The sequence below is a fragment of the Bufo gargarizans genome, chromosome 8 (assembly GCF_014858855.1).
Source record: "Bufo gargarizans isolate SCDJY-AF-19 chromosome 8, ASM1485885v1, whole genome shotgun sequence".
Taxonomy (NCBI): domain Eukaryota; kingdom Metazoa; phylum Chordata; class Amphibia; order Anura; family Bufonidae; genus Bufo; species Bufo gargarizans.
The window spans coordinates 51800951-51923447 of record NC_058087.1 but is presented as its reverse complement, the minus strand read 5'-3'; the positions used below and the strand labels follow the sequence as shown (position 1 = coordinate 51923447).

The following is a 122497-nucleotide window of genomic DNA, read 5'->3' as shown; positions in this document are numbered from 1 at the left end:
AGGAGTTCCCAGAGATGCTTAGCACTTGTTGGCCTTTTTGCTTTCACTCTGCGGTCCAGCTCACCCCAAACCATCTCGATTGGGTTCGGGTCCGGTGACTGTGGAGGCCAGGTCATCTGGCGCAGCACCCCATCACTCTCCTTCATGGTCAAATAGCCCTTACACAGCCTGGAGGTGTGTTTGGGGTCATTGTCCTGTTGAAAAATGAATGATGGTCCAACTAAACGCAAACCGGATGGAATAGCATGCCGCTGCAAGATGCTGTGGTAGCCATGCTGGTTCAGTATGCCTTCAATTTTGAATAAATCCCCAACAGTGTCACCAGCAAAGCACCCCCACACCATCACACCTCCTCCTCCATGCTTCACGGTGGAAACCAGGCATGTAGAGTCCATCCGATCACCTTTTCTGCGTCGCACAAAGGCACGGTGGTTGGAACCAAAGATTTCAAATTTGGACTCATCAGACCAAAGCATAGATTTCCACTGGTTGAATGTCCATTCTTTGTGTTGTTTAGCCCAAACAAGTCTCTTCTGCTTGTTGCCTGTCCTTAGCAGTGGTTTCCTAGCAGATATTCTACCATGAAGGCCTGATTCACACAGTCTCCTCTTAACAGTTGTGTCTGCTGCTAGAACTCTGTGTGGCATTGACCTGGTCTCTAATCTGAGCTGCTGTTAACCTGCGATTTCTGAGGCTGGTGACTCGGATGAACTTATCCTCCACAGCAGAGGTGACTCTTGGTCTTCCTTTCCTTTGTAGTGCTTGATGGTTTTTGTGACTGCACTTGGCGACACTTTCAACGTTTTCCCAATTTTTCGGACTGACTGACCTTCATTTCTTAAAGTAATGATGGCCACTCGTTTTTCTTTACTTAGCTGATTTTTTCTTGCCATAATACAAATTCTAACAGTCTATTCAGTAGGACTATCAGCTGTGTATCCACTTGACTTCTCCACAACGCAACTGATGGTCCCAACCCCATTTATATGGCAAGAAATCCCACTTATTAAACCTGACAGGGCACACCTGTGAAGTGAAAACTATTTCAGGTGACTACCTCTTGAAGCTCATCAAGAGAATGATTGAGGGGGGAGTTTATCAAATCCTGCACTCCACATTTCTGGATTCAAAACTTTACAAAATAGGGCTATGTGACTTTTTGGACTTAGGGTGGGTTCGCATCAGTTTTTTTTACCATCCGTTTAACGTATAGAAAAAAAACTAATGCCATACAGTAGGATCCGTTCACCATAAAGTTTCATTGTAAAGAAAGTATATGTTTTTTTTACTGGACTGTGCAGGATACAAGAACGTGGTGTGCTTCGTTTTTTTTTTTATAACGTATATGTCAAACAGAGCCATAAAACGTGATGTGAACCCACCCTTACTTGTGCAAAAATGTTGCAAGTTTGTGTTTCACCACTGGCTTTTTCAGTTCAAATACTTTATGAAACAATTACCAGCATTTATATAGCTTGTAGGTTAATTTGAGGTTTAAGGTTTTTCAACTTTCCAACTTATTTATACTGATGACCCATCCCCTCAAAAGGTCATCAGTATCTGATAGGTGGAGTTCTTACACCCAGGACCCCCGCCGATCAGGAGCGCTGCGGCCTTTCACACCTTACCCTAGGCCAGTTACATCACATTTATCAGTCACATGGTCTAAGTGCAGTTCATTTTGATTCAAATAAATAGAGTTGAGCTGTGATACCAAGCACAGCCACTGTTCACTGTATGGCACTGTGCTTGGTGGAGGAGACAGCGGCGTTCACAGGAGCACAGTGGTCTTCTCAAATGACACCTGGAACCCTTGCCGATCAGATACTTATGACCTATCCTGTGAATAGGTCAGCAGTACAAAAGAAGTCTAAAAACCACTTTAATCCAGTTGCACAGTAGCATCTACTGGTAACAGGATGGATGTTTCAGTATGACATGAAAGACCACCACTGTCCTTGTGAACCAGTTGATTTCTGTACCTATGGCCATCAGTAATGTAATGATTTTGGCCGATATACTGTTTAAATTATGCTACGTGTCAAGAGTCCGTGATTTATAATGATGAGAAGCTACTGTAGCATGTAGTAAGTACAAACAACATCTTTGCCATTTTCATATTTTTCTTTTTATTATTTATACATTACTTATCCACAATATAAGCCATACATAACACATACAGAAATGGGTATCTGGTGGACGTATCACTCTTGAATTTCATACCTTCTAATAGATACACTAAACATACCGGCATGTATCTTTGGTGCCAACCTATGTTTGATGTTCTCCAGAAATTTTAGTTAGTATGCCTGCACCTACAGTGGTCAGAGAAGCAGGACTGTTACATCAAAACTTATTTTATAGGAGCTCAACATCATGACGGCAGCGAATAGTAAGTGCATATGCCACTATTTTGTGGGCTTTTTAGGGAAGTATTACTTAGATACTGCATATTGTTTGTGTACAAGATTGTGGCATTAGGTAGGCTGTATATTGAGGTGTTGTTGGTTTTGTTTGGTGCTATGGCAGTGTTTTGTGAGAGAAACAGTATAATTTGCAAGGGGGGCTGTACATTACTTGTTTCCAAGGGCCCATTTTTTTTATTTTTATAAAACCACCTTTTTAAACTACCTCTAGGAACACCTATGAGAACGTTTGTTCATAAAACATGGATACCCCTGGAGCAAGAGTATACATACAGAGTTTACACAGACAATACAAGTATAGACATAAAGCAATAGAATAGAATGTAACATAATTTTCTTTGGTTCTCCTAGCTACAGTGCCTGGAGGTAAGGAATAGTCACTAGCCCAAAAATAAATGTTTGGTACAGGTAAAATAAAATCCATTCTAAGATTCTTATCCAACACGTGTCTCACTGTTTACTACTATTCTCAACTTGACCGCCATTATGGCTACATACATAGGGGGACATTTATTATGAATTATACGCCACTTTTATTAATGTTGCAGATTTTGCAGTGTTATTTTGCGGCAAAATCTACAACGTTTTGCTACTCACGCCACTTTTCCTGAGAGCAGAGAAAGGGGGGCCTAGGGTCGGCGGGGAAGAAGGTGGGCCGGCAGGCCAGTCTCATTTCAGTTTTTGGTGTGGAAAATTATCTAAATATACACCAGCGAGGGAGCTGGCGTACATTTTAGTATGTCGTGCGGCCTGCTGGAGGAAGCCCCAAAGTTATGTAGAGGACTGCACCTCCACATAACTTCCACTGGCAGCGCAAAGGGACTAAGACCAGTGTCTTAATAAATGTCTCCCATAATCTCTATCAGTTTCTCTAGCTTTCTTCCCATTGCCGTATTACCTCTTACATACTGTATTATATACAAATACATATCTTTTCTTCCATGTCAGTCTAGAGTTTAACCTTCAAATTTGCTAGCCATATACTTTAGGGTCTAGTGATGTAAGTTTTTTAGTCTTTAGAATTAGTGATTTTTTTCAGTAGCATTGCAGAACAGTACAATAAAGAATATGATCACTTCTATATATGAGACCATTATAATAACATTTATTAGTAGGCCTTGAATATCCTAGTTCCAGGCACTTATAGCAGACATGGCTGTGTACATAGAGCAGGGATGGCCAACCTGCAGCTCTCCAGCTGTTGTAAAACTACAACTCCCACCATGCCCTGCTGTAGGCTGATAGTTGTAGGCAGTCTAGGCATGCTGGTAGTTGTAGTTTTGCAACAGCTGGAGAGCCTCAGGTTGGCTATCCCTGACATAGGGAGTCATTTAATAACTGATATACGCCAATTTTCTGGTGTATATCTGGCGCAAATTGCAGAGCAAAAGGTAATTTGCGCCACAGTCTGTTTTACCTTCTCACGCCAGGTCTAAAAAAAGGGGGTGTGTTGGCCTGTCTCAATTATCATTTTCTATGCCTTTTTAGGTATAGATAATGATCTAAATATAAGCCAGCAAGGAAGCTGTCTTACATTTAGACCGGCAGTGGATACTAAGTTTTGTAGAAGCGGCACCTCTTCATAACTTTGGTGAATCCCCCTTGAGTGCAAGGTCTTAATAAATGACCCCCATAAAGTTTGCTGCTGTAAGCTAGGGTTTAATCCTCTTGATGTAAATGAAGCAGAAGGAGCCATTGCATTTGAAGAAGGCTTTGATCCTTGTTTCATCTCTGGCTGAGAACAGGTTTCTGGAAGACAAGTACATTGCAATGACACAAGTGCTATCTAATGACTATTATTCTCTGTATTACATAACCCATCACCCAACCTCCACGAATCTCCAGAGTTCACAAAGTTCAGTTCCTCACAGGGGTTCAATATTCCATTAACAGGCTGATTAATGAACAGGAGCGATAACTATTGTGACTGTTGCTTCATCAGGACACATACAAGTGGCACTATACAAGTAAGGGTGGCACTCTTTTAGTTAGTTTCCTTCTAATTGTTATATCTTTTCATCAGCCAATTTATCTAAAAGTTTTAGCCATACTTTAATCTATGAGTCTTACAGCAAAGACGCGGTCCAGCTTTCTGCTCTTCCCATTTGGATTGCGTTGTGTCAGGGAGCCGCGGTAAAGTGCATTACGTTCAAAGGAACCATCTGTGAACAAAACCAGAGACAACTGTGTTAATAAAAAAAATATAGAATCGCTACCAGACTTTACATCTCAATGCTTGCTGGTTACCATTTAGTCTGATCTTTGAAACCTCACTTAAGCTGGTCATATACATTAGATATATATATATCGTCTGAGCCTGCCAAATTCATCTGGTTTGAGCATTTAAAAGGGTTTTTCCAAGATATTAACACTGATGACCTATCCTCTGGATAGGTCATCAATATCTGAATGGTGGGGGTCTGACACCCGGGACCCCCACTAATCAACTGATTGAGAAGGTACCGACGTCCCTGTGTCAGTGCAGCTGTGCTTGTTATTGCAGCTCAGCCCCATTCACTTGTATAGGTCTGAGCTGCTTTTATGCTAAACGACCGATGAAGGTGTTGTCACAAGCCTAGGAAAAGCTTTGAGAAGGCCGCGGCACTCACAGGAGCACTGGTACCTTCTCAAACAGCTGATCGGTGGGGGTCACTTGTGTCGGACCTCTAACGATCAGATACTGATGACCGATCCAGAAGGATGGGTTATCAGTAGGGTTGAGCGAAGCATTCAAATGTATGTGCTGTGCAGAGGTGAAATTAGTTAAGTCCAAGTGAGACACGAGACTTCAGTGAAGAACTTTGGACCTTCATTGTACAACTTGAAACCCATTTTAAAATAGCAATGAGAAGTCGGCTTTGGTACCGACTGGTACCTCGGTACTGAAGCTGACTTTGGATTGCAATTTTAAAATGGTTTCCAATTTGTACAATCGAAAGCCGAAGTTCTTCACTGAGAAGTCTTGTGAGATGGGTCTCCGTACAACATTCAAATGAAGTTTTGAACAAAGTGCCTTTGGATCTATGATCTAAAGCATGCTTCACTCAACTCTAGTTATCAGTTATAAACTCTCAGAAAACCCCTTTACTGTCTATGGCATCTTCTCAACTTTCCACCGGGGAGAAAAAGATCAGGCATGTTCAATTTCGATTGCCCGATGCTTTTGTTCTTTGGGAGATAAGCCATTGCCAGAGTTTCTCCCCAATTCCCATTCACTAATTACTATATGCATATGTATCAGAGGATAGGGAAAGATAGCTGTGAGCCACACAAGCATTCGACCAACAATTATCTAATGTGTATGGCTAGTTAAAAGATGTCTACCTTGTCCCACTCTTTTATCTGCAGACTTTGTTCGCTTTATGAAAATTACTGATACCACTTCTTGTTGAAAGCCCCCCCCCCAAACACTATGCCATAATACACCCCGCTAGGAATGTTGAAATCCATACTCCATCCAACATCTTATTAGATTGTCTGCAGATTCCACCAATTGTGGCAGGGTCCATTAATATTGATCTAATTGGCATGGGCAGAATTGATAGTGTATCTTTAAAATTCACAGTTGCCTTTGGACTTCCATGCTTGTGTATCACCAACTTCAGCACTTGTCCATCTATAAGTACCTTGCCATTACCTTTTTATATACCAACAGGTATTCTGACAAAGAGCCCCATGGAAATAAAGGTGTGACCAATGAGATGTAATTGTACAACTATTGCTATAAATCAGTTGTACTTCATTCCAACCAGCAATTGTCATAAAGAAATAAAAGAGAATGATGAAGATGTGATGACAGCAATAATCACAGAGATAAGCGTCTATGAAATTAGAACATTATAGGAAGGTTAATTGAAGTCTTGCAGGTCAACCTTTCCAGTTAGTTTATAACTAATGTTTAACATCAGAATAAAAACTCTGGGTCAAGAGGCCTCTTTATCTGTGAGTGCAGAAAGACGTTCAATGCATGTCACTTATAGGGAGGTGGACTTGTAATGTTCATCAGCTACTAAAGCCAATCATAGAAATTTTGAGACTAACAGAACAAAAATGTGTTTTTGTAAAATATATAAAGTCTTTCTGATGACAGTATTGCAAATAACTCCCCTCTAAACAAAAGAAGACTTTCAGTAAAATGCTAAAATCTAGAACACGACGTTAGTATCAGAAAATTAGTGACAACCATCTACGGACTGAGTTGGGTTTTTATTTTATGTAATCTCTAGATCAGGTTTTCATAAAAAAATTGGTTCCCTTTGGTGTGTGTGTTTGTAATAATTGTCTTATTCCAATGATTTGTACCTTCTCATACAGAGTCCATATATAAAGGATTAGCTTAATCTTATTGGAAATTCATGTGAGAATTTCCCTGTTGCATCTTCAAGTTCTTCAAAATATGTCACATCTTGTAGGATAGCACTCTTTGTTTTAATAGACACAAAACTACTACTCCTAGATCTTTGCAAACAATACTAAAGTTCTGCAGTGGGTGTGGACACACTGTACCACTGAACAGAGCTACTCATGATGGCGTTGTCAAAGTGGTCCCCTTGTATTCAGCCTTTCACCCTCTTATGAGGATCTGAACTGCATGCAGGGGTCACCAGGTCTCTACTTCTAGTAATAGTCTCCATTCAGAGGCTGCTAACCAAAGTTCAAGAGACACCAAGCATGGCACCAAGAGAACAAGCAGAAGCATGTTCAAATTGTCAGAGGACAAGCTGAGGTCAGGACAGGCAGAGTTTGCGTAATATGATAAAAACAGGTAATAGGTCCGGGCAGGTGGCAGAGGAACAATATGGTTTGTATGCACAGGTCAGGCACTGGTTGTCACAATACACAATAGTGGCAAGCCTTTGCAGGAACTACACAAGCAGATAACCGTTTCCTCAGGTACCGTCAATCAGGCTTGATACATACAAATATATATATATATATATATATATATATATATTACCCCTGCCTGTGCTAAGATATATTTTAATCAACCAGACTCTTTACTCTGAATATGAATAAGAAAAATGATTTACATGTAATAAAACTTTTTTTCTTTAGAAGATAGCATACTCACCAGCCATATCCGTGTCAATATTAAATTTTCTTCTTAGAGCCTGCTGCATTGTTAGAATCTATTGGAAAGGGCCAATAAATAGAGGCATTAAAGGGTTGTCCAGAGTTTTTAATTTCTACACCAGCATGGAATACATTTAGGAACCCTGCTCCACACCACTCTTTTCTTGCTCCCTTCTTCTCTTTACTGGTCTTCCAGTCCCAGTTTGTCAGCTTCTGCATGGACGGGTTCATGTGCACAGCTAATGACTGGCCTCAGCGGTGATGTCCCTAAACAGCACGTCACTTGGGGACATATCACGGCTGAGGCCAGTCATTGACTTCAGTAACACAAGTGAACCCGTTCATGCGGAAGTTGACAGATGGAAGACTGGTAAAGTGAGGCAGAGAGCCAGAATGGAGCAGATCCGTCTTCAAAATGCTTTCAGTGTTACTATGGCACCCAGGACGCTATTAAAGTCCTGGTTGCCATAGTAGGAGCGGGGAGCGGGGGAGCGGTATACTTACAGTCTGCGCGGCTCCCGGGGCGCTCCAGAGTGACGTCAGAGCGCCCCATGCGCATGGATGACGTGCCATGCGATCACGTGATCCATGTGCATGGGGCGCCCTGACGTCACTCTGGAGCGCCCCGGGAGCCGCACGGATGGTAAGTATGCTGCTCCCCCGCTCCCCACTACACTTTACCATGGCTGCCGGGACTTTAGCGTCCCGGCAGCCATGGTAACCACTCTAAAAAAGCTAAACGTCGGATCCGGCAATGCGCCGAAACGACGTTTAGCTTAAGGCCGGATCAATGCCTTTCAATGGGTATTCATTCCGGATCCGGCCTTGCGGCAAGTCTTCAGGATTTTTGTCCGGAGCAAAAAGCGCAGCATGCTGCGGTATTTTCTCCGGCCAAAAAACGTTCCGTTCCGGAACTGAAGACATCCTGATGCATCCTGAACGGATTTCACTCCATTCAGAATGCATTAGGATAATCCTGATCAGGATTCTTCCGGCATAGAGCCCCGACGACGGAACTCTATGCCGGAAGACAATAACGCAGGTGTGAAAGAGCCCTAACTACAACTTATTTAAATATGGTTTGCCAGAATGTATCAACTAGGCAATGTCATTAATCATATTAATAAAATACTAGTGCTGCTCTGGCCGAACACATTGGTATGCTCGTGTGCTCTACCGAGCACAATGGAAGTCAATGGGAGAACCTCAGGCACCCCCTGCTCGGGAAAAAAAGAGGGTGTCTGGTTCACATTCTGCTCATTTGCATGTCTTTCCCATATGCCCATGTTTATGCAAATTCGTTTTTTACATGACAAAACTGTATAGAAAGGTTATTGAATATTATGTTAGGACAATCAGAAACTTTTTGCCTCCCTAATGATATTGATCTAGGTGCGCAGGTCCATCCAAGCCATCCAACACATCTGAAGTAACTTTGAGGCTTACTGGCTCTCAGTCAGATGAGAGCTGGTTTGGAATGTCTCATAGTGCACCAGGCTGCTATTGTAAGGTGTGCTGACTAAGCTTGTCATCTGTCTCATGGATAGATTGATGGCTTGCATATACCTGGCTTTTGGCATATAGCCTTTGTGTGGTTGTTTATTGTATGTCATAGATAATAGGAGTCCAAGATCCATCCAGCCATCCTCTTAATGCTGTTTCCAAACCATTTTGATGGGGTTTCCATCAATTTCTAACCTTTTTTGTGAACCAGACACCCTCTTCTCTTCAGAGCAGGGGCTGCCTGGTTTGATGCTCGGGTCTCCCATTGACTTTCATTGTATTAAATTGTACTCGAGCACCCGCAGTATTCGGCCGAGCACTTGGATGTGCCGAGCATAGCAAGAGCAGAGTAGCAAAGCCGTGGCTGTTTCCGTAACCCTGGCCGCCTCATATTACGGGTATTCCAACCTTAGCCATAAACAGATAAGATAGAAATATCCCTTGAAGTGATGCTTTGTGTTTCCCTAGTAGATCCACAGCATTTGCACAGATAATGTCATTCTCCACTCCACTAATGTCATTTTCCAGAAACTGTAAATACATTTCTAAATGATGTCCGCTCAAATATTTGATATGAAAGTGGGCTAACCTTGGCTTCACTGGGTGTTGAAGTAAGGTTTTGCAATTCTGGTGATGAGGAGCGAAATGGCTCTGTGCTTCTGGATATAGCAGAGGCGGTCGTCTGGTGGATAGGGAAAAAATTGTAAATAGGGAAATAATTTTAGCACAGCAAAAATATTAATTCTACAAATAATCTTGTAATATAACACTATAAAGGTGCCATGCACACTAGAAAAAACTCAGCTGACCCACTGATTTCCATAGATTAGACCAACCATCTAACACGTATACAGGTCACCCGATATCGGCACATATAGAGGGAACATGCAGCAGTCTCCTCCACAGTATGGGGACGAGCGATTGCTACTCCTCACACAGGTTTATTGTTTCTGGGCAGCAGATTGCTGTTTACGCAGCACAAACTGCTGTTTAGAAACAGTATTGCGGCCCGCAAACAGCGGATCTGCAATATACGGGCACCGGCCGTGTGCACACCATATCCCGGATGCAATCTGGAAGAAGAGGCATGGAACCCCACGGAAGCACTACGGAGCACTTCTGTGGGGTTTCTCTCTATGCCTCGGCACCGCAAAAAAATAGAACATGTTTTTGCGGTGCGGACAGATGACGGTCCCATTCGAGTTGAATGGGTCTGCATCTGTCTGCGGCAACCGCACGGATGATGCCCGTGCATTGGGGACTACAAATTGCGGTCCCTAATGCATGGAACGGCCAGCACACGTTCGTGTGCATGAGGCCCAAGACTGGCCATACACATAAGATAGCTGTTTGGCCATTTTTTGTCTGACAGCTATCATTCCCCATCCCTTCATATAGAAGCAATCATGTTCTCAGTAGGAAGAGCAGGAAGAAGCCACTGACAGACTCCATGGGCAGCAGCTCATCTCTCCGAGAACAAAAGGGTTGAGCAGCTGAAATCCAATTTGCCTGATCCTTATCTCCAACTATAATTGCCAGTTTTACCTGAACTGAGCTCCAGAGTGTCTTCCATAGACAGCACTCAGAAAAAAGATAATATCTTGCTACCCTATTACTCTGAAGCAGCAACAACATACTGTAGAGGACATTATACAGCAGTACTGAAAACTGTTGCTATAAATCCAGCACTGGGACTCCTGACTGGTCTCTGAGCCTGCCAAATCACTCCTGAAGAAGAGGGCTTCAGACCCTCGAAACGCGTTGAGTTCTAAGTTAATAAAATGATTGACCAGAAGCCACGTGTGTAGGCGGCGTTCAATTATTTACATCTCTATATACGATCCTGGCTGGGGGGGAAAATAGTCCCAGGTGTCTTGAGCTTATCCTGGTGACTGCCCCCCCTGTGAAGTGAGCGGATTTGATTTTAATTTTAATTTTAATCCTAATTTTAGCATTTTATGATTCTCAACATCACCACTATAAAGCTGAGGTGTTTTTTCTAAAACTCTGAGCTCTCTTAATAGACCTAGGTGAAGGTCTTTCCCTATGAGAGCTATTCTGTATCTTTATCATGACTAATGACTGAGAGATTTGGCGCCTGGTACGTGTTTCACACTTTTTCTCCTCGGGTGTAAAAGGGCTTCCTTGTCCTCTCTACATCACCTATATCTCTCTACACGCGGGCAAGGGCAATCCTTGACCCTTTGAAGCACTTGAGCTGCCTATCTTGCTCTATAGTTGTGGACGAGCATAACTCCTATACACACATATATATATATATATATTATATTTATATATATATACGGTTCTCTATAGAACTGATTTTTTCGCCCCCTGGCGCCTCTGAAAACCTCTACTCTAGGTACTTATTTTGTAACTCCTGGTCCGTTTTTAAGACCAGGGAGTTCAAATTGCACCATAATCCTCTTTTTGTATTTTTTCCATTCTCCCTCTTTTTCTTACAGCAGCTGCACTCTCCTCCTCTCCCTTCCCGACAGACTTCTAGGGGCAGCTGTTATAATTTGAACGCTCAGTAAGCTGATGACCATTTTCATCTCTACCTCTCTCAATATGGATTTTCATAGTGAATTGAGAGTGAGTGTTCACCATAGAAATCATAAAGGAGGAGAGTCTGTGGAGGAAGCTGCATTTTTCTGTAACAATATACATTACAAAGTTTCTAATGCCCACTTGTTCAATTAGTTTATAGGACAAAAAAAAAATAATGGTTACTCTTTTAGTGAAATTTTATATAGAGTAACATATATCCTGTGCTATATTACCCGAGAGCTGGACTTCTTCTTTGCCTTGTCTGAAGGTGACACAGTGAGTCCTGCTGCACTTAGAGCAGCTATTCTGGATTCAATATCTGACACCTATACAAGAAAAATAAGATGATATAGATTAAAAAAAGAAATACAAAAAATTAGAAAGAGGGGATTCTTGCCTCTCACCTCACTCTCTGCCTGTTGCACTTGTGCCATAGCAGATGCCACACTGACCTCTAATTCTGAAAGCTCAGAATCTGTGGTTCCACTCTGAAGTGCACGTTCCTCCAGATCCTGGAGGTTCTTTTCAAGTCGATATGTCTTATCTGCTACCATGTACACCTAGAATATTAAACATTGGATATAAAGTTGACCAGTTATTGGAGATGATATATTGCTGCAAATGAATATTACTTGCGTGGCATGACTCATTGTTAAATGTTCAAGATGTGTCCTTCCTTGCCTTGCCTTTTGGCATAACTTTTACCAGGATGAGTGTAACAAGATGACCCGTTTTGAAAAAAGATACACTTTTGCATCACTCACAATGTCTGCTTTCATAGTTTTTTTTAAATCTAATGCTGGTTGTAAGAATGTACTGAAACCTGTGCTGACATGACACATGACCATGCTACCTCTATTCATAATATGATCCACTACATCCTATGCCTTACATTTTCTTCTAATTTCTGGAATTCAGCCTGTGCCTTGCCGCTGGCTCCTGGTTTGGTGTAATGAATGATGGGCTGTTGGATCTCACCGTCAAAGGCTTCTTGCATGGCTCTCTCAGTGGCATTTATTGTCCTCAATGTTTTGGCTGTGATATCACAGAGAGCCTGAGCTGCTGTCCTCTGCAGATGGGAGAAGTTACTGTCCATTCAGAAATTCCAAGTGTAATTAAGGTCATGGGTATGTTTAAATGGTCACTAACCTCAGCAAACTTTGCATAAAACAAAAGTATAGATGAATGCAAGAAACCTTGTAACATTTATGTTCCTAAACTAACATTCTCTGCTCTCCGCTCTCTAAGAGTTCATACGATAAGCTGCCCATAGAGGTCTATGGAGAGGGGAGGGGTTCATTGTGCAATAGTACCATCCTTCTATCCATATATCTATTTTAGATACCAACAGGAAATGTGCTTTAATAAATGTATGTTTTTCAGATGTAGCACAGATGTCAAATGTGGGAAATGAAAATGGGGCAATGTTGAGTAGATATGTATGGTATGTGAATCCATATTTTACAGTGACTAACAGCGAAATGCAAAAAACAAAAAACACTCGACTCCCAGTTTCATGTTTCTTTTTAGTTACATTTAAATAGATCCATTAGAGTGAAAGAGATGTTGCTATCCCTGACACTCAAGATGCAGCTTCCCACTAACGTGTTACGCTAAATGGATGAATAGGGGTTTGGAAGAGGTATGGCCCTAAGGGCAGATGGTGGGCTAATTGTCCACATCATCTCTCTCAAGAGGCACTTTGATCTTCATGATGCATCCTTTTCTGTACTGAACATACTACAAGGGACAGAGAGCTCCCATTAGCGGGTCCTTATTGCAAGAGGATGAAGCAATGGGAAGTCTGGTTATTCTTTCTACTCTTTTTCTAACAACGCCCCTCCCTCCGAAATATAAACTTAATCTCAAGTTTAACTATTAAATATCCACTGAGATGTATATATTATAACCACTTGAAACACTTCTAAATTGTGTTTCCCCTTCCCATTAAAAACCCATCACTTTAAACCTGAAGTTCCTCTCTGATTACAATGATCTGATAACGTAAAGGTTTATTCACTGATTCACCAATTCAAGAAATCTACATGCTCGGGTCATCTGAGTTGGAGTCACTTTTAGGATGCATCCAGTTAATGTTTGATTCACTTTCTATGTATGATGTAGTCTTCCAAACAATAACTCTATTGGGCTGCAAGATATGTATCCAAAAATATCAGTCTACAAGAAAAGACTAGATTAATTTAATGTCTGACATTGCCTAGCTGTCCTAAGGTTTTACCTTCTGGGCCTGATCGTCAGTAGCATCCTCATTGGAAAGTTTCACTGTTGACTTGAATTTTGGTCCTTTCTCCTCATCAGAAGAGCCTCCTTTATCACTAAGGTTACTGGCAAGTTCTCCTATCTTTCGTTTAAGTGTTTCTTCCTCCAAGTCTGCATCAGTTTGTCCTCCTTGGCCTGTGGACTAAGGGATTAGATGGTGTCAGGCTTTAAATGGATATTTGCCGTCTTCTATACTGAGCAAATTGGTAATGATTGGGGATTACCTCATCAGACTGCACAGAGATTCTTTCCTCTAGGCGGTTTAGCATGCGTTCAATAGCGGACATGCGTTTGTTCAGATCAGAGATCTGTGACAGAAGGAAAAGGAACTTATTGGGACAGATCCCATCACCAAAAAAGAGTATTCCCATCACCAATTACCTGAATATTTGGCAGAGTCAATACCAGAAAATCATAGAATAAGAATAATTGGATTTGCTTACCACCACAGGAAGCATAATCACAGGTACCAAGAAAATAAAGAGGAAAACACGTACAAACCCTTCAAGCACAGCACAATAATAATTACAAGAGTATTACATTGTTAATATGTTTTAATTCTATTAGATATATGTACATGTATTGCCAAATAGCTGATATAATATACATAATATATATATATATATATATATATACACACACACACACTATTATATACATTATATATATATATATATATATATACACACTATATACATTTTATATATATATATATATATATATATATACAGGTGAAAAATTTGAATATCGTGCAAAGTTCATTTATTTCAGTAATGCAACTTAAAAGGTGAAACTAACATATGAGAGACTCATTACAGGCAAAGTGAGATATTTCAAGCCTTTTTTTGTTATAATTTGGATGATTATGGCTTACAGCTTATTAATCTCAGGTACCCTTTGCAGCCTCAGGGGGTATAGAATAATTAGCTGACTAGAGTGTGAAACAGGTACTCTCCTGACGAAGCCTACGTGGCGAAACACGTGGCGAGGTTGAGGCATTTGGGGACCATCTGTCACCGCGAGCAGCAGTAATATGGGTATGTAATATGGAGACATAGTTGATGTTTAGACCGGCGGACTTACCTAGTGAAAAGCAGTCATCAAGATTGTAGGCTTTGCTTACCAGTTATATAATAGATAACGCCGTAGTCTGATATTCAACTTGATTTCTATATTGAGGAGGGTGAGAGGATTTTTTGGATAATCATGTTAGGGGTTTGATGTGATATTTCCCATTATTGTAAGTTATTATGAATTTGATTGTCACCCGACTCTTTAATATTTTGTGAACCGTGGCTGCATCAAGGTGCGATCTTCCTCCAATGCGATTCTCCGCATTGTTGAGCCCATTTTTTAGAGGCTCGTTTCTCTATATCCCATCCCTTTTGACTATAAGTGATATTTATTGTCTAATGTAATTTAATAAAATCATAAATCTTTTATACAAACAGTATCCTCGTTTTTTGGTGTTTGCCTTATGTTGTGATGTGATGTGTTGTAATTGTGGGGTGTTGTAGGTTTAACAAAATAATACCAATTAAACCATTATCTCATCCTGCAAAAAATGAGACCCTAAGACAATCGCCCCAAAAATGGTAAAGATATGGTTTTCAGAAAATGGAGACAAAAAAACATGATTGTTTTTATTTCAAAAATGCTTTTATTGTGCATAACAAAAATAAATATAAAAAAAAGTAGGTATCACCGCGTCCATAACAACCTGCTCTATAAAAATATCACATGATTTACCCTGTCAGGTGAAAACCATAAAAATAAAAAATAAAAACCGTGCCAAAAATCTATTTTTTGTCACCATACATCACAAAAAGTGTAATGCCAAACAATCAAAAAGTAGTATGTAATCCAAAATAGTACCAATCAAACCGTCACCTCATGCCACAAAAACTGAACCCCTAAATAAGATAATCGGCCAAAAAATAAAAATAATATGGCTTTCAGAAAAAGGAAACACAAAAACATGATTTATTTAAAAAATGCTTTACTATGTAAAACTGAAAGAAAATAAAAATAAAAGTTGACATTTGGTATTTTCATGTCCATACCAACCTGCTCTATAAAAATTGCACATGATGTAATCTGTCAGGTGAACACCGTAAAAAACAAAAACTAAAAACTGTGCCAGAACAGCCATTTTTTAGTTACCTTGCCTCACAAAAAGTGTCCCAAAATTATTCCAGTAAAATCTGCCCTCCAAAATCCATATGGTGTTCTTTTCCTTCTGCGCCCTGCCATGTGCCCGTACAGCAGTTTATGACCACATGTGGGGTGTTTCTGTAAACTGTAGAATCGGGGTAATAAATATTGAGTTTTATATGGATGTTAACCTTTGATGTGTTACAGGAAAAATTTAATTAAAATGGAAAATCTGCCAAAAAAGTGAAATTAAAAAATGTAATCTCTTTTTTACTTTAATTCTTGTGGAACACCTAAAGGGTTCACAAAGTTTGTAAAATCAGTTTTGAATACAAAGTGACTTTAGAATTAAAGTGATCCTTAAAAAAGTGGGGTTAGGAAATTTTCTTAAAAATTTAAAAATTTAGTTCTAAAATTCTAAGCCTTATAAGTAGAGATGAGGAAATCGAAGTTGACGAAGTGGAATTCGATCTGAATTTCAAAAAAATTTTGATTTGCATTGAAATACGAATTTCCTCACGCTTCGTGGTAACGAATCAAATTTTTTCCTAAAATGGCTGCTGCACGTGTTAGGCTACTTTCACACTAGCGTTTTTCTTTTCCGGCGCTGAGTTCCGTCCTAGGGGCTGAATACCGGGAAAATAACTCATCAGTTTTATCCTAATGCATTCTGAATGGAGAGTCCGTCCCTCAGGATGCATCAGGATGTCTTCTGTTCAGTCTTTTTGACTGATCAGGCTTTTCAGAAAAACGTAGCATGCAGTATTTTTACCTCCGGCCAAAAATCCTGAATACTTTGACTGAACGCCTGATCAGGCTTTTTTCCCATTGACTTGCAATAACGCCGGATCCGGCGCCGTGTGTTCAGTCAAAACGGATCCGGCTTTTGCATGTTAAACCCGAAAAGTAGAAAAAAAAAGTTAAAGTCCATAAATGGCGGATCCGTTTTTTCCAATGCATTTTTCCATTGTGATCGAAAGCCTGATCAGGATTCAAATGTAATCAGTTTTCACACGTTTTTCCGGATCCGGCGGGAAGTTCCGGTGTCGGAATTGAACGCCGGATTCAAACAACGCTAGTGTGAAAGTAGCCTTAGGACATGGAGCAAGGAACTCTGGGAACGAGGGATCACCCACAATGCCATGCATGCAGCCACTCAGTAGCCAGCCAGCCCTGTGATGTCACAGACCTATAAATAGCCTCAGTCATCTTGGATTCATCCATTTTCCAGTGTACTTAGTGCAGGGAGAGACGTTAGCAGGCGCTAGGGACAGTGCTAGGAAAGACTTGAAAATGTATATTTTGCTTAATAGAAGTTCAGGGAAAGAGCATTAGAAGTGTAGGGAAAGGATAGGGAGGAATTATTACACAGTATAGAAGCAGAACAGGGTTCAGTAGGGGAGTTTACAGCATGGGTAATAGGAACAATCCTATTACGCCTTGCTGCACTGTCTGCAGATCCAAATTGCCATTATACAGCTCTGTAATTCCAGCAAACCGATCTTGTTATTGGGGTGCATGTGCTGTTTGATACAGCTATTAACAGGGTTTATTACAAGGAAATATTTCTACGTCTTATTTTCCCTTGTGCAGTGCAGTTATATGATGTTCTAAAGCTTTTTTTTAGCTTGTATTAGTGGGAAAAAAGAGCTTATTAGTCGTTGTGTGGTGAAGTGAGAAAATTACAGCCTTTTCTGGCATGTATTAGTTGCACAAAAATATATATTATTTGTTGTTTAGCAGTGCAGTTATATGTTTTAAAGCCCTTTTTGGCGTGTATTAGTGGCACAAAAATAAATATTATGTGCCATTCAGCGGTGTAGTTATATATGTTCTAAAGTCCTTTTTGGCGTGTATTAGTGGCAAAAGAATATATATTATTTGCCGTTCGGCGGTGCAGTTATATGTTCTAAAGACTTTTTGGGCGTGTATTAGTGGCACAAAAAATAGTATTTGCAGTTGTGTGGTGAAGTGAGAAAATTGCTTCCTTTTTGGCGTGTATTAGTGGCAAAAAAAAATATATTTGCCGTTCAGAGGTGCAGTTACATGTTCTAAAGCACTTTTTTTCGTGTATAACTGGCACTAAAAAAAATATTTGCCGTTGTGTGGTGAAGTGAGAAAATTACAGCCTTTTTTGGCGTATATTAGTGTAAAAAAAAATATATTTGTCGTTCAGTGGTGCAGTTACATGTTCTAAAGCACTTTTTTGTGTGTATAAGTGGCACAATTTTTTTTTGCCGTTGTGTGGTGAAGTGAGAAAATTGCAGCCCTTTTTGGCGTGTATTAGTGGCAAAAAATATATATTTGTCGTTTAGCGGTGCAGTTATATGTTCTAAAGCCCTTTTTTGCATGTTTTAGTGGAAAAAAATAAGGGCCTATTTGCCGTTCAGCATTGTAGTTATTTGTTCTAAAGCACTTTTTGGCGTATATTAATGGCAAAAAATATATATATTATTTGCCGTTCAGCGGTGCAGTTATATGTTCTAAAACCTTTTGTGGCATGTATAAGTGGAAAAAAATAAGAGCCTATTTGCCTTTTAGCGTTGCAGTTATATGTTCTAAAGCTCTTTTTGGTGTGTACTAGTGGGGAAAAAAGGGCTTTTTGGGGGTGTTTTAATTTAATTTTTATTTATTTATTTGATCTAACAGTATTTCAGACAGAGAAGTGCCAGACCCTGCACAGGGGAGTGGCAGAGGCCTAAATGTTTCTGGCGCAGGTACAGGTCGCAGCAGAGTAAGCGGGCATGGCAGCAGGAGTCACAGCGAGAGGCCTGAGCTTCCGGTGTTATCTAGAGGTCGTGTCTTGACCAGCAACCCAGTGGCTCTTGAATGGTTGACTCGGTCATCCACTTCATCCCAAGTGACATCAGACACCCCCAGCCAAGAGTTGGTTGGTTCGTCAGACACAACCATAGGCGTCGCTACATGGCCCTCCCCGCTGATTCCCCTTTAAAACGCTGGGCGCCGCCGCTAGTACAGTCAAGGCCGTCTTTAACGCGGGCAAAATGGGCCCAGTTGCTCCCCGTCGGCCACTGGTGACGTGGGGGCAGCGGCAGAAAACAGGGGGATGAGCACTTCCATTGTGTAAGCGCTCATCTCCATAGTCATCTGTATCGCCGTCCTCAGAACAGCGATATAGATGAAAGTGCTGCGGCGGGGCAGGGGAGGGAGAGGCGTTTTTGCTGTTCCCCTGCTAGGTTGCAGGCACTAGGTCTGCAGCCTATCAGAGGCCGGTGCAGGCGGCGCGATAACGTAATCGCGCCGCCTGAGCCGTGCAGCACAGGACACAGGCCGGAAGAGGCCTGCATCGCATTGCTGCCAGTCTGATGGAGGTAAGTATAAGTGTTATTTTTTTTTTATTGTACGACTACTGGCACATGGATGGGGGGCATCTATGGGGCACCTGTTACTGGCACATGATTGGGGGGCATCTATGGGGGCACTTGTTATTGTCACATGATTGGGGGCATCTATGGGGGTACTTGTTACTGGCACATGCTTGGTGGGTGTCTATGGGGGCACTTGTTACTGGCTCATGATTGGGGGGCAACTATGGAGGCACTTGTTACAGGCACATGATTTGGGGGCATCTATGGGGCAATTTCTTACTGGCACATTATAGGGGGGCATCTAGGGGGCACATCTTACTGGCACATGATTGAGGGGCATCTATGGGGGCACTTGTCATTGGCGCATGATTGGGGGCATCTATGGGGGCACCTGTTACTGGCGAATGATTGGGGGGAATCTATAGGGGCACTTGTTACTTGCACATGATTGGGGGGCATCTATGGGGGCACTTGTTACTGGCACATGATTGCAGGGCATCTATGAGGGTACTTGTTACTGGCACATGATTGGGGGCATCTATGGGGGCACTTGTTACTGGCACATGATTGGGGGCATCTATAAGGTTACTTGTTATTGGCACATGATTGGGGGCATTTATGGGGGTACTTGTTACTGGCACATGATTGGTGGGCATCGATGGGGGTACTTGTTACTAGCACATGATTGGGGGCATCTATGGGGTACTTGTTACTAGCACATGATGAGGAAGCATCTATGGGAGCACTTGTTACTGGCACATGTTTGGGGGCATCTATGGGGGCACATCTTACTGGCACATTATTGGGGGTACTGTGGGTGCATCTATGGGGGCACTTATTGGCACATTATTGGGGGCACTTTTTACTGGCACATTATTGGATGGAACTATGGGGGCATCCATGGGGTCACTTCATACTGGCACATTATTGGGGGCACTATGGGGAGATCTACTGAGGCCACAAAGAAGGGGTATTTTATATGGGGGGCTCTGTATAGGGGAATTTTACACTGGGCACATTATGGTGGGTACTATGGGGAAGGGGAGAGAGGAGTACTATGGGCTCATCTATAGGAGGCACTAAGAAGGGGAATTTTACACTTGCAAATTTTGGGGGACACTGAGGGTATCTACTGGGGCACTATATATGGGGCATTTTATACTGGTACATTATGGGGGGCACTAGGAAGAAGGGTGATAGGAGAACTATGGGGCATTTACTGGGGGCACTATATAACTTTATACTGGCACATTATGGGGGTACTATGGGGACATTAGCTCACCTGGGGCATTAAAAGGGGGTATTTTTTGCACTAGCACATTATAAGGAGAATTATTACTACTGGGGGGCATTATGATGGACTTTATTACTACTGGGGATTTATGGGGAACATGATTACTAGTATGGGCACTATTGTATGATAACTAGTATGAGCATTATTACTTCTGGGGCACAGTGGGGACATGTTTTGGGCACTGTAGGAGCACTATTACTACCATGTGTGCTCTAGCAGAGAATTATTCCTATTGGTGGGACTTTTGGAAGCACTATTACTGTGCGGGCACCTTGGCACAGTATCAGCTTACCACAATTATTTTTGGGGGACGTTATGTTTGCACTATTAGTGTCAGGGGCACTATTTGCTGGGCGCAGTTATTTTAGGGTACTGTGTGCCAATAATTATTAAAGGGCACTATCTGAATTGTACTACTATTATCAGGGGGTTTATCTGTTTCAGCAGTATAGTATTGGGGAGCAAAACATCGTTGCGCGCCCCTCCCCATGCCACCACGCCTAGAGAAAGAAGGCACGAGGACAGAGCACATCAGAACTGTAAGTACCTTTTCTGTCTGCGATGCACCCCTGACCAGCGCCCCCTGCGTTACATGCACCCCTTACCAGCACCCCCTGCATTACATGCACCTCTGATCAGCGCCCTCTGCGTTACATACACTCCTGACCAGCGCACCCTGCGTTACAAGCACCCCTGACCAGTGCACTCTGAGTTACATGCAACCCTGAACACCGAACTCTGTGTTACACACACCCCTGCCCGCCGCATTCTGCGTTACAAGCAGAATAAGTAGTATAAGGGTACTTTCACACTAGCGTTATTCTTTTCCAGTATTGAGTTCCGTCACAGGGGATCAATGCCAGAAAAAAAAGATCACTTTTCTGAATAAGCCTGTGAGCGTCTGTTCATTGGTCTTCTTTAGTGACATGTTTAACATATGGGATTATTTACACAGCCCTGGTTACGGAAATTTCACAGTAGAGTGCGCATGCGCCGGGAGCCTCGCCGGCGGTTAGGGTAGGAAAAAATTATGGGCCAGTGCGCAGGTGCGGTGATCGGATGGATGTTCTCAGCTGGACACCGGCTGACACTGCGCAGGCGCCGGGAGCCTCACCAGCGGTTAGGGAAGGGAAAAATTACATACGGGCCAGTGCTTTTTCCCTAACCTAACCGCTGGTGAGGCTCCCAGCACATGCACAGTGTAGGCCAGTGTCCAGCTGAGAACATCCATCCGATGAAAATTTACTTAATCCCCAAAAAAACTTTCCACTGCATTTCATTGCTGTGATTAAAGGACCTGCTGAGATCATTTCAGTAATCGTCTTGTTAACTCAGGTGAGAATGTTGACGAGCACAAGGCTGGAGATCATTATGTCAGGCTGATTGGGTTAAAATGGCAGACTTGACCTGTTAAAAGGAGGGTGACATCCTTGTTCTTCCATTGTTAACCATGGTGACTGCGTGCAGCCATCATTGCGTTGCATAAAAATGGCTTCACAGGCAAGGATATTGTGGCTACTAACATTGCACCTCAATCAACCATTTATAGGATCATCAAGAACTTCAAGGAAAGAGGTTAAATTCTTGTTAAGAAGGCTTCAGGGCGTCCAAGAGAGTCCAGCAAGCGCCAGGATCGTCTCCTAAAGAGGATTCAGCTGCGGGATCGGAGTGCCACCAGTGCAGAGCTTGCTCAGGAATGGCAGCAGGCAGGTGTGAGCGCATCTCCACGCACAGTGAGGTGAAGACTTTTGGAAGATGGCCTGGTGTCAAGAAGGGCAGCAAATAAGCCACTTCTCTCCCAAAAAAACATCAGGGACAGATTGATCTTCTGCAGAAAATATGGTGAATGGACTGCTGAGGACTGGGGCAAAGTCACATTCTCCTGATGAAGCCTCTTTCCGATTGTTTGGGGCATCAGGAAAAAGGCTTGTCCGGAGAAGAAAAAGTGAGCGCTACCATCAGTCCTGTGTCATGCCAACAGTAAAGCATCCTGAGACCATTCATGTGTGGGGTTGCTTCTCATCCAAGGGAGTGGGCTCACTCACAATTTTGCCCAAAAACACAGCCATGAATAAAGAATGGTACCAAAACACCCTCCAACAGCAACTTCTTCCAACAATCCAACAACAGTTTGGTGAAGAACAATGCATTTTCCAGCACGATGGAGCACCTATCCAGCACTTATGTCACATAAGGCAAAAGTGATAACTAAGTGGCACGGGGACCAAAACGTTGACATTTTGGGTCCATGGCCTGGATACTCCCCAGATCTTAATCCCATTGAGAACTTGTGGTCAATCCTCAAGAGGCGGGTGGACAAACAAAAACCCACAAATTCTGACAAACTCCAAGAAGTGATTATGAAAGAATGGGTTGCTATCAGTCAGGAATTGGCCCAGAAGTTGATTGAGAGCATGCCCAGTCCAATTGCAGAGGTCCTGAAAACAGAAGGGCCAACACTGCAAATACTGACTCTTTGCATAAATGTAATGTAATTGTCGATAAAAGCCTTTGAAATGTATGAAGTGCGTGTAATTATATTTTACTACATCACAGAAACAACTGAAACAAAGATCTAAAAGCAGTTTAGCAGCAAACTTTGTGAAAACGAATATTTGTGTCATTCTCAAATCTTTTGGCCACGACTGTATATTAAACCAGGAGTTTTTGAATGCCTCTGAGATAATGAACTAAAGAGCGCTAATGGTAGTCTGGTGATATACAGATGTGTTGAGGGTAGATCGTATTATAACTACATGGGTAGTGATGATGACTGGTGCTATAAGTAGGTGGACATGATAAAATCAAATGGCTGATGTGGATGTATTAATAGATAGTGGAATATGGAGTGGCTATATGACTGCATGAATTGGGAGTGTTACATTATGTACCCAACAGTATTTAGATGAAATGAAGAACCCAGGTGAATGATGTGATGGTATAGTGATATACTAATGCATAGAAGGTAGGCTATATAATGTGATGATGAATAATATTGTAGGTGAATGGATATGATAAATTGATTGGTGTAGTAGAATGAAATGATTATATAAAACCGGGGGAGGGGGGGGGGGGGGGTTAAAATGATTTGATATCTGCATGAGGAGGCTCTGTTTCTACATTTCAGGTATTAACACTTACCTTATCATACTTTTACAACACAGTCACCACTTTCGCAATGCGATGCGCCCCCATATGTAATACATTGTTAGTATTTTAATTGTTGCAGTAATTATCTGATCACTATGCCATACAATAACCCTGTTTGCTCTCTATATCCACACCTCCACGTGTCTGTGTGCACGTAGGAGCATTTTTATACATGTATACACATATATACACTCACCTAAAGAATTATTAGGAACACCTGTTCTATTTCTCATTAATGCGATTATCTAGTCAACCAATCACATGGCAGTTGCTTCAATGCATGTAGGGTTGTGGTCCTGGTCAAGACAATCTCCTGAACTCCAAACTGAATGTCAGAATGGGAAAGAAAGGTGATTTAAGCAATTTTGAGCGTGGCATGGTTGTTGGTGCCAGACGGGCCGGTCTAAGTATGTCACAATCTGCTCAGTTACTGGGATTTTCACGCACAACCATTTCTAGGGTTTACAAAGAATGGTGTGAAAAGGGAAAAACATCCAGTATGCGGCAGTCCTGTGGGCGAAAATGCCTTGTTGATGCTAGAGGTCAGAGGAGAATGGGCCGACTGATTCAAGCTGATAGAAGAGCAACGTTGACTGAAATAACCACTCGTTACAACCGAGGTATGCAGCAAAGCATTTGTGAAGCCACAACATGCAGAACCTTGAGGCGGACGGGCTACAACAGCAGAAGACCCCACCGGGTACCACTCATCTCCACTACAAATAGGAAAAAGAGGCTACAATTTGCACGAGCTCCCCAAAATTGGACTGTTGAAGACTGGAAAAATGTTGCCTGGTCTGATGAGTCTCGATTTCTGTTGAGACATTCAAATGGTAGAGTCCGAATTTGGCGTAAACAGAATGAGAACATGTATTCATAATGCCTTGTTACCACTGTGCAGGCTGGTGGTGTAATGGTGTGGGGGATGTTTTCTGGGCACACTTTAGGCCCCTTAGTGCCAATTGGCCATCGTTTAAATGGCCATCGTTTAAATGCCATGGGCTACCTGAGCATTGTTTCTGACCATGTCCATCCCTAGATAGGATTTTACTCATGATATATTTCAGAAACATAATTTTACCTTAAATTGAAGGACTTTTCGAAGGAATCCCCCTTTTTTATATATGTATCTGTTATTTTTTATATATGTATCCACGTGTACCTTACCCTACTATTATTGTCTCTTTATATATTACTAGTATAATACTATTTGTCCTAATTTATGGAATCTGATCACCTTTTAGACTTGAAAAAGGAGTGTTTTTCAACTCCGAAACGCGTTGTCACCTATATGTAAATAAAATAGAATCGCCTGTAATCACTCGAGGTCGTGGTTTTTGTGCCAAGAAGTACCAAAAATGGTGGACCCCTATCACTCCACACCCCTTTTACGATTAAAACTAATGGGAAGGAATAACCCTACATACCAAAAAGTGTTAAGAATAAATTAATACCTGCGGTTGCTCAAGAAGTGATAATACCCCCTGGGGTGCTATAAGAAACAATCTACCAGGGTTTTCCCTCTTGTAATTATTTGTGAGAAACCAGGTAAGTAAATAATTACCATCAGTTAAACAACATATACGCCTACACAAAAACAACAGACTGTATGATACTGTATCTCTCTTGTCCACTATAGCGCTATTAGACAAGTAGGTAATCAGCTGCCGTGTCAGGTATTCAACTGTGGATGCTGCTAGAGTGCTGCAAATTATGAGCATGAAATGGAAACTTATGGTAGTTAAGAAATCCCATTATCGAGTATTTCCACCCAAGGTACCTGCAAAGTTCCACCCCAAGGGAACTACTCGATAATGGGATTGCTTTTAACTATGTCTCCATTTCATTTCATCAGTTGCAACACTCTAGCAGCATCCACAGTAGAGTACTGACACAACACAGCGACTGATTATCTACTTGTCTAATAGTGCTATAGTGGACAAGAGATATTCAGAATCATACAGTCTGTTGTTTTTGTGTAGGCGTATATGTTGTTCAATTGATGGTAATTATTTATTTACCTGGTTTCTCACAAATATTTACAAGAGGGTACACCATGGGGGATTGTTTCTTATAACACTCAGGGGGGTATTATCACTTCTTGAGCAACCATAGGTATTAATTTATACTTGACACTTTTTGGTATATAGGGTTATTCCTTCCCATTAGTTTTAGTCAAGATTCTCAATAAAGATTAATTGTTTTAGCCTTTAATGTTCCTTTTGGCAGTGATAAGTAATTTTAGTGGTGGAGCGTAAACTGTACTATAATTTTTCGCAGTGATTTGTATCACTATCTACTGTACCTTAAAAGTAGATAAATTCAAATGTTAAAAATTGCTAATTTTTCAAAATTTTAGTAAATTTTGGCATTTTTTTATAAATAAAGGTGAATTATATTGACTACAATTTTTCACTATAATGAATTACAATGTGTCTCGAAAAAACTGTCTCAGAATGGCTTGGATAAGTAAAGTGGTCCTTAAGATGAAAAATGGCAAGGCCCTTAAGGTGTTAAGGGTGCACATCGATTTTAACGAGCACCTAATGTTAGATCTCCAGATGTCACTTGAAATGATACATATATGATAGACCGTAACACATTTTGAGTAAAGACTCTTTGCAAAGACTGGAAAATCTTTGATAGTTTACATTTACCAGCGACGCCTTTTATAACGTATCACGTTCTTATCCTTGTTGTATTTTCTGCCACTTCTCTTGCCCATTACATGGATCCCCTCCTGGTAAGTGCATCACACCCTCTCAGGTACTGGTGACAGAACCGCCTGACACTGTAATGTCATCTGCTTGGTGACTAGAAACACTGGATGCTTTCTTTTATGACAGTAAATCTTAAAAATGACATCTGATAATTGATTAAGAAGCCACTCCCGAATAGCAGCTGTTTTCAGTAGTAGGCCATGCTGCTAGTCATGCAGCCATGGTTTGAAGCCAAGACTGCACTAAGGATATAGACTTTTTTGGCACGGCTGCAGCTATAAACCGGCAGCCACATAAACGGGAGGTGGATTCGCCTTGGCCACCACAGTTTTTTTGTGCCAAATTCCACTGTCAAAGCTGCTGTGTGAATGGCCCCTAAGTATCTGTACTTAATCCTCCCAAGTGTCCAGAATTCAGTGGGACAGTTGGGTCAGCCCGGGGAACATGTCCTTTCTGCTGCAGCTCTGTCCCTGTAACTGCCACAGCTTCTAACAGAACACATGGCTCGTTGCAGTTGAAGATTTAAACTGAACATGTGCGACCACCTCAGTGAGGTGGACAACTAATGAGGAAAGGAACAAACAGCGGGTGGCGCTATACAGATACATTTTATTAAATAGCTCAGTGGCTATACAAAATTTTAAATTTCATGCAATTACAAAAGTATTCCGATCCAGGTGCCGGTTGGAAAATGTACAATCTGTTTTGTGACACAACACCTTAAATTGAATCTTAATGAAGGTTACCAAATTATACTAAAAGTAAATGAGATAATTAGTATTTATATGACTATAATCTATGACCAAAAAAACATGCAGAGGTAACAAAAAGCAGCACACTATTTGTGCAGGGTTTGCTCTCCTGAATGTAGGTTTCAGGACCTGCCTGCCTGAGACTACCTTGGCGCTGGTAGGCGGGCACAGATGTGTTTTGATCAAAATATTTTGTCTCAGATCTTATCATATCAGAATGAGGGCTTAGTCCATATATAATATTTGCATCTATTGTATTAGTGCATTCTTTTCTGTGATTTTTCTTTTATAAATGTAGCCATGCATATCCGCGTATTCATTTATCATATGGTGCAGGATTTGTTTTATTTTTTATCTTTCTCTGTGATTTGTGTATAATATATGATCAGCCATTCATTGTGGACCATCTAAGATAGGTTACTCCAAAGCAGACAATACCTAAGCAAAGCCTTTTTCCAAAATATTAAATGTATGTCGAAAGTAACGCCTGATAATCTTATAGGGGTATAGGTTGCTACAAAGAAGGATTACTAAATAGTTTTTGGGCTCTTTATTCCTCTAGTGTCCATCAAACAACTTCTCTAATGATAATCAATCTTTAAAGTGATTTTTCTGAGACACATTCATTCCAAGAACAAGGAACAGAGAAGATACTTAACAGAATCATACAAAGAAGTGAAGAGCTTAAGAGCGAAGTGAAAAGGGAAATAATTTACATCAAAAGTTAATCTGAGCCATGATTTTAATTAAGCACTAAATGAAAGGGTCTAATTACATCATCTGAAAATCGTCATGGCTGGCACAACTTTAATTACATAAAGTAAGAAAAAAATGTGGTTTATAGGAATATGCCCTCTTCTTGACATCATATACATAGAAATGCTTGCATATAGGATGCCTCACAGGGTTGCTGAAGCACAGAAGTCCTATGGGTACAGATGTTACCTGTGTTCCTGAGTGGTGGATATTTTCCTGAGATGATGCCCGGCTTCTACGTTTGGGAGGAGCTTTGGGTGCAGCACCCCTTTCGTCATCCGAGCTGTCCATGTCACCAGAGTACTGTGATCCCTTGGGTATAAGATAAGGGCTGCCTTTAGGGAGATAGCGGGTGCGAGTTAGTTGGGGATCTGGGATGGAACAATTTGTTTGTGATTCTGTTAAAGAAGGAAGGTCTGGAGGATCAGATGAGAAGGGTAAGAAAGGGAAAAATGGGCATTATTGAAGGTAGTTACAATGGAAAATATGTCTGATTTGGATTCTGATCTTTACGGTTATGCAAAGGCCAATGATGGCACAATCTACAGGACAACACACAAGTCTCACATTGTCACATTATGTACCTTTTCGTTATACAGACAAGTTAAATCTCATCTGAATGACGAAGAGACATAAGACTGCTTACAGTTTATAGATAGATAAACTTTTAGTAGACTGTTATATTGCTCCAACTATTAACATGTATCTACAGGATAGGTGATAAATGCAAGATCGGCGTTGCGTTGACCGATACCGGCATACCGCAGCTCAGCTACCATTCACTTGAATGAAAGCTGAGCTGAAGTATACCCTGGCATGGCCACTACACAGTGGATGGAATCTTCTGCTTCTGGCTTCAACACTGTATAACTTCCAACTGCCCAAAACAGTTAATTGGTGGGAATGACAGGTGTCGGACGGCCATCGATCTGATATTGATGACCTATCCTGAGGAGCTATGTATCCCATTGTAAATGATAAACCCCTGGCTGCCTGCAGGCACCGCTAGGGGGACCTAATGCATATAAATTTTTACAGCTACAGTAGAACTCATTAAGAGCTTTATAAATCTCTGATGCCTAAAGTATGGATTCCAGTTACTGCATAGTGTATGGATGTATTGGATTTTCTTTATTAGCTGGACCAACTGTGCAGTATATGTTGCTGTATATGATCACTTTCACTACAGATTTAGTGCTCAAGGGATGGAAGTTTTTGCTAACTTTTATTTTCCATTATATTTTTTGTGCATGATTATTAGAGATGAGCGAATCAAAGCTGACAAAGTTGAATTCGTTTCGAATTTCAGGAAAAATTTGATTTCGAACGAATGCGAATTTCCTCGCGCTTCATGGTAACGAATTACAATTTTTCCTAACAAGCTAGCCGGCTACAATGGCAGCTAAACACGTGTGAGGACATGGGGCAAGGAACTGTGGGAAGTCGGGATAACCCATAATGCCATGCATGCAGCCAATCAGCAGCCAGCCCGGTGATGTCACAGCCTTATAAATACAGCTGCCATCTTAGAGTCTGCCATTCACTATCGTACTTTGTTCAGGGACAGACATGTATGCAGGCGCTAGGGAGAGTGAAATAAAAACAAATTGTAAAAAAAAAAAAGGAAAGAAGCGATTTACTAGTGCAGGGAAAGGATAGTGACCCTGTCATTGGGGCACTCTGTGGTCTCCTCATGCTGCTTCCACCTCACCACTATGTCATAGGTCCACTCTGTGGACTTCTCATACTGTTCCCACCCTCCCCACTTCTTGACTGGTCCACTATTTTGGCTTTCGGCCTGGCTGACATCATCATTTATTTGTCCTTTATTCTGATCTGTCAGAAGGAAGGAAAAATGAGACGCACAACGGATCCTGTCTGTATACCAGCTGTAAGGCCTGTATGGTTCCATCAGAATGGGCTTATGATTTGGTAGCCAAAAGCAGAAGTGGGTACAAAACACAGAAGACATGTAAATATTCCATTCATGTGTCCTAGATCCATTCACATGTTTTAGATCCACTCCTGTTTTTTTTTTGGGCATTAGCAATACTGATGGATTATTGAGCAAATGCTGACAGAGTGAAGGCGTATGCACCACAGAAAGGATCCGTTTTTTGTGGGTTATTGTTCTGACGGATCAGAGGAAGGGCAAATTAATCAGTGACGTCAGCACAAACTTACTGCTAACACCCTCTCCACTCTGTCAGGGGGGCTCTACCTGTATAAGCGTTTAGAACAGGTTCTGTAGACATCTATCTGTAATCAGCTGATGAGGGTGTAAAAGGAGTGCGCTTCTTGTTTACACTAATATTGACCTGTAAGGCTGAGTTAATACTTAAGTTATTTGGTCGGTTTTGGCCCCATGACTGCCCAAATAAGTGAAGTGTGCAGTGTGATTGTAATAGCGACGCCTGTCATCTGCATGTCATACTCACTGACAGTATTATTTTACTACCACAGCAGACTCCCTATGCGTGTTACTGCCAGGCACAGTGTTCTATACCCATATAAAAGCTCTATGCAGCCCGGAAAAATGCACTTTAACCTTCTGTTGGCTGTTATATGGTCCCATAACTTGGAACCATCAGACATCCATATGTCGCAGTGTCATCTGCAACCACTTTTTTTATATGGTGTTTTGCCACTCAGTAATTTGCACTTTTGCATTTTTATATCTGTGGTTGCATTTATACATACAGAAATCAGTGAGGCATTGTACTCCTTTTTTCTACCGCCTTTTGTACATTGCATACTCCTAAACCCCCCCCCCCCCATGTCTCATTTGTGTTAACATACCTCCTCAGATGTAGCCATTTTTTATCTGTTGTCTCATGTCTTGTTTTTATGTATCATTAATTCAATAAAGGATTTATTTTTCATGATATACCCATTTAATCTCAGTTTATTCTTGTTGGTTGGTGTATTCATGTACACTGAGTGGGTTTTTACTTACTCTTTCAGGGTTTATTCAACATAGTATATTTAATTATCGTTTATGTGTATGTCTATGTTTTGTGTAACCTACTTGTAATATGCAGCCCGGAAATAGCAGTTTTTATCGCGATTCACTGCAAATATATTCGGATCGAAGCAAATTTTTTAGGAAAATTCGGCGAACCAGCCGAATCAAATTTGGGAGAAATTTGCTCATCTCTAATGATTATGGAGGCTGCCAGCTTGCATGAGCTGCTGTTAATAGCATTTAAAGAGGTTGCACCATGAAAAATATTCTACAGTTTTCAAACCATCACCTGGGTCTGAATACTTTTGTAATTAGTTAGAGTTATTCATAAAAAAAATATCAGTATAGCGCCACCTGCAGTTTTTTTTTGTCATTGTATTTCTTTGACCTGCTCATTAAGAAGGCTGCACATGCTCAGTTTCATCGTTCAACTGCCTCCTGAGCTGTGATAGGGAGAGCATGGACATGCCCCCTGAGCTGCAGCAGAAAAGACCCTCCCCTTGAGCTGTCAGCTTGATATAAATCTAGCAGAGCAATGAATGGGGAGATCTCTGGATCCATATAAGGTACAGGGCTGGTTCTAGCTTTGTTAGAAAGAGATTGGCATGTACCATATGATGTCTGTTTTTTTTTTTTACATCAGTCATGGGATAACCCCTTTAAATGTTCACTGACTTCAATGGAAGAGTTTTCTGGGCATGCTCTGTGACCAGTGACAGATTTATCATTTCTGGGGCCGTGTTGCACCACTAAACTTCACCCAGTTGCGCCACTAAGCTCTGCCAATATTGGCCTACTAAGCCCCACTCTCAGCTTAGCAGTGCAGCTGTGGCATTTCTGCTATATCTTACAGCTGGGAAGAGCCCCCCGGGCCCTGTGCTACTTAACTGGCAGTAAAGGCAGTATGTCCCCCCCATATTTTTTTATATATTTTTTTTCCAATCCCTTTTGCCAAGCAGTGGGCGCTCTGATCTCTATGGGCACCACGAATTTGCTTGGTTTGTGTAGTGGTAAAGTTCACCACTCTCTGTGATTTGAGTAGAAGTCATTGTACATGGAGGGGGAGTTGACCATCACCTATTGTGAATGGTGGATCCCGTGTTATCTATATAGAAATTATATCTGTCATTGTAATCCTGCTTGTGGTGACAATGAGATTACTTTTGACCAGCGATCTCCACAGAACAGCGTTAGTCTATTGCTACAGTGGCCAGTAGAAAAACAGCAAGATTTTAAGAAGCTTTTTAAAATATAAATGTGACGTAGAAGATTAAAAATAACACTAAAATTATTTTAAAATATATTCAATATAAAAACATGATTCAAATTATAGGGTATTTTCTACACTTTCAGAGTAGAAAATGCTGTTCAGTTTATGTATTTTGTGTATTACAGAGCCCTCTGGCTGTGTGGTTCTGAACATGAACACAACATACTGTATTGCGACAAGGTCAAGATGATGTTTAACAGAAGCTAGGGGCTTGTACTTACTGGACCTCCGGATGTTTTCCAGACTACGGCGTCGAGAGTTCATTGTCAAACGGACTTCAGTACTGAACTCCTGCTCTGGGTTGGGGGTATTTTGGCCTTGCTCCTGGAGTAGCCGGTGGAACACTGAAGCCAGCTCAGCTTCGGCAATGAGTGAATTTTTTCGAGCCACGTCTCTGCCAGTGCTGGTGTACTCAGAAAACGACTGTGGAACAAGACGTCATGAGAAATATCAAAGTTTAGTTTAGCCTCTTGGATACTTGAGTACAAAACACAGAGGTGGCTTTGTTTGCCCACCCTTCATACACTACCCAACCACCATGCGAATCAATTTGTATATTACGTAAAAAGTGATAGCACCTCAACCCACAAGATACCTGGAAAACATCTGGTTCTAGAGATGGAGAAAGCTGCACCGATTGTCTGCGTGACTGAGCTGAATACTCAGAATCATTGTCAAAGTCATATGGGTGAACTGACAGCAGACGCTTGGTCTTGCGCATCTTCAGGAGAGAAAATCAACGAACAGTGAAGTCATAAGAGCAGAAAAATCAGCTTTGTACAAGAAGGATGCAGACATACATCATTCCAGATATGGAGTACTGCAGAGTGGGGTTTCCATCATGATCTAAACACCACAGCTCACTGTATATATGTTAGAAAATAATGTAATTATTTGATGCTACAGTCAGTCATTTAAAGGGGTTTTCCAGCCTTACTATGGTTCTAACCAGGGGCGTAGCTAAAGGCTTTTTGGCAAGGAGCAGGGGTTCACCTAGCCTTTCTGCTGCCTGAGGCAAATATTGAAACGCCCCCCCCCCCATGCCAATTTCTCAACCTGTCATTAGTAGTAGTGGCCAGGTTTCACCGCCTGAGGCAGTCGCCTCACCTGGCCAAATTGGAGGTGCACCCCTGCCAACAGACAGAGAAAAAATTTAATGTAGAACCAGCACTGGATGCTAAAATGTTTGCTATGCTTTAATAGAGCAGAAAACAGCACCATGGTGTGAATACGGTCCTGGCAATTGCTCCCAAATAATGTGTTTCAGACTATATCAGTCCTTATTTATAATGGAAGTGAATATGTCACTGCATATGTTACATACCTCATACAGTCCTACCCTTATAGAGAGGGATGTGTCCAACGTATAAAAGACAAAAAACCAAAATATCTGAGAAATCAGCACATACAGTACAGACCAAAAGTTTGGACACACCTTCTCATTCAAAGAGTTTTCTTTATTTTCATGACTATGAAAATTGTAGATTCACACTGAAGGTATCAAAACTATGAATTAACACATGTGGAATTATATACATAACAAAAAGGTGTGAAACAACTGAAAATATGTCATATTCTAGGTTCTTCAAAGTAGCCACCTTTTGCTTTGATTACTGCTTTGCACACTCTTGGCATTCTCTTGATGAGCTTCAAGAGGTAGTCACCTGAAATGGTCTTCCAACAATCTTGAAGGAGTTCCCAGAGATGCTTAGCACTTGTCGGCCCTTTTGCCTTCACTCTGCGGTCCAGCTCTCCCCAAACCATCTCGATTGGGTTCAAGTCCGGTGACTGTGGAGGCCAGGTCATCTGGCGCAGCACCCCATCACTCTCCTTCATGGTCAAATGGCCCTTACACAGCCTGGAGGTGTGTTTGGGGTCATTGTCCTGTTGAAAAATAAATGGTCCAACTAAACTCAAACCGGATGGAATAGCATGCCGCTGCAAGATGCTGTGGTAGCCATGCTGGTTCAGTATGGCTTCAATTTTGAATAAATCCCCAACAGTGTCACCAGCAAAGCACCCCCACACCATCAAACCTCCTCCTCCATGCTTCACGGTGGGAACCAGGCATGTTGAGTCCATCCGTTTACCTTTTCTGCGTCGCCCAAAGACACAGTGGTTGGAACCAAAGATCTCAAATTTGGACTCATCAGACCAAAGCACAGATCTCCACTGGTCTAATGTCCATTTCTTGTGTTCTTTAGCCCAAACAAGTCTCTTCTGCTTGTTGCCTGTCCTTAGCAGTGGTTTTCTAGCAGATATTCTACCATGAAGGCCTGATTCACACAGTCTCCTTTTAACAGTTGTTCTAGAGATGTATCTGCTGATAGAACTCTGTGTGGCATTGACCTGGTCTTTAATCTGAGCTGCTGTTAACCTGCGATTTCTGAGGCTGGTGACTCGGATGAACTTATCCTCCGCAGCAGAGGTGACTCTTGGTCTTCCTTTCCTGGGGCGGTCCGCATGTGAGCCAGTTTCTTTGTAGTGCTTGATGGTTTTTGTGACTGCACTTGGGGACACTTTCAAAGTTTTCCCAATTTTTCGGACTGACTGACCTTCATTTCCTAAAGTAATGATGGCCACTCGTTTTTCTTTACTTAGCTGCTTTTTTTCTTGCCATAATACAAATTCTAACAGTCTAATCAGTAGGACTATCAGCTGTGTATCCACCTGACTTCTCCACAACGCAACTGATGGTCCCAACCCCATTTATAAGGCAAGAAATCCCACTTATTAAACCTGACAGGGCACACCTGTGAAGTGAAAACCATTTCAGGTGACTACCTCTTGAAGCTCATCAAGAGAATGCCAAGAGTGTGCAAAGCAGTAATCAATGCAAAAGGTGGCTACTTTGAAGAACCTAGAATATGACATATTTTCAGTTGTTTCACTTTTTTTGTTATGTATATAATTCCACATGTGTTAATTCACAGTTTTGACGCCTTCAGTGTGAATCTACAATTTTCATAGTCATGAAAATAAAGAAAACTCTTTGAATGAGAAGGTGTGTCCAAACTTTTGGTCTGTACTGTATACAAAGTGATATAGATATACTTGTATACAGCTATAAATACGGTTCAGGCCATGAGGAGAGTGAATTTGAAAAGGTTAATAAACCTGCTAGTGTTTGATGGATGACGGATGGATACTAACTACCTTTATGATCTGTGATCTTAAATTGGTAATTATTATTATGAGTTTTCCTATTTATACTGCTAATGTTTAAATTATGACAGAAAATGACTCAAACACAGAAACCTCTCCTCCTACCTCTCAGCGCTCATTATGAAATGTGGATAAACGTACAGCCAGACTTAATCAATCGAATGATGTGTTTGAGGAACGCATTCTGGATCTTACTAAACTGTTACAAATGTTTGCTATGCTTTAAAACAGCTAAAAACAGCACCATGCTGTGAATACGATCCAGGAAATCGCTCCCAAATAACATGTTTCGTACTATTCCAGGCCTTATTCATAATGGCGGTGAATATGTCACAGCATGTGTTACATACCTCATACAATCCTACCCCTATAAAGAGGGTTGTACCCAACTTATAATAGACAAAAACAAAAATATCTGAGAAATCAGCACATATACAAACAGGTTTATAACGTGTGTATAATAAATAGATAAATACAACTATAAGTGAGAAAAATCATTAATAATTTAAAATAAGATCACACCTATGGTTCAGGGTACGAGGACAGCTAGTGTCCAAAAGCTTTCTCTTCTCTGGTCTCCATCCCTGGCAGCTTTGTAAATTTTTTCAATGCCAGAAAAGCAGAGAATAGAGAGAGAGAAATTACCTGTGTGAACACAGGCAAAGCATTTAGCCACGTCAGTGGGAATTTTAACTTCCAGATTGATAGCGCTATTTATATGTCCTCAAATTCTTGCTTAATACACCCAATATAACTGATGTTACATGAACCACAATCAGTGTAACATTCTCAGTATTTGTAATACTCCAGAGTGGTGTTACCACTTCTGCACCCTGCTACTGCCTCTATTGGGCTAACAAAATGTCATCTTACGGTATGTATTTTTGTCCAGGTCCTCCACAATGTGCATCTATAATATCTCTTTATGCAACTGTTATGTTCATATAATATGCCTGGTTCACCAGCAGGTGGCAGCAAACACAACCGAGCTGTCTTAGAATGGAACTTACCATTCAATTCTAACTCCCCTCTGGAGAGAAGTGCAGGAAGGGTGGGGACCAGTTAGTTCCAGTCTGGTTTACCGCCTTCAAGGGGAAGGGTGTGCAGGGGCACGTCTCTGCTGGATGCGCCCACGCCAGCCAGAGCACCCTAAGCTCTGCTGGCCATGGAGGCAGAAGCTTAAAAGCCTTCAGAAGCCAAGAACATAGTTCCTTGGCCTAATCTAAGTCTGACTAAGAAGAGAGAAGTGCAGCATAAAGAAGAAGCCAAGTTATTCAGTCAGCTTGTCAGTACAGCAGAATGAGAGAAAGAGATAAATCAGATTTGAGTTTGCCTGCCAGTTCATGCTAAAGACTGCTGGAACCAAGACAAAGCCCGTAAACAATGAATAAATTCAACAATTTTCTGGACTTTGTTGTCATTTCTTAGGGTGATCTCCTTTCTTTGGAAGGCATATATAACATAAATACCTTCCACCACATCTATAGAACCCAGAAGTGCTAAGACATGTACCTTGACATTTATTTGCCTGTACTAGGATAGGTGACCACAGAGAATCAAGGCTAAGTGCACGTCTCATAGAGAATCTAACACCTGCACAGAGGATATGCATATGCGTAGGGATATACTTTTGGACTATACGCCGTAACAAATGCAGTAAATAGAGATGAGCGAATTGAAGTTGACGAAGTGGAATTTGATCCAAATTTCAGGAAAAATTAGATTTGCACTCAATCCGAATTTCCTCACGCTTTGTGGCTGCTGACATGTTAGGAGTTTATTAATCAGAAGAAAAAAAAATATATGTCTTAATTGCAGTTCAGCGGTTAAGTAACATTGTACTACAGCCTTTTTTGGGGGTATTATTGGGGGGCTCTACTTGTATAAGCGTTTAATAGAACAGGTTCTGTAAACATCTATGTGCAATCAGCTGACGACAGTGTAAAAGGAGTACGCTTCTTCTTGACGCTAACATCGACCTGTAAGGCTGAGTTCACACTTGAGTTATTTGGTCAGTTTTGGCCCCGTGGCTGCCCAAATAAGTGAAGTGTGCAGTGATTCTAAAAACCACAGCAGACTCCCTATGTGTGTTACTGCAAGGCACAGTGTTCTATACCACTATACAGGCTCTCTGCAGCCTTTCAGAAAATTTGGCGAACCGACAGAATCGAATTTTTGCGAAAATTCACTCATCTCTAGCAGTAACAATGGTTGGACATTGGGTGGCATTGTTCTTCTGAATTTCTCTTTATAACAAGTGCCTTCTGTCTTTTCTTTAAACAATTGTAGCCGTTCTGTTTAAAATACAATTGGGATAACCACTTAAAGGCCGGGGACCTTTGGGGAATTCTTTTATTTATTCTTACATTCTACTCATTTTGGACTGAAAAAATTGTTCAGTTGGTCTTTATTAAAATTTTGGATTTGATGGATTTTGGATGCTCAAGCCCCTGGGTATCATTCCTCTCTGAATATGCTGTATTTTTGCAGAGTGGAAAAATCCCATCAGACTCTTGTTTTCTTAAATAAAGTTTTTCCAGATCCCACATCAGTTTAGTAAGATCCAGGATGCGTTCCTCAAACACGTCATCCGATTGATTAAGTCTGGCTGTACAGTCATGCACATTTCATAATGAGCGCTGAGAGGTAGGAGGAAAGGTTTCTGTGTTAGAGCCATTTTCTGTCATAATTAAAACTAAAGATGAGCGAATTTCTCAAAAATTCGATTAGGCCGGTTCGCCAATTTTTTTCTAAAAAATTCGTATGGATCTGAATTTATTCCTGGCGAATCACGTTAAAAAACTGCTATATTGGGGAGGCGTGGCCGCATGCGAAGGTAGGAGGATGCTCAAAGACACAGCTCCAGCAGGTACCGACACAAAAAGCGGCACACAGAACTCCTGGACCTCTTAAATCATGTCCTAACACGTTCCACAGCTTCCCCAAGCACTCACTTCCTCACTATGGGCCGCACTAAGAAAAAAGATGCAGTGCCAGCACAGATTAAGGTCTTTGTCGCGGCCTCGGGCAAAAATCAAGATAGCGCCCGCAGTTCTCACCTCAGTGGAAGCCAAGAACAGCCCCACAATAAAGAACAAACTGCTCCTTCAATGAGAGGCTCTTTTGAATGTATACATGAGGCACAGTCACAGCCTCCCCCAGCAGAGGCATGAATAGTCAAGTCACAGAATCTACACTGAGAAGTCTCTTATCTGAGCTGAAACAGTCAATACATAAAGATATCACCACTGCCTTCTCAGCATTGCAAAAAGATATAGCACAAATGGGGGACAGAACCTCCCATATTGAAAATAAAATGGCGGAATTCACAGCCGCACACAATTAATTAGTGGACGCACGCAATGAGGTAGAAGAGGATATTTCAGTACTTAAAATCAAGCTAGCGGACTTGTAAGACCGCTCAAGGCGTAACAATTTGAGGTTTAGGGGGATCCCCGAAAGTATTAATGCAGACGCTTTGCAGGATTTCCTAACGGATGCCTTTGTAGCGCTCATCCCATCAGCAGAACAAAGAGATTTGCTTATAGACAAAGCGCATCGCATAACTAAGGCCTCGTTCACATCAGCGTTCAGTCCTCCGTTCGGCTTTCCGTTCTGACTTGCGTCCGTTTCAAAATTGAAACGGATTCATTCATAACGGAACGTAACGGACATATTTTGCTACGTTTTTAAACGGATACCATCTAACGGATACGTTAATAAACGGATTAAAAATGTCAGTTAATGTCCGTTCAATCCGTTTAGTTACTCCGATAACGGATCCGTTTTTTTTTTTTTCAGTTGTCCCTCCCCTATCTGCATGCTATATAAAAATTGTGCCATATTGTGACATCCAATTGCTTGTGGGACAATCCAAAAAGTTGTTTTGCTGCAGTTTTTTTTATTGTGAATAGTATTTGTGTAACAATTATGTTAAATTTTATTTTATTTTTTTGTAGGTTTCTGGCTAGTGGTGAAAGTTTTTCCAGTCTTCATTTTTAGCCCCCAGTAGCCAAATAGCATGCACCAGTAGATGATCGAAGTAAATACTTTTCAATTGCATCAATTCATACCCTTTTCCTTGAGACTTTCTCCAACTTGCACATCAGCCTTCAGAAATGGTGAGGAGTAGCGCTCACGTGACTGTCACATGACACTCCCTTGTTTTCCTGTCTTCGTTTGTAAGTTCCTGTTTGTTCTGCGCATGTTCAGCAACAAAAAAAACGTACTTTAGGAACGCTATGTCCGCGAAATAAAAATTGAACAATCCGTTTCTCATTTACTACAATGAACGTGAATGGACGCTCCGTCAAGAATCCGCTTTTCTGAACGTAGAAAAAAATCCTGCAAGCAGGATTTTGTTTTCCGTCTGAAAAAACGTATTCCGAACGTATTACCAACTAACGGAGTCAAACGTATGCATACATACGTCAATTAGTTTCTATGGGAGGTTGAACGGATACGTTTTTAGATTTTTTTTTCTACTTCCGGACGGACTACAGGAACGGAGAGCTTGAACGCAGATGTGAACATAGCCTAAGCCTAAAAGTGCACCAAACTCAGCCCCTAGAGACGTCATCGCAAGACTTCATTTTTTTCATTTTAAGGAGAAAATTTCAAGAGCCGTTACAACAGCGCAAGATCTCCCGGAGCGCTTCCAAAACGTGTTGGTGTTTACAGACCTATCCGCTACTACCTTAAACAGACGCAGGGAATTCTCTACTGCCACCAAAGTCTTGAGGGACAACAACATTGCCTGCAAGTATATATCCAGTGAAATTGATAGTTTCAAAAATGACATAACCCATGTCCTGACATCGCTGAGAAAAGCCATAACACTACTGCAAAAATGGTCGCTAGTAACTCTGGACGAAGACACAAGTTCTGCACTAAAGAAAAGACCACCACCGACGCTTTCTAAAAAATGGACATAAATCATGGAGACAATTTTGAGCTGCAGTCTCCTGGGGTCTTGTGAGTTAACCCTTTATAGTTTCAAGTACCCGGAGCAGCGAAGGAACGGCTAACTTCTTTGATCTCCCCCATGTAATATATAGGATAAATAGAGGATCCAGTAGGTTCACTTAGAACCCGGACTCTTACCTATTCTACTGTTATAATTACAGTTTAATCTGTTATAGTTAGTTGTTTAGCGGTAGTATATCCACCTCTCTCTTTCCTTCTTAACCCCATTGTATTTTTTATTTTTTTATTATTATTTTCATTTTACTTAATGGTGACATTTATATTTCTAAACATTTGTATTTAGGATACTAATATGTTTTTTACTATCTCTAGTATTAATACTAAAGGCCTTAATAGCCCTTTTAAAAGATCAATGTTCTGGAAGGAAGCAAAACTATTAAAATCTTACATAATATGTGCCCAAGAGACCCACTTAAATAAAGAGGACACTTTTAGGTTGCATCATAGGAACTTCACTAATATTTTTCTCGCTCCAGCCACGGGGAAGAAAAAAGGGGTAGCAATAGCGATTAAAGTTTTTTTAGCTTTTCAAAAGAAATAACGGACCAAGACGAAAGATATAGTATGTAATATTAATAATAAAATATGTACATTAGTCACCGTATATGCCCCTAATCATCAACAACTTCCTTTCATTAAAGATTTATTATTAAAGATATTCAGCATAAAAAAGGGATCATTGCTCATTTGCCGAGATTTTAATTTATCTCCGTCACCCATCATGGATAAATCCTCCCATCCAGATTCCAGCCACTCATCCCCATTTGCACAACTTCAGATCAGAAGATCTGTACGACATGTAGAGAGTACTACATGCTTCCGAGCGTGACTACACATTCTATTCCAATCCACATAAAACATATGCAAGAATTGACCTTATTATATTAGATAATTAGTTACTGCAAAATATTAAAATGGCTAGCACAGGTTCAATAATATGGTCGGACCACGCGCCAGTGTCATGTCAAATTTCTAAAGACTTTAATAATTACCCTTATTCACCCTGGAGAATGGATAATTACTTATTACCGCACCCTAAATACAAAAAACTAATACAGGAGAATTTACAGGAATATTTTTCCTTTATTTGCACTGCAGATATCTCCCCGATCACTGTGTGGTGTGCGCATAAAGCGTTTATAAGGGGGCAGCTGATAAAAATTGCTGCTCATAACAAGAAATATAGACTTCTCTAGACAGAAAAACTAAGCAATCACACAAAATTAAACCTTTGCCAGTAACATATAAACAACTCCAACTTTCAGATATAAGCTATATCAATTATATCAACACAAACATGAACACTACCTAAGAAAAGCGAAAATACACTTCTACTGGCAGGGGATCCGAGCAGGATCTATGCTCGCTAATAAGATTAAAGCCTGCCAGACGGAAACTACACTATGTGTACGATAATGAGCACAACAAGCAGCAAAACTCCAGAGACATAGCCAACGTCTTCGCTTCTTACTACTCCTCACTTTATAATCTAAAGGATGATCCCTCCACCCCAAAACCAACTAGTGATGGGATCAAGACTTTTCTGAAAGAAATTCCACTTCCAGAAATAGCAAAGAAACAATTAATAAATTTTAATAAACCCATAGAACTACAGGAAATATTAAAAGTGGTAAAAACGGCAAAAAATAATAATACCCCAGGACTCGACAGTCTGTCCAATGAGTACTTTAAAACCTGCTATGACATCCTAGCCCCTCATATACTAGCAACTTTTCAGAAGATCTTCAACACATGGGAAATCCATGGTAAAATGCCTCTCCCGATGATCATGCCTCTCCCCAAAACAGGTAAATCTCCGGACCTACCGAGCAATTTTAGGCTGATTTCTTTATTAAACTCAGATCTTAAAATATATTCCAAGATTCTAGCTAATAGAATCTCTAGCATTGTCCCAAACCTTGTTAATAAAGACCAAGTCGGCTTCATTAAATCTAGGCAAACTATAGACGGAACCAGGAGAATAACTGATCATAGTCTTATGGTCGGATCCCTTCTCTGCTGCTATCACTGGATGCGGAGAAGGCATTCGATCGCGTACACTGGGGATATTTGTTTGAGCTCCTTCCTAATATGGGGTCAATGGTAACATTTTAAATGCAATCAAGCTTTTGTACTCCCAACCCTCAGCATCAGTTTACATATCTGGAATGATGTCTGAGAAGTTCTCAATAAGTAAGGGCACAAGACAGGGGTGCCCATTATCCCCTTTAATTTTTACCCAGGTGATAGAACCGCTTGCTAAAAAAATCTGAGCGCATCCATTAATATTTGGAATTAGTGTCGGTGATCATAACCATAATATTGGGTTGTTTGAAGATGACATAATACTAGCACTCACAGATCCCCTTAACTCCCTACCAGCAGCTATGCAAGTAAATTTACATCAGTCTCATATTATAAACTAAACATCACTAAAAACCAAGTCTTAAATCTGGGATTAAATCAATCAGTAACCGCCCGACTAAGAGCTATGTACTCCCTTTAGCGGGATAACCAATATATCAACTACTTGGGTATGAAACTCACACCGTCTACCTCAAACCTCCTCTCAACTAACTATACGCCTTTAAGAGAGAAAATAAAAATGGAGCTAATTAGAATGAAAAAAAACATGAGATCTCTTGGACAGGTAGAATCACTTAAAATGTTTATTTTGCCTCAGATATTATACTTGTTCCGTAATTTAACGATACCCTTTCCTATGAAAATATTAAAGGAACTGCAATCTATCATATCTAAATATAGATATGCCAAAGTGCTATACTTACCTCTCTCCAGAGGGGGGTTCGGTGCCCGTCTATTGTAAGATATTATAGAGCCTGCATATTTGAGCAGCTAAGATTTCTATGAAAAGGTGAGGAGGAGAACAGGCTATGGATCTATGGATCTACCCATCCTCATTCTTTTACGTTCATTCAGTGACAAAACAAAAGCATAAAAAAGCATAAAATACACCTCTCTCCTACAATTGATGCGGCTTTAGAATTATGGAACTTATCAACCAAAGTGAAAGTCATCAATGTGGATTTATATAAGGCCCACCTCGAAGTATTAGAGAGGTGTATCCCAGATTTGGATCTCAGAACATGGGTTCACACTGTCATTAGGTATATAGGGGAATTATTTGAAAATGCTGAATTATTACCTTTTAATACAATTAGAGATAAGTAAGAAAGATTCTTTACAGGTGGTATCTTACACTGCCTAGGCTAAATAACATATAAAATGTGTCCACGGCCTGTTCCCTCTAAGCTTTCTCATTTGCTACATAACCCCTCTCATCATCTCAAGTGACTGTCCCTATCATATAACTATATGTTATATATTATTGATGACCCCCTAGCTGTATATTGTCGTAAATGGGAAAAAGATCTAAACTGCTGTATTAGTACAGATCAATGGCAGGCATCCTTCTCAATTACATCCAGATTATCTAAGTGTACGAATCACCTAGAAAACTCAAGAAAGATTCTATATAGGTGGTATCTTACACTGCCTAGGCTAAATGACATATACCCTAATACAACTAATACATGTTTGAGGTGCTCTAAATCCAAGACAGACATGATTCATGTATGGTGGAACTGTAGATAGATTAAAGCTCTTTGGTCAGCTATCAATAACGTATTGACCCAGGTTTGTGGAAATTCAATTGCTCTCTTAGCACAACAAGCTCTTTTGTCAGTAGATCAGAACTGTGATCATTCACATAATAATCACTGTCAGATTTAAAATAGCTAGCTACTGGAAAAAAACTAATCTTCCCCCATTTGCTGAAATCATAGGTATGATTAATGAGAATGGCTTGTATAAATGTTGACAGCACTCCAACAACAGTTATGATTCTCATAGAATTTTATTAATAGCTTCTTCCATAAATAAAATACCCCAGTTCATTAAGAAATGGAATGTATGGCTTAATTTCTCCTTGAATATAATATCTCTACAATACTGAGATGTGTATGAACAAAGGTTGGCTGTTGATAAGAGCTAAAATTATGCTTATGTCACCTATTTTTGGTTTTCCCCCTCTTTATTTTTCTTTCTCGTTACTTAACATTTATTTTCTTCTTCTGTTATTATTGTTTTCTATACTTAGGGATTATATTTCATTCTCATATGGATAGGTTGTCCTATGACAATTTATATGCTCATGTGTTCTGTGTATGATTCAATGACGGACAACGTAACTTTGTTTAAACATAAGATAACTTTATAGATTGATTGTTACATGATTTTGATAAATCAATAAATATTTTGTTTAAAAAAAAACCTGCTATTTCCTGGCTGCACAGAGCCTTTATAGTGGTGTAGAAGACTGTGCCTTGCAGTAACACGCATAGGGAGTCTGCTGTGGTAGTGAAATAATACTGTCAGTCAGTATGACATGCAGATAACAGGCATCGCTCTTAGAATCACTGCACACTTCACTTATTTGAGCAGTTACGGGGCCAAAACTGACCAAATAACTCAAGTGGAGAGGGTGTCAGCAGTAAGTTTGTGTTGAAGTCACTGATTATTTTGTCCTGCCTCTGATCCGTCAGAACAATATCCCCCAAAAAAAGGTTCCTGTCTGTGGAGCATCCGCCTTCACTCGGCCAGCATTTGGTCAGTAATCCATCAGTATCGCTAAAGCCAAAAAAACAGCAGTGGATTCAAAACAGAGATGACACTTGAATGAAATATTTGCATGTTTTCTGTGTTTTGTACCCACTCCTGCTTTTGGCTACCAAATCATAAGCTACTTCTGATGCAAAATAAGGACCATGTCATGCAAGCCTTACAGCTTTTACATAGACAGCATCCGTTGTGTGTCTAATTTTTCCTTCCTTCTGACAGATCAGAAGAAGGGTCAAATAAATAATGACGTCAGCCAGGCCGAAAGGCAAAATAGGGGCCCAGTCATAAAGTGGGGAGGGTGGGAACAGCATGAGAAGTCCACAGAGTGGCACTATGACATAGTAGTGAGGTGGAAGCAGCATGAGGAGACCAAAGAGTGCCCCAATGACAGAGTCTGGAGGTGGCAGCATCAGGAGGGGGCCACAGAGTGGCACAATCACAGTGTGGAGGTGGCAGCAGCATCAGAAGACTACAGAGTGGCAAGGTGACAGTGTGAAAGTGGCAGCAGCAGCACCATGAGGAGACCACAGAATGGAACAATTAAAAAGTGTGGATGTGGCAGAAGCATCATCAGGAGGCCACAGAGTGGGTCAATGACAGTGTGGAGGTGGCAGCAGCAGCATCAGGATGCCACAGAGTTGCAAGGTTACATAGTGTTGAGGTAGCAGCAGCATCAGGAGACCACAGAGTGGTAATGTGACATAGTGTGGAGGTGGCAGCAGCATCAGAAGACCACAAAGTGGCAAGGTGACAGTGTGGAGGTGGCATCAGCATCAGGAGACTACAGAGTGGCAAGGTGACATAGTGTGGAAGTGGCAACAGCATCAGGAGACCACTGAGTGGCAAGGTGACATAGTGTGTAGGTGGCAGCAGCATCAGGAGACCACAAAGTGACCCGGTCACAGAATGGGAAGGTGGGTGGCAATACCAGTACCAGCTAAAGATTCTGGGTGAAAGAAGGAGCACTTGGCATCAGATGTGTGGCATCAGGCAGGTGGCAGCATCAGAATAGTAGCTGAGGCAGGTAGCCAGAAGAAACCAGTCTCTTTTGTCAAAGTGTTGGTGTGGCACCATGGATGATCTAGTTTGATGCATCAGGCATTGGTGGGTGGAAATCCTGGCTGATCCATGCCTGATTCATCTTGACAAAGTTCAGTCTCTCCACATTCTGGGTGAACAGGCGACTTATTCTTGGGGTACCTATGGCCCCTGCCGCACTAAATACCCGCTCTGATGCCACACTACTGGCCGGGCAGGACAGCTTTTCCAGGGCAAACTCTGCCAGTTACGGCCACAAATCCAGTTTGGCTGCCCAGTAGTCTAGCGGATCTTCAATGTGGGTTGGCAGGATGCTGTCCAAGTATGCCACCACCTGCTGGTTCAGGACCTGCTCCAGGTCTAGCTGCTGCTGGAGAGTATTTTCTTCACTAGGCAGGTGAAGAAAGCTGCTCATCAGCGACTCTAGACTCAAGTTGCTGCTGATGGAGCTGGAACTGCTCCTACCCTCCCTCACCCTGCCAGAGCAGACATGGAAGAGGAACGTGAGCGCAGAGGGCCCCTCCGGTCAGACCTGCGAGAGGATGGACGATGGTGCAGATAGGCAGCGGCAAACTGACTACATAGGATGTCTCTATAGTAGTTCAGTTTGTGCTCCCTCTCAGCAAGTGTAAAAAAGGCCCCCATTTTTGACCGGTTGTGAGGGTCCAACAAGGTGGAGAGCCAGAAGTCTACACAAGCAAGCGAGCATGCATCGGGCAATTTGTGCAAATGACTTGGAGGGACTCCCTGCCTCCATCTCCACCTGCATACTGCCACGGTGTGTCTGGGTTCTCTGTCTCATCTTCCTCATTGCCCTGTAGCTCCTCTGGCTGCTCCTGTCACCTGTGTAGAAAAACCACCCATATCGCTACACATTACTTGTGCTTTAATGTCCTCCTCCAGTTCAGCCCCCACAGAGCTCATGTGGCCATGAGATCTAGGCGTCATGTCCCCAGTCCCCTGACCTGCCAGATTTTCAACCATCTGTTCCAGGACATGAAGCAGTGGAATGACATTGTCCATCCTGTAGCCCTCGCGACTGAGAAATAACGTGGCCACCTCAAAGGGCCTGAGCAAATGGCAGATGTCACGCATAAGCTGCCATTGGCTGACATCGAAGTTACACAGGAGAGTACTCCTGTTCGTATAGTTGGTCCAACATATGGAGGGTGGAATTCCAATGGGTGGAAACGTTGCATATCAGCCTATGTTGGGGGACACCGTTCTGCTGCTGCAGCTCATGGAGGGTGTGTTTTGCTGTGTACGAGTGGCTGAAGTGCATGCAAAGTTTCCTGGCTATTTTTAGGATGTCTTGCAGATGGGTGGAAGACTTCAGGAACTGCTTGACAACCAGATTGAACACGTGTGCCATGCAGGGTGCATGGCTCAGCCCTCCTTGACACAGCGCCGACACCATGTTCTTTCCGTTGTCGGTCACCATGGTTCCAATGTTGAGTTGTCACGGAAAAAAACAGGATTCGATTTCTTGATGAAGGACATGGAATAGTTCCTCCCCTGTGTGACTCAGTTCGCCCAGGCAAATGAGGTACAGAACAGCATGACACTGCTGTGCCCTGCACATGTGGTATGCTGGAGGGGCACTCTTAATTGTCCCTGCAGTGAAGGCTGAGGACACAATAGAGGATGAGAAGGCAGAGGCAGACATTGTCGCAGGACCAACGGCGTGAGAACATGGAGGTATACAGCAAAATAAAAAATTTATTACACTGGAAAATGGCTGAATCTAAGATGGCTGAGGCTATTTTTTGGGCTGTGACATCACAGGGGTGGCTGCTGATTGGATGCATGCATGGCATTGTGGATGATCCCTCGTTCCCAGAGTTCCTTGCTCCATGTCCTGCGTGCAGCAGGCATTTTAGGCAAAAATTTGATTTGTTACCACAAAGCGTAAGGTAATTCGGATTCTGTGTGAATCAAATTTTTCCAGAAATTCGGATTAAATTCCACTTCATCAATTTCTATTCGCTCATCTCTAATTAAAACATTAGCAGTATAAATAGGATAAATCATGAATAATAATAATAATAATGATAATTTAATAATTAACTATCTAAGATCACAGGTCATGAAGGTAGCTAGTATCCATCCGTCATCCATCAAAGACTGGCAGGTTTGTTAACCAGTCTCCTCATGGCCTGAACCGTATTTATAGCTGTATACAGGTATATCTATATCACGATATATATGTTTTGATTTCTCAGATATTTTAGTTATTTTCTATTATATACTGGACACATCCCTCTCTATAGGAGTAGGACTGTATGAGGCATTTAAGACTTTCCATGGCATATTAACCTCCATTATGAAGAAGGACTGGATTAGGCTACTTTCACACTGGCGTTTCTGGGTCCGCCTGTGAGATCCGTTTCAGGGGTCTCCCAAGCGGCCCAAAACAGATCAGTTTAGCCCCAATGCATTCTGAATGGATAAGGATCCGCTCAGAATGCATCAGTTTGCCTCCGTTCAGCCTCCATTCCGCTCTGGAGGCGGACACCAAAACGCAGCTTGCAGCATTATCAAAATGGTAATGCAAACGGATCCGTTCTGAACGGATACAAGCGTTTGCATTATAGGTGCGGATCCGTCTGTGCAGATACCAGACGGATCCGCACCTAACGCAGGTATGAAACTAGCTTTAGTCCAAAATGCGTTATTTGGCAGCAATTGCCTGGACCGTGTTTACATCATGTTGCTGCTTTTTGCTCTTATAATAGGAGAAGCATTTTAGCATCAAGTGCTGGTTCCACATTTTAATTTATTGGAAAATCCCTAGACTTCTGGTAAGTGACCTCTTGACCGATTCCCTTTAAAGGGTGACTATCATTTTTACAGATTTCTGACATGTTAAAGTAGCATATCAGAAGTAGTTTTGATCAGTGGGGTTTGGATGCTGAGACCCCCCCCCCCCCTCCCAAGTGATAAAAAAAAAAAAAAGGGGCAGCAGGACTCCGCTGGGTGCTGTACCCCTTTGCTTCTGCTCTGCTTGGGAAACTGAGCGTGTGGTATACAGCGTAGCCCATAGCAACCAATCAGATTACACCTTTCATTTTTCAGAGCTTCTTTGGAAAATGAAAGGATTAATCTGATTGGTTGCTATGGGCAACTAAGACAATTTTCCTTTGCAGCAGTTTTGATCAATCTCCATAGTCGTTCATGATCACCTCTCAGGGAGCCGAGCAGAAACTAACATAAACCAAAGGTTCACAGAGCTCAGCGGGGAGCTTCTGCCCCTTTGTTTTAGGTCTCAGCACCCAAAGCTCTCACCCCAATCTTCCAGTATGTAAAAATTATAGGTACCCGTTACTCATTATACTTTACAACTGGTGTGAACCCAGCCTATGAAATTAACCCACTGAGATGGGTCAAAATGGACTGACCACTAGAGTATTATATCAATGGTGTAAAAAATGATTGAAATATTGCAAAGTAAAATAGCTTTGTTTGTACGGTATACGTGGAAAGTGCCTATTCAGCATCTATTTAGGGCCCATTCACACGACCATATCCGTCCACATCCGTTGTGCAATTTAGATGCAGACTCATTCATTTAAAAAAAGATAGGACATGTCCTATTCTTGTCCGTATTTGCGGACAGGAATAGGCGTTTCTATCATGGCAGGACGTACTGATAAACGAAATGTGGAATGCACACAACCAGTATCCATGTTTTGTTTATAGGAGTCTTTTCAGGACCCAGTGAGTCCCACAATCTCACTTCTATTACACATACTGCCTGTACCAGAACGTTTGCCGTATACTTACTGTTCTGAAGTTGTGTGGATTTTTGGGAACCCGGGCTCATGACACTCCTCTTCTGAAAATCCTGCTTCTGCTAATGTCATGTCGTTTACCGGGTTTCCGTGCCAGTTCCAGTGAACACTTCTAGCGCCTTCACAGCAGGAACGACGTCTCATCTGTAGGCCAGGCTGGAAACCTTGTGAAGGACATGATGTTGGTGGAAGCAGGATTTTAAGGAGGGGAGCATCAAATAACCATGTCCTGAAAGGCTGATCCACGTAACGCTAAGAGTGTTAAAAACATTCTCTGTATTACGAGTAATCAAATTTTTGGGACTCAATACATAAAACCTCTTTCTAATTAAAATGTTTAAGCTACAGTGCGTTGTGGTGGTGATTAGAGATGAGCGAAGCAAGCTTCGGATGTTACATCCAGAGCCGCTTTGTTAAAAAATTTGTTATAATACTCTACGAAGATTTGTCTGGGCTCTGATGAGCCGAAGTAAGTTATTTACGAAGTATCGGGAGATTTTGTTGAATAACTTCGGTAATTGATTATTACAGTCAAAAACCTCTTCAAAACTTGGAACCAAACTTGGCTTCAGTTTCGAGTGGTACCTTGGTACCGAAGCAGAGTTCAGTTCCAAGGTTTTTCACTGTGATAATCAATTACCGAAGGTATTCAACGAAGTCTCACGTGACTTTGTGAATAACTTACTTCAGCTCATCAGAGCCCATACATTCTAATACTGTACAGAGATAAATCTCCGTACAGTATTAGGGTCCATTCACACGTCCGTTTTTTCTTTCCGTTTTTTGCGGAACAGATCAGGACCAGATCTGGACCCATTCATTTTCAATGGGTCCTGGAAAAAATCGGACAGCACAATGTGTGCTGTCCGTTTCCGTTGTTCCGTTCCGCATGTCCGTTTAAATATAAAACATGTCCTATTATGTTCCGCAAAAATCGGATCCTGGTACAATGCAAAGTCAATGGATCCGCAAAAAACGGAATACATTCGGATGTCATTCCGTATGTCATCCGTTTTTTGCGGATTCCGTTCCTGGAAACACATAACAATTTTTATTTTATTTTTTTTCAATTTTTTTTCAATTAATTCCAAACAACTTTATTTGATTATTGAAATTTATACATGTTTCCGTTTTTTGCGGATCCGCAAAAAACGGATGACATACGGAAACATTTTCAGGAACAACGGATCCGCAAAAAACGGACCGAAAATCGGGATATAGGAAAATACTGACGTGTGAATGTAGCCTGATAGCAATTTTTTTTTTGCAAAGCGACTTTGGCTGTAGCATCCAAAGTCACTTCGCTCATCTCTAGTGGTGATCAATGATTTCGAAACCCAGGGCTTCATATCAGGCAAAAGCAGAGTGCAGTTAAGCGTCTTGATGAGAGCAGTTGTATGTGGTTACCATACTATAGCGCTGAGCTTCTGCACCGTCCAGTACATCATCATCCTCATCAGCAAACATCCCAGCCCTCGCCTGGCGCAGATATTCTCCTGGTGGAAAAGACATAATTACATTTTAATAGAACATAGGGATTTATCAATACTGGTGTAAAGTAGAACTGGCTGTAAAGTAGAACCAATCAGATTTGACCTTTCATGTTTCAGAGCTCCTTTGGAAAATTAAAGGTAGAATCTGATTGGTTGCTATCGGCAACTAAGCCAGTTTTCCTTTACACCAGTTTTGATAAATCTCCCCTAATATGTGGTTGATTGCTTACTAATCTAACAGCTGCAATTAGGAATGGCAGGCTATTGACTGGAAATGATGTTCCATGTAATATTCGTACAGTCAGTACAGTTAGAGGAAAAGATCCATATCTGTACTGCCCCCGACCCGCTGGAGAGCTCCAGTATTATATTAGGACATTACAGTTCTGTACATGATGAGATGAATCAAGAAACAATTGGATGGGTGAGAACACTGCAGCTTTAGTCAGCGGTTTGTTAAAGGCGTTGTCCCACGAAAAATATTCTGTGGTTTTCAAACCAGCACCTGGATCTGAATTCTTTTGTAATTGCATGTAGTAAAACTGTAGCCACTGAGTTATTCAATAAAATGTATCTGTATAGCGCCACCTGCTGTTTGTTTTCTTCTCATTTCTTTGTCCGGTTCACTCGGCCACACATGCTCAGTTTCATCCTTCAACTGCCTCCTGAGCTGTGATAGGGAGAGCATGGACACGCCCCCTGAGCTGAGATAGGAAGAGCTGAGACACGCCCACTGAGCTGCAGCAGAAAGGACACTCCCCTGAGCTGCCAGCTTGATATAAATCTATCAGAGCAATGAATGGGGAGATCTCTGTCTCCATGTGAGGTACAGGGCTGGGTCTAGCTTTATAAAAAAGAGATTGTCTTGTGCTATATGATGTCTGATGTTCGTTTTGTACATTAGTCATGGAATAACCCCTTTAAAATTGGATGGGCAAACCAATGGAACAATTTTATTTCTAATGTATTTTTATATAATCTCACTGGAATTGGAGGCACATGGAGGTACAAGAAGAACCTATATACTTGGTATTGTATGACAGCTTCATACAACTATGAGGTTTACAATATTGTATCATCTGCATATGAGGACTATATATGATATGTGATAGTTGGGGGGGCAGGTTACAGATTTTGCATTGGGGCTAAAGTACTTCAAGTTGTGTCTCTGTATATGGGTGTCTGTGTGTGAGGTGCCTGGAGTTGAAATACCTATAAGCTTTATATTATGAACGACTGACAGAATACATTTTGTGTACAGTTCTAAGAAATAAAGTGCATTTTTTAAAAGTTATCTAGAATCTCAAATTGTGTCATATGAGAAAAAGTAAGACTGAAGAAATGCTTTACCACTTATGACCACCAGGTGGCACAAAGTCCCTCAGTAAACAATATAACCACACTATTATCATTGCTATCACCGTCACCCCACTGTTCAATAATAGTTTGACCAGCACATCTATATCAGTATAATCCCTATTTGTTTGGTCTACACCAGGGTCCCATGGCCACAACTGCACTGAAAAACATATATTTTTAACGTCAGTCAATGGTTTTATAGCACATGGTCAAAAACACGTATGTTCTTCTGAATGTATATTTGATGAGAACTTTTTTAATAGTTCTATTGGTTTAACTTGTTATGCCGTATTATTATTGCCATAGGCTGTGTTCACATCACGTTTTTATCCCATGTTTTACTTATATAAAAACATATGGTATCCATCACCATAGAGTTCCACTGTAAAAGAAACATATAGGTTAACATATACATTTCTTTGCAGGACGCTGAAGGATAGAAAACCATGGAGTATGGATTTTTTCCCAACATATATGTTAAATGTGGGACAAAAACTTAATGTGAACAGACCCTTACAGGAGACCCACAGTCCTGTGTGCCACTCTGTCAATGTGCAGAAAACAGACATACTGTACACACATACCAAAACCAAACATATTTAACCCCAAACTTCCGTGATTTCAGGTGAAAAATGTTTTAACAGGTTCCACCTGAATAACTCGGCAGCCAAAAAAACATGAAATCCTGTTAATGAATGGTAAAACTGACAGATAATGTGTAATCATTGTGTGGATTTTGCCTGGTTCATGTTATATGTAACTGGTATTTCTCCATTCTCTACCTGATTAGTAAAATGAAGAAGAGCAGATTACTTACGGTTGATATCGGGCATGCTCTGTACTCTATCCTGAATTCCTGTCCAGAAATACAGATGTACATGGTCAGCTATACAATCAAACTAATTCTGTTTAGGATGAAACAACATTTAGCGCCATCTATAGGTGGATTTCAATATAACAGTGACCACATGGACCTCTACCTATCATTACAAAGTTGTTCATACACGGTGAAGTCACATTATTATGACGCACTTCCTACTTTCGAAGTCGGCAGCGTGTAGCTCATGGAGGAAGTCACTTGTCGTGAGCTGGGTTGGTGAGTGCATAAGGTGTGTGATAGGCTGTCTGCACACATATCCCTCATTGCTGTGATGGATGAAAGAGAGGATTTATCACAGTTACATAATTAGGAATAATTATTGGCTTTTGGGCCAAGGGTGCCAGAATTTCTGGAACTGCGCAGTTTGTGAACTGTTCTTGTGCTGCTGTGGAGAAAGTGTATTGTGAGTAGACAAATGGCACCATTGAGAATAATCAATGTGGAAACTTTAGAACACCACATGCCATTGATGTGAGAGGTGAATGTCAGCTACAAAGTGTGCAAAGGCGGAACACACTACAGCAGTGGAGCAGATCACCACCAAAATGAACCAAGGGGATAAAACAACAGTTCTACGAACCCTACTGTGTATGGGGCTATGCAGCAGAAGGATGGTGACTCCACCTCTACTAACAAAGTTGCATCAGCAGAAATGGCTTACATTTTTGCGGCAGTATCTGAATTAGGGTCCATTCACACGTCCGTTGTATCTTTCCTGATCTGTTCCGTTTTTTGCGGAACAGATCTGGACCCATTCATTTTAATTGGGTCCTGAAAAAAATTGGACAGCACAATGTCTGATTTTTTTTTCAGGACCCATTGAAACTGAATGGGTACACATCTGGTCCAGATCTGTTCCGCAAAAAACGGAGCAGATCAGGAAAGAAACAACGGACGTGTGAATGGACCCTTAAACCTCCGCTGATTGGCAGAGGTTTGCCTTCTCCGGTGAGTCCCATTTTCTGCTTTATCGAAAGGATGGTCATTGACAGGTCAGGCGAGAAACATCAGAAAACACCCTGCAACCATTGCTAGAAGACCACAAGCTGGTGGTGACAGCATTATGGTCTGGGGAATGTTTTCACAGCATTCTCTGAGTTAAGAATCCATCCTTGCACATCACGTTCACCCATACATGCTGATTCTCATCCGTGGGGCTGATGGGATTTTCCAGCATGACAATGCGACATGTCATATGGTTAGAAATGTGTGACATTGGTTGAAAGAGCATGACCAAGACTTCTAACCACTACCCTGGCCCTTTATTTCCCAGACTTAAACCCAACTGAGCATCTGTGGGACCACCTGGATCATCATGTTCACTTTATGGATCCTATACCACCCACCCTCCAGCAGTTGTGGGATGCACAGCAGTCAGCATGGCTCCAGATCACTGGGGCAATCTACCAGGACCTGATTGAGTCCCTCCCTGCCCATCTAGCTGCTCTGTGCTGCACACGGTGAATACTCTGGATATTAGCTGGTAGGTATAATAATGTGACTCGACTGCATGTCTTTCAGACAGTATAGTGAAAACACCTAAGCATTTGCTTCTTATATTTTGTTCACATCTGCATCGTGCTTACTCTTCATGACGGACACAATGCAGTCCAAGATCCGTGGCACAACGGGCACCACTGATGATTTACAATGGAGTCTGTCCACAGAGAAACAGAGCTGTCTGCCTCCTCTGATGCAGATGTGAATATAGGCGCACTTGAGCAGAACTGACTGCCCCTCAACAAGGCAGACATAGACGTGGTCCATCTCATTCATTTTTTTAATATACTTTACAGAGCTTTCCATTTTTTATCTTCAATGATGCTTATTTTATTGGACCAATGTGTTCCGATTAAGCAAACACAATGAGACAATGCAAAGTCATCTTAGTCATTCCCGTCACGTCAGACCCACCTCTATCAGACTGCTTCCTTAGGTACAGAGAGCGCAACACTTTGGCGCTGCCAAACCGCTTGAATCTAGAGCGTACATGGTCATGATACCATTCATGGGATCCGATCTTCACCGTTCTGTGGACAACAGAGGAGTATTGGTAAGAAACATTACAGGGCATCTCCATCGGTAATATATTTAGACATGAATGGGAATCCATTGTAATACATGAGCGGCCAGCGATGAGTTTTTGCTGGTAAAATGGACCATATTTTTTTCATACAGATTTGTACATGAGGCCCAGTATTTGTGTAGGGCAGTACATATTATAGTCAGGTGCAGTGGGTGTTGACACAATATAGAATTACATTCGCTGGCAAACTTTCCCTCTTTGCATGTCCCCTTTGTAACCGTTGCTTATTGTAGAACTGGGAGAACTGGAATTTTGCTTACAGAACTGCTCAAAGCAGGAAACTCTAGGTAACCACTAAAGAGCACAGATTGTATCACATTCCCGAGATGAAGTGGAGCAGAGTATTGCTTGAGTGGAATTACATATTCCTGTTCGCACAATCAACTCTCTAAAAATAGTCTCATAACATTGCTTAAATCAAAATTTCCATGCTGATTAATTTAATAAAACAACTGTATAGAGGGGGTCTGTTCTTGACAAAAGAGGTTATTAAATCAGAGACCACCCTATTCAAACGATTTCCATAAGTTCAGCTCCCAGTACTCCCTTTAAATAGTTAATATTACCAGAGGAAGCTGCAGCCAGTCAGGCGTTACTCCTTGAGCTGCTGATGCACAGGAGGTGAAGTATTACATGGTGGTCCTTTAGATGAAAGGTGGTCCATGTAAGACAAGGATGACTTCAGTCTGCCATTCTTACTGAATGATCCTTCATTCTGGCTCATAGAAGGGGGGTCCCAAATTGGTAACCCCTCTATATGACATCCTAACAGCATATGCATACTTACCAACATTATTGATGGTAAATTCAAGGATTTTAAGTCCTATTCCTGGGAAAGTCCCAAGGCCACCCAGGAAGGGCCACTTATGGGTGGTGCTTGCATAAGCCCCACACGATTTTAGCTCAGGACAACTTGATTTTGTCGAGATTTTCTCTGAATATTAGGGACAGTCCCTGCAATTTCAGGACTGTTGGCAAATACTGTATGCATATGGGCAGAAGTTGTCTATCCCTTTATTAAAAATGCAGATAGTCACCACTAGAGGGAGCTAACTCCATATGAGCTGTATTGAGCTGTATGACTCTGTATGCAGAGAGCTCCCTCTAGTGGTTTTAGCACATGAACAGTTGAAGCAATTCATTGACAGATGCTCTCCTGCCACCAGCCCCATGGTAGCGGTGTGCCATGTCTCTATAGAACAGGGATGCCCAACCTAAAGCCCTCCAGCTGTTGCAAAACTACAACTCCCAGCATGTCTAAACATCCAACAGCTATCAGAGCATGTGGAATCTTGTAACAGTTGGAGGGCTGCAGGTTGGGCATCCCTGCTTTAGAAGATATACCACAGATTATCTTTTTTAATGAACCATTATGTGGTGTGGGATAAAAAACAAAGTTAATTATTTCACCAAATGATAAAATTAAAGAGTAATGTGGATTTTCTCTGTCATTAGGTAATAACATACAGTTGAAACCAGAAGTGTACATAGACTATATAAAAACACACATATGCATGTTTTTCTCAATATCTGACATTAAATCAGAATAAACCTTTCCTGTTATTGGTCAATAAGGATTACTATAGTTATTATTATTTGCCAAATGCCAGAATAATGAGAGAGAGAATGTTCTAAGGCATTCGTATTACTTTTTGCAAAGTCAAAAGTTTCCATACATTTCATTAATATTAGGTACCATTGCCCTTAAACTGTATGACTTGGGTCAAACGTTTTGGATATTCTTCTCACAATAGTTGGTTGGAATTTAGGCCCATTCCTCCTGACAAAACTGGTGTAACTGAGCCATGCTTGTTGGTCGCCTTGCTAGCACCCGTCTTTTCAGCTTTGCCCATAAATTTTCATTAGGATTGAGATCAGGGCTTTGTGATGGCCGCTCCAAAACATTGACTTTGTTATCCTTAAGCCACTTTGTAACCAGTTTGGCAGTATGCTTCGGGTCATTGTCCATTTGGAAGACCCATTTCCGCCCAAAATTTAACTTCCTGGCATGTTGCTTCAGTATTTCCACATAATCTTCTTTCCTGATGAAGCCATCTATTTTGTGAAGTGCACCAGTCCCTCCTGCAGCAAAATAACCCCACAACATGATGCTGCCACCCCTGTGTTTCACAGTTGGGATGGTGTTCTTGGGCTTCCAAGCTTCTCCATTTTTCCTCCAAACATAACGGTGGCCATTATGGCCAAAAAGCTCCATTTTAGTTTCATCAGACCACAGGATATGTCTCCAAAAATGTAGGTCTTTGTTTCTGTGTACATTTGCAAACATTAATCTGGCTTTTTTATGTTTCCTTTGGAGTAATGACTTCTTCCTGGCAGAGTGACCTTTCAGCCCATGTTGATACAGTACTCTGTGGGTATTAATTACAATCTTACCAGCTTCTGCCATCATCTTTACAACGTCTTTTGCTTTTGGGTTGATATGCACATGTCGGACCAAGGTACGTTCATCCCTGTGACACAGAACCCGTCTCCTTCCTGAGCGGTATGATGGCTGGACATTCCCATCTTGTTTGTACTTGCGTATAATGGTTTGCACAGATAAACGAGGCACCTTCAGGTATCTTGAAATTGCACACAAGGTTGAGCCAGACTTGTGCAAGTCCACAATTCTCTTCCTGATATCTTGGCTGATTTCTTTAAACTTTCCCATGATGCTACACAAAGAAGCCGTGTGTTTTTTGGTGTGCATTTAAATACATCCACAGGTGTGTCTCTAATTAACTCAGATGTTGCCAACAAACCTCACAGAAGCTTCCAAACACTTGACATCATCATATGGGCAGTCCAGAATTGTTTAAAGGCATAGTAATCTTAGTGTATGTAAACTTTTGACATTGCAGAAAGTAATAAAAATGCCTTAAAACATTCTCTATCTCATTATTCTGGCATTTGGCAAATAATAATAATAATGGTAATCCTAATTGACCAAAGACAGGAAAGGTTTATTCTGATTTTATGTCAGATATTGAGAAAAACATGCATATGTGTCTTTTTATATAGTGTATGTAAACTTCTGGTTTCAACTGTACATAATACATTTCTAATCTTGTTTTTAGAGCGAAGTTTGAAAATATTTGATTCGGCAACTTCGTCAAAGTTAGCCAAGAATTTCTATTTGTTCCGAATTAATTTGTCACTATAAATCAGGTATACCCAGGCCACTCTGCCTTAGGGTATGGCCACACTAAGCGGCCGCGCTGCAGGCGGGTTACGGCCATGCTGTGGTGAAGAACTGCGCAGCCAACTAGCCCGCAGTAGCGGCTCCTTTAAATAGGGGCTGTTGCTAGTATGTGGTTTGGCTGGTTAGGTGCGGACAATATGCGTATTATTGTTGTTCTTGCTTGCAATCTCCTGCAGGTTATTTGACTTTAAACACAGAATATTAATCAGCGCTGGCATACCCACTTCTCCAGCCCCAACGCTCTCCTGCCCTACAGGTGGGATCCCTTCTTCTGCCATCTGCTTTTCCTCTTTTTCCACATCATCTAATATCAACGAGAGTATCATCAGGAACATCCAGCTCCTCCTCTCTCTGCATCTGGCTGAATTTTATAGGACGTGGAGACTTTGAAGGATGATTTGAAAGAAGTAAAGCCAGCAAAAGATGAGGATAGTCATCATTAAGACCTGGCTTCCCCTAAGGGGTGCAGACTTGATAGTATTGGTTGGCACTCCGGCAGTGGAATAATAAAGACCTCCATCTTATTCGTACCGAATTACATATCTTAGTTTACGGCTGATGTAGAAATAAGTAAATGTAGGAATAAATAAATAAAACTGATGCAGAGGGTTTTATAGGGCCCTGAAATCACAGGGGATGGCTATATGCAAGTTGGCTGGCTGCACACAATGCTGGGTATCTTGCGTTCCTTGGTTTATTACTTTCACTTTGTAAAACGTGCATCCGCCATTTTAGGAAAAACTGAATTGTTACCATGAAGTGCGAATCAAACTTTTCCTAAACTTCGGCCCGAATTCCGCTTTGAATGCTAAACACTAGTTGTTTTACTATCAGAATTTATTTTCTTTCTAGGAGGTACTAAACATTTGGACAATGATAGTGCTATAGAACAAACATCTCCTACCTCGAGACCCTGCATGTATCACACACCCAGCCCTGCTCTTTCTTGTTGTAGCGGCTGCAGTTCTTGCAGACATATAACTGGCAGTCTTTGCACTGGCGCTTGCTGTTAATCAGGAACTGGAAGGGTTGCAGGCAGTGAATGCAGTGTGTGCTGTTCAGACTACTCTGGTTGCACAGAAACTCCCTCTTACTGTCCTCCTTCTCCAATTTTTCTTTTAGATCCCTGCAAAATTAAGAAGGATATGATAATAAAAGACAGGAATATGCCAGCCATAAGAGATCTCATAACTACTTGTTTTAATAATATCATATATTTACTGTATATGGCACCAGTATCTCCAGGGAACTTGTCCACGTACCTTAAAGGAGTTCTCTGGGAATTATTAAAATAAAATTTAACGAAAATACTTAAATATTACTTTATAATAAATATATTCCCAAATACCTTTCATTAGGCTGAGTACACACATCAGTTATTTGGTCCCTTATTTCCATCAGTTATTGTGAGCCAAAACCAGTAGTGAAGCCTACTCAAAGATCAGGTATAATGGAAACATTTCCTCCTGTTCTGTGTTTTTGACCCACACCTGGTTTTGACTCACAAAAACTGATGGAAATAACTGACCAAATAACTGAAGTCAGCCTCAGTTATAATGGCTTGTTTTATCTGGGGAGCAATTATCAGGGGGAATAAAATGGCCACCACCTTATTAGTATACACAAAACCTGTCCTAATCAAACAGGAGGACAAGTCACTTCACAACACTAAGGTAAAGAGCTGCCTCATCCTCCTCTCCTACTTATCAGGGATTATGATCCTGAATACAGCCTATTAAGATCTTCATCTGGATCTCTGCGGAATGGAGTTCATGAGGAGAGATGAAGGTCAGAGAGGAGGTAGGGGTTTAGTAATGAGTAGCAGCACTTGTATGCAGTCTCCATTACCACAGTCTGTCCTGTCTGCCCTCTCTGTACTTCATGTCTCCTCATGAACTCCATTCCTAGAGAGATACAGCCTGAGATCTTATCAGCTGTATTCAGGATCATAATCCCTGACAAGTAGAGCAGAGAGGAGGGTGAGGAAGCTCTTTAGCTCAGTGTTGTGAAGTAACTTGTGCTGCTGTGTAATTTGGACAGGTTTTGTGTGTACTAATAGGACGGCGGCCATTTTATTTTTCCTAATGATTGCTCCCTAGACCAAAAGTGCCATTCTAACTAATGAAAGGTATAATAAAGTAATATGTAAGCATTTTCATTTTCTTAATTCCCAGAGAACCCTTTTAAAGGGAACTTGTCACCAAGAAAATGCAGTATCATCTGCCAACAACATGTTATAGAGCAGTAGCTAAAAAGATTGATATGTAGTTTTGTTTGAAAAGTTTCTGTATAATTAGAATTTTATTCATTTGAATACCCACTTAGGCCTCATGCAGACAGCCGTTGTTTTGTTCAGCACCCGAGCCGCCATTTTGGCGGCTTGAATGCGGACCCATTCACTTCAATGGGGCCGCAAAAGATGCGGACAGCACTCTGTGTGCTGTCCGCATCCGTTGCTCCGTTCCGTGGCCCTGCTAAAAAATATAACATGTCCTATTCTTGTCCGCGCATTGCGGACAAGAATAGGCATTTATATTAAAGGCTGTCCGTGCCGTTCCGCAAATCCGTGTTCGTGTGCATGAGGCCTTATTCTGTGCTTTGAAGTCCAGTAGGCGGTCCTATCAGTGACTGTATCTGTACCTCAGTGATAGAGGGAAGGCTGTCAATCATTGATAGCACCACCTCCTGGACCTCAAAGTCCAGAATGAGCAGGAATATAAATATAAATGAAATGAACGGAGCATGCTGGGAGTTGTAGTTTCACCACAGCTAGTGTGCTGGAGGTTAGCTATCACATATAGGGCCTATATCCTCCCACAGTGAATGCAACATATACAGCTAGAGGCCTGCATGGCTGTATATTCAGATCAGCATCCACGGGCCACTGGATTATATATTATTGGATGTGGATAATGATGTTCAGTGTTACATTATGTGCCGGGTGAATCACTGATTTCTACCTGCACATACCAGCAGCTGTTTGTTTTTGGGGTTTGAGCAGGGTGGAGCAGACATAATGTTTGGCTAGTAGGATGAGTTTAGAGAATTGTTAAGTATTGACTTTTCACCACTCACTTCATAGCACGTATGTGTTTATACTGCTTCATTCGGACCCCTAATTCATCCGTTTATAAAACCTGACAGCTTGAAATAACAGCTTCACTATGAAATATATATATATATACACAGGGGTCAAGTCCTGGGAAAAAAAGTGTGGGAACTCACCCAAGATCCACTGCAACCCCCCCCCCCCCTCCAAAAAATAAAAAAGCACAGAAAATCTAGCATGCTGTAATTTGTGCCGCTGCGGACTAAAAAAATAAATAAAAAAAATAACACTTTTAGAAAAGTTTGTCCTGGGATTCGATCTCATGACCTCTACACAGCAGAAGCAAGGCATATGCCCTCACAGCTATGAAAGCTGTCTAGCTTGTTACTTTAAAAAAAAAAATATATAAGACTTCTACTGTAGGTAACTTTGCCCACTGTGTATGGATGTAGCAGAGCTGGGTGTGTTGGGGCAGCTGTCATGTGTATGGTTGTACACTAGGTATCAGTACACTAGGTATCAGTAGAAGTATCAGAAAAAAAAAAAAAAACACTTTTAGAAAAGTTTGTCCTGGGATTTGAACTCATGACCTCTACACATTACAGGCAAGGCATTTACCCTCACAGCCATAAAAGCTGTTGAGGTAGTTGCTTAAAAAAAAAAAAACTAAGACTTCCACTTATACCTAGTGTACTGATACCTAGTGTACAACCATACACGTGACAGCTGCCCCAACACACCCAGCTCTGCTACATCCTTACACAGTGGGCAGCTGTCATGTGTATGGTTGTACACTAGGTATCAGTAAACTAGGTATCAGTAGAAGTCTTATAAAAAAAAAAAAAACACTTTTAGAAAAGTTTGCCTTGGGATTCGAACTCATGACCTCTACACATCAGAGGCAAGGCATTTACCCTCACAGCCATAAAAGCTGTCTAGGTAGCTGCTTTAAAAAAAAAAATAAAAATAAGACTTCTACTTATACCTAGTGTACTGATACCTAGTGTACAACCATACACATGACAGCTGCCCCAACACACCCAGCTCTGCTACATCCATACACAGTGGGCAGCTGTCATGTGTATGGTTGTACACTAGGTATCAGTACACTAGGTATAAGTAGAAGTCTTATTTTTTTTTATTTTTTTTACGTAACTACCTAGACAGCTTTCATGGCTGTGAGGTTAAATGCCTTCCTCTGATGTGTAGAGGTCGTGAGTTTGAATCCCAGGACAAACTTTTCTAAAAGACATTCTAAATGATCTTGTAGTGAAGGAGATTATGTCATTAGGGGGCGGGGCGCCATGAGAGGAGTCGCAGGCAGCGGCACCGCACAGACAGCTTCCTCTCAACTGAAGCCGCCCCTCCTCCCTTAGCCTGCCCTGCACAGTGCGCTCCGTCTCCCCCTGTGAATCTGATTCAGCCGTGTTCTCCTGACTTGAGGCTGAAAGGGAACGGCGTTCCTGCCATGAAAAAAGTGCAGGAACGCCGTTCCCATGCGTTCCCCCTCCACTTGACCCCTGTATATACAGTATATATATGTACATAATAGCATGCATTTAAATTTATTCTGAGATGAACTAAAGATCCTCACATAACATAATACAGGATAGGATAGGTCATCAATATCGGGGGTTAGACATTTGGGATCCCCACCAATCAGCTGTTTGAGGATGCCTCAGTGCCCCTGTGAGTGCCGTGGCCTCCTCGCAGCTTATCAAGAACAGCGCCATCCATTGTATTACGGCTGTGCTTGGTATCGCAGCTCAGCCCCATTCACTTGAATGGAACTGAGCTACGTCTAGGCCACGTGACCCCGCATAGAGCGGGAGCACCGTGGCCTCTTCCAGCAGCTGATCGGCTTCAAACAGCTGATCAATATGATATTGATAGCCTGTCCTAAAAATAGGCAATCAATATCAGAATCTCGGAAATGCAATTAAAACCATAAGGCTATGTACACATGTGACTGAAACCTTGCAGATTTGCCATTGCGGGTTTTCGTGCAGCACATCCGCTGTGTTCTACAGTACCAGCAAAGTTTATGAATATTTAAGAAGTCTCATCCACACCCTGCACAAAAAAGCTGCAGTGTGAATTGACCTGTAGTGCAGATTTGCTGTAGGTCTCCACCGCGGATTTAACTTACATCTCCACGGCAAAAACAACACGTAATACCAGCGGTTTTTGCCGCAATTTTTGTAGAAAATGACTATTCTGCTGTAATTTCAGTCGTGTGAAGGTACTCTTTGGCTTCCTCTACACATGTCAGTTAGTGTGCCATAAGGGCGAAAACTGCACAGCAAGCCAGCCTGTGGCTTTATATAATATTAGTATGTTTTTGCCATTTGTCACATTTCTGCTACAGGTAGAGGCACCCTTTCATGTTCTATGTTAGCTTTCATAGACTTTGGAAACACATTGTCTTCTGCTTCAAGAGATGATTTAAATCATTTTGCTTGTATGAGTTGCTTTTGTGTCCTTTTTGCAGAAATTTACAAAACGGCACAATTTACCAGGATAAAACTGCAGCAAAAAATGGTGCCAAAAAATTCCACATACACAACTACAGAGTCTGGAACATCTTTTAGTTTGGTACCAAGCTTATTTGATAGAGACAGATTATTTAAATCTTATTATATACTGTATAGATAGAATTGACGTTGCTATGTAATGTATGATTACGTTTGTACATGAACCTTCCGGAATATGTTGGCGCTATATAAATAAAGATTATTATAATTTTTATCAGTATCGAAACTTAGACTACTTTCACACTTGGGGTAGCAGGGTCCGGCAAGCTGTATCGGCAGGGGAACAGCCTGCCGGATCCGTGCTAACGCTAGCCCACTGTGCCGCTGGAAGTCCGCTCCGGCCCCATTAACTATAATTAAAGGCAGGCTGGAGATCCGGTCGCAGCACGGCAAAAACCACAGCGTGTTGTAGTGAATGAGGCCGGAGTGGACTTCTGGCGGCGCGGTGGGCTAGCGTCAGTGCGGATCCGGCAAGCTGTTCCCTCGCCAGAACAGCCTCCCAGACCCTGCTGCTGCAAGTGTGAAAGTAGCCTTATTGTGATGTGAGAACACATGCTGTTCATTCAGTGGCTATGATCTAATGCATATGGCCATATGTGGGTTATAGAACTGTATTATAACACCCATAGAATTACAGGCACACAAGGGGAGATTTATTACACTGGTGTAAAGTAAAACTGCCTTAGTTGACCATAGCAACCAATCAGATTCCACCTTTCATTTTTCACAGCTCTTTTGGAAAATGAAAGGAGGAATCTGATTGGTTACTATGGGCAACTAAGCCAGTTCTACTTAACACCAGTTTGATAAATCTCCCTTACAGTTTTTCTTTCTCACAGATGTATTAGGGGTAAAGATGAGTGAATCAATTTATGAACTTCAACCCAAAGTTCTGATTCTAACAAACCACAATTTTGTGTGATTTGATTGGGGAGAATTAAGGAGAGATGGTAGGGGGAAGAAGGAGAGTGAGGGAGGGGAGAGTGAGGGAGGGGGAGGGAGGGAGAGAACTTTTTCAGGCAATCAGAGCCCTTTTAATGTTTAGGTCAAATCGGTTTGGCCAAGATTTGGCCAAACTAGACTAGAATACATTTTTAAGAAATTTGCTCATCTGTATTAAAGGGGTATTCTGATTACAACAAGGTATCTCCTAACACTGGATAGGGGGTAACTGTTAAACCAGTGGTAGTTTCAACTGCTGGGAACTCTACTGATCGCAAGAATGGGATGCCATGTTGCCTATTTGGATGGAGCAGCAGCCATTCCGTTCAAACTCTATGGGAAATAGTCTACCATCGTGATCCCTATTGTGTTGCTCGGGGATAACTTGTAGTTAATAGAATAGACCTTTAATATCTGAAAAATATAAACTGTAGCATGCTTCAATACATGCCATATTATGGAGGTAGGAACAATCTGTAGAATCAGTCTACCTCCATGATATGATATGTCTGTACTTTGTGGATTATACTACAGGGTCTGTGTACGTGACTGTGTCAAGGATTTTAAATGTAAGGTCTATCAAAAATCTATGAGTAAAACTCATAAAGAATACCATGCTTATAAAGCATAGGAGATCATTGTTTTAGGTGTTTTAGTTTTTTCCTTATTATTGTTATTTTTCTAAGTTTTTTTTTTAATACTGTATACGATATTGCTGTTGGCTGTCTACTTTCATATGTAGATGCTTCTATATGATTTCGATGGAAGCTATGTGTGTTTTAAGACATTATGGGCAGAACTGCCTAAGTGAGTATATCTAACTCAGCCTCCACTGCAGGCTCACTACCGTAGCAACCCTTTCAGCTGAACACTTATTTAATACAGAGGCTGATTATCCCTGGGGTATCAGGGTATATTATCATTTCCTCGGTAATTGTAGGCACTAAGTCTGAGTAGACACTTTTTGATTTATATTTTTTCCTCCTATAAATTTTTACCGAAGTATTTAATAAAGATTAATTGTTTTAGTCAATAATTTAACGTTCCTGTTGTCAGTGGATTGTCATTGGATTGTAGGAGAAGACCAGAAAGGCCGGATTTGGCGACCGGGCCTGCTTAATCCCAAATTAAATGGCGTATGCACTGATCCCGCGGGACAGAGGGATAAAACTTAACATTTAATGTCAGTAAATTCTAAAATAGATAGATAGACACCAGAGGATGAGCCTCTACAACAAACGATAATTAAAGACAGCCCTATGGGCATAAACTTGTACACATACATATATAGTGTGGCCAAGATGGTATAAGTAATAAAAACAAGAACGTTCTCACCCGATTAACGACCAGGGTTTCTCACAGAGATGGCTAGTGATGGAGATGGTCCTGGAGTACTTGATGGCCACACTGGAGACAAGTAGGTATAGGTGCCCCTTTGACATAGGTGGGTAGCAGGGCGATTAACCCTAGACGGCCCTGAATAGGGGGCAGGGGCTAGTACGCCCTACCTACCTATACGGGGATCTTGCCCCGCAAGGAGCGTCCCCGTCCGGATACCTGGCCCTGGGGGGACAGAATCCCTAGTAATCCCTAAAAAAATGTGTTCCCTACGTGTCACGTTTCAGTTCGTAAAGAATATCATCAGGGGAGATCAATTGGTGGTCACAGGGCTATGGATGGGGCCTGTGCGACCAATGGAAAGGGGGAAAAAAATAGTACAAAAAAGGGAAGGTAAGGTCAAGTGTCAGTCAGTGTGTATAGCCAGTCAGGCTGAATCACACAGGACACGACCGCATCAAAGTTTTCTATCAAAAAAGTATAGATGCACCAGTGGGTGCCAACTATAAAAGATAGAAAGGGCCACAGGATGGTCAATCCAAGGCTGACAGCCTGCCCTTGGATTGACCATCCTGTGGCCCTTTCTATCTTTTATAGTTGGCACCCACTGGTGCATCTATGCTTTTTTGATAGAGAACTTTGATGCGGTCGTGTCCTGTGTGATTCAGCCTGACTGGCTATACACACTGACTGACACTTGACCTTACCTTCCCTTTTTTGTACTATTTTTTTCCCCCTTTCCATTGGTCGCACAGGCCCCATCCATAGCCCTGTGACCACCAATTGATCTCCCCTGATGATATTCTTTACGAACTGAAACGTGACACGTAGGGAGCACATTTTTTTAGGGATTACTAGGGATTCTGTCCCCCCAGGGCCAGGTATCCGGACGGGGACGCTCCTTGCGGGGCAAGATCCCCGTATAGGTAGGTAGGGCGTACTAGCCCCTGCCCCCTATTCAGGGCCGTCTAGGGTTAATCGCCCTGCTACCCACCTATGTCAAAGGGGCACCTATACCTACTTGTCTCCAGTGTGGCCATCAAGTACTCCAGGACCGTCTCCATCACTAGCCATCTCTGTGAGAAACCCTGGTCGTTAATCGGGTGAGAACGTTCTTGTTTTTATTACTTATACCATCTTGGCCACACTATGTATGTATGTGTACAAGTTTATGCCCATAGGGCTGTCTTTAATTATCGTTTGTTGTAGAGGCTCATCCTCTGGTGTCTATCTATCTATTTTAGAATTTACTGACATTAAATGTTAAGTTTTATCCCTCTGTCCCGCGGGATCATTGGATTGTAGAACATAAATTATATATTTAAAAAAATTAATAAAAATAAAGTTGGAGAAAATAGAATACCATACATAAAATACATTTCCTGACTGGTAAAGCTGCTGGTACAGATAATGTGCCAGCATTTGTATGAAGTTCTAGGTGGCATACTGTGTACTCACTCAAGCCTCTGCTCTTCATTCTTGCGTAGATTCATGTCTCTCTCAATAACCTCCCACACATGTTTGGCCTCATCATCGCTCAGCTTGGAAAGGTCCAGTTTCTTCCCCATGGTGGTGGGCACCGTGTTCAGCGGGCGCAATAGCTGTAAGATCTAGGAGAGGAGTCAACAGATAGGATGCAGCCTGTTATCTGCAGACCACAGGAAGCACTGGCAGTTTAACATGGTAACAGACAGAACTCAACCCAGATTATTCACATAATGCCCTTTTTTTCTGAGATGACATATGATACAGTGCACAAAGTAAAAACAGGAAATGAATTAATTAGGTCAGAGCAGGGAGTGAAGGACACAGAGCTGATAAATCCAGCATCATGACCGTTATTGATAATTATACACTGTAGAAGAAAAAGCTGGAAGGGTTAGAGGTTAAAAGGCATATATAAACTTTCTTGCTTGTAAGTAATAAGATTATCACTTAAAGTACCCCATAGAGGCCTCGTTTACTTATTTCTCATAACGAGCGTGAGACAGTTCACAGAAGAGTCTGTGCCTAGGGCAGTCAGCTGATGGTCATACCACAAGGGGCTGATGTCTGAAGATAGCATGTGCCCTTGGAGGCTCTACTGCTTTCAATAGTCTTATTGTCAGTTACAATTATGTGTATTATAAACCTTCTGCTTTCCACCACTGTCCTTGTCACACAAACCTCATGGGCAAATGGCTAAAAAAAAGTGATTGAATTGCTTTGATATTTAACTTGTCCGCTGCCTGAGGACGCCAAGATTTACTAATCCTGTAGATGGCAGAAACTTGGATAGACACAGGGGCTCTGGTTGGGTAATAAATCTGGCACAAGGATAGACACTTTTGTCTAGCTCTTTACCAGCTATTGGTTTGCTTACTTTGAGATAGAATTTTATGTCAAAATTGTGGCACAATTTTGGTGCGAAATGTCGCCTATTAGGCTACCCCTCTTTTATGTAAAGCTTCTCTCCTTTACACTAAGTACCACCACTTTTTGAACAAGTCTGAGAAAGTGTAGAAACTCTAACTGGGCCAATTTAAAGTAAATCTGGGCGAATGTCTATTTGGCAACACAGTCAAGAATTTGACCTAATTATAATCACAGTGTCCAGGATCCCCATTTGGGCCACAAAGATATAACAAGAAAAAGCGTCAGCATCCAAACAGGTCTAGAAAAATTCCAATTACTTTGGTCCTCCAACATAGAAAGGTGTGGCATTTCTACCCTGACATGCAGGGGCGTAGCTATAGCGGCTGCTATGGGATCTGAACCCAGAAGGAGCCCGCCCAGGAGGAGGACTGAAAGATTTTATTGTCAGGGCCCCCTCAACAGTATTATACCATGACATTATATACAGTGACATAACATGCAGTATATATGTGTAGGAAATGGATGGAGCAACTGACAGGAGGAAATAGAGGGGCACAGAGAAGAGGCAATACATAGAGGCGGCACAGATAAGGAGCAATATATAGAGGGTACATGGCCAAAAGACACTATATATAAAGTGGCATAGCCAAGAGGCACTATACAGTGGCCTCTCAAGTTACAATATTAATTGGTTCCAGGACGACCATTGTATGTTGAAACCATTGTAACTTGACCAATTGGTTCTAAAGCCACAAAATGTAATTCAAGATAAGAGAAAATGAAGATTTAAAAGGGTTCTCCAGGAATTAAGAAAATTAAAATAGTTAAATATTACTTCATTATAAATATATTCCCAAATACCTTACATTAGCTATAATAGCTCATTTAATCGAATGAGCAATCATTAGAAGAAACAAAATGGCCACTGTCCTATTAGTACACACAAAACCTGTCCTAATCACACAGCAGGACAAGTTACTTCACAACACTGAGATAAAGAGCTGCCTCATTCTCCTCTCCTACTTGTCAAGGATTATGATCCCGAATACAGATGATAAGATCTTTAGCTGAATCTCTTTAGGAATGTAGTTCATGAGCAGATGTGGCTAATAAGCAGCAGCTCTGGTATGCAGTCTCTATTACCACAGTCTGCCCTCTCTGTACTTCATGTCTCCTGATGAACTCCATTCCCACAAAGATTCAGCTAAATATCATATTAAACTGTAGTCAGGATCATTATCCCTGACAGTCAGAGCAGAGAGGAGGAGGAGGCAGTTCTTTACCTCAGTGTTCTGAAGTAACAGTTTTTGTGTGTACTAACAGGACAGCGGCCATTTTCTTTCTCCTAATCATTGCTCCCTAGACAAAACAAGCCATTCTAACTAATGAAAAGTATATTTATAATAAAGTAATATTTGCGTATTTTCATTTTATTAATTCCCGGAGAACCCCTTTAAGAAAAATCAGCATGACTAAGGCCTCGTGCACACGGCCGTTGTTTGGGTCCGCATCCGAGCCGCCATTTTGGCGGCTCGGATGCGGACCTATTCATTTCAATGGAGCCGCAAAAGATGCGGACAGCACTCCGTGTGCTGTCCGCATCCGTGGCTCCGTTCCGCGGCACCGCAAAAAAAAATATAACATGTCCTATTCTTGTCCGCGATTTGCGGACAAGAATAGGCATTATATTGCCGGCGCCCGTTCCGCAAATAGCGGAAGGCAACACGGGCGCCTTCCGTTTTTTGCGGATCCGCGGTTTGGGGACCGCAAAAAACGGCACGGTCGTGTGCATGAGGCCTAAGACAGATAAAACAAGTCCTTACATATAATAGTCAGGAATATCTGCTAACTAGCAACTAATATAGCTATTTTATCAGAGAAGTGGTCTTGATTGGTTGGATCTGAGTCTCAGACATTGTATGTTGAGTCTAGTTTCAACTTATGATGGGTCAGAAAACACCATTTCATGTTAAAAATATTTTATCCTGAGGCCATTGTATCTTGAGGGATCACTGTATATGACTAGACATAGGAGTGGGGGTTGAACGGAAAGAAGGGGATGTTGGTGGGAGGGGGCATTTCTAAATTTGCTGTAGGGCCCAATCTGTTCTACTTACGCCACTGTTCACATGGAATTATTAACAAGATATGGCAGTGATTGATTCCTTTGGACAACTAAGCTAGTTTTACTTTACACGAATTTTAAGAAATCTCCCCCTATATTTTTTGCAAAATGTATGGCCATATAGTATTTTTAAGTGATACTGATATCGGATGACTATTTTCCATTATAAACATACTGCATAGGCCTACGTCTCACATTGCCTGACGGGTCATATTAAAGTGACTGTCCAGCACAAGCTAAAAAATATGTAAGTCACTAAATACGTTGGATGATTACTTGTTATTTATGTACTTCAGATCTAGCAGCTTGGTTGCGTTTTCGCTCATTTGTGTAAGGACTGAGTTGAGATCTGTGACTGCAGTGTTGCTACAGTGCCTACAGGGTGCTCAAAGTAGTCTGAGAAACACCCTCTTGGTCATAGTTGGTTCAGGACTATGCTCTTCTCAGATTAGCTGCTGTGTATACAAATATCTTAAAAGCATCTTACTTCAGCTTGGCCACCATGGCCGTGCTACACCAGGATGCCCTCACAGTTAGGAGATATCAGATTTTCCCTCTGCTACTTCTTTAAGAAGAAGAAGAAGGCAGGGTGATGGGGCAAACCACTTGGAGGGAAATCTCTGTTCAGCCTCTCATTGCTAGGTTTACTTTCTGTACCATGCAGCTCTGATAAACTGCATCCACCACTCCCAGTTAATTAGTCATATTAGCCTGTGGAGCGGCAAGACGGGGCCCAGTCTTAGTTGGGATTATCTCCTCTTCTACTGGAGGTGAAACTTGGTTAGGACGCTACCTTCTAAACAAACAACTTTTAGCAAATGAAGCAGTGGAAAAATGTCCGAAGGGTCATTGAAGAGGGTATAGGCAGAACCCTTCTGTCCTGTGTGTGGGTGCCTGGTTTGAACCTTGCTATGGGGCCCTTACTTCTCTATGTACGCCACTGGCTGTGACATTGGATTTATGTCCTTACCCATGGTACATTGCGACACAAAGTCTTAGAGCAGCTTCATTAATTGTACCTGGAGAGAAGAAGCTGTTGAAGACATCAGTTCTAGAGGTGATAGATGAAAAGCCAGGCCACCACTATGTTGTGTTTGGCCCTGTATCATACATAGGTAGAGCATTATGTCTAATCTGATAGTCTAGCGGCAACATATAAAACGGGTTATAACATACCAGACGCTATAATATTTTATCCTGTGTGTGTGATGATGAATGTTGTATAGAGGAAGCAGAATTGGAGACTGTAGGTATCTCAGCATTCTTGGCAATTTACAGTACAGTAGATGTGGTTTTCTAAACCTCATTCGCATGTTGCAGATAAAAACTAAATCCATGCAGAAACATGATGTGGATTTTAAAATCCGCAAAAAGCTGATTGTTTCCTATATGTGACATTGAATGCATTGGGCGTAATCAACGGCCACATTTTGTGCATGTAACACAGGTTAAATAAATGAAGGTTAGTTGTAGTGATGAGCAGCATAGGCAATATTTGAATTCACGATATTTTGCTAATTTTTAGCCACATTTTCACCATAAGTTCTCAAATTCAAGATTGCGAAAATCAGTAATATAATTTGCGTATACTGCACATGCAATTTCATTACCTATAACATATAATAGACATACAATTACACAAAGGCTGTATGTCAAAAGCCTTGTACAGGTGAAACTTGAAAAATTAGAATATTGTGCAAAGTAATGCAACTTAAAAGGTGAAACTAACATATGAGATAGACTTATTACATGAAAAGCGAGATATTGCCAGCCTTTATTTGTTATAATTTGGATGATTATGACTTATAGCTTATAAAACCCCAAAGTCACAATTTTGAGGTCCCCTTTGCTCAGGGGGTATGGATTAATTAGCTGACTAGAGTGTGACACTTTGATCCTAGAATATTGGCTTTTACCTATATGTTCCTCTGTCCCAGCCCCCCACCATAGACTCCACCCTGTGACCACCCAAATATCTTCTCCCATCTCTTGGACAAGAGAATGTTGTTCAACTGCTTTTACAATGTGCCCTTCCTGCCTTAGATATGCTAACAAGGGACACACTGCTACTGGAAATACTGAATGGGTGAATACCACTGGGCCCAATTATTAGGAATATTTGTGTGGTCATCAGGATGAGGTTCTTGCATTCAGGAATTGCATTTATGCAGCTTAAAATTGAGCACAGTAATACCATGGTCAGTAAACCATTTACCAGTGGTTTTGGCACTGTGAGCAGGTGCCAGGTCGTGCTGAAAAATGAAATCTTCATGTCCATAAAGCTTTTCAGCAGATGGAAGCATGAAGTGCTCCAAAATCTCCTGATAGCTAGCTGCATTGACCCTGCCCTTGATAAAACACAGTGGACCAACACCAGCAGCTGACATGGCACCCCAGACCATCACTGACTGTGGGTACTTGACACTGGACTTCAGGCATTTTGGCATTTCCCTCTCCCCAGTCTTCCTCCAGACTCTGGCACCTTTCATCCGAAAAAAGTACTTTGGACCACTGAGCAACAGTCCAGTGCTGCTTCTCTGTAGCCCAGGTCAGGCGATTCTGCCGCTGTTTCTGGTTCAAAAGTGGCTTGACCTGGGGAATGCGGCACCTGTAGCCCATTTCCTGCACACGCCTGTACACGGTGGCTCTGGATGTTTCTACTCCAGACTCAGTCCACTGCTTCCGCAGGTCCCCCAAGGTCTGGAATCGGTCCTTCTCCACAATCTTCCTCAGGGTCCGGTCACCTCTTCTCGTTGTGCAGCGTTTTCTGCCACACTTTTTCCTTCCCACAGACTTCCCACTGAGGTGCCTTGATACAGCACTCTGGGAACAGCCTATTCGTTCAGAGATTTCTTTCTGTGTCTTACCCTCTTGCTTGAGGGTGTCAATGATGGCCTTCTGGACAGCAGTCAGGTCGGCAGTCTTACCCATGATTGCGGTTTTGAGTAATGAACCAGGCTGGGAGTTTTTAAAAGCCTCAGGAATCTTTTGCAGGTGTTTAGAGTTAATTAGTTGATTCAGAGGATTAGGTTAATAGCTCGTTTAGAAAACCTTTTCATGATATGCTAATTTTTTTAGATAGGAATTTTGGGTTTTCATGAGCTGTATGCCAAAATCATCAATATTAAAACAATAAAAGGCTTGAACTACTTCAGTTGTGTGTAATGAATCTAAAATATCTGAAAGTCTAATGTTTATCAGTACATTACAGAAAATAATGAACTTTATCACAATCATAGGCGTGCGCACGGGGTGTGCCGGGTGTGCCTGGGCACACTCTAATAGGTTCGTCACCTCCATGCGCACTGCCCCCCAGCCTATTTCCCTGTCTGTTTTGCTGGCTGCCGCCGCCCGCCGCGCTGTCAATTCATTTACAATATCTGGCTGTGGGCGGGCGGCCGGCCGGCGGGCGGTAGCTAGTATTCAAATAGGGGGCGGAGTCCCGGACCCGGCGGAGGCAGAGAGGGAGTGCGTGCTGTGCGGCGCAGGCTGAGTTGACGTTGACGTCACGTCACGCTGCATCTGAATAGTAGTACCCTGCCTGCGCGCCTGGCCGTCTGCTAGCTGGTGAGGTGAGGGCTGGGCATATAAAAAAAGTAGTATGTACCCCCCCCGTCCCACAGTGCTACGAATCCTCTGTTGTCGCCTGTATTATCCTGATACCCCTCAGTTATATAATATATCTGAGGGGTATCAGGGTAAATCATACAGGGGATAATATAACTAGGGGTATCAGGGTACATGAGGGGAAATATAACTGAGGAGGGCTAGGCTACTATCAGACATTATACAGGGGTAAAATAACTTATCTTACCCCTCACCCCTGTATTATGTCCCTGATAGCCCTCCTCACTTGTATTACCCCTGTATAATGTACCCTGATAGATACCCCTTAGTTATATTACCCCCTGTATAATGTACCCTGATACCCCTCAGTTATATAATATAACTGAGGGGTGTCAGGTTAAATTATACAGGGCGGGGTAATATAACTAAGGGGTATCAGTGTACATTATTATACAGGGGGTAATATAACTAAGGGGTATCAGGGGACATTATTATACAGGGGTAATATAACTTAGGAGGGCTATCAGGGGACATTATACAGAGGAAATATAACTTATATTACCCCTGTATAATGTCCTTGATAGCCCTCCTCAGTTATATTACCCCTGTATAGTGTACCCTGATACCCCTTAGTTATATTACCCCCTGTATAATTTACCCTGATACCCCTTAGTTATATTACCCCCTGTATAATTTACCCTGATACCCCTCAGTTATATTACCCCTGTATAAAGTCCCCTGATAGCCCTCCTCAGTCATATGTCATCCACAGATCCCCCATAACAGTGTGTCATCCACAGGTCCCCCATAACAGTGTGTCATCCACAGGTCCCCCATAACAGTGTGTCATCCACAGGTCCCCCATAACAGTGTGTCATCCACAGGTCCCCCATAACAGTGTGTCATCCACAGGTCCCCCATAACAGTGTGTCATCCACAGATCCCCCATAACAGTGTGTCATCCACAGGTCCCCCATAACAGTGTGTCATCCACAGGTCCCCCATAACAGTGTGTCATCCATAGGTCCCCCATAACAGTGTGTGATTCACAGATCCCCCTTAAAAATGTGTCATTCACAGATCTCCCATAAAAATGTGTCATTCACAGATCCCCCAAAACAATGTGTCATCCACAGATCCCCCATAAAAGTGTCATCCACAGATCCCCCAAAACAATGTGTCATCCACAGATCCCCCATAAGTGTGTCATACACAGATCCCCCATAACACTGTGTCATCCACATATCCCCCATAACAGGGCACCTGCGCACTATGGAGAGACTGAAAGGAGGGGAAGATCCGTGGAAGCAAGCAGAGGACGGCACAGCAGAAGACTGAATAGCTTCTTTTGTAAGTAAATTATTTTATTATAGTGCTGAAACTGCTTTAAACTCTAAAGAAAAGTTTTGGAGAGTGTTTCTCTCTTTCTCAGGTATGAAGCAATACCGAGGAAGAAAGGAAAACTCTTGAAAGCTTGTCGTCTTTTAAGTATTAGGATAGTACAATAAAAAGGTACCCCTGCATACCGCAATACTCTCCTATTTTGTAATCTTATTTATATATACTTATTTAGTTTTTTTCAGTAGTATGATTATATGGTGGAAATTATTAGTGCCCCCCGCCCCCATTTTTGACTGTGGTATATTATGTGCCCCCCCCCCCTATATATTGTTCCTAGGTGCAGAGGCGGAGTCACAGCAATGCTAGGGTGAGGCCCAGCCTGTGTGTATATGTGTGTGTGTATATAATTACATATATATATACACAGTGTGTGTGTATATATATATATATATATATATACACACACACACACATATATACATACATACATACACAAATACACACGTGCGCGGGGCGTGTGTTTTTGTGCTTTAGGGTGCACACCCTAATGCAATAGGCTGCGCACGCCTATGATCACAATATGCTAATTTTTTTAGAAGGACCTGTATATATATATATATATATATATATATTTATATATATGTATCTGCAAGGGTTGTGTGTTGCTCCTGGTGTATCTGAAGGACTGGAGGAGGTGTGATAATACACAGAATAGTCAAGTTATATGGGAAACAAGGGCAACATGCTAGGAATAGAATAGATGGAAAACGGAGACAAACATAAATCTCCAATTTCCAATAAGTAAAATTCCCCTCATCAGCCAGCATACCTTACAATGGCAGCCTTGTGCACTATGAGATATTCAAATCTAGCTCTCATCTGACTAAGAGCCAGTAAGAGGGCTACTTAAACATAATTGTCCTAATATTATATTCAATAACCTTTCTATACTGTTTTGTCATGTAAACTCATTTGCAGAAAAAAACCTCCCAGGCTGTGAGCTCTGTGCTCTGATTGGACAGCTCTACAGGCTGGGAGAAGGAACGCCCAGGGAGAAACAGGGCAGACTCCTCCCTGGTTTACCGATAGTAGCAATTACCATACAGCACAGGAGAAGGTAACGGGCCACAGCAGGCGAACGGAGCGGTACCCAGGGATAATAGTAAGTGCAGTGAGATCCCAGGGCGCCGCTCTACACGTCCAGATAGTTATCTTACAATGTGCGGACCCATGAAAGGTCCTCTTTAAATAGGAACTTTTTCCTTTCTGCTGTAGGCTGCAACATAGCTCTCTGTAGTCTGACTTTGTCTTTCTCCTGATCTGTAGCTTTGTCTTGATCTTTGTCTTTATTCAGGGAATCTTTCTTCCTGACTTTGGAGGCATTCAGCTTAGGCCTCCAGGCCCAGCAGACAGGCTCTGCTGCCTGGAACACAGCCTTCCCCCTACAGGAGGTAAGCTATTCTACACAACCTGTCCCTAAGGAAGGGAAGGCTAGACTCAACCTATCCCTTAGGAGGGTAGGTGAGACTGACCTTCACTAGCTAAATTCCTCCCTCTCTAGAGAGGGCTAGAATGGAAAGACAAGTTCCAGTCTATGTAAACTAGCTCTGCCAATGTTGCCGCCATCTGCTGCTGAACCAAGTACATTACACTTTTAGGCTACATTCACACAAACGTATTTTTGGCTCTGCATCCGTTCCGCAATTATGCGGAACGGGTGCGGACCCATTCATTTCAATGGGGCTGCAAAAGATATGCAGACAGCACACGATGTGCTGTCTGCATCCGTAGATCCGTTCCGCGGCCCCGCAAAAAAGATAGAGCATGTCCTATCCTTGTCCGCAATCACGGACAAGAATAGGCATTTCTATCATAGGGCCGGCAACATTCACACGCCGGTATCCATGTTTTGCGGATCCGCAATTTGCAGACTGCAAAACAGATACGGTCGCGTGAATGTAGCCTAACAGTATTTGCAAGGAAATATATATACACATTATGCAGGATATGGCAATAAATTTGTCCAAAGAAATGGACATGAATCATGAGGGGCAGAAATGTGAAATGATGGGGGGAGGCAAGAAATGGACATGAATCATGAGGGGCAGAAATGTAGATTTGCTTGTGTTGACAAAAATCCTTGCACCGGCCCTGACTTCGGGGGCGCAATCCCGCGAGACCAGTGACCTGCAGAGGTGGGTCTCGCGGGATCACGCGCCGAAGACACATGATCTTGGCAAGAGCCAAGGCAATGTGGACCTGGAGCACAGCGAGGAGCAGAACCTGGTGAGCACCCCTGGCAACCGCACTCTGACAACCTGCACTAGGGTGTCAGAGGCTGCAGGACAGTGACTGGCAGCAGGGTGGCACACACTTGTGTACAGGGGTCAGGGCACACCTGCTGCTTGACTAGGGGCCATAGATTCTGACTGGCACAGGGTGCCCAGCAGTGGCACATGGAGCCTAATAGGTGGCACAGACTGTCTATAGGGCTATGAATGGTACAGGGTGCAGGACAGTGCCAGACTGGCAGAGGGCACAAGGCAGCATACTGTTTTATGTTGCCCTGGTGGCACAGGATTTCAGACAGTGGCTGAATGGCGCCTGGTAGTGAATAGGTGGCACTGCTCGTGTTTGGTGTGCCAACCTGCTGAACAGCGCAGAGTGATTGGCATCACTGGGATGGTACTAGGTGGCAGACAATGGCTGGATATTATATATACATGACCATAGTCAGACTGGCACAGGGTACACGATTATAGTTAAATGTTGGATGCAATAGGTAGCTGAAAAAGGGGAGGGTAAAAGGGTGTGGTCAATGGGCGGAGTCAAGGGGCAGCAAAATTTGCTTTTGCCTAGGGTGGCAAAAATCCTTGCACAAGCCCTGCGCAGCATCCAATCGGCAGGGCTATGGAGCAGAGCTGGCAGGAGACAGCCCATGCAGTAGATCCAACAGAAGACAAATGGCACTGTGCTTTCCTAGAACTGTTAGCATCACGTGGCTGCGGTATTACAGTGGTCAACATTCTGTTTGCCACTGCTCAGAAGCTAGCGGCATATCCCATTAATATGGCACCACTATATGATGGTATCTATTATGAGACAGCTGCTATAAGATTTATTAACACTGAATAGCCCCTTTAAAGTCTAGGCTCAGTCCTGTGACTGCATACACACAATTTAAAAGGATCATCTCACAAAGGCAACCCCTTCTCTAAAGTGGGGTTGAGCTGTGATTCCACGCACAGCCGTTATACAATGTACGGCGCTGTGATTGATGCACTGAGAGAAAGCCGCGGCGCTCACAGGAACACTTGTGCCTTCTCAAACAGCTGATTAGCGGGGGCCTGGTGTCTGAGCCCCACCGATCAGATACTGATGACCGATCCACAGGATAGGTCATCACATCAGTATTAAAATCTTGGAAAACCCTTTTAATTGCGAGAGTCTTGTGAGTGCCGTGGATTTGTACATGGGGACTCATAGTAGCTGGCGCTGCCCATTTAAGTTTCATGCAGTAGAAATGTAGTGTAACATGCCCAGCATTCAAACAGAATGAAGTACATGGAAGGGTTGGTTCTGCCACTGTGAAAGTTTCCATTACATAGGGGCTCCCAGCTCTGGCTCATGAATGGGGACCTTTCTCTACAAAGTCCATAAGTTCTAACAAGGTATATAAAAATTTCCCATAAAAATAGAAGGGTTAGCACTTATTCAACCACTTGAATCCTCCTCTCTGCCACTGGCTGGGTATATAATGAGCTCTGAGTGGTAATTAATGCTGTGAGAGTCAGGTACTCATGTACCCGGCCATCTTCAGCACATGCCCTGCTGAATTCAACTGCTGTGGCCCGTACCTCACCTCATAAGCCCTCTGCTCCATAGACAACTGGAGGAGGAGGACAGAAGATGGTAGCTACTGGAGGAGGAGGACAGAAGATGGTAGCTATTGATGGTCACTGCAGAGGGACAGCTTTTGGGGCAATATATTGTGCTACACTGTGTTATTTGGTTCTGCTGGGATGGTATTTTGCACTATGGTATTGTTGAACCCGCCTCCTTGTGTTGCCCCGCCTTCTGTTAATTTGGACCCGCCTACAAAATGGGGCTACTTTTAGTTTTTTTTTCCAGGGCCACTTTAAGTTCCCAGTCTGCCCCTGCATACTGTATTTTGGCTCTTTATATTATAGTGGCTTCATTTTAAACGTAGGCAACAATGAGCATTAGATGAAATAACACAGACTCAGGATAAAAACAAATATACGGTAACTGTGTGATGACGCCAAAGAAAATTATCCTGTGGTGACCACTTTATTGCAAGTGGTTCCAGTTTTCATAACCTCCAAAATGATATTGCACACCCTTTTTATACCCTTCCTTTTTGAGCATACGTTAGGTTTAAGCAACAGATTAGCCACACTTCTACAGTTTATTGAAATAATATCCATAGTGTCTATGCGTATGACCATGACGGAGAGAAATACATGAAAGCAGGTTTTCTCAGAAATTGATTACTACTGTTTTTGCTTAGAGAACATTATATTATCAGTCAGCCTGATCTGGTAGGGAAGTGTAACATGTAGTAATATATGGTTATAGTCATTTTTTGGGATAAAAGTTTTTATACCACAATTGTGATGTAAAAAAGTTGCAAATTATGGTGCATGTCAAATTTGCACCATACTTTTAAGCTTCTCTCCACTTTTCTATAATGGCGAAAAAGGGGGACAGGACTTAGTGGGAGAGGTTGGGGCTTAGCACTGCCCACCGTATTTACTGTAACGTCTTGCAGAAACTGGCGTACCGGCCCTGGCTAGTGTAGAGTTGAGTTTCTGGTACATGGAGGGGCAGAGATGCAAATAATTTATTAAGAGGCATCAGCCTCTTAACAGATTAGGTGCATCTTACTCCAGGAGATCATAACTGGCGTTTCCATCCCCAATATGTTGTATGGGGTTTAGTAGCATTATATCACTTGTATCTTTAGCAGCGCATGAACAGCTGCTGTTCCAGTAGCGGAAACAGAACCTCTGCGCTTACACCGCTACCCAGGGTAGTGGCGCAGGCGCAAGATTGTCAGGGCAAGATATCAGTTTTCTCAGATCCTCCTGATAAGATGCTGCCCACAGATTACACAGCATTTTCATGGTAACAGGTTCTCTTTAAGGAGACTTCTGTGTACAGCATAGAGTATATTTCCAGTGTTAGATAAGGTTAAAATAACAATAGCTTACTAATGTTCCTGTGAAGGCCATTACTACTGTACGTATCTTCCAGTACCTCCCAGCTCCAGGGATCTCTGCTCACATACTATTTACCCTCTCACCTTTCCAGTTTGTTTTTCGAGATCACTAAGTGGTGGTTAATGGCTCAGCTAAATCTTTTAACAGCTCTCTATTAATCACACTGCCCTACAAATGCGGAAGATCCTGCTCTTGTAGGATGCGATCACTGCTGCCAAGAGGTAGTCAGTATATTGAGTCAGGTGTATAGTTTGAAGCTCCTGGAGTCTGTGCAAATATCAGTTTCAGGGAGCCTCCATAACTTTTACATGCAGTTTTGCTCAATGACATCATGTGCATTATAAAACACATACGTGTTTTGTAAAGAACATAACAGGCCTTCTATAAATTTATGTGAGGCCTCTGCTGTACCTCCTTATACCTCTAATTTCATACAGAGGTTTTTCCTGAAGGATGCCATAGTCTGGATTATTTAGAGATGTCATAAAACGCCCCACGTATGTTACACGGGGTCAACAAATATTGTACTAACCCAACCCATCTTACTCCCTAAAGTAGAGGCTTAAACTACCTACCAAAATCAGTGGGTTTAGCCAACAGCCATCTAATGGGTATGGTCAACCTGGGTTCTGGTGTATTGAGGGCTGGATGGTCTCTCTGCCACCAATAAGAACAGTCAGACTACAAGTGACATTTTTGGGGAGCCTTGTCATAGATTTTGCATTTGGCCCATAGTAGCTTCACGTTACTGCAAACACTATTGATGCTACCTAGGAGAACAGCAGCGCCATGAAGAAACAATATATAAGCACAGGGTCTCAGAACTTACCATACTATTCAGAATCTATGAATAACAAGACATACGTTTATCATATAAAGGAATAAATGTTTTGGGATGATCAAAAATGGTGGAAAATCAAGTCAGTGACATAAATCGTTAGGTTCACTAAAGAAAATCTGCCAGCAGGATCCTCACAAAAAAAATCAGGCCTAATGAATCCTAAAGATGACCCTGAAAAGCATATGTTTCTTAAGCTGATCCTTGTGCCATCTGAGAGAAATCAGTGCTTAAATTCATATGCAAATGATGCTTAAGTGCACCAAGGGTGGGCCCTAGCCATTTAGTGCACCTCAGCTCCTCCAATCTGCAGCACGGGACACTCCCGTCTCCTCTTGATCGACAAGGCCAGGCATCAGCATCGTCATCTGGCCTGGCAGTTTAATCCTGCGGCTGCATCTACAGTTTAACCCCACTGCATGCGGTAGTCATCTGTGTGGAGGGAAAGCAGAATTATATGTACTGCGCATGTGCCGGGGGTGGACTGTATGGCTCAGGTGTGGTATTACAGGGCAGGCTAGATGATGCTGCTGATGGCAATCTCAATCAAGTGGAAGGCGGAGTGTCCAGTTCTGTAGAACAGACGAGATAAGATACACTGAGTGGTTAGAATCCCCACATCTCTATAATTGCGCAATAAAGGGGTTGTGCGGGTTCAGAGCTGAACCCGGACATATCCCTTTTTTCATCCAGGCAGCCCCCCTAAGGGGAGCATCAAAGCATTTTATATAAACTGTTTGTATATATTTATAACACTGCTAGGCGGAGGTGGGTTCACTGCTAGGCAGAAGCCTCCGCCTAGCAGAGACCCGGTATGTCATCGAATCTCCAGAAAAAGCCCTTGCCCTGTGTGATTCAGCGCAGGACAAGGGAGAGCATCGGGGCGTGAAATGAGGGACTTCCTGGGTGAAAAAGGGGATATGTCCGGGATCAGCTCTGAACAAGGACAACCCCTTTAAGAGAGTTATGGTTTTAATCAGAAGGGTCAGGCCACTAGACCTGGTTTATTAGGATCGATGTTGCTGACAGATGCTCAATACCAAAAACAATGTGTAAGAAAAATATACCCTGAGGATACTGCACTTGAGTCCTTTTTTTCTTTAGACTACCTTAATTCAGATTTTGTAATGTGGTGTAATACAAAGACATACTACAACCATAAAGGTAAAAACTACTAAAACTACTTCTATAGAATCCACATTATGAAACCACATGTAACAGAAGCTCTATCAGACTATTTACATGTGCTATTTAATACGGAGGTTTTCTTTTTGAAATTAATAGAGAAATACAACAGTAAAATCTTAACAAAAGAGTGCCAAAATAGGGCATGTGTAAACTAGGCCTGACAAAGGGCTGTATATCCCAAAAATTATCGTATGAACAAAGACCAACTCTTTATATTCAGTTCAGGCATAAATTATAAAGCTCAAAGCCATGGACGGATTAAGTGCATGATAGGCCCGGGGCTGTCTCACCAACTTGGACCCCTCCCTCCATTTTAGTTTAGTTTTAGTTTTTTTATGAAGAGGCTGCAGTGCTTCATAAGCGCCACAGTCTCTTCCTAGGCCATATGACATCTTCAGACTAAAAAAAATATCCCAAATTGGGTCCTAAACTGAAAAATGTCGCCAAATTTAAAATACATATAATTATAATAAAAAAGACATGGAGGAGAATACAGCACCACATACCTCTTACATCCAGTGACATCTCCTGTCATGTAGACCTTCTCTTTCCTCTTCTCCTCCATTTGATCCAGACCACCATGGCAAATTGTTTCAGCCACATCTCACCTCTACAGTTTGTAACACAGACACGTTAGCTTTCTCAATTTTTCCATCAACCTCCCCATCCTGGTGTCCCCACAGTGTCATCCTGCTGCCACCCCCAATACTGTGCCCGTTGTGCCCCCCAATGCCCCAGGTACTATACTGCTGAAAAAATAGGGACCCTAATAGACATAATTGGAGTCATTTATCAAACTGGTGTAAAGTAGAACTGGATTTCCAAAAGAGCTGTCAAAAATGAATGGTGGAACCTGGTTGGCTGCTATGGCCAACTAAGCCAGTTCTAATTTACACCAGTTTGATAAATTACCCCAAATGTTCCTATAGTGTCCACAGCAGCTATAATGTCCTCTAGAGTGCCCCCATTAATAATACCACCCTCTATTGTGCTCCAGGCAATATTCCCTGTATAGTGTCCCCAAAAATAATAGTATTGCCCCTACAGTGCCTCCCCAATAGCAACACCCCTATATAGTAATTTGCACCACACTGCCCCCACATAGTAATCCCCCATAGTAATTTGCCCCCACATAGTAATTTCCCCCAAACTGCCCCCATATAGTAGTTTGACCCCACACAGTAATTTCCCCTACATAGTAATTTCCCCCACACTGCCCTACATAGTAATTTCCCCCACACTGCCCAATATAGTAATTTTCCCCCACATAGCAATTCCCCCACACTGTCCCCACATAGTAATTCCCCCACACTGTCCCCACATAGCAATTTCCCCACACTGTCCCCACATAGCAATTTCCCCACACTGTCCCCACATAGCAATTTCCCATACTGTCCCCACATAGCAATTTCCCCACACTGTCCCCCATAGCAATTTCCCCACACTGTCCCCACATAGCAATTTCCCCACACTGTCCCCACATAGTAATTTCCCCACACTGTCCCCACATAGAAATTTGCCCCCACACTGCCCCACATAGTAATTTGCCCCACACTGCCCCACATAGAAATTTGCCCCCACACTGCCCCACATAATAATTTGGCCCCACACAGCCCCATATAGTAATTTGCCCCCACATAGTAGTCCCTCCCATAATAATTTGCCCCCACATTGCCCCCACATAGTTATTTGCCCCCACACTGCCCGATATAGTCATTTGCACACACATAGTAGTCCCTCCCATAATAATTTGCCCCACACTGCCCCCACATAGTAATTTGCCCCCACACTGCCCCATATAGTAATTTTCCCCCCACATAGTAGTCCCTCCCATAATAATTTGGCCCCACACAGCCCCCACATTCCCCCCCGATGTACTCGATGTCTCTTCACTAATATGTCTTCCTGTGTGTCCCCCCCACATGTCCCCCAAAGTAGGCACATGAAATAAAAAAATAAAAAATGAAAAAAAAATTAAAAGCTAAATACTCACCTATGTCCAGGGCCAGGCGCTTGCTCGCAGAGGAAGGCGGGATGAGGCAGGCGTGCACACGTGACAGTGCTGTGTCCCGGCACAGGCGTGCGATGACGTCATCATGCCCGCCTGCGACGGGATTTCACTACCGCATAGGCCTCAGGCCTACTAGGCCTGAAGCCTATGGCAGTGATCAGCGACGGAAGTTATATGCGCTCCCGTGCCCCGCCACAGTATGTAGGCGTTGGGCCCCCCAGCGGTTCTGGGCCCGGGGCTGTCGACCCGAACGTCCCTATTGTAATCCGCCACTGCTCAAAGCTGCACCAAAAAGGCAAAGCCAAACTGCAAGTTTAGTGCTGTGTGTGAACTACAGTATATGTAATTTATTTATCACAAAAACATTATAAAAAATATGTTTAATCTAAAACTTGATTTAAACAATAGATCATTTTCTGATGACACATTCATTGTGTCTGATAGCATTCAGGGCGACAACTAGCTATTTGTCATTAACTACTTGGTATTCTTAATTGGGAGTTCTATTATAAAAGATAATATGTCATCAGAAAATGACCTTTTGTTTAAATCAAGTTTTAGACTAAACATTTTCCTTTCTTTTAGAATTTTTGGTGATTTTTAAAGCCTACCTGGGCCATAGAACACAATAGGACCTCAATGACTGCTATGGGAACGTTTTCTAGGTATACTCTATGATCTGTGCAGAGGTCTGATATTAATTTATCTTATTCAGTTCAGACATTAGCCTCACACTGTCCCCAATAGGGCTCACAATGTAAGTTCCCTATCAGTATGGCTTTGGAGTGTGGGAGGAGATCAGAGTACCTGGAGGAAACCCACACAAACACCAGGAGAACATACAAACTCCATGCAGATGTTGTCCATGGTCAGATTCGAAAACCAGGAGCCCAGCATTGCAAGGCACCAGTGCTAACCACTGAGCCACCATGCTGCATATTAGTATCATAGTGGATCCTGTGTTATCTATACAATTGTATATACAACTGGAGGAACTCTAGAGGCCATTGTTAGAAGAAGTCCAGGCAGCATGCTGAATGTAGGGCTGGTTTGATGTTGTGTCCCACATCTCACCACCTAAGCCCCCTCACGGCCAGCCAGTGGAAGTTTTTGGAGCTGTATTTTCTGCTGCTGGCAGTATTTTGTGATGGGCTATGGTATTTGGCACTGTTGGGATGGTAAAATGTGCCACAATATGGTACTGTTGGCCCTGCCTTCCATAAATTTGGACCCTACTACAAAACAGGGCCTTTAGTATTTTTTCCAGGGCCACTTTAAGTTCCCAGGCCGCCCCTGCTGAGGTTCTTCTGTTAAATTCTGTAGTCATCTGTTTAGATTTCATATGTATTGTGCTATTCTCCTTTAGGCTATGTTCATATCTGTGGAAGAGGTTTTGGCAAAAATAATGTTGCGCAGAATGATATTTTTTCTGGCAAAATGCCGGTTGTCCTAGTGGAAATCCGACACGCCCCATTGTGGTAAATAAGATTTTTCAAGTGCTGGCAGCGTCCTATGCTGGAATGGAATACCAGAATCTGACCGCAGATATACATCTAGCCTTACAAGCAATTTTTGTTTAACTTTACACTTGGCTGGCAAAATCTTGGCGAGCTGAAAGTGGGAAATTATTTGTTTTCATTGCATCTGATTCTTAAAGGGCATCTGTCAGCAGATTTGTCCCTATGACACTGGCTGACCTGTTACATGTGCACTTGGCAGCTGAAGGCATCTGTGTTGGTCCCATGTTCATATGTGCCCGCATTGCACCACAATTGCAGAGAAAGCAGAGCCACCAGGGGTAACGGCAACACCCTCGTTGCTCCTAGAGACTCTTTTGCATATAGTAAAACATTAGGGGTCATTTATTAAGACCGGCATTTTAGACACCATTCTTAATAACCCCTATATCTGGCGCAGGCCTCTACATAAGTTTGGTGCATCCAGTGCCGGTCTAAATGCTAGACAGCTTCCGAGCTGGTTTACATGAAGACCATTTTCTATGCCTAAAACAGTTGAAGAGAATAAAGAAGGGACCTGCTCACTTTTTTAGACTTGGCATCAGTGAGGAAAAAGTCGCAATCTGCGCCAGAACTACGCCTAAGATAGTCGTATTTCTGGATAATAAATGACCCCCTTTTCTTAGCAATACGGACACATATGAACATCGGACCAACACAGATGCCTTCAGCCGCCAAGCGCACATGTAACAGATCAGCTAGTATCATAGGTACAAATCTGTTGACAGATGCCTTTTAAATAGATTTTAAACCAAAATGCATCATATTCTGCTGCATTTTAAGCTAAATTTTAGGCCCAGTCACGTTAGTAAATTTGGCTAACGACTCTGGACATCCAGCACCAGATGGAGCCTGTATGGCTGCTCACTGGAGCTGTGCGGCTCCGTACGAGGTATGTGACTCCTGTAAACAGCCACACAAGATGTTCACCAGAGCTTTGCTTCTACATGAGGTAATTGTATTATGAGCAATTCCCCGATATATTTCTATCTTCTGAATCATTCTCTTTAGAAACAGGAGAGATTCTGGTAATAGGCAGGATCGGATATAACTCCTGGCTGCTGCCATATGTCCGTACGGCTTCATACATCCACTATTTTGCAGATACATGCTTGTTCTGTATATCTCCCTAACTCCTATTTAACTCAATAGAAAATTTTAATTCTATTGAAAAAGGTGACCAAGATCCCTTTGGTCTTGTCGTAGGTGAAGACCCAGGTGCCAAAACCCCACTGAGACTACTTTTATCAGCTAAACTTGATGCCTCTTATTCCTGTGCCACCGCCTGCTGTAGGTTCTGTTAGACCCGGCTATTCATCTATTCTCACAGTAAATCTCATCAGTCACAATACTATAGCAAAGTCAATAGAAAATAGTTGCAGTAAAGTATCACGACAGATGGCGAGTGTATATTTTATGCAAAAAGAAATTAGTATAAAAGTACAAGAGACAAGGGCCGTTACCTGTTCTGCAGCTGCAGCTGGAATGTCTGGGTTGGACTCCCTGTAAAAGGATTATGTGTATTTGTGAAGGGGGGCAGGCCCTGCCTTGGTTGTCACATACTCCTGCCCTCCCTCAGTGTCACCTCCCATAGCCAGAGGCAGCAGCAGCGCCCTTATCACATGAGTATAGGGCTGGGCACAATGTGGGCACTGATTAAATTCGGTCCCCACTGGATATACGGAAGAAATGTCTGCAGTTCAATGGAGTCCTTTATTATTATTATACATTATTACTATTATTATATTAGATTATTTGATTTGATTCATACGGCACTAATCAACGTACACTATAGGTGTTGGAATACAGGATAAAAAAAATCTCAGGGACCCCAATGAGTGATGAAGTCTTTGTATAGTATCCTTAAAAAAACAGTGGACTCCAGAATATGTCACTGCTGGGTTTAAGAATTTTAGGAATTTTATGATCTTTTATGTGTAAAGCACAAATTTATGCAGTGCCATTCATTGCATAATGATGTAAGACAGGGGCATTTTTATCCTTTTTTACTGCCCAAGGACCATGGTACAGATGATCTGTATTGTATGGATGTAACATGTACTGTTTGTACTGATCAGATTGAGGTGTTTCTACAGTGTCCATGAGAAATAAGACTTTTTATAGTATGCAAATTACCCCCTAAGTGCAACAAGAGCGATGCCTTTGCACCCAGAGGCTCCACTCCCTGTCTGCTATGCGGTGCCCGCACTGCTGTGACAGACAGGGAAAACATATTCACACCTGGCCCTAAGGTTTATGGGAGCACGTTCACCACATGCACAGTAAAGGGATGGAGATTGCCCATCTGTCCGGCGGTCTCCATCCCTTTACTGCACATGTGCCTAACGTGCTCCTGCAAAACTTCAAGGCCAGGTGTGAATATGATTTCACGGTCTGTCCTGTATGTCACAGTGGTGGGGGTGCAGCATAGCAGACAAGATGGAGAGCTTCTAGGTGGAATGGCACTGACCTTCTTGCACATAAGGAGTGATTTGCCTATTATAAAAAGTCCTTTTCCATACGGAGAGACCAGAAATATCATCAGACTCTGCAGACAAGCAACGATCTACAATGGTCGACCGTTTTACATATAATAAATCAGTATGGCATCCCTTATGCGTGGCATCTACAATGCTTGCAAACTTTCTAGAAGGTATACCACAAGAGGCCTTTATGGGCATGGCCAAAAATACTGTCCATGGTTATATAGATAAAAATGGGGTGTGGTGTAAGAAGTGGCTTAAAGGGGTTCTCTGGAATTTTGATATTAATGTCCTATCCTCAGAATAGTCCAAAGAAAGAAGATGGAGGCAGCATGACCGGTAAAACATCCCTTTATTAGGGGAACCGCCAAGTGAACAGCGTGCAGGGGTTGTGACGTTTCGGCTGCTTCACAGCCTTTATCAAAGGCTGTTTGATAAAGGCTGTGAAGCAGCCGAAACGTCACAACCCCTGCACGCTGTTCACTTGGCGGTTCCCCTAATAAAGGGATGTTTTACCGGTCATGCTGCCTCCATCTTCTTTTTTGGACTGTTCATGAAGGAGCCCTGATGAATCTTGGACTCCAGGTAGGCTGCTGCATACCGGATGACCTCAAGCTCTGGTGAGTGCGATTCCAATACTAATTTTTCTGTTACTATCCTCAGAATAGGTCATTAATACTAGATCAGTGGAGGTCTGAGTCCTGGGACCCCCATCGATTAGATGTCCAAAGAGCCCACGGTACTCTGTGAGCGTTAGACCTCTTCCTAGGCCAGTGACATCACTGTACATCGGTCACATGGCCTAAGGGCAGCTCATTTGGGCTAAGCTGTAATACCAAGCACTGCCACTATCCAATGGATAGCACTTTGATTGCTAAGCTGCAAGAATGCCACCATGCTCACCTGGAGGTCCATTGATCTAATATTGATGACCTATCCTGATGTCTTCCGTTTGCTTTCTGCATCCGTATGTCCGTTATGCAAAAGATACAAGATGTCCTATTCTTGGCCACAAATGCAGATCACAGAGCCATTGAAGTAAAAAAAAAAGGAATGTCACATGGACGTCCTCTGTATTTTGAAGATCCACGTTTTGCAGACCGCAAAACACATATCCGCCGGATCCGCCGATCTGCCGCTGACTGAAAGCATTTCTGAGACGGATCCGGATCGTCTCACAAATGCATTGCAAGGACGGATCCGGCATTCCCGTATTCTAATATTCCCGGCGCTAATACATTCCTATGGGGAAAAAATGCTGGATCCGGCGTTCAGGCAAGTCTTCAGTTTTTTTCGCCGGAGAAAAAACCGTAGCATGCTGCGGTTTTCTCTTTTGCCTGATCAGTCAAAACGACTGAACTGAAGACATCCTGATGCAAACTGTATGGATTACTCTCTATTCAGATTGCATGATAAAACTGATCAGTTCTTTTCCGGTATAGAGCCCCTGTGACCGAACTCTATGCCGGAAAAGAAAAACACAAGTGTGAAAGTACCCTTACTGGAGCATGCAACAGTATTGGTACAGAAGCAGTCTGCATATTTTACACTAAAGATCCGGTATCGATCCAGTATGGACAGGAGTACAGTGTAACATGGGAACTTTACAGATATTCGTGTTTTGTGCAACTTATTTGACTCTATGTTCTGGGTGCTGGTAAACATCTGGGTTATAGCACTAATAAAATTACCTAAATAGGGCTAAAGGACTTAAAGGGGCTGTCCAGGCTACAAATATTGATGCCCTATCCTCAGGATAGGTCATCAATAGTGATGAGCGGCATGGTCTATATTCGAATTCGCGATATTTCACGAATATTTTGTAGAATATTAGGGAATTCGAGATTATTTTATTGAATGTGAAAAATTGGCAATGTAAAAATCGCATAATGTGAATCCGTAACGCGAAATACAGGCGTCGGTCACTTTGGCAACATTTTTCAAGCTGCTAGAAGTTTCATGAGTTTCTCCTGAGACTGGAGAAAATGGTTGGCACGGCAGAACATTACAAAATGCGATTGCGCTAATCAGCAGTGATTAGCATATTTTTTCGCACTACGTGCAACTTTGCATTTTAGCAAGTCTGACTACAGATTACTGATTGGTGCACTAAGTATTGTTGTGATCTTGACATTGCTTCCTTCTCATTGGCCCACAAGCAAGAAGCAGAGAGGAATCGTGTGTTCAGATGAAAAAACATTTCAGAATATTCAATATAATAAATATATAGCACTATATTTCAAATATTCGCGAATTCTCGAAGTGGTGATATTCGCGATAAAATTTGAATATTCACGCTCAACACTAGTCATCAATGCCCGATTGGTGGGGTCTGACTTGGAAAAGTCTCCTTGGAGGCTGAGACGTCACATTGTGTTTCGGATGAAGTCACAATTACATCCATTATCATTGCTTTTCCCCCCTGAGGATAGGTCATCAATATCTGTAGCCTGGACAACGCCTTTAAAAAAATGATGAAAGTAACTGTGGCGAAACCAACCTCGCCACTGGGTTTTGGAGAGGGCTGTTTAAAAGCCTCTTGCCTCAGGATTATGGCCCATAGTAACTTTAAAGGAGAAGACAACCAGCCGCACAGCTTAAATCTGTCTGTGGAGCTAATAGTATTGTATTTGTGTATTCTGAGTGCCATTCACCTAATGATATGCACTCAGACTTGAGCTATCTGGGGATATGTTAAATGTCTGTGTTTGCTGTGGGGGTGTGACATTGTGTGTTTAAATGGTGATATCTGTCCTGTTGTCTCCACATGTGTATTGGTGATCTCCCTTTGTCCTGAGAGATAATTGGATTGCCCTCGGTTGTCTCTGGGACAGAGAGGAGGAAACCATGATGCATTGTGGGGATGTGTTGTATCTGTTCTGTGTCGCAGTCTCCCTTCTGGTCCTCTAGGGGGCGGGAACGATTGGTTGCTGTATTTGCATTGTGTGTTGTAAGATATTGATTGGTTGGATTTCCAAACCCTGTGGGCAGTACTATGTTTGTTTTTTATGAATAAAAGGGGCTGTACCTGAAGCGCAGTCAAAGCACTGCTTGACCCTCAACACGGAGCCTTGTCTCGTTATTGGGGGGATTCCCTGTATGCTGTTGGAGACTGATTGCCAGGAGTGTAAGCTGACTGATACGCTTTTCCTGTTCGTCTGCTGGCAGCTTTTTGCGAGGTTCCAGTTTGGAGTGCTATTTTGTATCCAGTTCGGGAGTTTGGTGTTCTGCAGTAGCTGTGCCTGTCTCTCAGAAAGGGGCATATCGCCTAAATGGATTTTAACCCCTTGTCTGCTGAAACGGTCCGTTACAGTAACCATGCAACAAACTTCTGTATAAAAACACACACAAAAAAAAAATGGTTGTAAAAACCATGGTTGTTTTTTACAAGCCAAAGTAAGACATTGAGGCTTATACAGCATTTACTGTATGAATGTCCAATAAGAATAAAGACAAGGACAACTGTATAGAGGAGTAAAAAGCCAATTTTATTTATAAATAAATGGTGCTATTATTATTGAGATATTTTTATATTTATCTATATTTATCTATCTATCTATCTATCTATCTATCCTATTAAAACCTATTTATCGTCCATGTTGATCCAGAGGAAGGTGATAACGCCCTGGAAGGAATAGGACAATTGTCCTCCCAATAACAAGGGGGGATTTTCTTTTCTGACCCCAAAACCCAGTATCAAAGGCTAATACGTGACTTGTGTGATATAAGGATAAGGGCTCATGCACACGAACATAAGGGCTCTGTGCCCATATTGCAGACCACAAATGGCGGGTCTGCAATATACGGGCACTGGCCATGTGCATCCGCGCTGCGGATGAGGCACCCATTAACTTGAATGGGTCCCCAATCCACAAGATACAGTAAAAGATAGCACATGTCCTATCTTTTGCAGAACGGAGGAACGGATCAGAAGCCCACTGAAGCACTATGAAGAGCTTCAGTGGCCTTTCGGGCCCATGCCTCCGCATCACAAAAAATAGGACATGTCCTATCTTTTCCGTATCTTGCGGATCGTGGACCCATTCAAGTTAATGGGTGCCACATCCGCAGCAGGGATCGCTATTTGTGGTCCGCAGCACAGGCACAGAGACCTTATGTATGTCTGCATGAGCCATAAATGGAAGAAGCGTGACATATATAGAGTTAATACGGTTGAAAAAATACATAGGTTCAACCAAGGGATAGGTGGGTACGCGAATCCCAGAATGAAATGAGACTCAGATTTCTACACGTTTTCATAAGCATTAATGTTGTTTACTTTTAAAAATTCATCTAAACCCTTTTTAAAAATGTCCACTGTTCCTGCTGTGACCTCGTCCTGAGGTAGTCTATTCCGTAGATTCACAGTTCTTACAGTAAAGAAGTTTTGACGCTTCTGGAGACTGAACTTTTTCTTCTCAGTAGGAGGCAGTGCCCCCTTGTCTTTTGAGGGCATTTTACATGGAACTGTTTTCCTCCGTATTTTTTGTATGGCCCATTTATATACTTGTACAGGTTAATCATGTCCCCTCTTAGATGTCTCTTCTCAAGACTAAATAAATTCAGTTCTTTTAATCTTTCTTCATAGCTAAGACCCTCCATGCCCCTTATCAGTTTAGTCGCTCTCTTCTGTACTTTTCCCAGCTGCAGTGCATCCTTTCTATGGACTGGACAACTGCAATTTCTTTTGACCTCACAGCACATGTCGACATTTACTATATTAGTGAACTAACTGATGGTCCGACCGGACCCATTTACGTCTTTTGTCATGTGCTGTTATAATTAGCTAAAACATTACTTTTATTTATTGTTACTGTCACGACTATGGTCATGGTCGTGACTCCTGAACCGCATGCTGTTGCCGGCGGTTTGGTTTCGTTGTTCAACCACAGGTGAGGGCCGCTAGTATGTTGCATCACTTGTGGTTGCCGCTGGCAACATGTTATTTTGGATGTCGCAGTATTGCAGCCTGAGCTGGTGCTAAGCTGCTTGCTGCTATGTTCATGCGGTTGCACCTGGAAACCTCTCTTTATAGGTTTGCCTTTTATCGGTGTGCACGGGCTGTTACATGTTTTGTGTGCACTTTCCCCTTTAAGTGGTTGTCTTCCCTTCCCTGGTGTGAGAAGGGTTAATTCCTTCCTAGTGTGTGTGCACTGGGTGTGTCTGAGTGTGGGTGTGGCTAGATGGGCTGTAAAGCCTCTGTTGAGACCTGATGTCTGAGGGGTACTCCAGCCTTGTAGTAAGCTGGAGGCGCCCTCCTGGTCTCTAATACCAACTGCCAGTGGGGGCCACCCTTCTGGTCATAAATAATACCTTGTCTGATGTTATGTAGATGTGTATGTGGTTGCTTGTTTATTGCACCTTATGGTTTCCTGGTTTCCCATGTGATGTGTGGTGTGTGCTGTGTCCTTTCTGTTGTAGTGGACAACAGCACTTGTACATGGGTTCCAGGCTGTGTGTCTGTGGCAGGTAGGTGAGGTTTTAGTTTCCACGTACCTGCCATTGCCATAAGTTGTATTGGTTTCCCCTTATTTACAGCTTGGCCATTTTAGGCTCCTCTTTCTCCATGTCCAGGAGGAACAGGTAGTCTACCCAGCTCCTAGCTTAGGGACCTGTGGAGGGTTAGTAGGGTCCCGAGGTTCCAGAGCATGAGTCCTCCTACCTTCAAGGTCGGCTCATGCCGCTAGGAGTTAGGGTCAGATTAGGAAAGCTTAAGGAGGTGACCTGCTCCCTAATTCTGTCTTCCTGGCCGAGTCATGACTACCATCATCAGGCATCGCACGGCTGAGGGTTTTCCCCATCCTCAGCCGTGACAGTTTCCTTTTAAAATCCCTTATGAGTTAGTACTAATAAGTCATAGACACATTAAAACTATCAGTGGCCCGGGTCGCTCCGTCTTTTTTTCTGTGTGCCAATATTGTTGCTGTTACTTCACATTAAATGACTGGTGCCAGTACTAGTTACACCCTATGATACCTGCACGATCCTCTGAAGACGCTAAGTGACCAGCGAAACATGTCGGGATGCAGTGTGTATGAGTGTCTATATTTTTAGGTATAGTGGCAGCGAGGGAGCTCCGTAACAGGAGTTAATTACAGCTAGTATAGGTAATAAGAAGAAGAGAGTTACAAGCCGCACATAGGCTGTAACTAGAGGGTCTGGTCGGACCATCAGTTCACTTTCTATGGACTGGTGCCCAGAACTGGACTGCATATTCCAGATGAGGCTGCACCAACGCTTTGTAAAGTGGTAATATTACATCCCTGCCCTGCGAGTCCATGCCTCGTTTAATGCATGACAATATCCTGGTGGCCTTAGAAGCAGCTGATTGACATTGTATGCAGTTATTCAATCTATGATCTGATTCTACAAGGACACCCAAATCCTTCTCTATAAGTGACTCTCCCAGTGTTACATCACCTAGGACATATGAAGCACAGAGATTATTACTACCAAGATGCATAACTTTACATTTATCCACATTGAACCTCATTTGCCAAGTTGATGCCCAATCACTCAGAGTGTTTTCAAGTCAGCTTGTACTGTGTGGACATCTTCCATAGACTGTACCTTTCTACACAGTTTAGTGTCATTTACAAAAATAGATATGGTGCTATTAATCCTGTCTTCGATATCATTAATAAATTAATAAATTAAATAATAGAGGGCCCACCACTGAACCTTGGGGTCACCACTTATAACCTGGGACCATTCTGAATAGGAATCATTGACCACAACTCTCTGGACATGGTGCTTCAGCCAGTTTTCAATCCAATTACAAACTATACTTTCCAAGCCTATAGAACTTACTTTATCTATTAAATGTCTATGGGGGACAGTATCAAAAGCCTTTGCAATATCCAGAAACACTACATCCACAGCCGCCCCTCTGTCCAGGCTTCTACTAACCTCTTCATAAAAACAAATCAGGTTAGTCTGACAACTTCTGTCCTTGGTAAACCCATGCTGTTTATCACTTATATTATTATTTATAGTCACATACTCCTGTATATAGTGCCTTAAGAGTCCTTCAAACATTTTTCCCACAAATTAAATGAAACCAACTGGTCTATAATTTCCTGTGAAGGACCTAGATCCTTTTTTGAATATGGGCACCACATTTGCCTTGCGCCAATTGTAGTGTCCCACTAGGTAGGGGTGGGCACTACACAAGGGTCAATTGGTGTGCGCGTTACTCCTACTCACAAGGAACAGAAATGTCATATTTAATTCTGCATTTAATGTATGTTTTAATGTGTTGTTATATGCAATGTATCCCTGTATGATGCAACAGCAGGCCTAGTTGGGTGTAGTTAGACATCCCAGACACTAGAGGGAGATAGGGAGCCCCTAGTATAAATGTCCAGGCCCAGACAGGGAGAGTGAGTGCAGAGTCAGGAGTCTGAGAAGACAGAGGTTAAGAAGCCTGCTCCTGACATGCAGCTGGATAGCCCTGGCTGCTAGTGATGTCCAGGAGGCTGTTGAGAAGCTCCAGCCTGCCTGAGAACAAGAGAGCCTAAGTTAGCTCTGAAGATACCCCAGTTGCAGGATCCAACCTCCTGGGAGAAAACCACAGTTATCCACCTTACAAGAGAAGGCGATCCAGGGTAAGCTAAGTGACCCTGATGGGCAGAAGACATTAGGAAGTGTAGCAAGAAATCTAATACCCGAGGAAGAAAGTAACCAAGGATTTAAGCCACCCTTTTAGGCATCCGGGCCTTGGGAGATATAAAGCCAGAGCAGGAGTTCTAGAAAGGACAGTGTACATTGATTCTGAGGAAAGGTACAACCTGCTGCTGAGTGCTTGTGAAGTTACCCTCTGCGTATCTTGCATGACTATTGCCTGCCATATTGTGAATAAGCCTACTTGTGGAACTGTGATACAAAGACTGTACTACTACCTGCTGTATAAAGTTGGATTGTTCAGTAAAGTTACGTTTGGTTCACTATATACTTGTGTACCTTCATCATTCCAACCACCAACCGGCGTGCCACCGTCCAAAGGCACTGGCGTCACGAATACCACAGGGACCTTGCCCCAGGCACACAAAATACCTGTAACATCCAGGGCACCTCATCCACCATCAGGCCTGGTCCCTATCTACAGAGCGTGCCCCAGAGGAACCGTGTCTACCTCTCCTTCACTGCCACGCGCCTGCCCAGGGTTCTTCAAATATAGTGAGTACCCTCGATTGCCCATAACCGTGACCTCACTTCGTCATACCCTGCAGGTCTGGCGTGTTGCACAATCACTTGGCACTATACCAGTACCTAGATAATCTTAAAAAATTATAAACAGGAGCACAGCAATGACTGAACTGAGCTCTTTAAGCACTCTTGGGTGTAATCTATCTGGACCCAGGGCCTTGTTCCCATTTACCTTATTTAACTTATCTTAGGCTACTTTCACACTAGCGTTTCGTGCGGATCCGTCATGGATCTGCAAAAACTGATCCGTTACAATAATACAACCATCTGCATCCGCCATGAACGTATCCGTTTGTATTATCTTTAACATAGGCAATGGGGGATGGATCCGTTTTCTATTGTGCCAGTTTGTGTCAGAGAAAACAGATCCGTCACCATTGACTTACATTGTGTGTCAGGACGGATCAGTTTGGCTCCGTTTCATCAGACGGACAGCAAGACGCTGCAAGCAGCGTTTTGGTGTCTGCCTTCAGAGCGGAATAGTGACTGATCGGAGGCAAACTGATGCATTCTGAGCGGATCCTTTACCATTCAGAATGCATTAGAATGCAAACTAATCAGTTTTGGACCGCTTGTGAGAGCCCTGAACGGATCTCGCAAACGGAAAGCCAAAACGCTAGTGTGAAAGTAGCCTTAGACCAAATCTACAGTGCCGAAGGCACACTCGGTTTCCCGTCAGCCGCAGACCTGCTGCTTAGCTTCAGGAGCGAGGATCTGTGTTTGACCTCGTTCCCAGGGCGGCTTTGCTAGCTGGGAGGCTCCCTGCTCCTAGGTCTGCCTTGAGTGCCGAGCTGATCACTCGGTGCTCGACTGGTCGGTCTGTTGGTCATGTGACGCTGGCCACGTCACATGACCCTCACTCCCCACTATAAATACAGGCAGCCTGCTGGCCACAGGTTGCCTGTTAATTTCTAGGTTCCTGGCTATTTGTTGGACTACTGAATACTCGAATACTCACCTGATCCTGTTCCCTGACGATCCTTTGCCTATTCCTCCTGTACTGCGCATCCGTCCTGGTTTTGTGACCTCGGCTCCCACCTGACTACTCTTTGCGGACTCCTCTGGTACTTCTCTACTCTCCTGGTATTTGACCCCGGCTTCTCCTGACCATTCTTTGCTTAACCCTTTGTACTGCGTAGCTCTCTTGGTTCTGATCCGGTCCGTTCACGTTCCGTATTTTGTCTTGTCTGTCTTCCCTGCACATATCCTAAGTAAGGGACAGTTGTCCAGTTGTCCCCTGTCATCAGGACTCGTGAGGCAAGTAGGCAGGGCCAGGGGTGAGGGTGGAGCGCAGTGGTCACATCCTTCCCCCTGTGTGTGTGTGGACGTGACCGTTACATACAGTTAGTACATCCAGTAATATACTCAATTGGCTAACAGCCCGAGCACCACAGATATCGGCTCCTTTCTCTTCTTTTGTATATACAGAGCTAAAAAACTCTTTTAGTAACTCTACGTTTTCCTTATCTTCAGTGACTAACCCCCCTTTACCATTTTTTAGGGTTCCTACCTGCGCAGTCCTTGGTTTCTTAGCATTTATATATTTAAATACTTTTTGGGGGATTTGTTTTGCTCTCTTTTGCCACTTGCTGTTCGTTTTGTATTTTTTGCTCATTTCATTTCCTTTTTACAGATTTTATTAAGGCTACTTTCACACTTGCAGCAGGACGGATCCAACAGGCTGTTCACCGTGTCAGATCCGTCCTACGGCTATTTCGCTGTACCGCCGCTCCGTCCCCATTGACTAAAAAGCCTGACATGCAGTAATTTTAGTCCGGCGGCCTTTCGCCGTGCACCGCCGGAGCTCTGCCCCCGTCCCCATTGTAGTCAATGGGGACGGATCGGTGGTCCGGCGGCACAGCGAAATAGCCGCAGGACGGATCCGACACGGTGAACAGCCGGATCCGTCCTGCCGCAAACTTCAAACGCTACAGCTGACCCCTCAGATCTGTATTTTTTAAACTTTTTATACTAATATTATAGATTTCTACTAACTTCATATGTAGGATTGTGTGAAGTATGTTTTTATAAACTAAAATTTTTTATTTTGTGTTTCATGAATTTATACTGTACTGATGTGTCCGATAATCTATCATGCTAAACCTATTTAAGGCTGTCTAGATCCAGAAGGCGAAAACGCCTGTGACGATTCGGCCAGTTGTGCTCAACTAAGGCCAATATCCATGTCTCTCTACTATGCATGGATGCCTATACTTGTCATTAGAGATGAGCGAATCGAATCAGACGAAGTGGAATTCGATCCGATTTTCAGGAAAAATTCGGTTTGCACGCATCCAACAGCGCAGAAACTGAACGTGCTCCTGTGTAAGTGGCTGGTGCTGCAGTCCCTCCCATTACTATTGGTGGACTCTGCACCTTTCAGACTGCTTGGAGAGTCCCAAGCCGTCATTTCTTTGCCAAAAAGGCAGTACCAGCCCTGCACAAATATAAGCCTGTCGGTGTTTGCCAAATTGCACTGCAGCGCCGACGTGTGGAGCTGTAACTACGGTCAGGGACAGTACATGTCCTTTACAGCCAACTGGGTGAATGTGGTTCCTGCACAGCCACACCAACAACTTGGCCAGGTCACGCCGCTTCCACCTCCACGTTCTCACTCCGTTGGTCCTGTGACAATGTCTGCCTCTGCCTCCTCATCCTCCACCATGTCCTCAGCCGCCACTGCAAGGACAAGTCACATTGCCCCTCCAGCATACCACATGTGCAGGGCACGGCGGTGTCACGCTGTTCTGCATCTCGTTTCCCTGGACGAACTGAGTCACACAGGGGAGGAACTGCTCCGTGTCCTTCGTCAAGAAATCGAATCCTAGCTTTCTCCCCGACAACTCAAAATTGGAACCATGGTGACCGACAAGGGGAAAAGCATTGTGTCGGTGCTGCGTCAAGGAAGGCTGAGCCATGCGCCCTGCATGGCACATGTGTTAAATCTCGTTGTCAAGCGGTTCCTAAGGTCTTCCACCCATCTGCAAGACATCATGAAAATGGCCAGGAATCTTTGCATGCGCTTCAGCCACTCGTACACCGCAAAGCTCCTTGAGCTACAGTGGCAGAACAGCATTCCCCAACATAGGCTGATATGCAACATTTCCACTCTCCATATGTTGGACCGACTATGCGAACAGAGAAAGGCCATCAACGATTTCTTGATGATGCAAGCAGATAGGAGTGCTCCCCTGTTTAACTTCGATGTCAGGCAGTGGCAGCTCATGCGTGACACCTGTCGTTTGCTCAGGCCCTTTGAGGCCGCCACGTTATTTGTCAGTCGCCAGGACTACGGGCTAAGCAATGTCATTCCACTGCTTCATGTCCTGGAACAGATGCTGGTAACAATGGATGGTCAGGGAACTGGAGACGTGGCGCCTAGATCTCACGGCCACATGAGCCCTGTGGGGGCTGAACTGGAAGAGGAGGGGGAGGAGGACATTGGAGCACAGGCAATGTGTAGCCAAATGAGTGGTTTTTCTACTCAGGTGACAGGAGAGGAGGAGCAGGGGCAGCCAGAAGAGCTCCAGGGCGATGAGGAAGATGAGACAAAGGACCCAGACACACCGTGGCAGTATGCAGTAGAGATGGAGGCAGGGAGTCCCTCCGAGTCACTTGCACAAATGGCCTGATGCATAGTGACAGTCGAATGGTCACCATTCGGCAGACAGATGACTTATGCTCTCCCCCTTTTTGGACCCTCGCTACCGGTCCAGAATGGGGCCCTTTTTTACATTCACTGGGAGGGAGGACAAACTGAACTACTACAGAGACATCCTATGTAGTCAGTTGGCCGCTGCCTATGTGCGACATTGTCCATCCTCTCGCAGGTCTGACTGCAGGGGGGCACTCTGCACTCACATTCCACTGCCATGGCTGCTGGGGAGGGGTGGGGTGGCAGGAGCAGTACCAGCTCCATCCGCATCCTGAGTCTACAGTCGCTGATGAGTAGCTTTCTTCACCTGCATAGTGAAGAAACTACGCAGCAGCAGCTAGACCTGGAGCAGGACCTGAACCAGCAGGTGGTGGCATACTTGCACAGCACTCTGCCAACCCACATTAAAGATCTGCTGGACTACTGGGTAGCCAAACTGGATTTGTGGCCGCAACTAGCAGAGTTTGCCCTGGAAAAGCTGTCCTGCCCGGCCAGTAGTGTGGCATCAGAGCGAGTGTTTAGTGTGGCGGGGCCCATAGTTACCCCAAGAAGAATTCGCCTGTCCACAAAATGTGGAGAGACTGACCTTTGTCAAGATTAATCAGGCGAGGATCAGCCAGGATTTCCAACCATCAATTCCTGATTAATCAGACTAGATCATCCATGGTGCCACACCAACACTTTGATGAAAGAGACCGTTTTTTCAGACTACCTGCCTCAGCTACTACTCTGATGCTGCAACCCGCCTGATGCCACACATCTGATGCCAAGTTCTCCTTCTTTCACCCACCTTCGTCAGCGGGTACTGGTATTTCCACCCACCGCTCCACTCTGTTACCGGGTCACTTTGTGGTCTCTTGATGCAGCTGCTGCTGCCATCTCCACACTATGTCACCTTGCCACACTATGGTATCCTCCTGCTGTTCCTGCCATATCCACACTATGTCAGCTTGCCACTCTGTGGTCTCCTGATGCTGGTGCCATCTCCACACTATGTCACCTTGCCACTCTGTGGTATCCTCTTGCTGACATCTCCACACTATGTCACCTTGTCACTCTGTGGTATCCTGATGCTGCTGCTGTTGCCATCCCGACACTGTCACCCTGCCACTCTGTGGTATCCTCCTGCTGCTGTCATATCCACATTATGTCCCCTTGCCACTCTGTGGTATCCTCCTGCTGCTGCTGCCATCTCCACACTATGTCATCTTGCCACTCTGTGGTATCCTGATGCTGCTGCTTCCATCTCCACACTATGTCACCTTGCCACTCTTTGGTATCCTCCTGCTGCTGCCATATCCACACTGTCACTTTGCCACTCTGTGGTCTCCTGATGATGATGCTGCTGCTACTGCCATCTCCACACTATGTCACCTTGCCACTCTGTGGTATCCTCCTGCTGCTGCCATATTCACACTGTCACTTTGCCACTCTGTGGTCTCCTGATGATGCTGCTACTGCCATCTCCACACTATGTCACCTTGCCACTCTGTGGTATCCTACTGCTGCTGCCATCTCCACACTATATCACCTTGCCACTCTTTGGCCTTCTCCTGATGCTGCTGCCGCCACCTCCACACTCTGTCATTGGGTCACTCTGTGGTCTCCTCATGCTACTTCCACCTCATCAATATGTCATAGGTCCACTATGTAAACTTCTCGTGCTGTTCCCACCCTCCCCACTTCATGACTGGGCCACAATTTTGCCTTTTGGCCTGGCTGATATCATATTTATTTGACCTTTCTTCTGATCTTTCAGAAGTAAGAAAAAATTAGACACACAACAGATCCTGTCTGCTTAGCAGCTATAAGGCCTGTAGGGTTTCATCAGAATTGGCTTATGATTTGGTAGACAAAAGCAGGAGTGGGTACAAAACACAGAAGACATGCAAATATTCCATTCATCTCTGTTTTGGATCCACTCCTGTTTATTTTTTGCATTAGCAATACTGATGGATTATTGAGTAAATGCTGACCGAGTAAAGGTGTATGCTCCACAGACAGGATCCGTTTTTGTGGGTTATTGTTCTGACGGATCAGAGGACGGGCAAATTAATCAGTGACGCCAACACAAACTTACTGCTGGCATTCTCTCGACTCTGTCCGGGGGGCTCTACTTGTATACATGTTTAATAGAACAAGTTCTGATAACATCTATGTGGAAACAGCTGGCGATGGTGTAAAAGAAGTGTGCTTCTTCTTGGCACTAACATCAACCTGTAAGTCTGAGTTCATACTTGAGTTATTTGGTCAGTTTTGGCCCTGTGACTGCCCTAATAAGGGAAGTGTGCAGTGATTCTAAGAGCGAAGCTTGTCATCTGCATGTCATATGGACACACCGTATTATTTCACTACCAAAGCAGACTCCCTATACATGTTACTACAAGGCACAGTGTTCCACACCACTATAAATGCTCTCTGCAGCCAGGAAATAGCTGTTTATTAACATAATTATCAGTGAATAAATTTGGCAAACTGAATTTTTGAAAAATTTGCTCGTCTCTACTTATCATGTAGTGTGCCTATACCTATCATGTAGTGTTAGTGATGTGGATGTGATGTGTGGTGTGTGAGATAGTTCCCCGGCCTGTGCTGAGGGGAGTTCAGGGATAATAGCCGTTCAGCAGCCCCTAGACTACAACATGCTCCTAGGGTAATTGCGGATCTTCAGGCTGTAGTGATGTCGGATGCCTGCCTGGAATTAAAGTATGCCAGCTGAAGGGCCTGGTACAGCAATGGTGATGCATGATGATGGTATGGAGAGAGCTGATGTTTCAGGGCAGCCAAGGTGACACAAAGCAGTAGATCCTGCAAGACATAATACATATATCTGCTTTAGCTTCTGTTATTTTAGGGGAATGGTCTTTATAATGAAGTGTCCAGCTATGCAACATCAGATATAATGTTCTGATATAATGATGGGTATCCTGTGTATATGGTGGTTACTCACCAGATGGTCGTGGATTCCTTCACTGCCCAGATCGTCTCATCCACCTAAAAAGAAGCACAAACAGAAGGGCAGTAATACAGCAGCCGCTGTTACAGGGTGAAGGACTTTCTTATCCATTGGCCACTGCAGATGTTGTTTTTCCAGAATTGGCTGAAATAGTGTAAATGGTGGACGTACCCTCCTCGCCATCAGTTCTTCCCAGCTAATGGTGGAAAACAATGGATGCTCTCTGATGTTCCCGCATACACCCAGGTGCTTATTAGGATTTTTACACAGCAGGTTTGTGACAAGATGTTTCACATCATCATCAGTTGGAATTTCTGTCCCTTTGTAAGCCATTCTCCCACAGGGGCCGTTGGGTGGTGTCCTGATGCCATCCTGCACACCACCATCCCTAGGCTGAAACAGTCAACTGCTGTGTCATAACTGATTTTGAGAATAATATCAGTGGCCATGTAATGCATGGTCCCAATCACTCCACAGATTTTATTGGAAGTGCAATGAGCAGGAACAGGTACGCTGACGCCACTTATGCAGTGGGCCAGGATATGGGTGGATAATAGTCTGTATTTGTTCGTGACACCAAATGCAGCGTGCGCAGGGTACTATCCCAGGGCCCTTTCAAGGTGCTATAAGGCACACCCCAGATTAGGAATGCCAGAGTGGTGTAATAGCCTATAATGTCTCTATAGAGTGGTGATAATTGTGTCAACGGTGTCTCCTTCTTGGGTACGGCTGGACTCCTGGCTCCTGGCTCACTTGCAATTAATTTGAGTGTAGTGATAGTAGGAGTAATAGAGGAACTTTGCAGCAGAAATTAGGTCCAGACCTTTAGGTGAAGTTCAAACGTTTCTTTACTGAAGATAACTTGTATCCAAGCAGTATACAGATTTGGTCTCTGGTCCCAGCAGGTTTTGGCAATCATTGGCAGAAATAAATGCTTCTGCTTGATATGTGGGGAGCTTGCAGGATAGGATGTCTGCTTGGTAGCACTGTAACTGTGTCAGGAATTTATCTTCTGCACTTTTCCGTACCTTCTGCTTTGTGGGGACAGACAAGCTAAGGAGGAATGGCTTCTCCTAGGTCTCGGGACTAAACTCACAGATAGTTTCTCAGGGGATGCTTTCTTCCTGGAACTCTGGAGATTGTCTGCTTTCTTCATCCAGCTGAGGCTGCAGTGCTCAGGCTGGGAATATGATCAAGGTCTCAGCCGAGACAAGATACTTGCTGTCTTCCCTATGCAGGGGATCTCCTACACACACACACACACACACACACACACACACACACACACACACCCCTACCCCTAGCAGGGGGTGGGCTACACTGACTCTAACTTCCTTCTGCACCCATGCTGCAGGATGTGGGAACAGTCCACACCTCCACAGAGGGGGAGCTAAGCTGGAATAATCCATTACAGCTTAGATTCACTAAACTAGGACTAGTACCTTGCCAATAGAGTTGCTGTCACCTGCTAGTAAACCTGGAAAATTGCAAGTAACAATTGTATTTAACATGGTTTTACATGCACAGTTGCAGAGACATAATGTAAATTACATCAGATGACAATATAAAAGCTCTTAGAAGACAGTAGCGGGGTAGAGGCGTGTAGTAATGCAATGAGCAGGACCGTGGTGCGGTTACGCTGACGCCAAATTATGCAGTGGGTCAGGATATGGGTATAACAGTCTATAGTTTGGTTCGTGACGCCAATTGCAGCGTGCGCAGGGTACTGTCACAAGGCTCTCCAAGGATGGTATAACTCGCGCCTCAGGTTAGGAATGCCAGAGTGGTGTAATGTCTCTGTATGGTAGTGGTAATTGTGTCAACGGTGTCTCCTACCTGGGTAAGGCTGGACTCCTGGACCCTGGCTCACTTGCAATAAATTTAGTGTAGTGCTAGTAGGAGTAATAGAGAAATTTGCAGCTTAAAATTGAGATGCAGACCTTTGGTAAAGTTCAAACTTGTCTTTACTGAAGGCAACTTTCATCCAAGCAAGGTACAGCTTTAGTCTTAGGTCCCAGCAGGTATTGGCAATGGTTGGCAGGAATTTATCTTCTGCTCTATCAACCTGGAGCTTGCAGGAAAGGACGTCTGCTTTGTTAACTCTAAACATGTGGCAGGAATTTGGCTTCTTCACTTTCTATCTTCTGCTGTATGGGGACTGACTAGCTGAGGAGGAATATGACTTCTCCTGGGTCTCTGGAACTTTACTCACAGTTAACCTCTCAGGGAATGCTGTCGTCCTGGAACTGGAGTTTGCCTGCTTGCTTCGTCCAGCTGAGGCTGCAGGGCTCAGGCTGGGGATGGGGATCAATGTTTCAGCCGAGACAAGATCCTGGTTTTCTTCCCTATCTCAGGGAGCTCCTACCATGCACACCCTACCCCTAGCAGGGGGTGGGCTACACTACTTCTAACTTCCTTCCCTCCCCATGCTGAAAGATGTGTGCACAGCCCACTCTGCTCACAGGAGGGGAGCTAAACTGGAATGAACTATTCCAGTTTAGGAATACTAAACTGAACCTAAGTCCTTGCTAACACATTGCTGCCACCTGCTGGTGAACATGGAAATTATAGCAATATACACTTAACATGGTTTATAATGCACAGTTGTGAAGACATAATGTAAAATTACATCAGATGACAAAGTTAATGCTCTTAGGAGATTGTAACAGGGTAAAAGAGTTTAGTAACACAACTCTGGAGTGTTATATTAATACAACCCTGGGGTGTTACAGAAGCGGTGACACGATCTTGGGCCAGCCCAAGGTCGATGATATGGACTTGGCCATCTGCATCCAACATGATGTTCTGCTGCTTTAGATCTCTGCAATGAAATATAACAAAAGAATGACAAATCTGCAAGACAGAAAGAATAGACTCTCAGGAGTCAAGTAAACCTGGGTGCATGATGTCCTGCATATAAAGGAGACAGAGAGAAAGAGGGGAAAATTCTGCTCACCAGTGGACTGTGTTGTGTCAATGGAGGAACTGGAAGCCACATACCATCTCTGCTATGTAGAGTCTGATAGGGAGAAGAGAGAATAAAATAGTGTAAATGTCATAAAATCCTTCTCTAGCATTTCCCTAATATCATGTTATGAAGGATTGTGGGTGGACAGTTTCGGACTGGCCCACCAGAGCACCAGAGGATCCTCTGCTGGGGCCAGGCTATTACCATAGTGGGCCCTAAAGGTACAGGAGAAAAAAAACATTTGGAGTTTCCTTTAGAGACAATACATTTCCACTAGGGTCTGTTTCTTTGAATAAAAACCTATTAGACTTTATTATTGATATCAGGGTTGGGCCCCCAGAATAATGTTCCCTGTTAGGCCCAAGGAACCCCAGTCTGACTCTGGTCACCAGCAGAAAGGAGGCACTGTTTATGGCAGCCTGTATTCTTTCCATTCTCTGCATTGCACTACATCTGACCTCTCCAACTGACACTCAATTTGCTAATCTAGACCTGTATCTAAATACCCTGACCAAGGAGCTACCATGAATTACACCCCCTCCTTGCGCCCTGGGACATACCTGTCAGCTCTCTACTAATTATACCACTGACCTCAGCTTTTATTTTCCATCCTCCTCTTTTTAGTATATTCTCCATTTTCTCACCTCACGCTGCTGATGTTCAGGTAGCCGCACAAATTGATCAGATCCTTCAGGCTGCCACCGTACATATACTCTGATGTGCGGCATAAAGGTGACATATGAATGGGCAGTCTCTGCCCGCCAGGAGTACCCACCGCTCTCTCATGATGGTATCTGCATCCTTCTTGCTGATCACTTTGATGGCCGTGTGGATTTTTCGGCCAGGGACTGATACCAGGGCCACCTGAGGAGAACAAGTGGAGAGTGCACATCTACCCAACATGAAATGGCGGTTAGCAAGAAGCAATAGATGGGGATAAAATGGACATGTTAGATTAGAAAAGCATAAATGAATTATAAAACTTACTTTGCTAAAGCTGCCGCTCCCCAGGACCTGGTGGATGGTGAATGGGCTGATGGTAAGATTGGCATAGGGGCTGGATGTTGCTGAGCCTTGGCTGCTGTCAGATGTTAAATCCTTATCGTCCAATCCACTGTCCTTCGCTATTCTCCTCTTCATGACACGTGATCCGGCCATGCTGTCCTCCTCTCTTTTCCTCCTCATCTTTATTCTTCTTCTGCTCTTCGTCATCTCCTCTATGTCCTGTGGACACCATCTTCGCATAAATATCCTTCAGACTGTGGACTTCGTCTAATCGCCGCCTTCGACAGTTGAAAGTGAACGGCAGTTGGTCGTGTGCAGGGGGCATGAGGTCAAAATGGAATCCTCAGGTGTCACCTACCTGGCAGTGGACCATGGACCTGCTGTGCCATGTACACTGTGAGGTGGGCATAGTGACTGACAGTCTATTGTCCAGAGGAATGAGAGAGAACTTCATGGCGGCTTCTTCTAGTGTATTATCAGTACATGGGGCAGGTGATGTGACTGGTATATGAGGCCTGCCACTGGTGGCCATAGCTTATCACCCACTATACTGGTATATAATATATGATATATATATATATACAGACGTGGACAAAATTGTTGGTACCCTTTGGTCAATGAAAGAAAAAGTCACAATGGTCACAGAAATAACTTTAATCTGACAAAAGTAATAATAAATTAAAATTCTATAAATGTTAACCAATGAAAGTCAGACATTGTTTTTCAACCATGCTTCAACAGAATTATGTAAAAAAATAAACTCATGAAACAGGCATGGACAAAAATGATGGTACCCCTAACTTAATATTTTGTTGCGCAACCTTTTGAGGCAATCACTGCAATCAAACGCTTCCTGTAACTGTCAATGAGACATCTGCACCTCTCAGCAGGTATTTTGGCCCACTCCTCATGAGCAAACTGCTCCAGTTGTGTCCGGTTTGAAGGGTGCCTTTTCCAGACTGCATGTTTCAGCTCCTTCCAAAGATGCTCAATAGGATTGAGGTCAGGGCTCATAGAAGGCCACTTTAGAATAGTCCAATTTTTTCCTCTTAGCCATTCTTGGGTGTTTTTAGCGGTGTGTTTTGGGTCATTGTCCTGTTGCAAGACCCATGACCTGCGACTGAGACCAAGCTTTCTGACACTGGCTAGTACATTTCTCTCTAGAATTCCTTGATAGTCTTGAGATTTCATTGTACCCTGCACAGATTCAAGACACCCTGTGCCAGACGCAGCAAAGCAGCCCCAGAACATAACAGAGCCTCCTCCATGTTTCACAGTAGGGACAGTGTTCTTTTCTTGATATGCTTCATTTTTTCGTCTGTGAACATACAGCTGATGTGCCTTGGCAAAAACTTCGATTTTTGTCTCATCTGTCCACAGGACATTCTCCCAGAAGCTTTGTGGCTTGTCAACATGTAGTTTGGCATATTCCAGTCTTGCTTTTTTATGATTCGTTTTCAACAATGGTGTCCTCCTTGGTCGTCTCCCATGTAGTCCACTTTGGCTCAAACAACGACGGATGGTGCGATCTGACACTGATGTTCCTTGAGCATGAAGTTCACCTTGAATCTCTTTAGAAGTCTTTCTAGGCTCTTTTGTTACCATTCGGATTATCCGTCTCTTAGATTTGTCATCAATTTTCCTCCTGCGGCCACGTCCAGGGAGGTTGGCTACAGTCCCATGGATCTTAAACTTATGAATAATATGTGCAACTGTACTCACAGGAACATCTAGTTGCTTGGAGATGGTCTTATAGCCTTTACCTTTAACATGCTTGTCTATAATTTTCTTTCTGATCTCTTGAGACAGCTCTTTCCTTTGCTTCCTCTGGTCCATGTCGAGTGTGGTACACACCATATCACCAAACAACACAGTGATTACCTGGAGCCATATATATAGGCCCAATGGCTGATTACAAGGTTGTAGACACCTGTGATGCTAATTAGTGGACACACCTTGAATTAACATGTCCCTTTGGTCACATTATGTTCTGTGTTTTCTAGGGGTACCATCATTTTTGTCCATGCCTGTTTCATGAGTTTATTTTTTTACATAATTCTGTTGAAGCATGGTTGAAAAACAATGTCTGACTTTCATTGGTTAACATTTATAGAATTTTAATTTATTATTACTTTTGTCAGATTAAAGTTATTTCTGTGACCATTGTGACTTTTTCTTTCATTGACCAAAGGGTACCAACAATTTTGTCCACGTCTGTATATATATATATATATATATATATATATATACAAAACAAAAACTCCTGAGCAGCACCACCAACCAAACGTACAGGACGGAGTGCCAGCGGCTGAGGCGGTGGTCCTACCACCTATACATTCAATAAAAATACGACTACCGCGGCACTTCCATAAAGTGACATGTGATTTATTCACCAATAAGGCGCATTGGTGAATAAAGCACATGTCACTTTATGGAAGTGCCGCGGTATTTGTATTTTTATTATATATATATATATATATATATATATATATATATACACAGCTTACATTTTTCTGCTAATGTGAATAGGAATTATTTAATACATGTTCCTGGGTTTTGACATGTCTGTAAATAATAAATGTGTAATTGGCACATGCAGATGTCAGAATGCACTCATTATTCAGAGATAAGCGGCACAGCACAGACCCCTCTCTGAGCAGTGTCTATGCAGCGCCGCATATGTTTGAATAATCAGGAGCAGATTGGAATATAAAGTGGCGCTGGAAAAAAAAAATCTACAAGTGGCCTCATGTTTCTGGTGAGGCCTAGTTTATACTTCAGTGATTTCCATCAGTTAGGCCTCATGCACACCGCCGTTGCCCGGCCATGGCCGTATTGCAATTAGAGATGAGTAGGGATGAGCGAACTCGAACTGTATAGTTCGGGTTCGTACCGAATTTTGGGGTGTCCGTGACACGGACCCGAACCCGGACATTTTCGTAAAAGTCCGGGTTCGGGTTCGGTGTTCGTCGCTTTCTTGGCGCTTTTGTGACGCTTTCTTGGCGCTTTTTGAAAGGCTGCAAAGCAGCCAATCAACAAGCGTCATACTACTTGCCCCAAGAGGCCATCACAGCCATGCCTACTATTGGCATGGCTGTGATTGGCCAGAGCACCATGTGACCCAGCCTCTATTTAAGCTGGAGTCACATAGCGCCGCCCGTCACTCTGCTCTGATTAGCGTAGGGAGAGGTTGCGGCTGCGACAGTAGGGCGAGATTAGGCAGATTAACTCCTCCAAAGGACTTGATTAACTGATCGATCTGCAGCTGTGGATCATTGAGCTGCTGATCCTCAATTGCTCACTGTTTTTAGGCTGCACAGACCGTTTGTCAGTCACATTTTTCTGGGGTGATCGGCGGCCATTTTGTGTCTTGTGGTGCGCCAGCACAAGCTGCGACCAAGTGCATTTAACCCTCAATGGTGTGGTTGTTTTTTGGCTAAAGCCTACATCAGGGTGAAGCTGTCACACCAAGTGCATTTAACCAGCAATAGTCTGTTCATTTTTTGGCCATATACAAAATCAGGGGCAAGCTGCGCCTGTCACCAAGTGCATTTAACCCTCAATGGTGTGGTTGTTTTTTGGCTAAAGCCTACATCAGGGTGAAGCTGTCACACCAAGTGCATTTAACCAGCAATAGTCTGTTCATTTTTTGGCCATATACAAAATCAGGGGCAAGCTGCGCCTGTCACCAAGTGCATTTAACCCTCAATGGTGTGGTTGTTTTTTGGCTAAAGCCTACATCAGGGTGAAGCTGTCACACCAAGTGCATTTAACCAGCAATAGTCTGTTCATTTTTTGGCCATATACAAAATCAGGGGCAAGCTGCGCCTGTCACCAAGTGCATTTAACCCTCAATGGTGTGGTTGTTTTCTGGCTAAAGCCTACATCAGGGTGAAGCTGTCACACCAAGTGCATTTAACCAGCAATAGTCTGTTTATTTTTTGGCCATATACTACATCAGGGGCAAGCTGCGCCCGTCACCAAGTGCATTTAACCCTCAGTAGTGTGGTTGGTCAAGCTGTGACACCAAGTGCATTTAACCAGCAATAGTCTGTTCATTTTTTGGCCATATACTACATCAGGGGCAAGCTGCGCCCGTCACCAAGTGCATTTAACCAGCAATAGTGTGGTTATTTTTTGGCCATATCCCAGTCTAATTCTGTCACTAAATCCATACCGGTCACCCAGCGCCTAAATACTAGGCCTCAAATTTATATCCCGCTAAATCTCTCGTTACCGCTGTCCTGTTGTAGCTGGGAAAGTTATTTAGTGTCCGTCAAAGCACATTTTTTGTTCTGGGTTGAAGTACAATTCCCAATTTAGCAATTTCATAATTTAGTGGTTTCTGCTATATCAGAGCTATTTGAAATCTATCCCTAAAAGGGTATATAATATTCAAGGTGCACATTGGGTCATTCAGAATAACTTCACACACACCCGCTACTGTGTATTTTCAAGTCTAATTCTGTCACTAAACCCATACCTGTCACCCAGCGCCTAAATACTAGGCCTCAAATTTATATCCTGCTAAATCTCTCGTTACCGCTGTCCTGTTGTAGCTGGGAAAGTTATTTAGTGTCCGTCAAAGCACATTTTTTGTTCTGGGTTGAAGTACAATTCCCAATTTAGCAATTTCATAATTTAGTGGTTTCTGCTATATCAGAGCTATTTGAAATCTATCCCTAAAAGGGTATATAATATTGAAGGTGCACATAGGGTCATTCAGAATAACTTCACACACACCCGCTACTGTGTATTTCCAAGTCTAATTCTGTCACTAAACCCATACCTGTCACCCAGCGCCTAAATACTAGGCCTCAAATTTATATCCTGCTAAATCTCTCGTTACCGCTGTCCTGTTGTAGCTGGGAAAGTTATTTAGTGTCCGTCAAAGCACATTTTTTGTTCTGGGTTGAAGTACAATTCCCAATTTAGCAATTTCATAATTTAGTGGTTTCTGCTATATCAGAGCTATTTGAAATCTATCCCTAAAAGGGTATATAATATTCAAGGTGCACATAGGGTCATTCAGAATAACTTCACACACACCCGCTACTGTGTATTTCCAAGTCTAATTCTGTCACTAAACCCATACCTGTCACCCAGCGCCTAAATACTAGGCCTCAAATTTATATCCTGCTAAATCTCTCGTTACCGCTGTACTGTTGTTGCTTGGAAAGATATTTAGTGTCCGTCAAAGCACATTTTTTGTTCTGGGTTGAAGTACAATTCCCAATTTAGCAATTTCATAATTTAGTGGTTTCTGCTATATCAGAGCTATTTGAAATCTATCCCTAAAAGGGTATATAATATTCAAGGTGCACATTGGGTCATTCAGAATAACTTCACACACACCCGCTACTGTGTATTTTCCAAGTCTAATTCTGTCACTAAACCCATACCTGTCACCCAGCGCCTAAATACTAGGCCTCAAATTTATATCCTGCTAAATCTCTCGTTACCGCTGTACTGTTGTTGCTGGGCAAGATATTTAGTGTCCGTCAAAGCACATTTTTTGTTCTGGGTTGAAATACAATTCCCAATTTAGCAATTTCATAATTTAGTGGTTTCTGCTATATCAGAGCTATTTGAAATCTATCCCTAAAAGGGTATATAATATTCAAGGTGCACATTGGGTCATTCAGAATAACTTCACACACACCCGCTACTGTGTATTTCCAAGTCTAATTCTGTCACTAAACCCATACCTGTCACCCAGCGCCTAAATACTAGGCCTCAAATTTATATCCTGCTAAATCTCTCGTTACCGCTGTACTGTTGTTGCTGGGCAAGATATTTAGTGTCCGTCAAAGCACATTTTTTGTTCTGGGTTGAAATACAATTCCCAATTTAGCAATTTCATAATTTAGTGGTTTCTGCTATATCAGAGCTATTTGAAATCTATCCCTAAAAGGGTATATAATATTCAAGGTGCACATTGGGTCATTCAGAATAACTTCACACACACCCGCTACTGTGTATTTCCAAGTCTAATTCTGTCACTAAACCCATACCTGTCACCCAGCGCCTAAATACTAGGCCTCAAATTTATATCCTGCTAAATCTCTCGTTACCGCTGTACTGTTGTTGCTGGGCAAGATATTTAGTGTCCGTCAAAGCACATTTTTTGTTCTGGGTTGAAATACAATTCCCAATTTAGCAATTTCATAATTTAGTGGTTCCTGCTATATCAGAGCTATTTGAAATCTATCCCAAAAAGGGTATATAATATTCAAGGTGCACATAGGGTCATTCAGAATAACTTCACACACACGCTTCTGTGCATTTCCAAGTCTAATTCTGTCACTAAATCCATACCGGTCACCCAGCGCCTAAATACTAGGCCTCAAATTTATATCCCGCTGAATTTGAATACAATACATTGGGCCAAATAATATATTTGTTGTTGTGGTGAACCATAACAATGAGAAAAACATCTAGTAAGGGACGCGGACGTGGACATGGTCGTGGTGGTGTTAGTGGACCCTCTGGTGCTGGGAGAGGACGTGGCCGTTCTGCCACATCCACACGTCCTAGTGTACCAACTACCTCAGGTCCCAGTAGCCGCCAGAATTTACAGCGATATATGGTGGGGCCCAATGCCGTTCTAAGGATGGTAAGGCCTGAGCAGGTACAGGCATTAGTCAATTGGGTGGCCGACAGTGGATCCAGCACGTTCACATTATCTCCCACCCAGTCTTCTGCAGAAAGCGCACAGATGGCGCCTGAAAACCAACCCCATCAGTCTGTCACATCACCCCCATGCATACCAGGGAAACTGTCTCAGCCTCAAGTTATGCAGCAGTCTCTTATGCTGTTTGAAGACTCCGCTGGCAGGGTTTCCCAAGGGCATCCACCTAGCCCTTCCCCAGCGGTGAAAGACATAGAATGCACTGACGCACAACCACTTATGTTTCCTGATGATGAGGACATGGGAATACCACCTCAGCATGTCTCTGATGATGACGAAACACAGGTGCCAACTGCTGCGTCTTTCTGCAGTGTGCAGACTGAACAGGAGGTCAGGGATCAAGACTGGGTGGAAGACGATGCAGGGGACGATGAGGTCCTAGACCCCACATGGAATGAAGGTCGTGCCACTGACTTTCACAGTTCGGAGGAAGAGGCAGTGGTGAGACCGAGCCAACAGCGTAGCAAAAGAGGGAGCAGTGGGCAAAAGCAGAACACCCGCCGCCAAGAGACTCCGCCTGCTACTGACCGCCGCCATCTGGGACCGAGCACCCCAAAGGCAGCTTCAAGGAGTTCCCTGGCATGGCACTTCTTCAAACAATGTGCTGACGACAAGACCCGAGTGGTTTGCACGCTGTGCCATCAGAGCCTGAAGCGAGGCATTAACGTTCTGAACCTGAGCACAACCTGCATGACCAGGCACCTGCATGCAAAGCATGAACTGCAGTGGAGTAAACACCTTAAAACCAAGGAAGTCACTCAGGCTCCCCCTGCTACCTCTTCTGCTGCTGCCGCCTCGGCCTATTCTGCTGCTGCCGCCTCGGCCTCTTCCTCCGCCTCTGGAGGAACGTTGGCACCTGCCGCCCAGCAAACAGGGGATGTACCACCAACACCACCACCACCACCTCCGTCACCAAGCGTCTCAACCATGTCACACGCCAGCGTTCAGCTCTCCATCTCACAAACATTTGATAGAAAGCGTAAATTCCCACCTAGCCACCCTCGATCCCTGGCCCTGAATGCCAGCATTTCTAAACTACTGGCCTATGAAATGCTGTCATTTAGGCTGGTGGACACAGACAGCTTCAAACAGCTCATGTCGCTTGCTGTCCCACAGTATGTTGTTCCCAGCCGGCACTACTTCTCCAAGAGAGCCGTGCCTTCCCTGCACAACCAAGTATCCGATAAAATCAAGTGTGCACTGCGCAACGCCATCTGTAGCAAGGTCCACCTAACCACAGATACGTGGACCAGTAAGCACGGCCAGGGACGCTATATCTCCCTAACTGCACACTGGGTAAATGTAGTGGCAGCTGGGCCCCAGGCGGAGAGCTGTTTGGCGCACGTCCTTCCGCCGCCAAGGATCGCAGGGCAACATTCTTTGCCTCCTGTTGCCACCTCCTCCTTCTCGGCTTCCTCCTCCTCTTCTTCCACCTGCTCATCCAGTCAGCCACACACCTTCACCACCAACTTCAGCACAGCCCGGGGTAAACGTCAGCAGGCCATTCTGAAACTCATATGTTTGGGGGACAGGCCCCACACCGCACAGGAGTTGTGGCGGGGTATTGAACAACAGACCGACGAGTGGTTGCTGCCGGTGAGCCTCAAGCCCGGCCTGGTGGTGTGTGATAATGGGCGAAATCTCGTTGCAGCTCTGGGACTAGCCAATTTGACGCACATCCCTTGCTTGGCGCATGTGCTGAATTTGGTGGTGCAGAAGTTCATTCACAACTACCCCGACATGTCAGAGCTGCTGCATAAAGTGCGGGCCGTCTGTTCGCGCTTCCGGCGTTCACATCCTGCCGCTGCTCGCCTGTCTGCGCTACAGCGTAACTTCGGCCTTCCCGCTCACCGCCTCATATGCGACGTGCCCACCAGGTGGAACTCCACCTTGCACATGCTGGACAGACTGTGCGAGCAGCAGCAGGCCATAGTGGAGTTTCAGCTGCAGCACGCACGGGTCAGTCGCACTACAGAACAGCACCACTTCACCACCAATGACTGGGCCTCCATGCGAGACCTGTGTGCCCTGTTGCGCTGTTTCGAGTACTCCACCAACATGGCCAGTGGCGATGACACCGTTATCAGCGTTACAATACCACTTCTATGTCTCCTTGAGAAAACACTTAGGGCGATGATGGAAGAGGAGGTGGCCCAGGAGGAGGAGGAGGAGGAGGAGGAAGAGGGGTCATTTTTAGCACTTTCAGGCCAGTCTCTTCGAAGTGACTCAGAGGGAGGTTTTTGGCAACAGCAGAGGCCAGGTACAAATGTGGCCAGCCAGGGCCCACTACTGGAGGACGAGGAGGACGAGGATGAGGAGGAGGTGGAGGAGGATGAGGATGAAGCATGGTCACAGCGGGGTGGCACCCAACGCAGCTCGGGTCCATCACTGGTGCGTGGCTGGGGGGAAAGGCAGGACGATGACGATACGCCTCCCACAGAGGACAGCTTGTCCTTACCCCTGGGCAGCCTGGCACACATGAGCGACTACATGCTGCAGTGCCTGCGCAACGACAGCAGAGTTGCCCACATTTTAACCTGTGCGGACTACTGGGTTGCCACCCTGCTGGATCCACGCTACAAAGACAATGTGCCCACCTTACTTCCTGCACTGGAGCGTGATAGGAAGATGTGCGAGTACAAGCGCACGTTGGTAGACGCGCTACTGAGAGCATTCCCAAATGTCACAGGGGAACAAGTGGAAGCCCAAGGCCAAGGCAGAGGAGGAGCAAGAGGTCGCCAAGGCAGCTGTGTCACGGCCAGCTCCTCTGAGGGCAGGGTTAGCATGGCAGAGATGTGGAAAACTTTTGTCAACACGCCACAGCTAACTGCACCACCACCTGATACGCAACGTGTTAGCAGGAGGCAACATTTCACTAACATGGTGGAACAGTACGTGTGCACACCCCTCCACGTACTGACTGATGGTTCGGCCCCATTCAACTTCTGGGTCTCTAAATTGTCCACGTGGCCAGAGCTAGCCTTTTATGCCTTGGAGGTGCTGGCCTGCCCGGCAGCCAGCGTTTTGTCTGAACGTGTATTCAGCACGGCAGGGGGCGTCATTACAGACAAACGCAGCCGCCTGTCTACAGCCAATGTGGACAAGCTGACGTTCATAAAAATGAACCAGGCATGGATCCCACAGGACCTGTCCGTCCCTTGTCCAGATTAGACATTAACTACCTCCCCATAACCATATATTATTGGACTCCAGGGCACTTCCTCATTCAATCCTATTTTTATTTTCATTTTACCATTATATTGCAAGGCTACCCAAAGTTGAATGAACCTCTCCTCTGCCTGTGTGCTAGGCCTAAATATATGCCAATGGATTGTTGCAGTGGTGGCTGACGTGAAGCCTCATTCTCTGCTATGACATGCAGACTGATTCTCTGGTGACATGAAGCCAGATCCTCTGTTGCGGGACCTCTCTCCTCTGCCTGGGTGCTGGGCCTGAATTTATGACAATGGACTGTTGCAGTGGTGGCTGACGTGAAGCCTGATTCTCTGCTATGACATGCAGACTGATTCTCTGCTGACATGAAGCCAGATCCTCTGTTGCGGGACCTCTCTCCTCTGCCTGGGTGCTGGGCCTAAATTTATGAAAATGGACTGTTGCAGTGGTGGGTGACGTGAAGCCTCATTCTCTGCTATGACATGCAGACTGATTCTCTGCTGACATGAAGCCAGATTGTCTGTTACGGGACCTCTCTCCTCTGCCTGGGTGCTGGGCCTAAATATCTGACAATGGACTGTTGCATTGGTGGCTGACGTGAAGCCTGATTCTCTGCTATGATATGAAGACTGATTCTCTGCTGACATGAAGCCAGATTGTCTGTTACGGGACCTCTCTCCTCTGCCTGTGTGCTAGGCCTAAATATATGCCAATGGATTGTTGCAGTGGTGGCTGACGTGAAGCCTGATTCTCTGCTATGACATGCAGACTAATTCTCTGCTGACATGAAGCCAGATTGTCTGTTACGGGACCTCTCTCCTCTGCCTGGGTGCTGGGCCTAAATTTATGACAATGGACTGTTGCAGTGGTGGCTGTCGTGAAGCCTGATTCTCTGCTATGACATGCAGACTGATTCTCTGCTGACATGAAGCCAGATCCTCTGTTACGGGACCTCTCTCCTCTGCCTGGGTGCTGGGCCTAAATTTATGAAAATGGACTGTTGCAGTGGTGGGTGACGTGAAGCCTCATTCTCTGCTATGACATGCAGACTGATTCTCTGCTGACATGAAGCCAGATTGTCTGTTACGGGACCTCTCTCCTCTGCCTGGGTGCTGGGCCTGAATTTATGACAATGGACTGTTGCAGTGGTGGCTGACGTGAAGCCTGATTCTCTGCTATGACATGCAGACTAATTCTCTGCTGACATGAAGCCAGATTGTCTGTTACGGGACCTCTCTCCTCTGCCTGGGTGCTGGGCCTAAATTTATGAAAATGGACTCTTACAGTGGTGGGTGACGTGAAGCCTGATTCTCTGCTATGACATGAAGACTGATTCTCTGCTGACATGAAGCCAGATCCTCTGTTACGGGACCTCTCTCCTCTGCCTGGGTGCTGGGCCTAAATATCTGACAATGGACTGTTGCATTGGTGGCTGACGTGAAGCCTGATTCTCTGCTATGATATGAAGACTGATTCTCTGCTGACATGAAGCCAGATTGTCTGTTACGGGACCTCTCTCCTCTGCCTGTGTGCTAGGCCTAAATATATGCCAATGGATTGTTGCAGTGGTGGCTGACGTGAAGCCTGATTCTCTGCTATGACATGCAGACTGATTCTCTGGTGACATGAAGCCAGATCCTCTGTTACGGGACCTCTCTCCTCTGCCTGGGTGCTGGGCCTAAATTTATGAAAATGGACTCTTACAGTGGTGGGTGACGTGAAGCCTGATTCTCTGCTATGACATGAAGACTGATTCTCTGCTGACATGAAGCCAGATTGTCTGTTACGGGACCTCTCTCCTCTGCCTGGGTGCCGGGGCCTAAATATCTGAGAATGGACTGTTCCAGTGGTGGGTGACGGGAAGCCAGATTCTCTGCTATGGAACCTCTCTCCAATTGATTTTGGTTAATTTTTATTTATTTAATTTTTATTTTAATTAATTTCCCTATCCACATTTGTTTGCAGGGGATTTACCTACATGTTGCTGCCTTTTGCAGCCCTCTAGCCCTTTCCTGGGCTGTTTTACAGCCGTTTTAGTGCCGAAAAGTTCGGGTCCCCATTGACTTCAATGGGGTTCGGGTTCGGGACGAAGTTCGGATCGGGTTCGGATCCCGAACCCGAACATTTCCGGGATGTTCGGCCGAACTTCTCGAACCCGAACATCCAGGTGTTCGCTCAACTCTAGAGATGAGCAAATTTCCACTTATGAAATTCGTTCACACTTCGTTTGTTGGTAAAAGGTGAATCGCGTTATGGATTCCGTTACCACGGACCATAACGCGATTCTATGGCGGAATGCATAATGGAATGCCTTTAGAGGTGTTCCGTTAATCATTCCGTCATAATAGAAGTCTATGGGCTTCATAACGGATCTGTCCCGTTTCTGTTATGCAGGGGAGAACTCTAAAGGCATTCCGTCATAGAATCGCGTTATGGTCTGTGGTAACGGAATCCATAACGCAATTCACCTTCAAAGTGAATTCACAAACTAAGTGTGAACGAATTTCAAAATATGAAATTCGCTCATCTCTATCCGCAATACACGGGAACCGGCTGTGTGCACCCCGCATCAAGGATGTGGACCATTCATTTGAATGGGTCCGCAATCTGGGAGATGCGGTGTGGAACGAAAGCACGGATCGGAAGCCCAAGGAAGCACTATGGAGTGCTTCCGTGGTGTTTCCATCCGTGCCTCCGCACCACCAAAAAATAGAACATGTTCTATTTTTTACAGTGCGGACGGATCACGGACCCATTTAAGTTGAATGGGTCTCGCTCCGTCCCGGCCTCCACATGGATGTTGCCAGTGCAACAGCCGTGTGCATGGGCCCTTATTGTGAGCCAAAACCAACAGTGGAGGCCACACAGAGATAAGATATAATGGAAAGATTTCCCCCTGATCTGTTTTTGACCCGCATCTGGTTTTGGTTCACAGTCAATGATGGAAATCACTGATCAAACCGCTGAAGTGTGAACTAAGCCTCACAGTTTGGTCAGTGTTTGATCAGTAATTTCCATCAGTGACTGCAATCTAAGACCAAAACTGGAGGCTACGCAGAGATAATCTTCTCAAAGCCAAATTGAGCTTTGGCTCCTGCATCACTACTCAGAGCAGAGGCAGAGGGCTCAGATTGTTAGGGCCAGGCTAGGTGTCTGGCCCCGTCAATCAACAAGCAGGTGGGAACTTCTTCACCTTTGGGGACAGACCCTCATGGGTGAAGAACTGTGGCTAATGAGATAAATCCATTCGCTTGTCCATAATAGACAGACAGACCGACAGATAGATTGATAAAAAGATATATCTCATGATTTTGATGGGTTCGGTCTACCACCTGATGGGTATGGGGTCTCCCCAGGGGCAGACTGGCTATAGATCCTACAGGGAAAATTCCTGGTTGGCCGATGCACAGAGGGAGGGCTGCCCAAGCCCCTTCTCATGGCTGCCAGCTAGGTACATAAAGATCTGATTTTCTCAGCATTAATTAATGTAGGACTCGGAGCATCAGGCACTTTTGCACCAGACCAGCAGCCACAGGTGCCTTCCTGGATTCAGGACAATGATACAGTTGCATACTATGGCATGGGCGTTTTATTTTTATTTCTTTTGCTGCACTGTTTGGTTTTGCTGGGACGGTATTTTGTTCTGCACTACAGTATTGCTGGCCCCACCTACTACATTTGTCCTTGTCTACTTGTATTGCCCTACCTTTAGAAATTTTGGACCCACCAACAACATGGGGCCACTTTTTATTGATTTCTTCCCGAGGCACTTTAAGTTTCCAGTCTGCTCCTGCTCAGCGTGACGTATGCAGGCATGGCATGTGCCCACTGACACATCACATTTCTGGTCCAGTGGTGACCTGAAGCGGAGGGAGATGGGAAATCAATGCTAGAACTGGAGCACCCGTAACAGGTGAGCCTATATTTTTTTAACCCCTGCACATGAAAAGGGGTTCTGAGTCTTGGAGGACCCCTTTAATGACAAAATGGTAAATACAGTAGATAAATGATCTACGAATCTATGATTATGATAGTAATTACTTTTATGCTCCTCCAGTGTATTAATCCTACTCTGTGAAACTTTATACTGAACAAACAAGTACATAAACCATCCCAACTGGTTAATTGATCAGTACAGAGGAAAATATGACTGTAAATGAGTATGTTTGCCACCTAGTGGTTGAAATGGAGCATAGCCATGCATACCATCTTGCACTAGAAGGAAACATTTTTGATGTTTCAGTTCATTTAACAGTTCAGTCTCTTTTTTTTCAGTATTAACAATTTGAACCAAAGTAAATTTCTACTTATGCAAAAAGATCACTCATAATTAGAAGAGATTCTTGTTAAGAACATCTGCAACCAGTAAAGACAAAGACTTCATCTGGATCGTGGATTTTGCAGTTGGGATCCGCAAAAAATGGATCCCGACCGTGTGCGTTCCAC

At 43.2% G+C, this 122497-nt stretch overlaps 1 protein-coding gene across 9 annotated transcripts; it reads right to left on the bottom strand.

Moving 5' to 3' along the window:
* Window positions 1–2111: 2111 nt before the first annotated feature.
* MLPH (melanophilin) lies at window positions 2112–88410 on the bottom strand. Of its 9 annotated transcripts, none has more exons than XM_044304081.1 (18): window positions 88375–88410; window positions 68185–68336; window positions 59768–59989; window positions 55490–55605; window positions 53513–53551; window positions 51251–51339; window positions 32818–32943; window positions 32444–32645; window positions 28177–28403; window positions 14057–14140; window positions 13792–13974; window positions 12445–12621; window positions 11957–12112; window positions 11786–11878; window positions 9592–9684; window positions 7498–7555; window positions 4497–4588; window positions 2112–4175 (listed from the first exon to the last, which is right to left on the bottom strand). In XM_044304081.1, exons 2-18 carry the CDS (start codon window positions 68292–68294, stop codon window positions 4152–4154), a joined length of 2091 nt encoding a protein of 696 aa, XP_044160016.1. In that variant the 5' UTR covers window positions 68295–68336; window positions 88375–88410; the 3' UTR covers window positions 2112–4151. The 9 variants fall into 9 exon arrangements, with proteins under 9 accessions (XP_044160016.1, XP_044160018.1, XP_044160019.1 ...); XM_044304083.1 differs by having other exon boundaries at window positions 12005–12112; XM_044304084.1 differs by having other exon boundaries at window positions 28177–28322.
* Between the last annotated feature and the right edge of the window lie 34087 nt (window positions 88411–122497).

Bases quoted from the DNA above. Each gene is read 5' to 3' on its own strand.
- MLPH (XM_044304081.1), bottom strand. From the start codon at position 68,294: ATGGGGAAGAAACTGGACCTTTCCAAGCTGAGCGATGATGAGGCCAAA. The intron at 12,113-12,444 runs GTAAGGCATAGG...TTAATATTCTAG, and splicing joins TCCAGAAATTAGAAGAAAAT to GTGTACATGGTAGCAGATAA. The intron at 9,685-11,785 runs GTAATATAGCAC...CCTATCCACCAG, and splicing joins AGAAGAAGTCCAGCTCTCGG to ACGACCGCCTCTGCTATATC.